Raw genomic sequence first — 143,678 nt, forward strand, 5'->3', positions numbered from 1 at the left:
AATTTTTAAAAAATGTCAAAGATAATTTTCAGATACAATAGTCTCTACTAATGTTCTAAAAGGCTGGTCTTGAAACTACAGAGTCTGGGTCCCGCCCCAACCTCACTGCCTTAGAGTTGACAAGAGAATGACTTAGGAATCCATATGTTTTTTAAAAGACCAACCAGCAGAGCCATTGTTAGGATCAGAGGGAAAGCTATAAGAAAGTGATAACGTGCTGGAAAAGTGTCATTCTTATGATGAATTCTGTCTCAATCCTAATCATCCCGCTTATTCAGAAATGTACCTTTGGGGGCTTCCCTGGTGGTCCAGTGGTTACGATTCCGAGCTTCCACTGCAGGGGGCGCTGGTTTGATCCCTGGTCCAGGAATTGAGATCCCAACAGCTACACGGTTCCACCAAAAAAAAAGAAATACAACTTCTCCTGGTTCCAAGAGATCATAATCTCTCCAAGCTGAGAATAAACAAGCATTTCAGTGCCTAGCAATACAGCCAGGAATCCCCCCACATACACACAAAACTTGCAAACGTAATGGTTTCCCAGTAGGGTGAGTTTCAACCCAAGAGCCCAAAGACCAATAAGTGGGCTTATTAACACATTAACACAGAAAGAGGACAGAAGAAGCAGACCAGTGAGAGGCCTTGCCCTTCTAGAACCTTCCCAAGGCCTCAAGAGCACCACCTGCCCAACTGAGAAGTGAAGGGCCAACTCTGCTGTGGTGGAAAGTGCAGCCGTCTGTGCACTGCAGGCCTGGGGCAAGGGGCAGAGGTTCTTTCTCTGTTCATACGCTGGTCATCTGCGACACATTCTAACTGGGAATTACCCAGTTACTTCACTTGGTCTGGTTGGGAAACAGGTAAAACAAGGTGCTCATCCTTCTCACCGCTGGTGTCAGCTGAGCTGTAGATAAACTGTTGATGCGGTGGATCCATCTTTCATCCTCCGTGCAGTTCTCCAGAGTCCGTTTCAGTGGCTTGTTCCTAGGTCTGCCTGCTTGTGGCTGACACCCTGTGACGTTGAGTGAGTTTTTCGGTATCGGCACCAGGAGTTTCAGTTCTGGGAAAGCTGTTTCTGGGAACAGTTAGGGCTGCACAAGCAGCTGGAGGGACCTGAGCACAGCTAGGATGACATTGCACAGGACAGATGTCACAGGCAGGGATAAACGTCGCTGCAGACAGCGATTCTAACAAGGTTAGCCTGTTAATAATAATAATTAACAAGCTAATAATAATTTTATAGCAACTAGGTTTGCCAGATACAGCAAATAAAAATGCAGGACACTCAGTGAAATTTGAATTTCTGATAAACTTGTAATTATTTAGCTTGTGTATGCTCCAAGCAATATTTGGTATACAGAATTTTACTAAAATTATTCACCAGCTACCAGATTTAACTGAGTCCTGGATTTTATCCAGACAACCTCGATAGTAACAGTGAGTTCTATCTCCTTCTCTGGTGACTCTCAGCTTTGGCTGCCCATTAGTAGCATCTAAAGAAATTTGAAAAAAATCTTGATGCCAGACCAGTGAAACAGAATCCTTACGGGTGGGATCCAGGAAACTTCTGTGTTTTTAAAACTTCCACGGAATCACAAACCTCAGCCAAAGCTGACTACCACTGTCAGACTTTCATTTTTTAACTAAAGAAGGATAGACCATCATTGCTGATAGTTGTTTCTTTCCAGCTTTCTCGAATTGGGATAAAGTTTGAGCACCTCATCGAAGTCCTTATTACCAGGAAGCTATGAGCTATGATCTCTTCAATAAGCAAGCACTAATTCAGCGCCATGCACAGAACTAGAGAAGCAGAAACGGGCACGACACAGCTCTTGCCATCCTATAGTAGACTTTCACTAGAAACCTTCCCAGAAAAAGCTCTTTCTTTTCAAGGAAGAACTAAGTAAAGAAGTTCAGAGTGGAATCTGAGCATGGTAGAATGATGTGCTCAAGTATTTGTGGACACGTTTCATCGGAAGCAGGAGGACTTAGCTGCTCAGCATGTGGGATCTTAGGTCCCCAACCAGGGACCAAAGCTGGGTCTCCTGTATTTCAAGGTGGATTCTCAACCCCTGGACCACCCGGGAAGTCCTCAGTCCTTCTCATGTTTCAGTGCTACATTCACCAGTAACTTTTTTTTTGCCTAACACTTGAGCCTAAAATTAGCCTAACATTTAGCCTGTCATTTCACCAAGAATCATGAAAATGAAAGTGTTCCTAGAAATTACACATCCTAGTTCAACCCTTTTATTGTATTAAGGAGGATGTTGGAGCCCAAAGAGGTGACAGGGTTCCCCCGACACCTACCAGAAGAATAATCTGGTAATCAAGCCAGCACCAAGCCCATGGTTCCTGATTCCCTCCCAAATGAAAGTTTTGGCTTCAGTGTAAATAAGTTGAATGAGGTATTTCCTAAGAGCGGAGAGAGATGGCAAGAAGGTATTGGATTCCTGAAATAGGCAGAAAGTCACAGAGAGAAAATGAGTAGACCCACTTCACAAATTCTGCCTCGGGCTAGACCTTTATACATTTCATATATGATCATAATAATAATAGATCTGCTCAGTCGTTCTTTTCTTCCAAGGGACTAAATTCGCCAGTTCTTTCCGATGGTCAGATAGGAATGACATTTGGGGGCAATGACATTCTATGTACATCCTGCCCTTGACGTCCCAGGGTGCATCTTCCTTGAGGGCTATAATTCTTTAGCTGACTTCTAGTCTACTCCTGGTTCTCACACCAATGACTTACACCCAAGAGTGTATATCTATTATAATTGCTACCTAAAGAGAATAAGAATTACAGATAAGTAATTTTCTTTTTCTAATCTAACCCCCTGGAGGCATTTTAGCAGCTAATACGGGTGATGACAGGCATTTCTGCTATAATTTATACAATTTCATTTTTCTTAATCATGGGTTTTAGTTCTCTTACGTCACTCGCTTGAAATGGAAGCAAGATTTTTTTTGTCACTGCTTCTACACTTGTAGTCTCTTTAGCAAAGTGCTTAAAATGTCCACACAATTATGAGAAATTTAGATTAATATCTCGAAAATAGCTTCCCTCTAATTACTTGGAAATCCTCTGAAAACAACTTATTAGGCATGAATTCAGGTGCTTCAGTAGGATATCATATTTTCAATACTTAAGAGTACATGAGAAAAGTAAATAAGTGGGCCTAAAGGTCCACTTATAAACAGCTATTTACCTTTGTAAAGAAAATGGTGATTAAGAACACATAGTTAATACAATTTGTACGGTGCAACACAGAAGAAAATTTAGGGAATGCCTGGTGTGGGCTTGAATAATTCATTTTTGTGGTTCTCATATCTAACACAATGCTAGGTGCATGGAAAGATGTCAGTAAATATTGATAACTTGAATTTAATACAGTTCAGTCCCATGGACGGAGGAGCCTGGTAGCCTGCAGTCCATGGGGTTGCTAAGAGTTGGACACAACTGAGCGACTTCACTTTCACTTTTCACTTTTACACATTGGAGAAAGAAAAGGCAACCCACTCCAGTGTTCTTGCCTGGAGAATCCCAGGGACGGGGGAACCTGGTGGGCTGCCGTCTATGGGGTCACACAGAGTCGGACACGACTGAAGTGACTTAGCAGCAGCAGCAGTGTCATCAAGTAAAGTAGTATTCTGATCACACTCTTAACTTCCCCATCCAGTCCTTCAAAGCCAATTCATTTCAGCCAGCCTGACAAATCCAAGACAAGCTAGTGATCTCCATTCAAGTCTAGACCATGATCATCTGAGATCTAGAATTGTGGGCGGCACCACCATTAATGGGTCATGAGATCAATTTAGTAGCTCACCAAACAGGATTTTGTTGGAGTGGAATGCGATGTTATAGAACAGAAAGGAACAGATTGCATCTCACTCTGGTAAAAGAAAGCACTGTCTTGTACAATTCTGTTTCCCTGGATACATGGGAGCTAGGTTGTGTTGTAACAGTATTTCTTCCTGTGGTTCAAAACAAGTTTGAGAGCCGTGGTAGTAAGTTGAATGGAGGCTCCCAAAAAGATATGTTCATACACTAATCCCCAGAACCTGTGAACTGTTCTGTTATCTGGAGAAAGGGTCTTTGCAGATGTAATAAAGTTGAGGATATTAGGATGAAGACATCATTCTGGATTACATAGGTGGGTTCAAATTCCAACGGCAAATGTCCTTATAAGAAAAAGTGGGACTTCCCTGGAGGTCTGGGCTTCCCTGATAGCTCAGTTGGTAAAGATTCCACCTGCAATGCAGGAGACCCTGGTTCGATTCCTGGGTTGGGAAGATCTGCTGGAAAAGGGATGGGCTACCGACTCCAGCATTCTTGGGCTTCCCTTGTGGCTCAGCTCATACAGAATCTGCCTGCAATGTTGGAGACCTGGGTTTGATCCCTGGGTTGGGAAGATCCCCTGGAGAAGGAAAGGCTATCCACTCCAGTATTCTGGCCTGGAGAATTCCATGAACTGTATAGTCCATGGGGTCACAAAGAGTTGGACATGACTGAGCGACTTTTACTTTCCGTGGCAGTCCAGTGGTTAAGACTCCTAGCTTCCAGTGCAAGGGTCTGGCGTTCGATCCCAGGTTGGGGAACTAATAGCCCGCATGCCGTGTGGCAGAGTCAAAAAAAAAAAAAAAAGGAAAAGTGGAAAGGGAAAGGCAAAGGGAAATTTGAGACAGAATCAAGAGGAGGAGGCAATGTGACCATGTAGGCAGAGGCTGGAGTGATCTGGTCAGTGAACACCTGGAGCCACTAGAAGAGGAAGGAATGGATGCTCCCTGGAGACTAGGGAGCAGGTCTCTCCTGATAAATCAGTTTCAGACTTCTGGCCTCCAGAACAGTGATAGAATAATACCTGTCATTTTGAGCTACGCAGTTAGTGAAAAATTGTTAACAGCAGCCACAGGAAACGAATACAGCCCTTGATCTAAAACTTGCAAAGTCCTGGGTTTTTCAGCAACTCTAGAATCAGTTTTGTCCACCCCTGGTCTTCACAGAAAATGGAAAGTTACCCAAAGAATTAAGTTTATTCTTTGGTTCACCAACTCAAAGGACATGAGTTTGAGCAAGCTCCGGGAGTTGGTGATGGACAGGGAGGCCTGGCATGCTGCAGTCCATGGGATCGCAAAGAGTTGGACATGACTGAACGACTGAGCTGAACTGCACTGAACCCAAAACTCAACAATATTTTTCTGAAAACATAGCCCTTTTTAAAAAAATTAATTTCCCTTTTTTTGTGTTTTGAATGTTTGGTTTCTCTCTGGCTTCACTGGATTTTCGTTGCTGCACTCAGGCTTTCTCCAGCTGCAGGGAGCAGGGGCTGCTCCTCATGGTGGTGCACAGGCTTCTCACTGCTGCAGCTTCTCTTGTTGCAGAGCACGAGGCCCCAGCTCAGCACTCGTGCACCAGCTTAGATGCTTCGAGGCACAAGGAGGCTTCTCGAACCAGAGATCAAACCTGTGTCCTCTGCACTGGCAGGCGGATTCTTATCTGCTGCACCATCAGGGAAGTCCTGAAACCACGGCCTTTAAGAGAAACATAAAAATTAAAGGCCCCACAAACCAACACAGCCCTAGGATGGGAAAAAGAACTGTATACCAGCTCCAGCCACCAAAGCCAAATAAAGACAACCCTCAGCCCGTTCCTTTCAGATGAGGAAATTTCATTAAGCTTAATTTTCTGTACAGTAAGCATTTTGTTTAATTTTCCTAATATAAATTTATAATAATAGCTATGCTTTTTCAACCTTAAAGAATGGATTAGAAAATCACTATTTTCAACTTCTCCCTAATCACTGCTGCTGCTGCTGCTAAGTCGCTTCAGTTGTGTCCGACTCTGTGCAACCCCACAGACGGCAGCCCACTAGGCTCCTCTGTCCCTGGGATTTTCCAGGCAAGAGTACTGGAGTGGGTTGCCATTGCCTGCCAGCCAAAAAAGAACTTGGCAAAAATGAGGAAAGATGACTCCTTAATAACAATATAATTCTTCTCCCTATACTCTTTCCCAACAGACTGGTTCCAAATAGGAAAAGGAGTTCGTCAAGGCTGTATATTGTCACCCTGTTTATTTAACTTATATGCAGAGTACATCATGAGAAACACCAGACTGGAAGAAACACAGGCTGGAATCAAGATTGCCGGGAGAAATATCAATAACTTCAGATATGCAGATGACACCACCCCTTATGGCAGAAAGTGAAGAGGAACTAAAAAGCCTCTTGATGAAAGTGAAAGAGGAGAGTGAAAAAGTGGGCTTAAAGCTCAACATTCAGAAAACGAAGATCATGGCATCTGGTCCCACCACTTCATGAGAAATAGATGGGGAAACAGTGGAAACAGTGTCAGACTTTATTTTCCTGGGCTCCAAAATCACTGCAGATGGTGACTGCAGCCATGAAATTAAAAGACGCTTACTCCTTGGAAGGAAAGTTATGACCAACCTAGATAGCATATTCAAAAGCAGAGACATTACTTTGCCAACAAACGTTCGTCTAGTCAAGGCTATGGTTTTTCCTGTGGTCATGTATGGATGTGAGAGTTGGACTGTGAAGAAGGTTGAGTGCCGAAGAATTGATGCTTTTGAACTGTGGTGTTGGAGAAGACTCTTGAGAGTCCCTTGGACTGCAAGGAGATCCAACCAGTCCATTCTGAAGGAGATCAGCCCTGGGATTTCTTTGGAAGGAATGATGCTAAAGCTGAAACTCCAGTACTTTGGCCACCTCATGCGAAGAGTTGACTCATTGGAAAAGACTCTGATGCTGGGAGGGATTGGGGGCAAGAGGAGAAGGGGACGACAGAGGATGAGATGGCTGGATGGCATCACTGACTCGATGGACATGAGTCTGGGTGAACTCCGGGAGTTGGTGATGGACAGGGAGGCCTGGCATGCTGCGATGCATGGGGTCGCAAAGAGTCGGACAGGACTGAGCGACTGATCTGATCTGATCTGATCTGATACTCTTTCCAAGATTGGCCAAAATAAGTGTTATTTCTAGAAATGTCTGGATATCAGTCACCATAAGGCAAGCTATCCAGTGCTGGCCTCATCCATAGGCCCTTAGAAAGTGTCAGATATCTAAGCTCCATGGCATACACTTTAATTGGAACCATAATAAAACAGAATTCTAGGTGTTTATGATGAACCCATTGTACCATTAGTATCAGCAGTAAGTGGTGCTATGAATTGCCAAGGACCTACCATAGTTGTGGGTTTCCCTGGTAGCTCAAATGGTAAAGAATCTGCCTGCCAATGCAGGAGACATGGGTTCGATACCCTGGAGAAAGGAATGGCAATCCACTCTAGAATTCTTGTCTGGAGAATCCCATGGACAGAAGAACCTGAACGGCTACAGTCCATGGGGTCCCAAACAGTTGGACACGACTAACACTTTCACTCTCATTTTTCTTTACCATTTGGCTGTTCTCCAGCTTAACATGAGGACTGCAGTGCATGTTGTTTCAAGGAGCCGGCACCTATGTGAAAAATACAGGAGGCGGGACTTCCTGGTGGTCCGGGGGCTAAGACTCTGTACTCCCAGTTCAGAGGACCTGGGTTCAATCCCTGGTCAGGAAACTAGATCCTACACGCCACAACTGAGACCCAGTGAAGCCAAATAAATATTAAAAAAAAAAAAAAACAGGAAGCAGGATATTCCATATCTCATTCACTCACATAGTGATCACTGTCTTTAAATCTTCATGACAGTGACTCTGCACTAGTTAGGACACCTAGACAGCACTTGGTACATAGCAGTCACTGCGTAAAAACATCAAACCTAATTACGCATTTTGAGATGGTAGTACAAACTAGATATTAGGATAATTACCAAGGGGTAAAAAACAGAAGGAGATGTAAGAGTAACTATGACAAAGGCATCAAACCGTTTACTGTATTCCTGACCAGCATGCTCCTTCCCCCTTTTCCAGTCCTGTGGCCACTGCTGAGTTTTCCAAATTTGTTGACATATTGAGTGCAGCACTTTCACAGCAACATCTTTCAGGACTTGAAATAGCTCAACTGGAATTCCATCACCTCTACTAGCTTTGTTCGTAGTGATGCTTCCTAAGGCCCACTTGACTTCACATTCCAGGATGTCTGGCTCTAGGTGAGTGATCACACCACCGTGATTATCTGGGTCGTGAAGATCTTTTTTGTACAGTTCTTCTGTATATTCTTGCCACCTCTTCTTAATGTCTTCTACTTCTGTTAGGTTCATACCATTTCTGTCCTTTATTGAGCCCATCTTTGCATGAAATGTTCCCTTGGTATCTTTAATTTTCTTGAAGAGATCTCTAGTCTTTCCCATTCTATTATTTTCCTCTATTACTTTGCATTGATCACTGAGGAGAGCTTTCTTATTTCTCCTTGCTATTCTTTGGAACTCTGCATTCAAATGGGTATATCTTTCCTTTTCACCTTTGTCTTTGGCTTCTCAGCTATTTGTAAGGCCTCCTCAGACAACCATTTTGCCTTTCTGCATGTCTTTTTCTTGGGGATGGTCTTGCTCACTGCCTCCTGTACAGTGTCACAAACCTCCGCCCATAGTTCTTCAGGCACTCGGTCTATCAGATCTAATCTCTTGAATCTATTTCTCACTTCCACTGTATAACCGTACGGGATTTGATTTAGGTCATACCTGAATGGTCTAGTGGTTTTCCCTACTTTCTTGAATTTAAGTCTGAATTGGCAGTAAGTGTTCATGATCTGAGCCACAGTCAGCTCCTGGTCTTGCTTTTGCTGATTGTATAGAGTTTCTCCATCTTTGGCTGCAAAGAATATAATCAATCTGATTACAAAATGGCTTAAACCATATTTTCTCCAGCCCGGCTGACACTGCCACCAGCATCCTGAGCAAAGAGCTCTGACACTGTCCGTCTTCTGCTCAACAGAGCTTCGGAGACCCCTCACCCCCGGCCTTCCTCGTCCACCCCTCCTCACTGCATTAGAATTTCATTCAAGGGACTTCCCTGGTGGTCCAGTAGCTAGGAATCTGCTCCCCAATGCAAGGATTCCAGATTCAATCCTGACCAGGGAACTAAGATCCCACACACCACAACTAAGACCCAGCACAGCCAAATAAATGAATAAGTATTTTTAAAAGATCTTATTCAAGACAACATGGCAGAGATGAGATTAAGATGGTGGAGTAGTAGGACGCGGGCTCATCTTCTGCCAAAACACCAAAATTGCATCCAGCTGTTGAATCCAACCAGGAAGACAGTGGAACCCACCAAAAAAGGAACTCCCACATCCAATGACAAAGGAGAAGCCACAAAGAAATGGTAGGAGGGGAACAATTACAATAAAATCAAATCCTACGGCCACCAGGTGGGCACCTCACAGACTGGAGAACAATAATACCCAAGAAGTTCTCGCACTATTGTGAAGGTTCTAGGCCCCACATCAGGCTCCCCAGCCTGGAGAACCAGCCAAGGGACTGGGAATCCCCAGGGAATCAGACTTTGAAGGCCAGCGGGATTTGATTACAGAACTTCCATGGGACTGGGATAAAGAGAGACTCTTGGAGGGCACAAACAAAATCTTGTGCATATCAGGACCCAGGGGAAGGGAGCAGTGACCCCCACAGAAAACTAAGCCAGACCTACCTGTAAGTGTTTGAGGGTCTTCTGAAGAGGCATGGGTCAGCAGTGGCCTGCCATGGGACAGGGCACTGGCAGCAGCAGTCCTGGGAGACGTGTCTCAACATAAGCCCTCTTGGAAGTCTTATGTTGAAAAGCAGAGACATTACTTTGCCAACAAAGGTCCGTCTAGTCAAGGCTATGGTGTTTCTAGTAGTCATGTGAGAGCTGGACCATAAAGAAGACTGAGCGCCGAAGAATTGATGCTTTTGAACTGTGGTGTTCAAAAGGGTGTTCCAAGGGACTTGAGAGTCCCTTGGACTGCAAGGAGATCCAACCAGTCCATCCTAAAGGAGATCAGCCCTGGGTGTTCATTGGAAGGACTGATGCTGAAGCTGAAACTCCAATACTTTGGCCACCTCATGCAGAGAGTTGACTCACTGGAAAAGACCCTGATGCTGGGAGGGATTGGGGGCAGTAGGAGAAGGGGACGACAGAGGATGAGATGGCTGGATGGCATCACTGACTCGATGGACATGAGTTTGGGTGAACTCCAGGAGTTGGTGATGGACAGGGAGGCTTAGCGTGCTGCAATTCATGGGGTCGCAAAGAGTCTGACACGACTGAACAACTGTGCCACTGAACTGAACTGAACTGAAGCCCTCCTATATAAGCCTATAGGCTCCAGGCCTCAGGCCAAACGACTAAGAGGGAGGGAGCACAGCCCCACCCTTCAGCAGACAATTGGATTAAAGTTTTACTGAGCACAGCCCTGCCCACCAGAGGAAGACCCAGTTTCCACCAGCCAGTTCTTCCCATCAGGAAGCTTACACTAGCCTCTTATCCTTATCCACTGGAGGGCAGACAGAAGAAATAAAAAAACATGGCAGCCTGGAGAAAAGTGTGTACTTAAAGGTCCATAGGACCTGGGCTTAAATTCAAGTCCTGCCTCTTACTAAGAGATAATCTCCAGGAAGTTCCTTAATTTCTCTCTGTCTCAGTTTCCCCATCTGTAGAAAAGGAACAACAACACTCTACAAAAAAAGGAAAATCACATTTAATTGGGGAAAGCTACTTTAGGGATTGAAAACTAGGACCCTCTCAAAGGAACTATCAGTGCCTAGTACAAAGCAGGCACTAGATGAGACTTCCCTGGTGGTCCAGTGGCTAAGACTCCACACTCCAAATGCTGGGGGCCAGGGTTTGATCCCTGGTCAGGGATCTGGGTTCCATATGCTGCACTAAAGATCCCACATGCCACAAGTAAGATTCAGTTCAGTTCAGTTCAGTCGCTCAGTCGTGTCCGACTCTTTGTGACCCCATGAATCGCAGCACGCCAGGCCTCCCTGTCCATCACCAACTCCCAGAGTTCACTCAGACTCAAGTCCATCGAGTCAGTGATGCCATCCAGCCATCTCATCCTCTGTCGTCCCCTTCTCCTCCTGCCCCCAATTCCTCCCAGCATCAGAGTCTTTTCCAATGAGTCAACTCTTCGCATGAGGTGGCCAAAGTACTGGAGTTTCAGCTTTAGCATCATTCCTTCCAAAGAAATCCCAGGGCTGATCTCCTTCAGAATGGACTGGTTGGATCTCCTTGCAGTCCAAGGGACTCTCAAGAGTCTTCTCCAACACCACAGTTCAAAAGCATCAATTCTTCGGCACTCAACCTTCTTCACAGTCCAACTCTCACATCCATACATGACCACAGGAAAAACCATAGCCTTGACTAGACGAACGTTTGTTGGCAAAGTAATGTCTCTGCTTTTGAATATGCTATCTAGGTTGGTCATAACTTTCTTTCCAAGGAGTAAGCGTCTTTTAATTTCATGGCTGCAGTCACCATCTGCAGTGATTTTGGAGCCCAAGAAAATAAAGTCTGACACTGTTTCCACTGTTTCCCCATCTATTTCTCATGAAGTGATGAGACCAGATGCCATGATCTTCGTTTTCTGAATGTTGAGCTTTAAGCCAACTTTTTCACTCTCCACTTTCACTTTCATCAAGAGGCTTTTTAGTTCCTCTTCACTTTCTGCCATAAGGGGTGGTATCATCTGCATATCTGAAGTTATTGATATTTCTCCCGGCAATCTTGATTCCAGCCTGTGTTTCTTCCAGTCTGGTGTTTCTCATGATGTACTCTGCATAGAAGTTAAATAAGCAGGGTGACAATATACAGCCTTGACGTACTCCTTTTCCTATTTGGAACCAGTCTGTTGTTCCATGTCCAGTTCTAACTGTTGCTTCCTGACCTGCAAGTAAGATTGGGTGTGGCCAAATAGATATTAACTAAAGTTTTTTAAAAACTAAGCGGGAACTAGATGAATTTTAATGACTTCCAGCTTCACTCCACAACCACCCCTCCTTCCATCCAGCTTCCCACTTAGACTGAGGGCTCCCTTCAAGGCTCTCATCCCTCTCCTTGGCTCGGCTTGCACGGTACCCTCTCCCTGGAGTGCCCTTTTCCATCCCTAAAGATCCAAATCTTGCCCATTCTTCAAAGCTCAAGTTTAACACCATCTTTCCTGAAAAGCCTTGCCTTGGCACACAAGAAATGACAGCCTGCCCTCTGAGCTACGTGGTCTTTGGCCTTCTAGAAACCATTCACATCGAGTTTATAATCATGGATCTCAGTTCAATCACCCCAAGTGAATTCTCTAAGGGTGAAGTATCCATCTGCATCTTGTTCCTGGGCACAGCTGAAGAGCTTGAAAAACACTTGTTGAATGAATGAATCAATAACAAAGAATGTGCATTGTAAGAAAAACCTATATGAACTATCTATGCTCAATTAATAAATGAGAAAATTCCCTGAAGCAAAGATTTGCCTTCCATTTTACTCCGTGTGTATAATTAGAGGGATCTACATGTGCTTACAAGGAAGTTTAAGAAGTTTCCCAATGCCTGCCTTCAATATTCCCAATATTTTGTGGCCCCTCATTTCCTGTAAAATAGCAAGTAAAGTTAACTGTGCTCCTTTTCAGCTCTTGACAGCGTTGGGGCTCTGTGTAAGAGAAATCAAAGCAATCAGTTACTTCATTAATTCAACGGTGGGAAATGTCAAAATAGCACCTGTCTTTGCATACATTTGTGAATTGACTGAATTTTTCTCTACTAATTTGTTCAACAGTCATATAAACAATGTTTCAAATGCAACTAAAATATCCAGTTTTCTGAAAATTTATTTCTATGATCTCTTTAAATTTTGTGGGGTTTTTTAATTTTAAAATATCTTCAATATTTAAAATATTAATAAATGTGACTATACTAAAGTCATGAATCAAAAATAATACGTTTCTTGAATTTCCTGGAGTCCAGTGTTTAGCAGTCTGGGCTTTCACTGCCAAGGGACCAGGTTCAATCCCTGGTCCAGAAATTAAGATCCCACATGGCTCAGCTAAAAAAAACAAAACCACAGACTTTTCCTTTATGACATCCCAAGACTGAGAAACTGAGCCCATCAGCTAATTTCAACTATCAGCTATTGAAAGGCATGACCAACGATCTTGTTTAATTGGAGCCAAACTTTTCTGCTCCATTGTGTTGTCCTGAGTATGAATGGTAGACTCCCAACTAAGGTCAAGGCAGAGGATAAGTCTCATTATATGTAAAGTTGCTTCCCAGGTGGCTCAGAGGTAAAGAATCTGCCTGCCTGTAGGAGACACAAGTTCAATCCCTGGTCCGTAAGAGGAAATGGCAACGCACTCCAGTACTCTTGCCTGGAAAATCCCATGGACGGAGGAACCTGGTAGGCTGCAGTCCATGGGGTCGCTAAGAGTCGGGCACGATTGAGTGACTTCACTTTCACTTTTCACTTTCGTGCACTGGAGAAGGAAATGGCAACCCACTCCAGTGTTCTTGCCTGGAGAATCCCAGGGACGGGGGAGTCTGGTGGGCTGCCGTCTCTGGGGTCGCACAGAGTCAGACACGACTGAAGCGACTTAGCAGCAGCAGCAGCATGTACTGTCACGTGGTAAAGGCCGAAGGATCTACTTCCCTTTGCTACCGGGACTGTAGCAGCATGTCTTTCTTAGGCAGATTTCCTATTTCAAACATGCTTCACCAGGTTCTCGTTGTTACATGGTGTCATGCGTCTGGTCTTCCCACTGTCTGAGATCTCACATGAAAAAAAGTGAGTTTAACCCAAGACATTATGCTTCTACCTTGTGATCTCTTCTGGTGTCTGCCCGAGATAAAACTGAAATACAGTGTTTTTTAATGTGAAATCTGTTTACATCTATGAACATCTATGTTCTTCACTATAAACATTTTTAAACTTACTTGTGTTGTTCAGACGCTGACAACAGTGCCATGCCAGACCATACTGAGGCAAAAGGAAAAATCAGTAACACTGATCCTGTCTTCAGAATTTTAATATTTTGTTCATCATAGATTTTTTTGCATTATTTTAAAAATATATGTCTTAGAATATTATTTATCTTAATTACTGAGTGTTTTGGCAGCTCCTTACAGTTTGCAGCTGAGGAAAATGACTTACCTCAACCTGGTCCCAGTACAAAAACAAAATGTTAATGGCATGTAATGGAATCTCCTTAAGAAAAAATTCAAGACTAAAAGGCATAGCTTATTCATTCTGCCATTCAGAATTGTGTTCTACCCACTGTATTCATTTTCTAACGCTGCCATTACAATGTACTACAAACTGCATAGTTCAAAAATAAGAGAAATGGGGACTTCCCTGGTGGTCCAGTGGTTAAGAATCCACCTGCCAATGCAGGGGACACAGTTTCGACCCCTGGTCTGCAAAGAGTCCACACAGAAGCAACTAAGCCTGTGAGCCACAACTCTGGAGCCCGTGTTCCACGACAAGAGAAGCCACCACAATGAGAAGGCCAAGCACCAGCAACGAAGACCCAGCACCACCAAAAACACATCAGTTAAAGAAAACAAAACAGAACCATAGCGTCTCACAGTTCTAGAGACTGGAAGTCTGAAATCAAGATGGTCGCATCGCCTGGCTCTCTCAGAAGGATTCCTGGGGTGAGTCCTTTGTCTTCCTGACTTGTAGTGGGCCCGCACCCTGAGCTTGCAGCCGCCTCCCTTCACTTTCCATCCATCATCACCCGGCCTTCTCCCTCTGTGCCTTCCCGACGTCTCCATGGAAAGTCCTCAGACATAACAAGGTCCTACCCTTCTCCAGGATGACCTCATCTGACTGAGGCCTTGAGGGTTAACGCTTCAGCACACTTTTTTTGGAGGACGCAATTCAACCTCTAATGCCCACCAGAGCAGGTGATAACTCTTATTTAAATACTTGGCCAGCCAGCGTGTCAAGCTGCTTGTGTTGGGGTGTGACCCTGCGTTGGTGACCGAGGAAGGTTTCCGTGGCCACTCGATGGCCCCGCCCCCTGTCAGTCACTCAGGGCCCTCCCATCAGGCCCCACCTACTCCACACGCCCCGCCTCCCCTGCTCTGACCTGCTGGGTGTTAACACCTCTCCGCTTTCACTCTGTCCTCACCCCCGGCACAGTTTCCTGACCTCCTGCCTCCTCCCAGTTCACTCCACATCCAACTGCTCCATGTGGTCTTCATAGTCCGTCATTCTTTGCCTAGTTCCATCTTTTCTCATTCAGTGAATCTGAGGCTCCTAATTTTGCTAAAGTCGGGTTGTGGAGACCTCATGTGAGATTTTCATGCCTCATATCCACCTTCTGGAGGTTTGTTTTCCTCCCTCCATGGAGAAAACTTCCAAAACTCCAGATGTGAGCTACCTTCAGACTTCACGAGCAGGAAAAGAGAAAGGACAAGGACTTGGAAAGCCAGCATCTATCAACCCCACACCCTGGCTCTCCATTCTTCCTGGACAGCCATCATCACCTTTGAACAGTAAACCATTTGCTTAATCACTTTGCTTTTCCCTGACTGCTGGTAATGAAATGCTGCACTCTCTAAAATAATTTCCTGACTATTTGCTAAGATTCATCTCTGACATTTCATTAAATATGATCATTTAACTGTACAAGTACAAATGCATTTTTAATTTAGCTTACCGCAGATATTACAGATGTGGGGAAATGAATTCACATTGCTCTAGGACAAATATATCATTCACATATGCAAGCGACAAAAGAACAAATTATTAAAAATTACTGAAACTTCCATGAAGATTTATATTTAACTTTTCCATTTTCAACCTCCACGTCACTGGGAAAACACATAGCATATCACCCTGTCAGCCATGATTCTGTGAAGAATGTGGGCGGCATTCTGAAAGGCTCTCGATCAACAGCCTTGTCTCTGTCATCGACACACTGAGGCAGGAAAGAGATGGAGACGATTTCAAGAGAGAAGTTATGAGGTTGGCAGTCTTATCACTAAAGCAGTCGCTAATTTGCCTTCCCTACAAAAACAAAACAGCAAAAGGAAGTATGTCTTCTATGCCGTGTGCTATAATCCAATCAGAATAAATGCGAAAGTTTTATTGAATAGGAAAGTGCTCACATGCGAACTGACATTCTTGAGCATCTTATTGGGATCTATTGTCATTGAATTCAAAGCTGACTGAGGAAGGAACAAGCTTGGTTTGGGGCCTTGAGCTGTAAAGTCGAGAACTTAACAAGTCATGAGCTAACAATTACAATCTCTTAGGGTGTCAAGTGTTTCCACAGAATGTGCTTTTATTACTGTGGAAAGAAATAGGATTCTTTTCCAAAATCTTTAAGATATGGTATGGCGGCTCAGCAGTAAAGAACCTGCCTGCCGACAGGCTAGGATCACCTTGCTGCGTCATGAAGCAATTAGGCCAGCCAGTAAGAGCTCTGATTCCTGAGCCCCGAGCCTGTAAAATCCCACCACTCATAAGTGTCACTGTTCTGCTGCTGTCACAAGTGATGTCGCCGAGTGAGGCTGCACGCCTGTGAGGACTCTGCTCATTCTCGACAAAGGGGATTGAGGGGTGTCTAAACCTCCCAAAATGATTAAATGACCATTAGCAAAGTTTTTTTTTTTTTTTTTAACCACAGGAGCAAGTGTGCCATTTGTCAAAAGCTGAACCTTGATGTGCTAATCCAAAAGGATTTTGAATGCAATGTGTTGAAACATTAAGAGACTAACTCTGTCTCTTAGCAAACAGCTGGACCCAGGATAGAAGTGGACGTGTCTCCTCCCATCAGTGTTTGCTTTCCAGTTTGGTAGGTTTGCATCACACCTTTCGTTTCAGAAGCTTGGCGGCAGGCGCTTTTTTGTTTTCTGGAAGAACAGCAGCATGGTTTCAGTCGCCTCTAGTGCACAGGGGGAAGCTTGAACCCTCTGTTGGTTCCAAGAAATATTTTCCCTCCTATCGTGAGCGGCAAGGAAGGAGCAGCTGTACTCTGAAGGCAGCGGGAATGACGGGACGGTCTGCTCACCTGCAATGAGACAGAGCTTCCGGCTCCCGCAGCGATCCCCCAAGGAGAAATGCAGGTAGGTTTATCTCGACACCCCCAGCCCCTTCCCAGCCCCTCCTCCTGGGAAGTTTCAGTGCTTGTATCCGTAATGTCCAGCTGGACCACTTCACCAACCCCACTCAGCAGCGAACCAGGCTCGCGTAAAAGGAATGCCTGCCAGTTTTCCATCCTTTATGCACTTTGGTCCAGAACAGCCACATTTACTCAGCTGCACCTATTCCCTATCTTGTCTGTTTCAGATCGCCATTCATTCGTCAGTTGCCCCTCTCAGGCCCATCCCTCTCCCCCAAGCTTGATGTCGAAAATGGCCATCACCCCAGCTCTTTGACTTCTGGTCGCCCATCTCCCCCAGCACGAACTAAGACCAATAATGACCTCACTGTTTAAAATCAACTACCCGACTCACCTACTAAGCTTTCAGGTAGCGCCTTTCAGAAGTCACTCACCCTTTGGACAGTAGATGATATGCGTGGTCACACAGTGGAACGTCACGGACTATCAGGAGGAGAAAAGTGATTTTCCCAACCGAGCATAAATCCACACAACAGGGACTTCCCTGGTGGAGCAGTGCTGAGACTTGGCCTTCCAAAGCCGAGAGTGCAGGTTCAGGCCCTGGTTGGGGAGCTCAGATCCCACAAGCCTTGTGGCCAAGAAACCAAAACATAAGACAGAAGCAATACAGTAACAAATTCAGTAAAGATCCACATCCAAAAAAAAAGCTTTAAAATAAATAAATAAATCTACACAAGGTTTCCCCACCCGTTTAAGTAGCCAGGTAGCCAGGCCCACCTGGAAAACATGCAGACTCAGCAGAACTTACCTCCATGGGCCCCGCAGCCCAGCCTCCCGCTTTCATGCTCCCTTTTGGTCCTCTGAAGCCCTGCCTCTCCCCACCTCTCTTGCGGGCACCAAACTCTCATTGCCTTACTTCCAATCCTTCAACCTTCTATCCTCTTCTACTTTCAAGACAGGATGTCCTATCAATTCTTCACAGCCCCATGTGAAAGCAAGTTGTGCTTTGTGTAATGACCAAACAATTATTCAGTGTCCAGTGAGTGCACGGCCCCACCTAGTAAGAGAAGCAGGGAGGAAAACACAGCACCCCAGGCTGAGTCCAGAAACCTGCACACGGGCTCGTCCACTCCAACCAGCCCGGTGACCTTTACCATCAGCACTGGATTGGGTGGAGTCTAAAAGATCTGCCACTCCTATGCACCTACAGACTTAAATTTGCATAGCATTTTATACTTTTCAACATACTTTCATTCACCCATTCAATACATATTATCTCATCTTTAGCTTCAAAACAGCCTGTGGGGTAGGTCTGGAAGCTACTCTTCCTAGCTCCCATATCTTAGATGGGAATGCTAAAGCTCAGTGAGATGAAATTGTTCCACCAAGTCCTGTGACTCTGAAGGAGAATTCATACCAAAAAAAAAAGAAGAAGAAGTGGGGGGAGTGGGTGGAACATGATAAAAAAAGTAATCATTGCTTTGTAAGGTAAGTACTATGGGAATTCAGAAGAACCATTCCACCCTCCCAAACCCCAAACTGGGAGGACTTTAGTTTAAAAAAAAAACCTCCCCATGGAGGGGTCAGACCAGAATGAAAAAGCAAATTTTAGTAAATGATGGTGACTGCAAAGCTATCTGCAGCAAGGAAAATAGTGTGTGCAAAGATCTCACATGTGATTATCATTTTCTCAGATCTCTACTGGACACAGGACCTTGCTTTCAATTCTACTGGGAAACAAGTTGATTTCAGAAAGGTAAAGGGTAACTTTTTTTTCAGAAAAGAAAAACAACAGCAACAACATTAATAATAAATAACCCACTTCTAATTTGCATCTCAGTTTTTCTCAACTCTTTTTTAAAATTGCAGTGTAGTTGATTTACAATGTTTTGTTAGTTTCTGATGTACAGCAAAGGGAGTCAGATAGACATATATATATATATATATATATATATGTTATTTTTCAGGTTCTTCTCCATTATAGGTTATTAAAGGTATAGAATCTAGTTCCCTTGCTATACAGTAGGACCTTGTTATTTACATAAAAGGTAACTGTATGGTGTGATTGCTGGACCATAGATAAGAAATGCATCCAGGGAGTTCCAAAATCAGTCGGTACTTAGGATAACTAAGTACACATGTTCCAGATGTTCAAGTTGGTTTTCGAAAAGGCAGAGGAACCAGAGATCAATTGGTCTTTCGGCAATTTGGCAATTGCCAAAATCCACTGGATCATCTAAAAAGCAAGACAGTTCCAGAAAAACATCTATTTCTGCTTTACTGACTATGTCAAAGCCTTTGACTGTGAGGATCCCAACAAACCATGGAAGATTCTTCAAGAGATGGAAATACCAAACCACCTGACCTGCCTTTTGAGAAATCTGTATACAGGTCAGGAAGCAGCAGTTAGAACTGGACCTGGAACAACAAACTGGTTCCAAATTGGGAAAGGAGTACGTCAAGGTTGTATATTGTCACCTGCTTATTTAACTTAGATGCAGAGTACATCATAAGAAACGCTGGGTTGGATGAAACACAACCTGGAATCAAGATTGCTGGGAGAAATATCAATAACTTCAGATATGCAGATGACACCACCCTTATGGCAGAAAGCGAAGAAGAACTAAAGAGCCTCTTGATGACAGTGAAAGAGGAGAGTGAAAAAGTTGGCTTAAAACTCAACATTCAGAAAACTAAGATCATGGCATCTGGTCCCGTCACTTCATGGCAAATAGATGGGGAAACAGTGGAAACAGTGACAGACTTTATTTTTTGGGGCTCCAGAATCACTGTAGATGGTGACTGCAACCATGAAATTAAAAGACGCTGCTTGCTCCCTGGAAGAAAAGTTATGACCAAGGTAGACAGCATATTAAAAAGCAGAGACATTACTTTGCCAACAAAGGTCTGTCTAGTCAAAGCTATGGTTTTTCCGGTAGTCATGTATGGTTGTGAGAGTTGGACTATAAAGAAAGCTGAGCACTGAAGAATTGATGCTTTTGAACTGTGGTGTTGGAGAAGACTCTTGAGAGTCCCTTGGACTGCAAGGAGATCCAACAAGTCCGTCCTAAAGGAGATCAGTCCTGGGTGTTTACTGGAAGGACTGATGTTGAAGCTGAAACTCCAATACTTTGGCCACCTGATGCAAAGAGCTGACTCATTTGAAAAGACCCTGATGCTGGGAAAGATTGAGGGCAGGAGGAGAAGGGGACCATAAAGGATCAGACGGTTGGATGGCATCACCAACCCAATGGACATGAATGTGAGTAAAGTCTGGGAGTTAGTTATGGACAGGGAGGCCTGGCATGCTGCAGTCCATGAGGTCGCAAAGAGTTGGACATGACTGAACTGAACTGAACTGAACTGAACTTAGGATAAACAGAAATCATCAGGAGGAGAGAAATCTCTCACTTACCCAGATCAAGTCAAACACCTTGTCATGTATCCAGAGCTACGTGTGATCACCAAGGAAATGACTATCCCAGTCTTAATACTGCTTCTCATTACTACTACTAGGAATCAAACAAAATACTCCTAATTTTATAATAATTACGAGGATAATTTTAGTGAAAGTCTTAGTAGAGCTGAAATACCCTATCAAGCAAGACAAGACTTTTCTAAAGTAATTCCTAAAATAATATCCCACCTCTTTCCTAATTCTCTCTCTAACAAATAAGAGGGGGTAAAAATATTTTCGTGACCCTACTCTGGATGAAATACATAGCATTCGCAGCTTTCCTTCACTTCTCATATTTTTTTAAAGAAGGGTTATATGTAAAAGCAACGTTTCAATTATTTTTGCAATCCAAGCTCTTATTTATTTTTCACTTGTTTTCATATTTTATTTTATTTTAATATTTGAATCGTAGTTCCCTTACATTGAATGACTTAGAGAAGCAAGACTGTACATTTAATTCCATTTTTATGGCATTCTCACGCTGCTTCACATAAGAACTTAATGGCAGTGAAAAGGAGGATACTGCAAGGTGCTGTTAATTAAGATGATGAAGATAGTGATTGTTGTTTAGTTGCTAAGTCATGTCCATCTCTTTTGCAACCCCATGGACTGTAGCCCGCCAGGCTTCTCTGTCCATGGGATTCTCCAGGCACGAATACTGGGGTGGGTTGTCATTTCCTCCTAGAGGGGATCTTCCCGACCCAGGGTTGAACCCATACCTCCTGCGTTGGCAGGTAGATTCTTTACCACTGAGCCACCAGGGAAGTCCTGATGATGGTGATGGCGAGGATGAAGATGCTGACGAGGTTCACTGTGATTAATGAAAAATCCTTCCTCTCCGATGACTTCCACAAGCCATTTTCCTATGGCTTTCAAGTGTCTTTCCTCCTCAGAGACACCACGTTTCCCTAAAAGACTTTTACCGGCTCGTCAGCATGATTTAGCGAGATGAAAGAAAATGAGAAATTTTCTGTAACTCAGAAAAACTCTTGCTTTATCACAAGGAAGTTCAGCAATCTAATGTCAGGTGGGGGGAAGGAGAAGTTGCAGAAGAAAAGGAAATCATAATAAGCCTCAGGTGACCCCCTCTGAGTAGGAAGACTACAAAATAGAGCAGAGAAATGAGAAAGTTAGGTTGTGCCAGTAAATGTTTGAAACTTGAGTGCATCTGAGGAGATGCTGGAGGCAAAGATGCCATCTGATAGCAGAACTTGGTCTGAGAAGGCAGGGCTGGGCTACCGCTTCCATCAGGCAGTCGGAGCTGATGAGCCCTGACAGGCAGCTCTGAATAATTGCTCTAATCGCTTCAGTGAGCCCTCTACTTCATCCTAGGAAAGGAGTCATGCCTCAGCTGGCTTCAGAAGCCAGGCACCCCTAACCTGACATCTCTAACAAAGATGCATTTATTTCCAGGGAAGCATTGCTTGTTGGAAGCAGTGATGGGGGGAGTTCAACAGAAAGTTGGCCGTAGATCAGGACCTCGTTAAACCACTCTGGAGTTTGTATTTGCAGGCTGCCTTGATGTGATGACCAGTTAGTAGAGACTGATAATCCCAAGAAAGGCAGAAATATGTCACCCGGAATTGGGTTGTAGATTCCACTCTCCCAGAGAGTAGGAGATAATTAGGGCAGTGAGTCATCAAAACTTTTCATGTCAAGTGTAGAACACACTCTCTCCAAATAAGAAACTCAGATCCGCTTAAAGCTGTGAGCGACAGGGACCTCTTTCCAGCCTGTGCCTTCTCATCAGAGATGCCAGCTTATTTTAGAGGGCAAAGGGCTGAGACACTTCACTTGAGCCTCAGTCTCCTGTGCATTTGTTCGTTTTGCTACAGAATGAAACATAAATGATAAAATTTCTCAGCCCTTGAGGCAATTACGTGCTTGTGGCTTTCCCTGATACTCGAGCATTTTTGCCTCACTACTCAGGTAATTTCTACAGAAGACAAAGTAATTGATTCTGATACTGAGCAATGAATTATCCCACCAGTCCATCTAAAGGGAAGGAATTTTCATGGGAAGAAAGTATTCCATAAAATTCCCCATAATGTGTTAAAAAAAACTATGGGAGCGCATAGGTGTCAATCCAAGTAACTTTTAGAGCAATGACATCAACCATGTACTCACCAATGTGCACACTTCTCTATTACTGATTGTAGCATATCTTATTTGAGATAATTATTTTTGTGTCCGTGCCCCCACATCAATTTGAGCTTCAAGAGGGCTGGAATCACCTTGTTCACCATATAATCCTAGGGCTTATCCTAGTCCCTGGCAATTAACAGGTGCTCAATGAATGTTGCACAATCAACCTTTTTTCTTGGCCATGCCATGAGGCATGTGGGATCGTAGCTCCCCAACCAGAGATCAAGCCCACACCCCTGCAGTGAAAGCACAGAGTCTTAACCACTGGACTGCAGGGAAGTCAGCACAACCCATTTTCTTAAACCCTGAGTTAATTCTTTCCATTAGCACAATCCCAAATAATCATCTTAACTAAAGCTGTGCTTCTATACAAACTTTCATATTGTATTGATACCATTCCTTTACTCTTTTCTGTTGTTCTCTGTGTCGCTTTCTTTCCCCATCCTTCATTCATTCTATTTCATTTACTATGAGGCTAATGTAGGGTTTTCCTGAAGAGTATGTCAGGAAAAAAAAAAAGTGAAAGAGAATGGATATTTATTGAGTGATTAGGGTGAGTGCTAATGAGAGAGACAAAATAGATGATTAAATAGTTAACCCCACTAGGGGATTGTAAGTAAAAAATATGAGACCCCCATAAGCCAATCCAACAGGCATTCCAATGAATTTACCCTAAATGTGCCCAATCTTGTTTGATCTCGAAGCTAAGCAGGGTCTGGCCTAGGGGGTGGGAGACCAAAGAATTGACTGCAAGATGTTATTCAGTCCCTAAATCCTGCTGTCTCTTTGCCACTTCATGAACTGCCACACACCAAGCTTCCCTGTCTTTCACTATCCCCCCAGAGTTTGTTCAAATTCCTATCCATTGAGTCCATGATGCTATCTAACCATCTCATCCTCTGTCACCCTCTTGTCCTTTTGCCTTCAATCTTTCTTCCTTTTAAAGGTAGCATTTGGCTGTATTCATCTATGGATGAGAACCCTAGGCAAATTCCATTAACATTTGAAATTATACTAATGTACCTTCTGTGCATACATTGAGGGGCTAAAGCTGATTGAATAAGGCAGCAGTTTGGGAAGTCTGGATCCTCATTTCTAATTCTCATGCCACGACCATGCAGGGTTGCTTTTTTAAAAATCTATAGACCCGGTATTCATAAACTGCTTGAAATAGTTTGGCAATGGTAAATAGATAAATACATGGAATATATAAAATGGAAAGACAATGGAAAGCAAGATCTCTGGGAGAAAACCTGCTTCTCTGTGATACGGGAAAGATGATTCCTTGGAGACCATGTTTCCATTTCATAAATTTAACTGTAGACTTCCCTCTCAAGAATTTAAGGAAACCTTTCAATCTCCCATATAAATTTAGGTAATTATAAGTAACATGTAGCAGTAAACGTCATTCCTCTAATTTACTATTTTACTTACCAAGACTAGTGACATTTGCAGCAAAGACAACTAAGCCTTTCTCCTTGTGTAAGGAATCGTGATCCCAAATCCTCTTTGCTGATTCTTCAGCAATAAATGTTTTGGCCTCTTTTGTGCCCACCTTCCCTGTCTTTCTGATCAATGTGCCACTTGTGCTGACCTTGCTTTATAAACTCACAGTTACTGCTATCATAAGAACTAGACCCATGTCACATGATATAAACCTATTTCTTTAGCTGCTACTCCCTTCAATAACTATTCCAGTAGCATTCTACAGACAAGACAACATAGCACAAGGATGCATGCAAAGAAACAAAAAAGCATAAAATAAGGAGGAAGCATTTTATAATCACTGTGTGTGTGTGTGTGTGTGTGTGTGTGTGTGTGTGTGTGTGTGTGTATGTGCTCAGTGGTAGCCAACTCTTTGTGACTCCAGGGACTGTATCCTGCCAGGCTCTTCTGTCCGTGGCATTCTCTAGGCAAGAATACTGGAGTGGGTTGCCATTTTCTTCTCCAGAGGATCTTCTCCACGCAGGGATTGAACCCACGTCTCTTGAGTCTCCTGCATTGGCAGGCAGATTCTTTTACCATCTGAACCATCAGGGGAGCCCTTTGATAATCACTATCAAGAACTAATGCACATAAGATAGTAAAGAGTAACATAAAGGGAATTTTAACAAACAGGCATCCAGAGCATACTGACACCTGTTAGATAACAGAATCTAAATGTTACAACTCCATAGATAGGACAAATATATTGATACAGTGCTACTTAAAATTTTTTTTTTGTTTGCATGAGTTTTGTAGACTTTTACCGAGTTTTCTATTCGGTGTCACAAAATGACATGATGATGTCATCCAAGCTCCTTTCAACCAGTTTCAGAGCTTCCTCCCTGCATACGGCACAGAACTTGCATGAGCTCAAGTTGATAAGCATCTTAAAACAAACTGTCCAGGTGCTAGATTCATCTCAATCTATTTATTGGAAAGTAATGAATTAATTCATCTTGAAGGGAGGTTCTCAACATGTCTCCCACTGAGCTTAATGAAGGTGAAATAGACAATTGGAGAAGGGAGACAGAGAGGGTCAAATATAAGAAGAGATCTGAGAGGCAAGTTCCCCGGATCAGATCTCCATCTGGAGAAAGTCCTCTCTCCTTTTTCTCCTTGGCTGCCTCCTCATCCTCAGTTTTCTTATCTAAAAGCCTGGGAAGTATCCATTTTCATCCAGAAATCATTTGGATGAAAACCAAATTAATTATTGTTTTCCACTGTCATGCAAAGTTGAGATATTTTTAAATCCCATGTTGGTATAATATTATTTTATGACATCATAGACTTATAGTTATCAGACCAGGTTATGCTGGGTAACAAAATATCTCCCACATTTCAGTGTCTTAAAGTATCATATGTGCCTTCTGGTCATTTTTATTGTCCATACCTTGTCACATGAACATGGGAGATTAGGATTCCACCCCCAGAAGGGCCATGCATAACTGTAAACAATAATAAGATCTACTGCAATGATGAACCAGTTGACAACATTTTAAATGGATGTGTTTTAATTTTTAAGTCACTAATTCACTGAGATATTTTTATATCATAATTTTTTTTGATGGAGTGTGGCTAGGAAAGAAGCCATAGGATATATACAATTCTCCGTTAAGTTAAAATAGAATTCTTTTGAGATAAAATTTGATATTTTATAGTTTATTATATATTTATGAATGTTTATTAAAATTTATAAATTTTACATTTTATAGTATATTTTATTAGATAAAATATATTTATAACAATGATTTTTATATTTTAAAGTCTGCATAATGATCTGGACACCAACCCATGGCATAAAAAAAGGGATTTTGCTGGAACTTCACTGATGGCCCCGTGGCTATGACTCTCTGCTCCCAGTGCAGGGGTCCTGAGTCAGGGAACTAGATCCCACAGGCTGCAGTGAAGATCAGAGATCTCCTATGCTGAGAGTAAGACCTGGTACAGCCAAATAAAGAAACACTTTTTTTTTTTTTTTTTAAGAAAAGAGAGAGAGGGACTTCCCTGGTGGCCCAGTGCTTAAGAATCCCCCTGCCAATGCAGGCAACATGGGTTCGGTCTGTGTTCTGGGAAGATCCCACGTGCTGCAGGACACCTAAGCCTGAGTGCCACAGCTACCAAGCCCGTGCGCCCAGAGCCTGTGCTCCGAACAGGAGAAGCCGCGTCAACGAGAAGCCCTCGAGCCACAGTCAGAGAGCAGCAGCAGGGGACCATATTTCAGTCAAATAAATCAACACCTCAGACTGGTCAGCTCATTTCTAGACTAGGGACGGGGCGGAAGAGGCGTTATGGACTGAATCATGCCCCCCACCCCAATCAACCAAACCCCTAGCACCTCTGAATGCGTCTGCCTTTAGAGATGGGTCTTTGAAGTGATTAAATTAAAATGAGGCCCTTAGGGTGGGTCCTAATCCAACCTGACTAGTGTCCTTTTGTGAAAAGGAAACGCAGACAGAAGGGCAGATGCCAGGATGCACACAAGCCCAGGGGGTGGTCACGTGAGGACGCAGGGCGAAGACGGCTGTCCACAAGCTGGGGAAGACAGGAGCCTCAGAAGGAACCAGTCCTGCCCTCCAAGGGAACCTTCCACCACCTCGATCTTGAATTTCCAGCCTTCAGAATTGTGAGAGAATGAACTTCTGTTGCTTAAGCACCCAGTCCTGACATTTATTATGGCAGCCTGAGTGGACCAGTGTAGGGAACACAGTTAGTGACCCCAAGTCAGCAGGTCTGTCCTTCAAACACTTTATTTTTTTTTGTTTGTTTTAAGCAACTGTGTGCACTTTTATGATTCCAAATAAACTGTTTTGTATATGTGTGTGTGTGCATTTAATTGAAGTATAATTGATTACCAATGTTTCAGTTTAACACAACTTTAACCTTTAAACTCAGGAAGGCTTATCTGTGGCCTCTGAGAGCCTGTGCATGATAGCAAACAGTGGCATAAATACCTTCTACTTACAGAAAATTTCAAGATTCTTATTAGGTCTTACTCCTAACCTTCCCCCTTGTACCTCACCTCCAAGATTTGCCAAAAAAACTGTGACCAAGAGATTGATCTGAAATCTCAAGTCCAGCTGGGACTCTATGATAGCCTACCCAGATCAAGAGCAGGCACAGAAAAGGACATGGCGAATAAGAAGTCTAGAAAATACACCACCCAGTTAATCCCCATTAGAGGTCATTCTAAGTTAGTTGTAAGGCTTCCCTGGTGGCTCAGAGGGTAAAGCGTCTGCCTGCAATGCAGGAGACCCAGGTTTGATCCCTGGTTTGGGAAGATCCCCTGGAGAAGGCAGTGGCACCCCACTCCAGTACTCTTGCCTGGAGAATCCCATGGATGAAGGAGCCTGGTAGGCTACAGTCTGTGTGGTCTCAAAGAGTGGGACACGACTGAGTCACTTCACTTTCACTTTTCAAGTTAGTTGTACCTAAGAAAGCAGAAGCAAGAAGAAACTGACGGATTATTAGCCTGACCCTCACCATTCACAAAACAGAGATAATAGATTCATTATCTCAGCCCCCTCTCCTTAACAGTATGGGTTTGATTGTCCTCTTGCCTACAGATAATTCTCCATCAAAATTAAATCTGTCAGCTCGTTCTCAATTTTATAAACTATACAGGCAGTGGGAGAGAGGAGGTTGGGCGGAGGCTGGCACTGGGTGGGGGGAGGTTATCTTTCCCAAGGCTGCCAGGATGCCAGTCCAAAGTTCCTCTAAGCCAAGGACTTGGAACCATGCCTGCATTCACGGTCCCATAGCGACATCAGCTGGTCAGTTCCCAAACAACAGCCCAGCCAGGGAGGAACAGGCTTGAAAGCCTTTAAAAGTCAGCTACAGACAAGAATCATCTGATAAAGGTATTTTTCAACACCTGCACAATAACTCGATTTTCAAAGTGTCTTTTACAATGATTCTTCCAACTAGGTAATATCAATTACTGGTATTAATAACAAATTTAGAAGTAAGCTTTCGGAAATGGGAATTTAAAACCTTCCTGGGACAACAAGTATTATAATCAGCCCAAATAAAGTGCATGAATTTTGTAGATCAAGAATGGATTTTAACATATAAAGTGGAAACCAAGCACAGTTTGAGATGGATTCTCAGACAATATTAAGACAAAAAGTGACTCCTTTTGGAGAGTTACAGCTTTGCCAACTAGCCCAGGCCCAGCATGAATGGGGCTTCCCAGATGGCGCTAGTGGTAAAGAACCCTCCTGCCAATGCAAGAGACGTGGGTTCATTTTCTGGGGTCGGGAAGATCCCCTGGAGTAGGAAGTGGCAACCCACTCCAGTATTCTGTGGATGAAGCAGAACAAGAATGCAGGTACAGATAATTGCAAGGAGAATTGGAAGAAGGTTCTGAGCATCATGCCTCTAATTCAGAGCATGGAGCCGAACGGAGGAGAAGAAATATTCTTGGGATTCACAGAGCACAGTTTGGAAAGTGAAAGTCGCTCAGTTGTGTCTGACTCTTTGCAATCCCATGGACTACACAGTCCATGGAATTCTCCAGGCCAGAATACTGGACTGGGTAGCCTTTCCCTTCTACAGGGGATCTTTCCAACTCAGGGATCTAACCCAGGTCTCCAGCACTGCAGGCAGAGTCTTTACCAACTGAGTTTGGAAGCAACTGTCTATACCATAACAGTGTTCTGAAGAGGAGAAACTGGACGAGCAAGGATTAAATGAGGTAATCTAGGCATTCAGAATGATTTCTCTCTCTTTTTTTGTTATTTCTAAATTACTTTTTATTGGAGTAGAGTTGCTTTAGAATGCTGTGTAATTTCTTTCTTGATTCAAGGTAAACTCATTTTAAAGGTAAAGGAAATATAGTGGTTTAGTCGCTAAGTCGTGTCCAACTCTTGCGACCCCATGGACTGTGGCCCGCCAGGCTCCTCTGTCCATGGGATTCTCCAGGCAAGAACACTGGAGTGGGTTGCCATTTCCTTCTCCAAAAGGAAATAAGAAAGAATAAGAAGAATAAATAAGAAATAATAAGAAGACTGATTAAAACGGAAGAAGCCTTAAAAATTTGGGGACTAGAATTAGATATTGGCAGTTGGAATGTGTTATTATAAAAACACAACCAATGACTCAGTATTTCTAGCTGATTTTCTCATGTGTGAAGAAGTGCTTATATGTAACTACTGCCCACAATAACAATGACTTTTGCTCATTATCCATTGCAGCTGTAGGTCAGCAATTGTTTTATGTGCCTTCAGATTCGAGCTGAAGAAACGCCCTGGGTCTGGGACACAGCAACCCAGTGCAAGGAAAAGAGCTCAGACCTAACCACACCGCGGCTCTTAAAGCTTCCACTCGCCAGTCATTGACCGACATAAGCCAAATGTCTGCCCCTGACATCTGCGGGCAGAGAAGTAGTCATGTAATCCTCACGTAGGGAGACACTGCAAGCCATGCGGGTGGACTGAGTAATATTAACACCAAGGACAATAATACTAATACAATCTGCCAGGAGTGGTGAAGGATCCACCTGCCAACGCAGGAGACGCAGGAGACGCAGGTTCAATCCCTGGGTCGGGACGATCCCCCGGAGGAGGGAATGGCAACCCACCCCAGTATTCTTGCCTGGGAAAACCCATGGACAGAAGAGCATAGCGGACCACAGTTCACGGAGTTGCAGAGTTAGACGCGACTGAGCACGCATGCATCGATACACATAGCAGCATGGCAAGTCTCAAAATAATGGTGGGCAATGAAAGACCAGAAAAAAGAGTACATTCTGTATGATTCCACTTATATAAAACTCTAGGAAACGCAAACTAATCTGTGATGACAGGACGTGGTGGCCTGGGGAGAGGAGAAGCCAGGGTGGTGGAGAGAGTAGATAAGGGAACTTTGGGGGCGATGAATATGTTAATTATCTTGATCCTGGTGATGATTTCATGGGTGTATTCATCTGTCAAAACCCATCAAATTGTAACTCCAAATATATGCAATTTATTGTGTGTCAATTATGCCTCAATAAAACATTGAAAGTACTTTTTAAAGAGTGCTTGAAAGTGGAAGTGAAGTCTCTCAGTGGTGTCTGACTCTTTTCAACCACATGGACTGTAGCCTACCAGGCTTCTCTGTCCATGGGATTTCCCCAGGCAAGAATACTGGAGTGGGTTGCCATTTCCTTCTCCAGGGGATCTTCCCAACCCAGGGGTCGAACCCGGGTCTCCTGCATTGCAGGGAGATGCTTTACCATACGAACCACCAGGGAAGCCCTGGTAAAGAGTGCTTACTGCATGATTATATGAAGTTCAACAAACAGGCAAAATTAATTTCTGGTGGTTACTCTTGGGCTAGGTCCTGACCAGAAGGATCATAAGGATACAGGTGAAGTTGCCTTTGAGCCAAATGTAAGTCAGAGCTACACAAGTGTGTTCTATTGATGAAATTCCACTGATTTGTATGTTTATGCTGAGCGAGCTTTTCGGTAAGCAAGTTGTACTGTAATAAAAAGTTTTAAATGTGCTGCTGTTTTTTTTTAAACAAATACCAACCATTTTAACACTATTAAAGAAAGCCATCCTCATAAATAATGTATGACAGAAAAATAATGGTTATGTGATTCCCTTATTTATCACCTATTTTGGAAATTCAAGGGCTGTGAGTGAATTTTTGTCCTGCAGTTCTCCCCATTTATTGCAAGGACTGATGCTAAAGCTGAACCTCCATTACTTTGGCCACCTGATGGGAAAAACTGACTCATTGGAAAAGGCTCTGATGCTGGGAAAGACTGAAGGCGGGAGGAGAAGGGGATGACAGAGGATGAGATGGTTGGATAGCATCACTGACTCAATAGACATCAGTTTGAGCAAACTCCCGGAGTTGATGATGGACAGGAAGGCAGTCCATGGGGTCACAAAGAATTGGACACGACTGAGTGACTGAATTGAACTGAGGTCTCCATGACCAAGGATTTGGATGCCTGGATGTGGGATGCTACCCCAACTAAATCCCAGAAATATGCTGGTTTTCAGGACTGAGAGCTTGGTAGGAGCCCCGAAGGCCTTAGAGTGACTTGGCAGAACCTTGATGACGGCCCCAAGGAGACTGTTGCTGAGAGCTCAAAGGAAAAGAAAATGTTCTAGGAGACCAGAGGAAAGGGGCGACTTGTGATGCTGTAGCTGAAAATGTAGTAACACCGTGGCTATGGGAACATGGAAATAGAATGTGTACTTCTGAAAGGGATAGTCTAGGAGACTTCCAAGCAGAGTATGGAAGGTGCTGCCTGCCTCTATTTGCCACTGTAGAGAAGGTGAGTAGAGAAACTCAGTAAACTAAAGAACTGCTAGATACAAAGAAATCAGGACTTCTTAGGCTCAAAAATAAAACTCTCCTGCCAGCTTTCCAAGTAGCAATCAGTGCTAAGATTAAGAAATGCCTTTCAGACAAAGATCAAACCCAAAGTATGTCAGGAAATCACGGTCTACAGATGAAGCCAAGGATGTGATTGTACACCTTTTGTGAAGATCTTATAAGGCAGCAGCTACTGCTGCTGCTGCTGCTGCTGCTAAGTCGCTCAGTTGTGTCCGACTCTGTGCAACCCCATAGACGGCAGCCCACCAGGCTCCCCCACCTCTGGGATTCTCCAGGCAAGAACACTGGAGTGGGTTGCCATTTCCTTCTCCAATGCATGAAAGTGAAAAGTGAAAGTGAAGTCGCTCAGTCTTGTCTAACTCAGCGACCACATGGACTGCAGCCTAACAGGCTCCTCCGTCCATGGGATTTTCCAGGCAAGAGTATTGAGTGGGGTGCCTTCTCCGCATAAGGCAACACTCATTTCAAATAGACAAGTCTTAGAGTCTTAAAGCCTCGGTTCCTCGGGCGCTGTCTTACAGGCAATCTAAACTGCAGAAAGGTTTAGTCGAGAGATTTCAAGTGTTTCTTTTAGATAATAGAAGGGATTACCGATAAATTCACACACACACACACACAAACTACGAATTTTTAAGGGAATTACATTAGCTTGAATTGAGAACACAGACAGTATACATGAAACGATGCTTTGAATGCTCAGATTTCTATGGTTAGAAACCAGATTGAGAAATTATTCAGCTTCAAACAAGGGCACGTTTCATGGAAAAGGAAGCTTATTTCAGAGGGTGAAGCCAAGAGCCACTGGGAATCATTTCCAGGCATCGGAATTGCACCCTAATCATGGACCTGGCAATACATGCCCAGTTGAACTCCAGAATTTTACGAACCCGTAACTGCTGTGTATCTTCACCTTTTTTGAATACAAATGTCTCTAATGGCAGATACTAGGAGCCCCTGCCACAGTTGTAGAGGCATTAAAGTGCTTGCACTCCCAGCGCATGGGGAGTGGTTGATCCCTGGTCAGGGAATTAGATCCCACGTGCCAAAATTAAAAGTTGCATGCTGCAACTAAAGATCTGGTGTGCTGCAACTAAGACCCAGCACAGCCAAATAAATATTTTTAAAAAAATATTGGAAGGACTGATGCTGAAGCTCCAATCCTTTGGCCACCTGATGGGAAGAACTGACTCATTGGAAAAGACCCTGATACTGGGAAAGATTGAAGGCAGGAGAAGGGGATGAGAGAAGATGAGATGGTTGGATGGCATCACCGACTCATTGGACATGAGTTTGAGCAAGCTCTGGCAGTTGGTGATAGACAGGGAGGCCTGGTGTGCTGCAGTCCATGGGGTCGCAAAGAGTCGGACACGACTGAGTGAACTGAATACAGAGAGAATGACCCTTCAGGAGAGGGAGGCATACGTTACCTATAGAATGGAATCATAGAACCCTCGGACATTATCCATCAGTTTCTCCATTCATTTTTCATAGTTCCATTCAGTCACTCAGTCGTATCCAACTCTTCGCAACCCCATGGACTGCAGCACGCCAGGCCTCCCTGTCCATCACCAACTCCCGGACTTCACCCAAACGCACTTCTCAAAATAAATTTTATGTGTTGAAACTGTGTGATCATTAATAAGGATTTATTATATTACTCTCTCTACTTGTGTGTATGTCTGAAATGTTCCTTATTAACTCTTTTTAAAGAAATATTGCACTGAAATTGAATAGATGAAACAAACTGAATGCATGCAGTTGAAACACCGCCAAATTAATTCTGTCAATATTCTACATACTTGCTGAGAATCGTTTCCAAGGAACTCTTGGTAGATGGTCTGACACTGCTTAAATGCTTATGATGACAAGGAGTCCACTCATTTTGGGCAGTCAGAGTCGGATGGCTCTGCTGGTAAGGAAATAATGTTGAAATGGATCCAGAATAGGACCCTTTATAACTTCCAATGAAAATCAGACAATTCCTCCACCAAGAAAGCACAGTTATCGTTTTTGTTTTATTGAGTGCAGTTTCATATAATCCCCCACACTGGCACCGTTCAGTATTCAGGGTCACACCCATGTATGCTACCGAGTCTGTTAGAGAGCTGCTCAGGGCTGTGTTCCCACCCTCTGGGCTCAAAAAGATGTGAGCAAAATATTTAAGGAAAATTAGGATACCTATAGGCAAAACCTGACAGAGTGTTGCTCACTGTGCTACATAATGGATTGAGATTTTTTTCTAATATCATAGCTCCCCATATCTTCACCTACCTGTCAGCTCCACATCATTTGTTATTAATTTAACACCAGAGAGCCTGGAAAGAGCTCCAAGCTAGTGAGAGAACACAAGTCAGGAGCAAAGACAGCAAACCTCCTTGGAGATTCTTGTTCACAAACTTTAAAGGAATTTGAAAAATGCCTCTCAATTGGGAGGATGCTTGATATGAAATCAAACAAAGTAGAGAAACATGAGTTTCAGTTGCCTCATTTACAGGAAAAACTGAGACTACTATACGGGCGGCCAGGTCATCTGCGGAATTCCAAGCAGCAAGTGAGGTGTGGTTGATTTACAACCTTGCGGTGGTTTCTGACGTACAGCAAAGTGACTCAGTTATACGTGAACATGCATTCGTTTTCATATCCTTTTCCACTGTAGGTTTTTACAAGGCTATTTAATATAGCCCCCTGTGCTATACAGTAGGACCTTGTTTATCCATAGTAGTGTTAATCCTAATTTATTATAATCCCTAATGTAACCCTCTAATTTATCCCCACTTATGGTAACCATGAATTTGTTTCCTACTTCTGTGACTTTGTTTCTGCTTTGTAAATAAGTTCATTTGTATCTCTCTCTCTCTCTCTCTCTTTTTTTGGGTCCGGAGTGAGAGGGGTCCTGCAGCATGGCTTCCAAGAACTCAGTTCCGCGACCAGGGATTGAACCCAGGCCCTTGGCAGTGAAAAATGCCAAGTCCTAACCACTGGACTGCCAGGAAATTTCCCAGGTATGATAATCTTGAGGTTCATCCATTACTGATGCTTCATTACTTCATCCTCTTTGTGGCTGAATGATATTCTACTGTATGTATGTACCACATCTTCTTTATCCGTTCATCCCTTGATGGACATTTGGGTTGCTTCCATGTCCTGACTATTGTAAATATGAGTGCTGCAGTGAACATTGGGGCACATGTACCGTTTTGAATTAGAGTTTTCTCCAGATATATGCCCAGCCGGGGGATTGCTGGATTATATGGCAATTCTTTTTTAGTTTTCTGAGGGACCTCCGTATTCTTCTCCACGGAGGCTGCACCGATTTACATTCCCACCAATACTGTAAGCAGGTTCCCTTGAAGCAAAGATTTCTTTTTTTTTTTTTTTTAATTTTTTATTCCTTTATTTCTCATGTGTTCCCCATTCTGAACCCTGCTCCCTCCTCCCTCCCCATACCATCCCTCTGGGTCGTCCCAGTGCACCAGCCCCAAGCATCCAGCATCGTGCATTGAACCTGGACTGGCATCTCGTTTCATACATGACATTTCACATGTTTCAATGCCATTCTCCCAAATCTTCCCACCCTCTCCCTCTCCCACAGAGTCCATAAGCCTGTTCTATACATCAGTGTCTCTTTTGCTGTCTCGTATACAGGGTTATCGTTACCATCTTTCTAAATTCCATATATATGCGTTAGTATACTGTATTGGTGTTTTTCCTTCTGGCTTACTTCACTCTGTATAATAGGCTCCAGTTTCATCCACCTCATTAGAAATGATTCAAATGTATTCTTTTTAATGGCTGAGTAATACTCCATTGTGTATATGTACCACAGCTTTCTTATCCATTCATCTGCTGATGGACATCTAGGTTGCTTCCATGTCCTGGCTATTATAAACAGTGCTGCAATGAACATTGGGGTACACGTGTCTCTTTCCCTTCTGGTTTCCTCAGTGTGTATGCCCAGCAGTGGGATTGCTGGATCATAAGGCAGTTCTATTTCCAGTTTTTTAAGGAATCTCCACACTGTTCTCCATAGTGGCTGTACTAGTTTGCATTCCCACCAACAGTGTAAGAGGGTTCCCTTTTCTCCACACCCTCTCCAGCATTTATTATTTGTAGACTTTTGGATCGCAGCCATTCTGACTGGTGTGAAATGGTATCTCATAGTGGTTTTGATTTGCATTTCTCTGATAATGAGTGATGTTGAGCATCTTTTCATGTGTTTGTTAGCCATCTGTATGTCTTCTTTGGAGAAATGTCTATTTAGATCTTTGGCCCATTTTTTGATTGGGTCATTTATTTTTCTGGAGTTGAGCTGTAGGAGTTGCTTGTATATTTTTGAGATTAGTTGTTTGTCGGTTGCTTCATTTGCTATTATTTTCTCCCATTCTGAAGGCTGTCTTTTCACCTTGCTAATAGTTTCCTTTGTTGTGCAGAAGCTTTTAAGTTTAATTAGGTCCCATTTGTTTATTTTTGCTTTTATTTCCAATATTCTGGGAGGTGGGTCATAGAGGATCCTGCTGTGATGTATGTTGAAGCAAAGATTTCTTAACGCAGTTGACGAGACACCTTCTGGCCCAGCACCTGCTTGCTTGCTCAGCTTCCCTCTCCCCCACTGACCCAGAACAGCTTCTGCAAGAATAGGGTTCTGCTCAATGTACAGCCTGTGTATGTGCAATCCCAGGCTTCCCTGCTGGCTCAGTGGTAAAGAATCCACCTGCCAAGCAAGAGATGCAGGCTTGATCCCTGTGTCAGGGAGATCCCCTGGAGGAGGGCATGGCAGCCCACACCAGTATTCTTGCCTGGAGAATTCCATGGACAGAGGAACCTGGTGGGCTACAGTCCACGGGGTCGCAGAGAGTCGAACACAACCGAGCAGGTGAGCATCAGCCTGTGCAATCCCCAACCCCCCAACCTCTGCACCACCACTCCATCTCACCTGTCACCTGAAAAACACCTTTTCCTCCAGTCTCAGCTCAGACACCTTGACCTCCAGGAACCCTTCGCTGACCTTCCCCAGTTCCGGAGGCAGGGCTTCTCTGTATTCTTGCCTTTCTCTCCGTGTCCTGCTCCTTGTCTCTCACACGATTCTTTATTCTTCCCACACAATTCTAATCCTGTCTTCAAGCCTCTTCCCTCAAGGCTCCCTATACCTGAGCTATTGTTTGTCCGTGTGGCCCTAGCGCTTCATTCAGGGCTGGTGCATAGTAATGGCTTAATGAACCCTTGGGATAAATGCAGGACAGACGTGGATGTGGGAGTTACCTGCACAACATCACAGCAGGCACTCACCTGCATCACCTTATTTACCACACATTGATGGCGATGAAACGTGGGTTTAAACACGGGTTTAAGATCGCTGCATCTTCTGCAACAGAAAGTGAAGTTCTAGAACTGAACATTTTCAGACAGGCACCGCTAAGAGCGATCTGATACAGTAACGGTTTCTGGCACATGCAGCTCGTTTTAACAGATGCCGAGATGACAGACAGAAAGCTGTCAGGCCTGCTCCAGAAAAGAAAATCAGCCGGTTCATGTTCCACTTGACAAATTAATTTCCTTTGACGTTTAATTTGTATCCTTAGGTACTGTAGATTTAAAACTTGACTAGGACAGCAGCAGATTAGAGAAGGGTTCCATTTCACAAAATCAAATTGTCAAGTTTTTTTTTTTTTTTTTTTATGAGCAACGTGGTCCCTGCATGGATATTTCCAAGTCAAATAGGCAGATTATTGACTATTGTAAATAAAATACAACCTCTCTTATCACTCTGAGGCTTAATGTTGACACCATGCATCCACTCACCATAAAAACAGGGGAAAGGACAGTGGGAAGTTACAAGTATGTGGACTTCAGAACCGGAAAGTTGACTCAAAAGTCCAGATTCTCCATCTATTACAGGAGGGTCTCAACCCTGACTTTGCATTAGAATCACCAGGGAATTTTTTTTCCTTTTCTTTAATTCAAGTACAATCAGTTTCCAATGTTGTATTCTGTGCACTTTCGAAGCATATAGAAAAGCGATGCAGATAAACAGACATATATGTTCTTTTTCAGACTCTCCTTCCTTATAGATTATTACAAGACACTGAGTACTGTTCCTTGTTCTATACAGTAGGTCCTTCTGTATACTATATATATATTGTGTGTGTTAATCCCAACCTCCTAGTTTATCAACCCCCCCACCTTTCCCCTTTGATAACCATAAATTTGTTTTCTATGTCCATGACTCTATTTCTGTTTTGTAAATAAATTCATTTGTATCATTTTTTCAGATTCTACATATAAGCAGTATCGTATGATATTTATCTTTGTCATACTTCACTTAGTATAATCATCTCTGGGTTCATTCAGGTTGCTGTAAATGGCATTATTTCATTCTTTTTTATGGCTAATATTCCACTGTATGTATGAACCACATCTTCTTTATCCATTCCTCTGCTGATGGACAGTTAGGTGGCTTCCATGTCTTAGCTATTGTAAACAGTGCTTCAGTGAACATTTGAGTGCGCGTATCTTTTCCATATCCTTAAAATCACCAGAGGATATTTTTTTTAATACCAATGCCTATTCCCACCTCAGACAAAATGAATCAGGATCTCCAAGGAGTACGGTATGACATCTGCAATTTTTAGACCCTCCAGGTGATTCATGCATAGATCTATTAGCCATGTGGATTTTTTTTTTTTACTTTTTTAAAATTGATAATTGCTTTACAGAATTTTGAGGTTTTCTGTCAAACAGCAACAAGAGTCAGCATAAATATACCCATGTCCCCTTCCTTCCGAACCTCCCTCCCGTATCCCTCCCCATCCACCCTTCAGTCTGTCACAGAGCCCCTGTTTGAGTTCCCTGAGTCACACAGCAAATTCCCATTAGCTATCTATTTTACATACAGTAATGTAAATTTCTACGTTACTGTCTCCATACATCTAGCCATGTGGATTTGGGCACTTTAACATAATTAATATTCCTGGCATATAAATGGAGTGTCGTAGACACCTGTCACTGTCATAACTGACCATCAACATTTTTCTTATTTAATAACAGCTTTTTTTTGTTTTTAGAATTAAGTTTGGAAAAAAGATTCATACATTGTAATTTATTGATATGTCCTCATAACTCTTTACATTTATCGGTTCCATCTCCCCTCTGCCTTTTCTTTTTTCTTTGCAAATTACTTACTAATGGTCTGAAATGATCAGTCCACTCACTTGTCCTATAGAGTTTCCTGTGGTTTAGAATTTGCTGATTGCCTATCCATGGTTTCACTTAATTAGTTCTTCTTTCCTATTATTATTTCCTGTGAACTGATTGTTTGATAAAAGACTTAATCAAATTTAGACTCAACTGGCAAGACTACCTCCTAGGTGGTGAATGTACCTCTCTCAGGAGCTCATTCTGTCTCTTTGCCTCCATTTCTGTGATGTGAAGTTACTGCTAATCATTGCCTGGATCCATTATTTCACTGGGGTATGCAAAACAATATCAACATCAATAACCTCAGATACGCAGATGACACCACCCTTATGGGAGAAACTGAAGAACTAAAGAGCCTCTTGATGAAAGTGAAAGAGGACTGTGAAAAAGTTGGCTTAAAACTCAACATTCAGAAAACTAAGATCACAGCATCTGGTCCCATCACTTCATGGCAAATAGATGGGGAAACAATGGAAACAGTGAGAGATTTTATTGTTTTGGGCTCCAAAATCACTGCAGATGGTGACTGCAGCCATGCAATTAAAAGACACTTTCTCCTTGGAAGAAAAGCTATGACCAACCTAGACAGCATATTAAAAAGCAGAGACATTACTTTGCCAACAAAGATCAATCTAGCCAAAGCTATGGTTTTTTCCAGTAGTCATGTATGGACGTGAGAGTTGGACTACAAAGAAAGCTGAGCGCCAAAGAATTGATGCTTTTGAACTGTGGTGTTGGAGAAGACTCTTGAGAGTCCCTTGGACTGCAAGGAGATCCAACCAGTCCATCTTAAGGGAAGTCAGTCCTGAATATTCATTGGAAGGACAGATACTGAAGTTGAAACTCTGATACTTTGACGACCTGATGCAAAGAACTGACTCCTTGGAAAAGACCCTGATGCTGGGAAAGATTAAAGGTGGGAGGAGAAGGGAACGACAGAGGATGAGATGGTTGGATGGCATCACTGATGTGATGGACATGAGTTTAAGTAAACTCTAGGAGTTGGTGATGGACAGGGAAGCCTGGCGTGTTGCAGTCCATGGGGTCGAAAAGAGTCTGACATGACTGAGTGACTGAACTGAACTGATGCAAAACAATGATATTCTGTTGTTTTATCTTCATTTATTAGCTCAGTTCAGTTCAGTTGAGTCGCTTAGTCGTGTCCGACTCTTTGCGACCCCATGAATCGCAGCACGCCAGGCCTCCCTGTCCATCACCAACTCCCAGAGTTCACCCAGACTCACGTCCATCGAGTCAGTGATGCCATCCAGCCATCTCATCCTCTGTCGTCCCCTTCTCCTCCTGCCCCCAATCCCTCCTAGCATCAGAATCTTTTCCAATGAGTCAACTCTTCGCATGAGGTGGCCAAAGTACTGGAGTTTCAGCTTTAGCATCATTCTTTCCAAAGAAACCCCAGGGCTGATCTCCTTCAGAATGGACTGGTTGGATTTCCTTGCAGTCCAAGGGACTCTCAAGAGTCTTCTCCAACACCACAGTTCAAAAGCATCAATTCTTCGGCACTCAGCCTTCTTCACAGTCCAACTCTCACATCCATACATGACCACTGGAAAAACCATAGCCTTGACTAGCCGGACCTTTGTTGGCAATGTCTCTGCTTTTGAATATGCTATCTAGGTTGGTCATAACTTTCCTTCCAAGGAATAAGCGTCTTTTAATTTCATGGCTGCAGTCACCATCCACAGTGATTTTGGAGCCCAGAAAAATAAAGTCTAACGCTGTTTCCCCATCTATTTCTCATGAAGTGATGGGACTGGATGCCATGATCTTAGTTTTCTGAATGTTGAGCTTCAAGCCAACTTTTTCACTCTCCTCTTTCACTTTCATCAGGAGGCTTTTGTGTTCCTCTTCATTTTCTGCCATAAGGGTGGTATCATCTGCATATCTGAGGTTATTGATATTTCTCCTGGCAATCTTGATTCCAGCTTATGCTTCTTCCAGTCCAGCATTTTTCATGATGTACTCTGCATAGAAGTTAAATAAGCAGGGTGACAATATACAGCCTTGACGTACTCCTTTTCCTATTTGGAACCAGTCTGTTGTCCCATGTCCAGTTCTAACTGTTGCTTCCTGACCTGCATACAAATTTCTCAAGAGGCAGATCAGGTGGTCTGGTATTCCCATCTCTTTCAGAATTTTCCACAGTTTATTGTGATCCACACAGTCAAAGGCTTTGGCATAGTCAATGAAGCAGAAATAGATGTTTTTCTGGAACTCTTGCTTTTTCCACGATCCAGCAGATATTGGCAATTTGATCTCTGGTTCCTCTGCCTTTTCTAAAACCAGCTTGAACATCAGGAAGTTCACGGTTCACATATTGCTGAAGCCTGGCTTGGAGAATTTTGAGCATTACTTTACTAGCATGTGAGATAAGTGCAATTGTGCAGTAGTATGAGCATTCTTTGGCATTGCCTTTCTTTGGGATTGGAATGAAAACTGATCTTTTCCAGTCCTGTGGCCACTGCTGAGTTTTCCAAATTTGTTGGCATATTGAGTGCAGCACTTTCACAGCATCATCTTTCAGGATTTGAAATAGCTCAACTGGAATTCCATCACCTCCACTAGCTTGGTTCATAGTGATGCTTTCTAAGGCCCACTTGACTTCACATTCCAGGATGTCTGGCTCTGGGTCAGTGATCACACCATCGTGATTATATGGGTCATGAAGATCTTTTTTGTACAGTTCTTCTGTGTATTCTTGCCATCTCTTCTTAATATCTTCTGCTTCTGTTAGGTCCATACCATTTCTGTCCTATATCGAGCCCATCTTTGCATGAAATGTTCCCTTGGTATCTCTAAGTATTTAGAGAAAATCCCTTGGTATTTTCTTGAAGAGATCTCTAGTCTTTCCCATTCTGTTGTTTTCCTCCATTTCTTTGCATTGATCGCTGAGGAAGGCTTTCTTATCTCTTCTTGCTATTCTTTGGAACTCTGCATTCAGATGCTTATATCTTTCCTTTTCTCCTTTGCTTTTCGCTTCTCTTCTTTTCACAGCTATTTGTAAGGCCTCCACAGACAGCCATTTTGCTTTTTTGCATTTCTCTTCCATGGGAATGGTCTTGATCCCTGTCTCCTGTACAATGTCACAAACCTCATTCCATAGTTCATCAGGCACTCTATCTATCAGATCTAGGCCCTTAAATCTATTTCTCACTTCCACTGTATAATCATAAGGGATTTAATTTAGGTCATACCGGAATGGTCTAGTGGTTTTCCCTACTTTCTTCAATTTAAGTCTGAATTTGGCAATAAGGAGTTCATGATCTGAGCCACAGTCAGCTCCTGGTCTTGTTTTTGCTGACTGTATAGAGCTTCTCCATCTTTGGCTGCAAAGAATATAATCAATCTGATTTCGGTGTTGACCATCTGGTGATGTCCATGTGTAGAATCTTCTCTTGTGTTGTTGGAAGAGGGTGTTTGTTATGACCAGTGCATTTTCTTGGCAAAACTCTACTAGTCTTTGCCCTGCTTCATTCTGTATTCCAAGGCCAAATTTGCCTGTTACTCCAGGTGTTTCTTGACTTCCTACTTTTGCATTCCAGTCCCCTATAATGAAAAGGACATCTTTTTTGGGTGTTAGTTCTAAAAGGTCTTGTAGGTCTTCATAGAACCGTTCAACTTCAGCTTCTTCAGCGTTACTGGTTGGGACATAGACTTGGATTACTGTGATATTGAATGGTTTGCCTTGGAAACGAACAGAGATCATTCTGTCGTTTTTGAAATTGCATCCAAGTACTGCATTTCGGACTCTTTTGTTGACCATGATGGCTACTCCATTTCTTCTGAGGGATTCCTGCCCGCAGTAGTAGATATAATGGTCATCTGAGTTAAATTCACCCATTCCAGTCCATTTCAGTTTGCTGATTCCTAGAATGTCAACATTCACTCTTGCCATCTCTTGTTTGAGCACTTCCAATTTGCCTTGATTCATGGACCTGACATTCCAGGTTCCTATGCAATATTGCTCTTTACAGCATCGGACCTTGCTTCTGTCACCAGTCACATCCACAACTGGGTATTGTTTTTGCTTTTGCTCCATCCCTTCATTCTTTCTGGAGTTATTTCTCCACTGATCTCCAGTAGCATATTGGGCACCTACTGACCTGGGGAGTTCCTCTTTCAGTATCCTATCATTTTGCCTTTTCATACTGTTCATGGGGTTCTCAAGGCAAGAATACTGAAGTGGTTCGCCATTCCCTTCTCCAGTGGACCACATTCTGTCAGATCTCTCCACCATGACCCGCCCATCTTGGGTTGCCCCACGGGTATGGTTTAGTTTAATTGAGTTAGACAAGGCTGTGGTCCTAGTGTGATTAGATTGACTAGTTTTCTGTGAGTATGGTTTCAGTGTGTCTGCCCTCTGATGCCCTCTTGCAACACCTACCGTCTTACTTGGGTTTCTCTTACCTTGGGCGTGGGGTATCTCTTCATGGCTGTTCCAGCAAAGCGCAGCCGCTGCTCCTTACCTTGAATGAGGGGTATCTCCTCACCACCGCCCTTCCTGACCTTCAACATGGGATAGCTCCTCTAGGCCCTCCTGTGCCTGCGCAGCCACGGCTCCTTGGGCATAGTTGGAACGCTTTTATATAGAGAAACTTCTGGGACTTCCTTTGTGGTCTAGTAGTTAAGATTCTGCACTCCCAATATAGGGGGCTCGGTTCAATTCATGGTCAGGAAACTAGATCCCACATCTGTTGGTATTAAGGTGAGAAAGTATGAGAGGAACATCAGACACCCCTCTTCCATGGCCAGCCCCCAAATACGTTCAAACAAGCAAACATTTTGTTTATATACCACAGTCAGCCCCGACAAACGGCCCTTCCAGGCAACAGTACAAAACCGCATTAGAGCTCAGTCACATTACAAAATTACAATGACAAAATTATAGTGGCACAAAAATACATGTTCACTTTAAGGCAAAATTCTTGAAACATTGAAAAACTGGACGTCAGCACCAAAAGAAACCAGAGAGGATATCTAGGCCTTTGTATTATACTTGGGGAAACTGAGTCCCAGTAAGGTTACTTGCCTTCCCGGAGCGACACAACTGGTTCATGCTAATGAGAAACCAGCATCTCTGACTCCTGAAATCTGGTTTAAATGTGGCACCACCTGCTCTCTGTTCCATCTTAGAACCACTGCCTTGGTCAACCAATTTTATTCCCCAGTTACGCACATTCACAACAAAAGGAAGACTACCAGTGAAGAAAAGGAAATTCGAGGTTAAAATTCTTCAGAATTTGAAGGGAAGAAATAAACTTATAACTCCTCTAAAACAAACAGCTTTCTTTTAAAGTACAAAATCTATCTATAATATTTCAAATCAGAGTGCATATATTACAAAGGGATATTTCACCCATGTATCCAATCTACTCCTTATTTGGGTGCTGTCCTTTCTGATACCCTGTGTGCGTGTGTGTGTGTGTGTGTGCAAGCACACACTAAGTCATTTCAGTCGTGTCTGACTCTTGGTGACCCCATGGACTGTAGCCTGCCAGGCTCCTCTGCCCATGGGATTATCCAGGCAAGAATACTGGAGTGGTTTTGTGCCCTCCTCCAAGGAATCTTTCTGACCCAGGGAGTGAGCCCACATCTCTTATGTCTCCTGCATTGGCAGGCAGCTTCTTCATCACTAGCACCACCTGGGAAGCCCCTGATACTTCATACTAGAATTCAAATCAAACCTTTTAAAAATATGTTCATTTACTTGATTGCTCCAGGTCTTCCTTGAGGCATTCAAGATCTTTAGTTGCAGCATGTGGGGTCTAGTTCCCTGACCAGGAATCAAACCCAGGTCCCCTACATTGAGAGAGCAGAGTCTTAATCACTGGACCACCAGAGAAGGCCCTCAAATCTTAGATTAGGTGATTTAGATCTAGTCTTATTTTAACTATAGCACCCATTGGAATTAGATAATTGTAGAAATGTTTTAAATCTTTCATTACAAGCAGTATACTTAAACACTGAAGAATACATGAGTGAATTTTATCAGAGGACTGGCCTTTTTGGAAGTAGAGAAATAGTCATTCAAGTCTCTATATAAGGAAAATAAGGATAATTAATGCCGAATAATCCACTTACTGGAATTTCCTTTGTCTTTTTTTTCTGTCTTTTTGGCCAAATTTTCTTTTCCTTACCTTTATCTCTGCTGCCAGAATTAACTCATTAAATATTTTAGGGTAGGGAGGGTGTCACACAGTGATAGCATTCCCCACTAGACTTCTGTATTTCTGACTTAGTGATCAACTATCTTGTAGCTCTTTTCCACTTCTCTCAGACTACTATACACATTGTTTATTCATTCGATAGTGTGGAAATTATCTTCAGTAATATTTTGGAAATATTTGAGATTCAACATATACTACCCCATTTTCTACTTTGAAGATGTAAGACTATAGCAACTTAGGAAGAGTAGGTTATGTGCATTGTTTATTTATATACCAAAGCTTCATAAATTTTATCACCACTGAATACATACACATAAGTTAAACATAAATATACACGTGCACGCTGTGCTCAGTCACTCAGTGGTGTCCAACTCTTGGGCCCCACGGACTCTGTAGCTTTCCAGGACAGAACCCATGAAATTAAAAGACGCTTACTCCTTGGAAGAAAAGCTATCATCAACCTAGACAGTATATTAAAAAGCAGAGACATTACTTTGTCAACCAAGGTCCATCTAGTCAAAGCTATGGTTTTTCTAGTAGTCATGTATGGATGTGAGAGTTGGACTATAAAGAAAGCTGAGCACCAAAGAATTGATGCTTTTGAACTGTGCTGTTGGAGAAAACTCTTAAGAGTCCCTTGGACTGCAAGGAGATCCAACCAGTCAATCCTAAAGGAAATAAGTCCTGAGTACTCACTGGAAGGACAGATACTGAAGCTGAAACTCCAATACTTTAGCTACCTGATGCGAAGAACTGACCCACTGGAAAAGACCCTGATGCTGGGAAAGATTGAAGGCAGGAGGAGAAGGGGATGACAGAGGATGAGATGGTTGGATGGCATCACCTACTCGATGGACATGAGAGTTTGATTAAACTTCGGGAGTTGGTGATGGACAGGGAAGCCTGGCATGTTGCAGTCCATGGTGTCACAAAGAGTAGGACACAACTGAACAACTGAACCGAACTGTCCGTTGGATTTCTCAGGCAAGAATATTGGAGTGGGTTACCACTTCCTCCCCCAGGGGATCGTCCCCACCCAGGCATCCAACCCAGGTCTCTTGCATCTCCTGCACTGGCAGGTGGATTCTTTACCACTAGGGCCACCTGGGAAACCATAAATGTACATAATACACATAAATATACATATACATAAATTGCATCACTATTACATCTTATGGAGAAGGCAATGGCACCCCACTCCAGTACTGTTGCCCGGAAAATCCCATGGATGGAGGAGCCTGGTAGGCTGCAGTCCATGGGGTCGCTAAGAGTCAGACACGACTGAGCGACTTCACTTTCCCTTTTCACCTTCATGCATTGGAGAAGGAAATGGCAACCCACTCCAGTGTTCTTGCCTGGAGAATCCCATGGACGGAGAAGCCTGGTAGGCTGCAGTCCATGGGGTCGCACAGAGTCAGACACGACTGAAGCGACTTAGCAGCATTACATCTTAGAGGTATTGTAAGTAAAGATCATTAAAACAAGTAAAGGCTGACTTTCTTGGGCTACGCAAATTACTGGACACTAACGTATCCAGCGCTCTCTAAATAATCTTTAAATTCAGAATTCTGCTGGTACCCCGGTTGCTTCTCTGAGGCTGGCCAGCCTCTCTCCACCTGTCACACACCCCGCCTTCGCCCCCGCCCTCATTAACCCCGCCTCCTGCGTGTTGGCACGCCCCCTGAGTTCAGCCAATAGCCGGTGACGTTTGAGGGAGCGGGACGTCCCTCTCAGCCAATGCAGGAGATCCTTGCCGGGAGCTCTGCCGGAAGATGGCGGCGGCCGCGGAGCTGACGCTGCTGGAGAAGTCTCTGGGGCTGAGTAAAGGGAACAAGTACAGCGCTCAGGGCGAGCGCCAGGTGAGAAGCGGAGGGGGCGCGGAGCGGGAGAGGGGGACGGGAGCGCGGCCGGGTAGGGCCGGGCCGGGCGGGGGAGGCTGCGGAGCGAGGATGCTGCCCGGCTTCTCACGTGTCTGCGCTCCCAGTCTTCTGCGGCCCTGGCTCCCGGAGGGAGTTAAGGGAGCGGGAGGAAACTGCTCCGCTCGCTCCGAACTTTCCCTCCTGCCAAACTGTCATCATCGCGCTCTGGGAAAGCGAGGGGGTCCTCAGAGAGCCCTCAGGTAGAGCAGGCTGGAGGCCCCTCGTGTGCGTTCAGTGACAGCATTTACTGTCAACAGTACCTTTCATTCAGAATTCCGCATCGACCTCAGAGCAAACGGGGTGCGGGGTCCACCGTGCCAGGCCGGGGGGTACGGCGGTGGTCGAGGCGGCCGTGCCCCTCCCGTCCCCTCCGGAGGCTTCGTTTTCAGCTGAGTGGACACACATCGCAGCTATTTTGGTTACAGTACTGAAAAGTGCTGCGTTGCGGCGTGGACGGCCGCAAGATCCCTTAGTGGAGTCCTGTTCTAAAGTCTGATCAAGTTCCTTGTTCAACGTGCTGAGATCTGGGGGGAAGTTCCGCGGTCTGGACCTAGTGAGGCATAGGAACTCAGATTTCTAAGGGCTTTGAAGGGCTTCTGTGTTTTATAAAGCGAAGTGGTTGCGCAGGAGGAATGACTGTGTTAGAGGAGGGGACTATAGGAAAACAACTTTGGATTATATAAGGTTTTTGCCCCTTGGGGATTTTTTTCTAGATGAACTTTTTTTTTTCTTCTGACTTCTTCGGTTCTCCTTTTTTTCCCTTCTTCTAACTTCTTCGGAAGAACTGAAGACTGCTTCATCTCCGAATCAGTCCTGTTGTAGTTTTTACAAGTTAGACTGAAGTCTAGAAAGGGTTTCCCAGGTGACTCAGTGGTAAAGAACCCGCCTGCTAATGCAGGAGACTCCGGTTGGATCCCTGGGTAGGGAAGATCCCCTGGGATAGGAAATGGCAACCTACTTCTTTCCTGGAAAAATCTGTGAACAGAAAAGCCTGGCAGGCTACAGTCCGTGGGATAGCGGAGAATCGCACACAGCTGAACACACTCACACAGGGTCGGACATAGCTGAATCCACAAACACACAGAGTTGGACACAGCTGAACACACACACAGACACACACATGAAAAGATGTGTGACTTGCAGAAGACCAGCCCACTGACTGGAGCCAGAGAGACCCGCTTTTTCCTTTTTCTCCGGCCTCCAGCTGATTCCTCTTCTGCTGCTGCTTCTCTCTTATTTGGTTTGTTTGTTTGTTTTTTTTCCCCCACACGTTTGCCAAACATGAATCCTGCCTTCAGGGAGTTTACCATCCAGCATGAGAAAAAGTCATGGGGGCTCTTTTTAAGCAGAACAGAATAGTTACTGAGTGCAGGAAAGCGCTATTGATGAGTGTGAAAGAGAAAGTTAATTCTGACTATAAAAATGAGTTTGGAAACTTCATGAAAAGTTGGTGTTTAAAGTGTATAAAACTAATAAATTATGTAAGATTGGGTAATTTGAGGTAACAAGTAGAGCAATGTGATGGATGATGCAATACAAGGTAAACCCAGAATTATAGTTGGAGTCCCAGTTGTGAGGGTTGTGGAGTTCAAGGTGTGGTTTCTTATTTTAAACTTTTTTCTTTTTCTTTTTTTTTTAAGCAGAGGGCAGCTGTTGAAGTTTTCTGTTGATGTGTTTGGGGAAAGGGATGATGACCTACGATAAGATTCATTCATTTTTTGGGGGGAAGACAACTGACAGCAGTTAGCCAGCAGTAAGGCGTTCTCTGCAATAATATCAATAATAATTAAAACTTCAAAACAATCCAGAAATGCAACTCTGGGAGAACCATTGTTAAGTTATAGTACATCAGCACATTGAGATATTATTTATGTAGCTATTGGAAGTGATTACTTTGAAGATCATGGAACCTTAAGATGAATGTGAAATAGTACATGTCCCATGATTGCAAATGCATAAGTTTGTCTGCTTAGACTGTGTGAACGAAAGAAAATGAACTTTGCAGCCAGTTGTACTTTATTGAAATCCTGACTCCCACATCACAAACCTACCTGGTGACCTTGGTTCTTCATCTGTGAACTGAGGATGCAGTTACTTGCCTCTTACATCTTAGAAGGTGTAGCGATTAGATGAGAAAGTAACCAGGAATTTTTTGACTTCCTGTGATGCGGTTGTGGATAATTTATTTTTACAAATAGTTCTCTTTAGAATTGTCCTTTTCCTCCCACACTCAGCAATCGTGAGTTCTTTTCTTTCCCCTTTCTTTCTCTCCTCTCTGTTTCTTCCTTCCTTCCTCCCTCCCGCCCTCTCCCTCTTTCTCTTTTTTCCTCTTTCTTCCTTCCCTGCCTCCCTCCCACACTGGAAGCACAGTCTCTTTACCTACCATAAAGTACTGGAGAAGGAAATGACAACTCACTCCAGTATTCTTGCCTGGAGAATCCCATGGACAGAGGAGCCTTGCAGGCTGCAGTCCACGGGGTCACAAGAGTCAGACACGACTCAGTGACTAAACCACCGCCATAAAGTGCACACCGTCACAGTCAGGGGATGGAACACTGGCAACACCCTCAGCAAGCTTCATATGTTTACTTTTTAATGCATTTTTAAAGGAGATTATTGGTGATCTACGAAGTGACGGTTTCGCTTAAGGGTAAAGGCAAAAGTGAGAGTTCAGGGAGCTAGCTAGTGCATGGAAATAGTGGTGAGGAAGGGGAAAGCTAGAAGGCCTCTGGTTACTTCCTTTATTGTTTAGGAGGTAACCTTTGAATCTGTATCCATAAAACGTTAATCTTCCCATATCCGTCACATGGTCCTGTTGACCCAGGTTCAAGTGTGAAAGGTCCCTGTATAGAGTAAGTCACTCTCTGAGTTCAGGGGACTGGAAAGAGCAGGAAAGAGCAGCCGTCTTCTGAAAATGTTCCCTTGCGGTTTCCTGAAGTCGTTTGGATTGTTTACTTGTTCTTTATGATTGGTTAGTTTCCCTATTTGTGATACTTCCCATTTTCTTTTACATTTCTCAATACTTTGCCTAGTTTTGCATCAAAAACTTTTAAATTAATTAGCAGTTTCTTACAATCTGATCCTTTGTATTGCTGTTATAATCAGGAAAACTTTAAAAAGTAGAATTGTTTTTCAGATGATTACCTGAAGCCCTGACTTTATTATAGACTTTTATTATGAGTGTACTCATTCAAAGTTACCCCAGAATTGATGAATATGCAATCCATGGCAGCAAAATCACCATCACAGTCCATACCATATAATGAGTTAACTAATTAGTTAATGAGGTAACTACTCATATTAGATCACATGTCACTTAAACCAGGCTACAACTCATTTGGTGGTTCTAGCTGTATCAGCACGAATTCAGTGTTCACTACAATTATTTCTTGTTTTTGTTATTACAAAATTGGGTTTATTTAAGCACATTCGTTCACCTTGCTAAATAGGGTGTGGGTAATCTTGATTGAAATTAATGCGGTATTATTAGGATTTCCATTTTCTATTTTTGTACATATGTAGTTATAAATTAGGTAGAAATATCATTGCTCTATTTTTGCAATGTTACCACCAGTTTCATGACATCAAGCAACTATTATCAAATGTAAACTAATATAACTTATTTTCCTGACTTTGATTTGTATATAGTTTAATATCTACATGCATGCATGCTTACTTGCTCAGTTGAGTCCAATTCTTTGCGACCCCATGGGACTCTAGCCCACCAGGCTTCTCTGTTCATGGGGTTTTCCAGGCAAGAATACTGGAGTGGGTTGCTATTTCCTTCTTCAGGGAATCTTCTAGACCTAGGGATCAAACCTGTGTCTCCTGCATTGTCAGGTGGATTTTTTACCAATGAGCCACCAGAGAAGCCTATTTAATAAGTTAAGAGTATTTTAAAAAAAGAAAAAGTTTAGGATTTAGAACTTATCAGTTGTGATGGTATTTTGAGATTTTTTTTTTTCTTTCTGTTTAAGATTCCAGTTCTTCAGACAAACAATGGTCCGAGTCTAACGGGACTGACTACCATAGCAGCTCACCTAGTCAAGCAGGCCAACAAGGAGTATTTGCTGGGGAGCACGGCAGAGGAGAAAGCCGTGGTTCAGCAGTGGTTAGAGTACAGGGTAACTCGAGTGGACGGACACTCCAGTAAAGATGACATCCACACGGTCCTGAAGGTATGGCGAGATTTCTGTTTATGGGCTGCCGTGTGTGAACTATTAGTAGGTGGGATCTGTTTGCCCTGAGATGCAGTAACTGAAGCTCTTGGTCTCTCTACTGTTTCCTCTACCTCGAGATACTTTATACCTGATACTGTCTTTCCCTGTTTGTACTTGTTGCTGCCTTTCCCTGAAACAGACTCTGCCCGCCCCTCAGCTCCGACCTCAGCTCAGATACCCTTCCTCAGTCACATCCTTGGCTACTACCTCTCTCACACAGATGCACTTTCTTGTTTAAATGCTTTTCTTTACTAACATCCTGTGCTTTTCTTATGTAGCACTCATCACAGTCCATAATGATAGCTTTTTATGATTTTTTCTTTTATATGATTGCTTGATACTTATTTCCCCCAGTCAGTAGTTCTGATTCTCTAAGCAGCAAAGTACTTTCTTAAAGGAAAAAAGGAATCAGAGTTTGAGGGGGTTGTAGGTTTGAGAAAAGCCTGTCCGATTGATGTGAGAATTCCCATTTCCCTCCCTTGAGACTTAAAGCTCTAGGATTTGTATTTTCTTTCTAAAGAAATCAAATTAGAATTAAAGAATCTATTGTTATAAAATAGAAACCAAATATGGCTCTAGAATTACCAAGAATGAAAGTTTCTAAATAAATTTATTTTTGTTACCTATATAAAAATAAAGCAGTTTTTTTTTTTAAAGCTTAACATTTGAAGGAACCTTAGACATCACCCAGTCAACCACATCATTGTAGGAATCCTTTCTGTTTCCTAATTTTATGCCAATTATAAATTGGTGATGTAAGTTGTACGAGAAGAACTCATAGTACTGAAAGCTTTTCATTTATCATTCTGGGGGAAATGGTTTAAATTCTGTTCCTGACAGATACCATCAATAGAACTGGTAGAAAATAAATTCCAGATCTTTTGCCTTTATAGGTCTATCATGATCAACTATCCTTTTTTTTTAAGTTTTTGTTTGTTGTTTTAATACTGTTATTTATTCTTTTATGGCTGGGCTGGGTATTTGTTGCTGCACCAGCTTTCTCTGGTTGCGTCGAGCGGGGCGTCACTCTAGTTTCGGTGAGCAGGCTTCTCGTTGCAGTCGTTTCTCTGGTTGTGGAGCACGGGCCCGGCGGCTCTGTAGCTGCGGCTTCCAGGCTCGAGCACAAGCTCAACTAGGGAGGCGCACGGGCTCAGTTGCTCCAAGGCATGTGGGATCTGCCCAGATCAGGGATCGAACCCATGTCTCCTGCATTGGCAAGCAGGTTCTTTACCACTCTGCCACCAGGGAAGCCCTTTTAAGTCCATAAATAGTCACTTGTATTCTCTCTGATGATCCTGTCCGTATTCTGTCATATAGCTGTGTCAGCATTTAGTCTGTACCATGTAATTACCAGGCTGTGGCTAAATATTTTAGCGCATTCCGTTTGTTTCCTTAGGCTAAACTCCTGCAAGGGAGATTGTTGGACCAAAGCTATATACATTTCTAAGGCTGTGTTGCTCGTTTGCCTTCCAGGAAAGTGTTTTCTTGTAGTTTGCTGGGGTATGACGACCGTGGCCTCCTCCCCAAAACCCCTGCTGACAGAGACGCTACCCTTTTCCCCCTGTACCACCCCAGTTTTATGACAAAGCCAGAGTGATCTCTCTGTCTACTTTGCTGTTTTTGTGTGTGTGACATTATTAATGCTGTGGCATTTTTTTCATAACATGAGCATTTTCATCATTTTTTAAAAAAATTTCCTTACATATCTTCTTTGCCTGTTTTTATACTGGGCTGCTTCTGTTTTTATTACTTTTTAAAAAAATCTTGCTATAAGGATATTGTAAAAGGATTTAATTTACTTGCAAAAGTTCCATTTCAAAGGTAAAACCAGAGTGGCTCAGAGCCAAGGTAATATGTAATTAAAAAACAGGCATTGGGCTTCCTCCGTGGCTCAGGGTGAAGAATCCACCTGCCAGCGCAGGAGAGACAGGTTGGATCCCTGGTCCAGGAAGATCCCTGGAGTAGGAAATGGAAACCCACTCCAGTATTGTTGCCTGGAAAATCCCATGGACAGAGGAGCCTGGTGGGCTACAGTGCACAGGGTCGCAAACAGTCGGACACGACTGAGCACGCCCAGGAGGATCCCTCATGCCCCAGAGCTGCTGAGCCCACATGCCGCAGCTGCTGAAGCCCTAGAGCCATGTGCCACACCTAGAGAGTAGCCCCCACTCTCTGTAACTAGAGAAGAACCCGCACAGCACAGCCAAAAATAAATAAAATTATTATTTTTTTAAAAAGCAGGCATTACAATACACTAACATTTGGATCCAGATGAAGGATGTATGAAAGTCCCTCAGTTGTGTCAGAAACTTTGCGACCTCACGGACTGTACTGCTCCTGCTAAGTCGCTTCAGTTGTGTCCGACTCTGTGCGACCCCATAGATGGCAGCCCACCAGGCTCCCCCGTCCCTGGGATTCTCCAGGCAAGAACACTGGAGTGGGTTGCCATTTCCTTCTCCAGTGCGTGAAAGTGAAGTTGCTCAGTCGTGTCCGACTCTTAGTGACCCCATGGACTGCAGCCTACCAGGCTCCTCCGTCCATGGGATTTTCCAGGCAAGAGTACTGGAGTAGGGTGCCATTGCCTTCTCCGCACAGACTGTACAGTCCATGGAATTCTCCAGGCCAGGATAATTGAGTGTGGGTAGTCTTTCCCTTCTCCAGGGGATCTTCCCAAAGAATTGTCACTATTAATCAGTATGGCAGCGCTTTGAGAGGAATGTCTAACCAAATAAAGAATATCAATGAAGTGAAGTGAAGAAGTGAAAGTCCCTCAGTCATGTCTGACTCCTTGCAACCCCATAGACTATACAGTCCATGGAATTCCCTAGGCCAGAATACTGGAGTAAGTTTAATAATAGTTAAACAGAAAAATCAGATAGAACTCTGATGATAGTTTGGCAGTGGTATCAGAAATACTTGTTTAGAAAAAAAAAAAATAATGAACATCATACTTTAGTTCTTTTCCACGAATATTTTGAGTGTGAAATTCTGTGTTTTAAATTTCAGAATTCAGTTTCTGAAAAATCATAATTTAATTTCTGAAAATTTTGATTTATATCACTAATCAGAAAAATATTAACTCTTGATAGTTTTTGAAACTCCATTTTAAAGTTTTTATAACTGAAGAGTATCACCTTAAAAGAGTCTTTATAACGAAAACCATGCTGTGCCATGCTTGGTCGCTTAGTTGTGTCTTTGTGACTTTTGAAACCCCATGGACTGGAGCCCGCCAGGCTCGGCTCCTCTGTGCATGGGATTCTCCAGGCAAGAATACTGGAGTGTGTTGCCATGCCCTCCTCCAGGGGATCTTCCAAACCCAGGGATCGAACACAGGTCTCCCGCATTGCTGATGGATTCTGAGCCACCAGGGAAGCCCTAACTAAAACATAGATATGGAATATTTTAAGAATATATACACTATACAAAGCAGTGTTAAATTATTATTTCAGATTCTTTTAGAGATAGTTCTTAATTGCAGATATATTTATTTTATTCTTATGGTGTATCAAACTTGTGTCATATGAAGACATTTGGAGGGAAGAACATTTCCACCCACCAGATTGCTAGGGAACTAAGTGATAGCCTGTATGTACCATTGTGTTTTACCTTCTCTGCCCAGTTTTGTTTTGATTCTTATGCATTTGTTTCCTTGTCTGTGTACATGTTTTTTTAACGTCATCATCTGAACCACCCCTTACAATCCCATATTCATAAACAGTTTTGAAAATTACTATCTTTAAATGAAGGCTTGGGCAAATTCAAAGAGCTCAGATTCAATTCAGCTAACGTTTACTGACTACTGAACCACTGTGTGCCAAGCATGTGGCATATGATTTGAGAATGAAAACAAACTGCTGTCTCTGCAGCTTAAGAAGTTTTTCTGGAATGATTACATGGGAATGTTAATCAGCCTTAATAAAGAAGGAAATTGTGACACAGGCTGCATCATGGATAAATCTTAAGAATATTATGCTCAGTGAAATAAGCCAGTCACAGAAAGACAAATAATAGTACATGATTCTGCTCATATACAGCATATATAAAATGCTGTGAACAAAATCATAGAAACAGAAAGCAGAATAGTGACTGCCAGGGCCTTGGGGATGAGAGAAAGGGGAAGTTGGTTTAAAAAGTTCAGAGCATTAGCTTTCTGAGATGAAAAAGTTTTGAACATTGATTGCACCACAGTGTGGATGCCCTTAACATTAAGTGAATTATGCACCTACCAATGGTTGTGGTGGTAGATAAAAATCTGATTAATTTTAACATGTTACACATATTTATTCTCAATTAAGAAGTTAAAAATATACATATATTAAAAAATCTAACAAACCAATACATTTTAATTCTCTTAAGACGTAGGAGTTGTTGAGGAGCTTTTTATATTTAAATGGAGAAAATAAATCTAACGTGAGCATGATTTATAAAATGTCCCCCCATCTCCCCAAACAGTTGGAGTCTTTGAAATTACCATAGATGGCACTGTGAATATCATTTTCTAATATTTTCTTATTTATTTAAAATAAAATAAGATGAATAATAATTATCCTATTTTTTAAAATGAGTTGATGTATGATTTGTGATTTCAAATAAATTTCTGTTATTGTCAAAGATTGAATTTATTAAATTTCAGTGTTTTGCTTTCTAATAGCTTTCTAAATGTTTCAAATCAAATGTATAATTAAGTTTATTTTTATTGTTTTTTAAATTAATATTTTGTTATTTGTTTTTCTAGGATCTTAATTCATATCTTGAAGATAAAGTCTACCTTACAGGATATAACTTCACATTAGCAGATATCCTATTATATTATGGGCTTCATCGCTTTATTGTGAGTATTCAAATAGTTACTGGCTCTTTTTGTCTGCAGTGTTCAGAATGCCTTTTTTTATTTGTCTTGAATTTAAATCAAATTTGCATTTTCACCTGATCAAATGAAAGGGGTTATTTTTATATAAGGCACCTTATGCAAATATTCCTCCCTTCCCTGGACCCATCACACAGAGGAGCTTCCTGTTCCTTGACATGCCTGGTTTTGTTCCTGTTCTCGGTCTTGCTTTTCTTTGTGGCCCCTTGGGACTTGGTTGTCCTCCTCACCTGGACCTCGCCATCACCTGTCCACTCCTGCTTTTAGTACCCCACCTTCTGTGTGACCTCCTCTCTTACTCCAGTCTTACTCCCTGGTCCCATTGTTACCTGAAGTAACTCGGTTTCTACCCTTTTTTCAAGCCTGTGCACTTTCTTCCCCATCCAGCCTAGATCGCTGGATGTGTAACTTGAATCCTCAGCTCTTGGTCAGTCCAAATACACGCGTTCAGTCCTGTCTCCATGCTGAGCTGTGTCAGAGAAATCACACACAAGCTGTCATTAAGAAGATGAGCATTTCTCCCCTCTAATTAAAAAAATAAAAGACTATAAGGAAGTGTGACTCTTGCAAACCAGTGCTTATTTCACTTTCTTCTCACTGTGGCTTATACAGGTCATGCAGTAGGGAAAGGAAATACTCAGAAGGAGGGAGCTTGTGTGGAAATCTTTGCCAGCAGAGTGAACAAGGTCCTCATTCCCTAATGTACCAGCTGCCAGGCTATTTCTCTGATTCTAGGTGCCCACAAGGGCCTGTGGTTCTCAAGCAGGTTGGCAGTGTTTCATTCAATGCCGTCTGTTAAAACGAGGCTTCTGGGAGTTCCCTGGTGGCCTAATGGTTACTATTCTGGGCTCTCACTCCTGTGGCCTGGGTTCAGTCCCTGGTCGGGGAAACTGAGCTGCCACAAGCCATGTGGCTCAGCCAGAAATGAGTAAACGAAATAAAGCTTCAAAAAAACCCAAAAACCTAGTCTTCCATTGACAGTATTCAGTGATCCCTGCTTATTTATATCTCTATTTTTTTGAGATGTATATCCTCTTTATATGATTACAATATGATGATTAAGGATCTCATGCTCATTTTTCCTGAAACAAAATTGAGTGGAATAACATGTAAATCACTTCACCGTCCCCTTGGGTTCATCAAATGAGTCCACAACCAAAGCCTCCACTCTGTGCACGCAGGCAGGTTACATCGGAGCAGGAAACACCTTCTCAAGGAACAGGCCTCACAGACGGAGCCTGTGCTGTGACCGTGTTGCCCTGTGGTGTTGAATGACACCCCTGCTGAGTTGGGTGTAAGCTTACCCAGGTGAGAAGTGATTTCTGGGTATTAATTTCAGGCAGGGTTGATGGGAGGTTCAGATAGCTCCATGCTCAAGTTCATCCCATAGCTTCTTGTTTTTCTTGGCTGTGTATTTGTTTTTACCCTCGTATGTTCCTTCATTTCCTTGTTCACATTATTGAATACTTAATACGTAATCAGTGCAATCAGCACCGTGTATGAAGCAGGGAACCTTCAAGTCATCAAACGATCCCGCTGTGTTTTGTTTCGCATGAGCCCGCTTTCAGCTGTGGCCCAGTCACTCCTGAGATCTGGTCTCTTAATTCCCTCTGGGGAGCGTTACGTTGTTTCTCCTTTGTTGCACTGCCAGTTACTGTGGCCATTCGTGATCAGCCCAGTGACTCATTGATCTCTTGAAGTGATTTCACCGGTACACAGCAGCCCCCATGAACAAGCTGTTACTCGAGATTATTAAAATCCATTGTAACGTTACATGCTGCTCAACTATAAGATTGTTATCAATTGAAATACATTTGTTTTGGAGTTTGGAACACCAGTGGAGGTATCATTCTTTTAGAAAGAAAGAAGTAAAAAAGAAATAGCTACCGAACAATCCAGGAACGCCAGCTGTAAAGAGTGTCCCGGACGCAGCGTGGAGTCTGCCGGAAAGCCCACAGACCAGCATTTCCTTTGATCTGAAAAGGGTCGCTCAGAGTGTTTCTGACATGTCTTCATGGAAAATTAGTGACTAAGAATATTATCTGTTTGGCCTTACAGTTCAAACTGGTTATAGAGCGCCAGTGTAAATAGGAAGGAATGGTTCACTAGGAAGGCTGAACATCACTACAGACACACTGGCTTGCAGACCAATGAGAAGCAGGAAGTGTTAACCAGAACAATCGCATTGTGTTTCCCATTATTAAAAAAAAAGAAAGAAAAATTCAGCTAGAAAGGGATGGTGGGAAACCAGTTATAAGTAAAGTAGCTGATGGGGATCCCTTCCCAAGAGTTCTAAAATAACGTAAGTTTGGTGAGAGTCAGGTCTTCTGTTTGTTTCTCTGTTTACAGTATGTTTTCCGAAAGAGTAGTGGTGGTAACAAAACCAAAAGTTTAAGTGTAACGTGATCTTCCTGGAAACAGGTTGTATTCTAGCAAAATGTCCTGAGGGAAAGTGAACAAATTTACGTTCTCTAACATAGATCATCTAATTAAAAGAATCAATTAGGAAATGTTAGAAGAAACTTTAGAAGCTCTTGGAATAAAAATTATTTTCTGCTGTGGGTCTGTTGTCTTCCTGACACTGGAGGCTGGACAGCGTGCAGTTTTTAGGTGGTGAAGCCCTGACTCTGCGCGCGCTGGTGTGGGCTGCTGCCCTCTTCGGGAGCAGGCCTGGTGGCGGCGCTCGCCAGTCTGACAGCACGGGCTCCTCTGAAGGGTAGATTGTAAAACAGACACCTCCCTTCCCCCCGCATCAAAACTTGAGTGAACAACTTGAACCCAGATCAAATAAGCCTCACTGTTTGGAAATGCTTTCTTTGTGCATTTTAATTCATTCTGAACAATAACATCTCACAAAACAGCTGAGTAGAGTCTTTTTAAAATGAAAGAGTTCTGAAATTAGTCAGATTGTACACAGTCAAATTGGACTCACCATATGTATCAACAGCTGACATGAAATCAAGTTGGAGTAATACTTGCTACTTCTGTTTGCTGTAGCCATCAGTAAAGAGGTTTGTTGAAGTTGGTTTTGAATTTTATTTATGCATATATGTACATATGTATGTGTTTGTGTGAAAGTGGGCTTCCCTGGTGGCTCAGACAGAAAATAATTTGCCTGCAATGCAGAAGACCTGGGTTCAGTCCCTGGCTTGGAAAGATCCCCTGGAGAAGGAAATGGCCATCCACTCCAGTGTTCTTGCCTGGGAAATCCCGTGGACAGAGGAGCTTGGCGGGCTACAGCCCATGGAATCACAAAAGAATCGGACACGACTACGACCTATCAACAAAACAACAATGAATAGCACTTTGCATGTAGGATTTAAACCGGAAAGTGAAGTTCTATGTAACAGTAGCAATGAGACTCTCACTGCTGGTAAACTGGTCCAACAGAGATAGACATGTGACATCAAAGATGATGTTAACAGACCAGATACTAGTGCACTTGTATCCTAATGTCATGAAGGCAAAAAGGAAGGCCGGATGACTTCTATCTGCATTTCTATTTAAATTGCCTGGTAGTAAACAGGAAAGAAAGTATGAGTTCAATTAAACATTTATTGAGAAAACGCTACCTGTCTACCCTTTATAATATTTTCTATTCTGTAATAATTATCAAATGCCAGAGTGATTTGTCCTTCAGTGTTGCTGAGCTGGTGCCTTAGGAGAGTGTTTGCCTGTGGACACAGGAATACAAGACAAGCAGATGGCTAATGGGTTTGCGGTCCCAGAGGGTGACTGAGATTTTGTGTGTTTGTGAACATTCCTAGTCAGTTTCATGGAGACTTGCAATATGTTAAATAAATGAACCAACAACAGGAGAAGGAACTGCACTAGTCTTACCTGGTCTGTGGCTGGCCTGCTGGCCTCTTCTTGCCTGACACCTCTTCACGATTCCAATCCAAAATTTGGCTCAGATAAAAGGCTTCAAGTTGCCTGGACTGGGGTCTGAGCCCAGTGAGGTGATCGGAGGTCTGACCCACGGTGTTGATTGCATCTTTCCCTAACCAAGTCTCTGGGCCTCCTTATAGAGGAACAGTCAGTTCTGTGAGCTGGTGCTGCTGCTACTGCTGCTGCTAAGTTGCTTCAGTTGTGTCTGACTCTGTGCGACCCCACAGACGGCAGCCCAGTAGGCTCCCCTGTCCCTGGGATTCTCCAGGCAAGAATACTGGTGTGGGTTGCCATTTCCTTCTCCAGTGCATGAAAGTGAAAAGTGAAAATGAAGTTGCTCAGTCGTGCCCGACTCTTAGCAACCCCATGGACTGCAGCCTACCAGGCTCCTCTGTCCATGGGATTTTCCAGGCAAGAGTACTGGAGTGGGGTACCATTGCCTTCTCCAATGAGCTGTGAGCTGTGAGCTGCTACATCCTCTGAAGATCAAGTTCAGCTTTACTGCAAAGAGAATTCAGAATGCCTGTTGTTCATCCGAGGCACACACCCTGGAAATAGCCCTTCCTTCTTCTGTTAAGCGATGATCACTTAACAGTAAAAGAGTCATTGTGTATTTCTCCAGAGTTTAGTAGAAATCCGGAGTTGTCTGCACGTTTACATACAGCAGCCATCCAGAAGTGTGTGTGTATGTATATTTGTAGATATGTATGTACGTGAGTTTACCTTGTATTCCCTTGTTGAGTATGTTGCTGCTGCTGCTGCTGCTGAGTCACTTCAGTCATGTCCGACTACGTGACCCCAAAGACAGCCCACCAGGCTCCCCCATCCCTGGGATTCTCCAGGCAAGAACACTGGAGTGGGTTGCCATTTCCTTCTCCAATGCATGAAAGTGAAAAGTGAAAGTGAAGTCGCTCAGTCATGTTCAACCCTCAGCGACCCCATGGACTGCAGCCCACCAGGCTCCTCCATGCGTGGGATTTTCCAGGCATGAGTACTGGAGTGGGGTGCCATTGCCTTCTCCAGTTAAGTATGTTAGATGCCAATAAACCTTCCTTATTTTAGGTTTGTGAAAAATACTGGAGAAAGAACCATATCTTAGTCTCTCAGAAGCTATTCTCTTCAATAAAAAAAAAAAACCCCTCTGGTCTTCCAGATCCTGATTTAGTGTAGACTTTTCATTTGTTGAAAACTTGAGATTTCGCTCAGAAGCACGTCTGGTCTTGACGGCAACATGAAAGCCTTAAACAAATGGAGAGCTCATCCAAGTGGCTGAGATGGTTCACTCCTATCTGAATATGTTGGCTTTGATCACCGTGGGGGGTTCCCCCCAGTTTCTGTCTCCCGCTCAAGTGATATTAATAGTTGCACTCATGTAATGTCTGTGTTGTGTGTGTTTTTCATCTCTACTTAGGTTGACCTGACAGTTCAAGAGAAGGAGAAATATCTTAACGTGTCGCGCTGGTTTTGTCACATTCAGCACTGTCCAGGGATTAGGCAGCATCTGTCTAGTGTTGTCTTCATCAAGAACAGACTATATACTAACTCCCAGTAGAAGCCACCCGCGCCCCGCCCAGAAGAGGGAATAACCCATGTCCAGTGGGAAGTGTGTTTCGGACCAGAGGACTGACGTGAACTGATATGCACCCATTCTCTATTTGTTGAAGTTGGTAGAATTTAAGTACAAACTCATGTCCCAGCATTTTGTCTGTTTTTTAGTTGACATTTTGCAGTTTTTTTAATGTAAAACTTCAACTGCTGTCAAAACTTGAGTTGAAATCAAGTTATCAGTTATCTTGGTTTTTATAGATACAGATGAAATTTCTGTTAATAAAAGTTGCAAATCAGTGGTTTAATCTTAAAAAAAAAAGTCCTTCCAGTAATTGACATATTTGATTGTTTATTGACCTCTCTCATCTTGTAAAATTCATTTTCCCCTTCTGCGTATTTCTGGTGGTTTGTTTATGAACAGCTAGGGTAAATGGTCACCAAGGAGACAAAAAGGGAAGACAGATGGATTTGTCTCTCATGTGAGCCAGTAAAGGTGGTTGGCAAAATCTTTTTTGTTTCTTTCTTTCCTGTAGTCAGTATTCATGGACGTGAAACCAACTGCTGCTCTGCCCGAGAGGGAAGTAGGGTAAAATATGGTCCCTCGAGTTAATGGTTCTTTCGTTGGCCTTGGGCGTATTGGAATATGCAGCAGCTAAAAAGGGATGGGAAATTCCCACCATCCCCCTAATTTTGGACTCTGTAACTACTAGATTTTTCTAAACTATTAATAAAAACCAACATAGAAAGGCTGCCTCAATGCCCTAAAGAACAAAAACTCACACGTTATTAACAAACCAATATAATTTATAACTCTTAGCAGCTGAGTCAATAAATAATCAGTGATTGAGAGCTAAAGAGCTTACATTTACAAACTGTAGGAAAAGTGGAGTCTTTGAGCACTTTATTGTGATGTAAGATTTTGGTGCCCCGGCTGAGTCTCAGTAGAAGACAATTCAAAGTTCAAGTGCAAAGAGCAGAGACTTGGGAAATGTCCATCACCTCCTTTTGGCTCCGTGCTGCTTTGATCACATACTAGCTGCATGCGTGACCTGAAGCAAATCAGGTAACCACGTTTTCTTAATATGTAAAAATAAAGATAAAATGTAAAAATAAAGATGACTCTAAACTTTGAGGATTCGTGGAGACAATGTGTGTGGGAAAAAAAGCCTTAACGTGCAGCCCCTGGCTATCAGTAAAGGTTTCCCTTTATAAGAGCCCCACCCCTCCTGAGTAAAGAGAGTTAATAGGCAAGAGTGTTGAGTATACTGTAATTTGTTGTTGGGTAGTTGGTTTTTGTGACCCCCATGGACTAGCCCGAGAGGCTCCCCATCCATGGGATTTCCCAGGTAAGAATACTGAAGTGGATTGCCCTTTCCATCTCCAGGGGATCTTCCCAACCATGGACTGAATCTGGGTCTCCCGCATTGGCAGGTGGATTCTTTATCCTTGAACCACCAGGGAAGCCCTTAGATGAAGACAGTTTATACAGGGTTGGATTTCACAACTCGTTGCTACTTGGAGCATTTTTAATTTTTACAAAGTAGCCTCTGTATTAGAAACTGTCGACTTGTATTTGCATATTCAGAGACTAGAGGGCTCAAGTTCATCTTGGGAGTTTGTGAACCACAAAGGTGGGCTTGCTCGGTCTGACTTTTCAGGCGAACCACTCTCGCAGCTGGGTCTGCTGTAAGCCTTCCACCTTGAAATCAACTACTGCGAATCACACCTTCCCCTAACACTTCTCTGGTCTCCCCTGGACCCAGGGAGGTAAGCAGGACAGACAGGATAGAGGAGAGACGGGCTAGCCAGCCCTCCCATCCTGAGCATTTCATTCTTTTACTTCAGTGTAGGTCCGCTGTGAGGAAAGGGGCGGAGGACACCTCTTTGCTGAATGGACCCTCTTCCCACTTGTGCCTTGTGAGTCTTAACCCTCTGGGCTTCCTTATATCTGCTAGTCAGTTCTTCATTGCAGAGTTCAACGTTGCTTCAACAGGTTATCACCAGGGAATTCCCTGGAGGTCCACTGGTTAGGACTCGACGCCCTTACTACCGAGGACTTGAGTTCCATCCCTGGTCAGGGAACTAAGATCTTGCGAGCCCCACGGTGCAATCAAACAAAAAACAAACAGGTTCTCACGTACTGCATGCCAGGATGATCTTGGACAGTGAGAGGGTGGCAGAAAAGAAAAACCTGTTCCCCCAGGTGAAGATTAAATGATGCTCTTAGTGTCTAAATTGAAACCATTCAGTTCCCCTTAGGCTGCTGGGCTTCTGGTCATCTCCGTCAGGCACTTCTCGGCCTGAAATGCCCTTTCTTTGATAACTTCTTCAGCATTCAACTTTGTCATGTCCTGAAAACCAGGTCCCTGCTGACCACCCCGTCTCCCCCGCCTCCATTCTGGCTCTGAACGTCAATGTGCTCTTTTTGATCACTTGTCTCCCACCAGAGGTACTTTTTGCAGCCGTCAAAAACAATGAGTGGCACATAACAGTAGATTCTGGATATGTTTGTTGAAAGAATGTAGTATTAAGTACATCTTGAGCTAACCAAGAAAAGTGTTTAAGTGCGAATTGCATTTAGGTACAGGTGGATAGCAGAAAAACCAAGGGATTGTTTTTTTCTCATGTGAAAGAAGACAGTCCACAGTTGCTGGTAGGCATCCAGCTACTTCTTCATACAAAACAAGTAGTCTTCTGTTTTCTCAAGTTCACCTCATGGTCCAAGTTGGCGATTGGCTCCAGACTTCAAGTCCATGATTAAGATCCAGAGAAGGAAGCCAGGAGGAAGGGCAAGAACACTCCTCTCCCAGCTGAGTCAATTCGCTTGAAGGACCTTTCCTGGAAGCCCTGTTCAGCAATATCTATCTATTTACACGACTTTGTTCCTCCCCACCAGGAGGGAGGCCAGAAATGTAGTTCTTTAGCACACACATCGCCCGCCAGAGTAAAACCTGTGCTCTGTCAGTGAGGAGGAAGGGAAGAAGGGATGGGTAGGCACAAGGCTGTCTCTGTCACAGCAAGTAGGCAGGAAAGTCTGCTCTCACATACTTTCAAGGGGTGCTGAGCAGCTGCCAGCCTCTCCAAGAATGCTTTGCATACTGTTTCTGGAATTTGTTTACAGACGATTGGATTGGAAACTCTATGAGGGCAAGTGTGTAATTGTGTCATCCACAGAACCTGTGGATTCTCTGAAAGTAAATAGAAATAATGAGATAACTGTAGTCATGTCTGTGTTCTGGGCTCTGTACCAGGCACTTTACAACATACACATTGCTGCTGCTGCTAAGTCACTTCAGTCGTGTCCGACCCCATCCAGCCCCATAGATGGGTGCCCCCCAGGCTCCCCCGTCCCTGGGATTCTCCAGGCAAGAACACTGGAGTGGGTTGCCATTTCCTTCTCCAATGCATGAAAGTGAAAAGTGAAAGGGAAGTCACTCAGTCGTGTCCGACTCTTAGCGACCCCATGGACTGCAGCCCACCAGGCTCCTCCATTCATGGGATTTTCCAGGCAAGAGTACTGGAGTGGGGTGCCATTGCCTTCTCTGAACATAGACATTATCTCATGTTAATTTAGGAACCATGGCAGAGGCTGAGACTGACCGACATGCTGATCACCCATTGAGGCCACAGCTGGCGTGAACAGGAATCGTACAGTTGCAGAATTGGAGGATGTCACCTGTCATCCTTGCGTGCACTGGGGTTTGAAGTGATTTGTGGAGCTCTGTGGAGAAGGCAATGGCACCCCACTCCAGTACTCTTGCCTGGAAAATCCCATGGATGGAGGAGCCTGGTGGGCTGCAGTCCATGGGGCCGCTGAGGGTTGAACATGACTGAGCGACTTCACTTTCCGTTTTCACTTTCATGCATTGGAGAAGGAAATGGCAACCCACTCCAGTGTTCTTGCCTGGAGAATCCCAGGGATGGGGGAGCCTGGTGGGCTGCCGTCTATGGGGTCGCACAGAGTCGGACACGACTGAAGCGACTTAGCAGAAGCAGTGGGCTCTGTGGTTGTCGGTCCCTGGCAGGCAGATGCTCTCCCAAGATGGTAGGAAAAGTGACCTAATGTAAATTATCCCATCACCATCCACACTCAGCAGTAAGATCATTGCACTGCTGGTTGGTTTTTTAATTTGTATTTGGCCGCACTGGGTCTTCACTGCTGCATGCGGGCTTTCTCTCGTTGCAGTGAGCAGGCGCTGGGGCTTGCAGGCTTCAGTGGCTGTGGTGCGCAGGCTAGCTGCCCCGTGGCATGTGGGATCGTCCCAGCCAGGGATCAAGCCAGGGTCCCCTACCTTGCAAGGTGGATGCTTAACCACTGGACCTCCAGGGAAGCCCCACACAAAGGAGTTTTGATAGATGTGTGAGCATTCTCATTTTCACTCCCTGTTAAGCATATAGGTCCCCCATTGGATCCACCCAGTTAAGTCTGAAGCCAGAGTCCCCACAGTCTTCGATGGGCACATTAGTTTTCCTTCAGGGACCGAGGCAGGGAGGTAGAAGTGGGATGAATGGGCAGATCACCCTCTCCTGGTGCTAAACGTGAGAGCCCTGCTAAAGTCCTTCCAGAAAAGCTTCAAGATGTGTTGATAAAAGTTTAAGCAGAAGTATTGTTAGGAAAGAATAGAACTTTGTAACAATCAGTTACACATACATCACACCAAGAGATGAAAGACACAGTTCTTTGACAAGGAGTCAAATTAGAATGATTACGAAGTATAGCTCTTTCATGTATGTGTATTTTTTCCTATCATTTGACTTCATTACTTAAAAAAAGAATCAGATGTTACACAAACTTTAATATTAATCTAGCTTTGGCAGAGATGTGGTGGTGTCATGGATTTGAGCATTTAGCTTTCTAACCCCAGACAGCAATATTTCTTCTTTCTCTCCATGATTGGATAACCTGTTCCAACCCATTACCAGGGCACTAAATTTCAAATTCTCCATGCACCTGAGTAGGCGGCTACATATCTGGCCATCTTAATTTTAGTCTTGATTTATTGAAGCTGAATTACATTCCCAACTCTTCCTGGAGCTCTGGGTGAATTTTACTGCAAAAGCAATGGGGGAAAGTTGCCATCATATATCTCTTGCCGGGCAGAGGTTCTCGGTACACAAGGGGGCTCCTCATCCCACCCCTCCACGTCTTAGGTCTGGATGTATCACACTGAAGCCCAGCTCCAGGGTTACATACAGGCATATCCGAGATGAGATGGGGAATTTGATTTTGCAATAATGATTACTTGTTGCTGGAGCCCATATTCCTGCAGGCTCTGCCTCATTCTCCCTCCTGCTGATGAATAAAACTAATCCCAACTGCTACCTTACCTAGCAAAACTCATCTTTCACTTACGAGCGAGACCAAAAGCAGGGAGACAGAAGTCAGGGGAATGGGACGCTGGCCGCCTTTGCTTCTGTGGCTCAAGGCTTTCTTCCATTAGCGCTGTTCCTTGAGGGATATTTTCATCTTTTAAACCTGGGTTTCTTTGTGGGGAGAACGAAAGCGCCTCAGCTCTTCCAGCCTGCCGAGTTAATGTGATGGCCCATCCGCGCTGTCTCTTCCACTTCAGACAGGCTGGGTCCCCAGGGCTCGTGAGCTGTAGGACGGATCCCACGGACTAGGCTCGCCATTTCTGCGGAGGGTCATCTGTGCTTGAGGCCTTGCTGTGGATAATTTTTGCCCCCCACCCCGAACATCATCTGCTTGAGAAATTTGTGCCTGGCAGGCCTGTCTGTCCAAGTTAAGCTTGAAATACAACAGTCACACAGCTAACCTGACAAGGCATTGCTCTGAAGAGCAAGGCCCCAGGCCTGCTTTGCACAAGACCACAAACTTCCAGCCATCTGATTACAAATTACAAAGTTTCTTTGGTGCAGTCCACGAACTAGTCTGTTTGTGCAAAAATGGGTTATCCTTCTTGCACTAGCCCAGTTTTTCCCAACTTCCTGCAACACACATACAGTCGTTCACTAGTGTCTGACTCTTTGTGACCCCATGGACTCTAGCCCGCCAGGCTCGGCTCCTCTGTCCATGGGATTCTCTAGGCACGAATACTGGACTGGGTTGCTGTTTCCTTCTCCAGGGGATCTTTCTGACCCAGGGATCAAACCCAGGTCTTCCTCATCCCAGGCAGATTCTTTATCATCTGAGCCACCAGGGAATGTTTGGCCCTCTGGTTGGCCTCACCAGCTCTACAGTTCCGGACTTGTAGGCATTTGACTCAAGCCTTGTGACTTGTATGAAAGTACACTAGAGTTAACAGTCATTGTCAGAAGTTTTGGGCATGGATGACAGACAGTGGCATGAATGCAGTGGTTCTCAGGCTCGAGCATGAATGGTAATCACCCGGGCTTCCCAAAACACAGATTGCTGGGTCCCCGTTTGAGTTTCTGATTCAACAGGTCTGGTGTGACAGCCCCACCACGAGAGCCACCTGTCAGAAGCTTGGGTGACACAGAGCAGCTGCACTCATCCACAAAAGGGTGCTCTTGTCGTTTTTCACATCCGAGTCCAGTTTTCTGGAGGTGGGCCCAGTGTGCTGTCGAAGCATCCTACCGACCTGGAAGGGGAACAAAGTCCTTCTCTTGATGGCAGAGCAGTATGCTGTCCCGAGTGTACATGTTGTAGACATGTTAGAGTTTCACCCACATTCTCTAATCCTGGGTTTCTGTAGTTAAAAAATGGGTATTTTGGGTTTTTAATTATTTTTATTTGGGGGGTCGCATCTCACAGCACGTGGGATCTTAGTTCCTCAGCCAGGCATGGAACCCATCCCCCCTACATTGGGAGCACAAAGTCTTAGCCACAGGACCACCAGGGAAGTCCTGAAAATGGGTATTTTAATATTTCCTCAAATAGATTAATGTGAAGATTGAGAATGTGCTATGTTACGTGTTATGGGTATTTTAATATTTCCTCAAATAGATTAATGTGAAGATTGAGAATGTGGTATGTTACGTGTTATGGGCATTTTAATATTTCCTCAAATAGATTAATGTGAAGATTGAGAATGTGGTATGTTACGTGTTGTCGTTGTTTAGTTGCTCAGTTGTGTCCAACTCTTTTGTGACCCCATGGATTGTAGCCCACCAGGTTCCTCTGTCCATGGGATCACCCAGGCAAGAATACTAGAGTGGTCTGCCATTTCCTTCTCCAGGGGATCTTCCCCACTCAGGGATCAAACCCTCATCTCCTGCATTGCAGGTGGATTCTTTACCACTGAGCCACCTGGGAAGCCCATGTTATGTGTGATAACAGTTTATAAATCGTAAAGTGCAAAACATATGCAAGAAATTATAATGGTAAAGGCAGCTAAAGGCAGGCTGGAAGAATGAGAGCAGATTATACAGGGCTTTAAAAGAAAATACAGGAGGTTATTGAAATAATATTTATTGAGCATTTGATATGTGCCAGGCACAGTTCTAAGTACTTTACAAGTTTAATCTTTTTTAATCATTACAGCTTTATAATATGGCTATTTTATGGCCATTTTGCAGAAAAAGAAATTCAGGCAAGTGGCACAGCTGGAATTTGAACCCAGTTCTGTCTGATTCCAAAGTGTTAACTACTGCACCTGGAGTTCTTTTATTGCTTATCTCCTAATCAACTGGCAATTGGAGAAGGGGAGGGAGCAGCTACCCCAGAACCACTAAAACAGAACTTGGGGAGGCACAACCCAGAATGTTCATTTTTAACTCCACATTAATGTGGGAGACGTGATCACTCGTGAAGAGGGAGCCCAAAGGTGAATCCAGCCTCTGTACCCCAACACCGAATTAAGCTTTGGAGATAAGAGTTTTGGAGTGAAGTAGAAAAGAACAGCTTTAAAACTGTGTGTCCCAACGTGGAGGGGGTAGTAGGAGTTTTATAGTAATGGTTCAAATGGTGTGATCAGCTCGTGGACACTCTTCTGATGGGCTGGTGATGAGGTAAGCGTGAGTCAGCATCATCAACCTTCTGTTTTCCAACCAGTCTGGGGTCTATACGTGCTTGTGGGCAGCTTTCAGTTAACTTCTCCCACCTGGTAAGGGTTTCAGTATCTGCAGAAAAGCTCAAGGACATTGTTCTGTGTATCCCTTGAGGGGGAACCAGCGCCTTGCCCCAAGGCTGCACTTTTTTTTTTTTTGGCCTCCTAGCTTGCACGGACCCTAGTTCCCCAATCAGGAACTGAACCCAGACTACAGCAGTGAGGGGCTTCCCTGAGAGCTCAGTGGTAAAGACTCCGCCTGCAATGCAGAAGACACTGGTTTGATTCCTGGGTCGGGAAGATCCGCTGGATAAGGGATAAGTTACCCATTCCAGTATTCTTGGGCTTCCCTTGTGGCTCAGCTGGTAAAGAATCTGCCTACAATGCAGGAGACCTCGGTTCTATCTCTGGGTTGGGAAGATCCCCTGGAGAAGGGAAAGGCTACCCAATCCAGTATTCTGGCTTGGAGAATTCCATGGACTGTATAGTCCATGGGGTTGCAAAGAGTTGGACATGACAGAGCGACTTTCACTATCTATCTATAGCAGTGAGAACACGGAGTCCTAACTACTCGACCTCTAGGGAACTCTAGACATTATTGATTCTGTTAACTTTTCCTCTCTTGTCTCCACATCCCCTCCCTTTACTAATTAACAGCTGTTTGAACCTGCTCCTTGGAACTCAGGGAAGGTCACGGAGGCTGAATGAATTCTATTCCCTGTAATCAAGAATTGGGGGCCACCGAGAGGTTTTGTGCCCAGGAACCCCACAGGGTCCTGCTGGGTATCAAGCCTGCCCAGGCTTTTCAGTAGTTCAAAGACACTCAGAGACAAGCTTAGAGAAGACTTAGTCTTGCAGGTGCAGAAGAAAACTTGAGTAAGAAAAGTGCCTAGACGTGAGGAGGATAATGAAGGGATTTAAAAATAATTATGTTTTCTGGAGGTAGATGCCAAAGGGAGGGAAATGAAAAGTTAGAACCCTGACTCAATAACTTGCAATAAGCCAAGTTCACATTCTGTTTATGAAGTCATCTATTTTATGCCTCTTTATTTTCTCTGCTAGAAATTCCTAAGTTCCATCTTCACCCCACCCCACCTAACACCTCATTTCAGACCTGAAGACAAAATATACCTCCTCTGGGAAGTCTCTCCTGACCACCTCCTGTCCCCAGGTATCCCACATGTGTGCTGCGCCTTCTTCCATACTGTCATTAGAACGCCCTAGGTTGTAAATTTTGGTGGCTTGAGAAACCCTTGAGGGTAAGCACTGTGCGGGAAGAGAGGAGGGAGAAAGGGAGGGCTAAGAGATGAGCCTTAGAAACACTGGATGAACACAGGAGGTGAAGATGACACTGTCAGGTTGCACTGCCCTCTCCTCTCAACAGGCAGGGAGGCTTGTTGAGACTACAAAATGAATTTTATAAAGTTTACCACACAGCAGCACTAGATTCTAGTCAGCACCGGATTTGTTTCTTCACGACTACAAATCAAAGCAGCCTAGCAAGAAATGGTCCCTTCCATAATTACACGCGTTTTCTCTTAGCCTACGGAACAACTGGTTGAGATTTTGTAAATACAGATGCCAAGAACAGACACTTTTTGCTTTTTACATGGGCATGAATGACTCGGAGAAGTGATTTGGGCAAATTAATCTCTAGACCTATTTCTTCATTTATTAGAAATGACAAAACTGTTCCCCAGAGTTGCCATAACGACCAAGGTGGCAAAGCAGGCACGTCAAAACCCTCTGTAAAATACTGGTGGCTGGTAACGGTACGGATAATATATTTATGCCACTATTATTAATATTCCCTGGAGAAGGGAATGGCAACCCACTCCAGTATTCTTGCCTGGAAAACCCAATAGACACAGGGGCCTGGCGGGCTACAGTCCATGGGATCGCAAAGAGTCGGACACGACTGAGTGACTAACACACACACATTATTAATATTATTCTATAACTAAATTCCCTCTCCGCCAACCTCTCCAAACCTCTCAAGCGGGTTTGCTGCTGCTAAGTCGCTTCAGTCGTGTCCGACTCTCTGCGACCCCATAGACAGCAGCCCACCAGGCTCCGCCGTCTCTGGGATTCTCCAGGCAAGAACACTGGAGTGCGTAGCTATTTCCTTCTCCAATGCATGAAAGTGAAAAGTGAAAGTGAAGTCGCTCAGTCGTGTCCGACTCTTAGCGACCCCATGGACTGCAGCCCACCAGGCTCCTCCATCCATGGGATTTTCCAGGCAAAAATACTGGAGTGGGTTACCATTGCCAGCGGGTTAGGGAGGAGGAATAAGTTTAGCTCTAACTTTCAGACATCCTCCTCTGCCGGCAGCATCTGCCCTAATCCAGCATGGCGGCACCGGCTTCCTTCAAGGTCAGGTCACTGGCTACACCGTAGTGCCCTTGCGGGAACCGCCCCTGGGTTGACTCTGCTTCCCCGACGCCCTTTGATGACGCCAAAACCCCGCGCAGGGAGAGCGTCCGCAGAGGTGTGCGCAGGCGCAGCGCAGTCGCGGGTGGGCGGAGCTGGTCGGGATGAGCGGCGGTGGGACGGAGACCCCGGTGGGTTGCGAGGCCGTCCAGGGTGGCGGCGGCGGCGGCAAGAAGAAGGACTCTCAGGGGTTCACTGGCTCGCCGGCGCACCTCATTATCAAGGGTATGGCGTAGCAGGGCTCTCGCCTGGTGGTCCCAGCGCAGCCCCAGCGACCAGGCGGCGCCCTCTGACCCGGGGCCGAGCCGCGGGTCGAGCCCCGGCGGCCTCGGGTTTGCGGCAGGCTGAGGGTGGGGGACCCTGGCCCGGGTGCGCCCCGTTTTCTCCGCGCCAGGTGCCTCCCAGCAACTGCAAACCGACCCAGCCCCTCCTGCTTCCTTGTAGAAGCCGCCTGTTTCGAAAGTTTATATTAATCGCTATATCCTTCTGAAACTTGCTTTTGTGCTTGACGTTTTGTTTGTGGGATTTGTCCATGTTAATAAGTGTTAACCCACTGTATTCATTTCCATTCACTGCTTTGTAGTATCCATGAGTGTATTAGGGTGTTCCCCTCCCTTTTTTTTCCTCTCCTTATGCTCGTCCCGTAGTAAACAATCATACATTCTCTCTCTTTTGTATAAGAGGTTTTTCTAGGGCACATACTTAGGCATGAAATTGCTGGGTGTGCATGTCTTCTAACTTTACTGCTGCTGCTGCTAAGTCGCTTCAGTCTTGTCCGACTCTGTGTGACCCCATAGACGGCAGTCCACCAGGCTCCGCCGTCCCTGGGATTCTCCAGGCAAGAACACTGCTGTGGATTGCCATTTCCTTCTCTAATTTACTAGATGTGGCCAAATTGCTCTCTCAAAACTACTTTAGCGATTTACTAACCAGATAATCCATAGTCTGACCTGGATTTTAATCTCGGCATGAAATTACTGGGTGTACATGCCTTCACTTTATTAGATACTGCCTAATTGTTCTCAAAACTGCTTTACCAATTTACTAACCGGATAATCCATAGTCTCAACCGGATTTTAACCTGCTTATGTTTATGGGAAACAGGAAGAGTGAAACAAGCTAGAGATTGTGCCACTTAGCATGGGTTGACCTTGAATTTCATTTTCTCTTTACAGATCTTGGAGAGATTCATTCAAGGCTCTTAGATCACAGACCAGTTATCCAAGGTGAAACCCGTTATTTTGTGAAAGAATTTGAAGTGAGTATTTGCAACTCATTTTGTAAAAATATCACCCTGATCTGCTAGTGTGTCAATACACAGAAGGGAAATTCTCTAGTTTTAAAATTTCTGATTTCTGTTCTTGTGTCCATAAAATATACAAAGTAAAACTTATTAAGAGACATTGACATGAATAGAGGGAGCACAAGTGTAGGTGGGAGGAGTCTTGGGCTCCAGGTCTGGGGTCTGCTTTGGCTTATTTACTGTCTGTTGAGCTCAGTTTTTCTTCTGTAAGATGAGGTATAGTAAAAAAAAAAAAAAGAGAGAGAGAGAGAAAAGATTTTAAAGATGGATGGGTCAATTTTCTAGACCCCTTTTCTGTATTCTTTTTTTCTCATTTGAGGCAGCAGCATCTACCCAAAGCTCTCAAGTTAAAGCATGAGAATCACCCCTGGCTATTCCCTCCCCTATAGGTCACATTCAGCGATCAAGTTTCTAGACATTACTGCATAAATGTATCCTCTCTGATCGGTGTGCCTGCCCTATCAACCCAGTCAAATCTAGTCTTCATCCTGCTGCCAGAGTAGTAGTTGTTGAGTTGCTCAGTTGTATCCGACTCTTTGTGACCCCATGTAGCATGTAAGTCTACTCTGTCCTCCACTCTCCCAGAGTTTGCTTAAATTCATTGAGTCCGTGATGCTGTCTAACCAGCTCATCCTCTGCCGCCCTCTTCTTTTGCCTTCGATCTTTCCCAGCGTCAGGGTCTTTTCCAGTGAGTTGGCTCTTCGAATCAGGTGGCCAAAGTATTGGAGCTTCGGCTTCAGCTTCAGTCCTTCCAGTGAATTTTCAGGGTTGATTTCCTGTAGGATTGACAGTCGAAGGGACTCTGCCAGAGAGTTTCAAGCCCTCGGATGTCATTTTCTGTCTGTAGACAAAGGCCAGTATCCTGTTGTGACCTGGTCCCTGTCTTTGTAGCGGGACCATCTGCCACCCAGCCTCTTACATTCCGTCCCCACAGTCGTGATGCACCAGCCTGCCATCCTCTTGCGTTTGGCTGTGGTTTTGCACATGTATAATTTGTTCACTGTGCATTGCGTAGTAACACCCCAAGCTCCTAATAGGTTGATGGTGGTTAATGGTGTTACACAAACAATTTTGTGATTCTCTGTGAGTCAGGATCTTATTTTCAAGTGAGACTCCAAGCAGGAAGTCTTTGGTCTGCCAGAAGGAGGGAAGGTTTCCATAAACCCTTTACAAGTCCAGAAAGCCTCTGGTACAGAGCACTCAGGAGGCACGGACAGGGCTGCTGCGCTGGACACCTTTTCTGGGCTCAGCAGACGCAGAGGCTGTGGAACACGTGCTTCACAGCGTTGTTGGGAAGACGAAAGGCGTGTGTCTCTCGAAATCTTTCCTGGTACCTGAAGGTGGCTGTTGGTTTTCTTTGTCGTCATTACTTTTGTTGCAGGATAAGAATAGTTATCCCTCACACAGAAAACTCACTAGACCCTGTCCCCTTATCCTGCTATGTAAAGATCATTGGCGGTTCCTTAGTGAGAAGAAAGTCTAGGTACAGTGTGGTGGGTACTCTGCTCAAGGTCTTACAGGGTGAAAATCCAGGGCTGGGCCAGGCTCCATCATTACTTGGTGCTCAGGGTCCTCCTGATTCCTGTGACTGGCGGGACTCACTTCCTCACTGAGGTAGACGAAGGTCCCGTTTCCTTGCTTGCTGTCAACTGGGAGTCACTCAGCTCCTAGAAGCCACCCACCTTCCTTGCCATATGGTCTCTTCAAAGATTTGGGCTCCCCTTGTGGCTCAGCTAATAAAGAATCTGCCTGCAATGCGGGAGACCTGGGTTCAATCCCTGGGTTGGGAAGATCCCCTGAAGAAAGGAAAGGTTACCCACTCCAATATGCTGACCTGGAGAGTTCCATTGACTGTATAGTCCATGGGGTCGCAAAGAGTTGGACACGACTGAGTGACCTTCACTTACTCACTCACTCAAAGACTTAACAAGCGGAGACTCCATCAGGTCGAATCCCTTTCATACTTCAAGTCTCTGTTGCCGAGAAGAGCCCAGGCCTTGTTAAGGACTCACTGATGAAGTCAGGCCTCCTTGGGATGGTCTCCCTTAAAGTCAGCTGATGTGAGACTTTAAGTAAACTGTCACAGCGGGACCTCCATTGGGGTTTGCCTGAGTGACTGACAGGTGTCTGGGCTTTCCGTGAGGTGCAGCTATAAAGACTCTGCCTACCAATGCAGAAGAAGGGGGTTTGACCCTGGGTCAGGGAGATCCCCTGGAGTAAGACATGGCAACCCACTCCAGCATTCTTGCCTGGAGAATCCCGTGGACAGAGGGATTCTGGAGCCTGGAGGGCTACAGTCCGTGGGGTCGCAGAGTCCAGCAGGACTGAGCCGTGTGCTGTTGTCCAGTCACTCAGTCATGTCCAATTCTTTGCGACCCCATGGACTGCAGCACATCCCCTTCTCCTCCCGCCTTCAGTCTTTCCCAGCATCAGGATCTTTTCTAATGAGTCGGCTCTTCACATCAGGGGGCCAAAGTATTGGCGCTTCAACTTCAGCATCAGTCCTTCCAAGGAATAGTCAGGGTTGATTTCCTTTAGGATGGACTGGTTGGATCTCCTTGCAGTCCAAGGGACTCTCAAGAGTCTTCTCCAACACCACAGTTCAAAAGCATCAATTCAGCTTTCTTTATGGTCCAACTCTCATATCCATACACGACTACGGGAGAACCATAGCTTTGACTAGACAGACCCTTGTCGGCAAAGTGACATCTCTGCTTGTTAATATGCTGTCTAGGTTGGTCATAGCTTTTCTTCCAAGGAGCAAGCATCTTTTAGTTTCATGGCTGCAATCACCATCTTCAGTGATTTTGGAGCCCCAAGAAAATAAAGTCTGTCTCTGTTTCCATTGTTTCCTCATCTGTTTGCCATGAAGTGATGGGACCAGATGCCAGGATGTTAGTTTTTTGAATGTTGAGTTTTAAGCCAGCTTTTTCAGTGTCCTCTTTCACTTTCATCAAGAGGCTCTTTAGTGCCTCTTTGCTTTCTGCCATAATGGTGGTTTCATCTGCACATCTGAGGTTATTGACCTGCATACAGATTTCTCAGGAGGCAGGTAAGGTGGTCTGGTACTCCCATCTCTTTAAGAATTTTCCACAGTTTGTTGTTAATCACACCGTCAGAGGCTTTGGCATAGTCAATGAAGCAGAAGTAGATGTTTTTCTGGAACTCTGTTGCTTTTTCGATGATCCAGTGGATGTTGGCAATTGGATCTCTGGTTCCTCTGCCTTTTCTAAATCCAGCTTGAACCTCTGGAAGTTGTCGGTTCTTGTCCTGTTGACGCTGCTTGGGGCATGTCACAGCACAGGGTGTATCTGGGGGCGGGAGTCTCAGGGACCACCTTAGACTTCTGCCTCCCATAAGCTCTTATTACTACCTGTGTTTTTCTTACTCTCTGCTTGTTTATTGCCTGTTGCCCTTCACAAGAATGTAGACAGTTAACTGTTCTTACGCTTTGTTGTATCCAAGTGCCTGAAAGAGTGTCTGGTGTGTTGGAGGTACCTAGTATGATCCAGGGGAGCAGGTGGCAGAGCCTGGACTAAAACTTGGCTTTTCCAACATGCACTGGTTTTTCCATCTTTCTCCCCCCTGCCCCAGGCTGACTAATCTGAAATACTAAATAGTTTTTATTTTTTTTAGAGTTTGTAAATGTGTCCCTAAAGACCTGTGTGTGTGTGTGTGCTCAGTTGTGTCCAAGTCTTTGCGACCCTGTGGACTGCAGTCCACCAGGCCTCTCTGTCCATGGGATTCCCCAGGCAAGAATACTGGAGTGGGTTGCTTCCCTTATCCAGGCGATATTCCCGACCCAGGGATCAAACCCACATCTCTGATGTCTCTTGCATTGGGAGGTGGATTCTTTACCACTAGCACCACCTGGGAAGGAGATTGTTTACTAAAGAAGAAAATGTTCACACTGGATGTGGTAGATGTAAGCTTGTTGTAGAAGGTCCAGTAGAGCGTCCTGAGCACTTACTTTGCGTGAGACCTCGAGTTAGGAACCAGCGCTGTATCCGTGGGTGAGCCAGACCCAGGCCCCTCTTCATGCAGCTGGGCTGACTCCTGTCCTCACGGAGGAATGGTCTCTGCAGGGCTCAGAGCGTTTCGTCAGCGTGTTGGCGCGCTCTGCAGCTGCCTGTTTCATCGTCTTCATGAAAGGTCCCTGGTGCTGGCCTCTCCCACAGTCACCTCCGGGGCGGTCTTTCTGGGAGTTCAGTGGAAATTCCTCTACATCGGGCTCAGCTGCCTTTTCTGTTACACTCTAACCTTTCCCCTTCAAATTGTGAGGGAGACACTGAGAGTGTTTTAGAGATTTAGAGTTGAGTAGATACGTGCGCTATTTACAGCTCTTTTCTTGGCCCAAATAATACCCTCCTCTACTTAATGAAAGCGGAGGAAGGGTGAGGAGAGCTGTCAGGGCTTCCTGGAAGTTTCCCATCTTTCTTTTTTTTTTTTTTAATTGAAGTACAGTTATTAACAGTGTTTCAGGTACACAGCAAAGGGATTGCGTTATGCACACACATTGTTTTTCAGATTCTTTTCCATTACAGATTATTACATGACGTCGAACGTGGTTCCTTGAGTTTCGTCTTCTCTAGACTGTTTAAATGTGGTTCACTTGAAGCAAACTGGCTCACATTTAAAGGGAAGCTTGTTTGTAGCTTATGTGTTTTTAAAAGTTAATGCACCCGGCAACAATGATCTTTTTCTTTATAAAATTTTGTCTCCAGAAGAAAGGAGTAAGGGCCACACGGTGGCAGTGTTACTTCGGTTGTGGGCATCCTGGTGTAATGCTGCAGGCCCTCTTTGTGTTTGCTAGGGTTTCAGGACCCGTGACTGTCTTGCTCCTGACTTTGTTCAGCGCTTTTATTCCCCCGGTTCCAGTCAGTGCCGTGAACAGAGATCCTGGCAGGGGCCCTCAGGTGCATGTCCGCCTGGTGGTCTCAGCGAGTAAGGAGGTGCCGGACCTCGGAGAGGGGAGGCCCGCGCGGGTCACAGTTCATGACCTGCGGTCCTGCGCCAGCTCCTTGCTTCACCTTCAGCAAGTTTCATTCTCCGTTTTACTCAAGAGTTCCTGAATATACCCGACTGTGTCTGGAGGAAGGTATTGGTTCCTAGGGACAGAGCCCTGAAGAGAGTGGCTCTCCTTTCCTCCCACCGCGGCCAGAAGCCCATGACCTCAGCCTTTCCTCCAGCAGGGCTGCTCACGTCCTCTTGCTCACAGGGTGGCTTCGGGAGGCCAGCCATCACGTGTGCGTTTCCTGCAGCAGCAGGGAAGGCAAGTGGGAGGTGGCTGGTGGTATCTTTTCCACAGGCACCTTTACCACCAAATGCTTCCCAGGTGGCTCAGTGGTAAGGAATCCACCTGCTAACACAGGAGATGCAAGAAACACAGGTTCGATCCCTGGGTGGGAGAGATTCCCTGGAGGAGGAAATGGCAACCCACTGCAGTGGTCTTGCCTGGAAAGTTCCAGAGTGAGAGGAGCCTGGTGGGTTACAATCCTTGAGGTCGCAAAGAGTTGAACACGACCAAGCAGGCACACCGCCACCACAGCGACTCCAGGAATGCTTGGTGATCACCACCAAATGGTATTTGGGTGTTCAGAGGAAGAGAGAAGAGGGGAACGGATCCAGAACTGTCTGCCTCAGCAGATACGCAAAAACAAATAAGAAACAGTCTCTACCTCCAGGGATTTACCATCTGCAGAGAGCAGATTGTGATGATGAAATTATGATGATAAAATAAGCACAGTGATTGAGATCTCAGAAGAGGGAATAACTCTCAGCTGAGTTGGGAGGGAACTTTTCAGAAGAGGGGCTGATGTTTGATCTGAGAAAAAACGTAGATGTTAGAGAAATACAGAAAAGGTGGAGGCAATGTGGATTAAACTTGAGGGAGGAAAAAAAGGATTGTTCACATAGGTACAGTAGTGAGGAGACTTGGGAAGGTTCATGTTGATACATTTGAATGTGGATTTATTAAAGAGAAAAATCCCGTGAAAGGCAGGACAAAGTAAAATTCCACTTGACATCTGATCTCTCATTTTGGTTAGGTTGTAAAAGTATCTCAGATTATTAAATAAAAGGAAAAAGTCTCTCCCCCATATGACATGTAATAAATTTATATATATATACAGTATGGTTTTAGGACTTGTGGGACTATTATTTGAAGGAAAGAAAATTTAAATATTACATCAGTCTCTCATTTCCTCTCTGATACTATTAAATTACGTCTTTAATGTAAAAATATAATAACTGTACTAATACTCTGAATAATTGCTAACATTTTTAAGTGTTTTGTGCCAAGTACTGTCTTGAGCACATTATATGAGCACTTGTTATCAGTTTCAATTTGAGAAAAGTTCACCGATCTGTAATTTTATGGGGTGTTATACATCAGAAACCAAGTTTCATTCTTTCATTCTCTCTCAACTTCTGTATAAGTTTAAAATTTTTTATTATGGAAAAATTAGAGTAAAATATCTTACCCCAGCTGCTCCATAAGATGGTTCAAAACAAAACCTCTAGTAACGACTATACTATTATTTCCTCATAATCACGTTTACCACTCTTCATTTTCAGTGAACTTTTTGCATTGTATTATTTTAAGATTTACAGTAAACTTACTAATATAGCACCGAGTTCTCGTGTACCCCTCGCCCACTTTCTCCCATTATTAATCTTTATATTAATTACTGTGCTACATCAGTAAAAACTAAGAAACTGACACTGGAACATTACTGCTAATGAAACACCAGACTTTACGCACATTTCACCAGTTTTTCCATTACAGCCCTCTTCCTGTCCCGGGACCTAATCCAGGGCAGCACACTGCTTTTAATTGTCATGTCTCTCTAGTTCGCTTTGGTCTGTGACAATTTTTTGGGCTTTCCTTGTTTCTCTTGATCTTGACAGTCTTGAGTTCTGGCCAGTATCCTGTAGAGTGTGGCCCCGTCTGGGTCTGTCTGATGTTTTCCTTAGGATTAGACGGGGCTGACACACTCTGGGAAGGCGTCCCAGCGAGGGAGCACGTCCTTCTGGTCACGTCACCTCGGGAGGTGCATGCCGTCATCATGACGTCACTCACGAGGTCACCTTTGTTGACTCCACTGTGAAGTCCATGTTTTTCTCATTCCCTGCTTTATTCTCTGGAAGCAAGTCACTCAGTCGAGCCCACCCAAGCGGGAGGGTGGGTTAAGCTCAGCTTTCTGAAGCTGGGGCTGGGCTCCAGGTCCCAGGACCACCCCCATGCATCAGTTCACCAGCACTTCTCAGCAGGCTGGTGCCCAAGGTTTATCGTGGCCAAAGGAGGCAGAGCAGACTCGCAAAGGGAACAGGTGCCTGGGGAGGCGTCTAGAGGAAGCCAGGCAGAAGCTTCCAAGAGTGTCTCACCCGGTGGAGTCGTACGGGGCACGCTTCACTGCCCCGGGAGTGGGTTGTGACAACGTGATGTGTTGTCTTCCGGGGAAGCGCATCTGAGCCTGGGGGTCCAGGGTTCTTATTGGGGACCCGACAAGTAGACGGCCTCTGCCTGGCACGTATCAAAGTTCCAGACTCTTGGAAGGAGAGAGGTGTCTTGTCATTCACGGCAAGTGTTACCTGCTTGGGAGCCGTTGGCTGGTCAAGTTCCCACTCCCCACAAAGCCAACCGTGCAGGCAGGCCTTTGTAAGGTGGTTTCAGGCCCTCAGTGATAACTCTCTTCTACACAGGGAAGAACCCACACGTTACTACTTTTTCCACACACTTTTATTTGAGTGAAGTGGGATCAGAGCATAATAATAGAAGCTTTATGACAATAAGAACCACAAAATATAACTTAAAATCTGATCATTTCTTTGCCACAGATGAAATGCATGGAGTCTAGGTCTCTCCTTATTCTTTTAGTGTTTCTCATGCCCATTTTTAAACATTGGTATGAAAATATGACTCATATTTGCAACTTTTGAAGCATTTCATAATTAAAAAAAAAATACCTCCAGGTTGTAACCTCAGTCATCGCCAAATAATTAGAAGAAGGCTGTATGAATTTCAGTAATAAGTAGTAGCATAGCAACCAGAACTTGGGGGGAAGTCTCAGAAAGTAATTGCTAAGATTTAAGGCACAATATGTACTTTTCTTTTAATAGGAAAAACGTGGTCTTCGAGAAATGCGAGTTCTTGAAAATCTGAAGAATATGATCCATGAGACAAATGAACATACTCTTCCAACGTGTAGAGCAACAATGCAAGACAGCGTAAACCAAGTTCTCCGGAGATGTAAGCCAGCGCTTTTTTGTATTGCTTTATTTCATAACGCATGCTCTGCCCAAACAGATTTCCGGGCTGTTTGGTGGGAGGTGGAGATGACAGAGGGAAGCTGCCCAGTTTCAGAAGTCAGGTGATCCCTGACTTCTGTGTGTCCCCCTTGATGTTCAGAGCATCAACCTCCCCAGCAAGGTGGGCATGCAAAATTACCCTTCCAGGACGTAAGAAAATTGAAACCTTTTTTTACCTTAAGAAATGATTCTGCAAGAAAATGTTTGATGGCCAAGAATTAGGGTATGCAATGAAGCTTCGTTGCCAAGCAGGACACCAGAGTTTTTAACTTAAAAAAAAAGTCCTGTTGTAAATGTTTGTGTTTGATCACTTTTTGCATTAAGCAAAATGTTTTAATGTGGAAAGATGTTTGCTAAAAAGAATATTTTCTAAACATATCAAATTACAAAATCAAAGGAGTTTTATGAGTAACTGAGTTTAAAATTAGAGGTGTTAGAAGAAACTCGGGGCTTCCCCTCAAACCCACATTGATGCTGTTCAGTTTGTCCAAGGACAGAGGTTGCTGGCAGATAATGAGGCGGTGGAAAACGAAGCAGCGTCTAGGGGAAAAGGGAAGCACCAGGACTTGCCTGGTGGTCCAGTGGCTAAGACTCCGTGCTCCCACTGCAGGGGCCTGGGTTCCATCCCTAGGCAGGGAACTATTAATAGATCCACATACCGCAACTGAGAGTCTGCATGCCACAGCTGAGACCTGGTGCAGCCAAATAAACAGTTTTTTTTTTTTTTTTTTAAAGAAAGCAAAGGCTGGTGACGTAGTGGCCTTTGAGGGGAAGTGGCGGGAGGGCTTGGTTAATGACTGAGTTACCTGAGGGTGTGTGTGCAAGTCCAGGTGAGTCTGCGCCCTCGGATGCTCGGAGGAGGGTGGAGAGGACAGGGCGACATGTGGTTTCTCTGAGTGGAAGAGGGAAGAGTCTAAACCTGATCTCAGGCTTTACATGTCGCTGCAGACATGCCCTTGCTCCTTCATACAGTCAATTCCTTAACCTTGAGAAGCTGTCTAGACATTACACTGGAAATAAAACTCAGATTTATTGATCAGAATGCCTGTGTATGCTTTTGAGATGTGCTGTAACTTTCCTTTTATACACTTCGAGTATATAAAAATAAGTGGGATTACAATTAGTATTTTTTAAAAACTATGAATGGATTTTTCAGTTAGTTTAATTCCTGGGTCATTGCTATTTCTGATGGGAAGCCTCACGTTAAATGCATCGTCTTGGACTTCCCTGGTGGCCCAGTGGCTAAGAATCTGTCTGCCAGTGTAGGGGACCCAGGTTTGGTCCCTGGCCCACGATCCCTGGATCCGTGGGGCTGCTACGTTCCTGCGTTGCAGCTTCCGAGCCTGCATGCTCTAGCGTCCGTGCTGCACACCAGAAGGAGCTATCACAGTGAGAGGTCTGCACACCACAGCTAGAGAGTAGCCCCGCTCGCTGCAACTGGAGAAAGCCACGTGCATCAGTGAAGATCCAGCACAGCCAAAAATAACGTAAAAAATTTTTTTTAAAAGCATAGTCTTCACAGTGAAATAGCAAAGTTTTTAGAGGTCACAGGGAATCCAGACGGTAAATATATTTTCCTAAAAGGAAGAATTAAAATGTGAGGCGATAATGAAAGTTTTAGCATTAGAAACGCACAGCAGCCTTGGGGGTACTGCTGCTGCCAGAAACAGGAATGGCTTCCCCAGGAGGCTCCAGCCTGAAGATGTCCTTGTATCTGTTATCACGAACGTCACAGGTATAATGGAGATAATCGTTTGCTTTTAGAGCCAACTTAGTTTTTTAAAAATTGGCCTCGGCCCAGCTGCTGTTCCTGGGGAATTTCACGTTTGAAAAGTTGACATTTTACGCCACGATGCTGGCTTGTGTTTATCTCTGGGATAGACTCTCATCTGAGTAACTTACAGTTAAGCTACCAGGTTAGTGACGGTGGAGTTGCGCCCGTCAGGCCTGTCTTAGCTCCGCACTTCTGAGAGCTGAGCTGGGCATGCAGTCAGCTGAGACTCCCAGAACTTGGAGTGCGGATCTTCAGCTGTTGGTCTAAGACTGTGCGTGAAACTGAGCTACAGTGGGGCGTTGGGGACGGGGGCGCATCCTGGACTGTTGGCAGGGAAACATAAATAGAATCCTAGCTGAGTGTCTTAGCATTGGGTGAGCAGGGGCGACAGAGCCAAGAATCACCTGTGGCTTCTGGAATCTCAACCCCGGAAAGTTGCTGAGCTCTGGGAGGATGTGTAAGCGGGGAGAGTGACCCACGCAGCACCCTGTCAGCAGGACACAGCCTTTACATTTCTCCATCCCAGAGACACTGCTGAGTGTCTGTTCTTCTTGCTTAAAATCAGGGAGAGGGTGGGATGATTTGGGAGAATGGCATTGAAACATGTATAATATCATATATGAAATGAGTTGCCAGTCAAGGTTCGATGCACAATACTGGATGCTTGGGGCTGGTGCACTGGGATGACCCAGAGGGATGGTATGGGGAGGGAGGAGGGTTCAGGATGGGGAACACATGTATACCTGTGGTGGATTCATTTTGATATATGGCAAAACCAATACAATATTGTAAAGTTAAAAAATAAAATTAAAAAAGAGAGAAAGAAAAAAAAAATCAGGAACCAGTCCTCCTTTGAGAGGGTAAGAAGGACAGAAGGTCTCTAGGGTGTTTATCAATTTAAGTTAATTAACAAGGCCATAGTAAAAGAATTTTCTGTACCTTCCTGCCTTCCTCTCTCTTTTTAAGACTTTATTTTTCATTATTTAAACAAAAGAATATATGTCTAAGTAATAAGAAAGTAGAAATAAAATAAGAAAAAGAAGAAAGCAATAAATCAGTTTAATTATCTAAAGATAACCGTTGGTTTTTAACTTTGGTGAATTATCATGCCGACATCTTTGTGTATATATATCAAAATGGAAGGCTGAGTGGAGGTGGTAACTGAATGAACAGTTCGAAAGGTGTGAGGGGCAGAAGAGAACTTTTGGTAAGAATGGGCTCGGGCAATTTTTGAGGTATTAATTTTAAATTTTACTTGAATTTAGCAGAACAAAATCTCAAGTAAAACTGAAGGAAATACATTAAAATAATTGTTTCTTTATTGTAAGAGAGAGTTGTTACTGAAAGATCACTCAGAGAAAAATAATGATTAGAAGATGGGCAGAAGCTAGAACTCGGTTGTCTCTGCATTAGGCGCCGGGCGCGGGGAGGCCAGGCCTTCACCCCGCCCTCTGCTTCTCCCCCAGCCTCTCAGTTGTGACCCCTCACTTTGTTTACAAGTGCGGTTTTACAGAATTTGCTTTCCGTTCTGCAGTAATAATGCTGCCAGTTGTTTAGTCTTAAGACCGTTCAATTTCTTTCTGTTTGTGGTCGGTTTTCAGGTCTGTGATGGTGTGGTTATAGTTCTGTTTGTTTCCTTGGTCCTGCGGTCCCGTTTTTCGTGCCGTGTGTTTGGTGTCTCTTAATAAACTCGTATGATTAGTTTTCTTAGGGAGCATCTGTGGAGAATGCTGAGGCTTCCTTTCAGAATTGTCTCATCTGTCTCTCCCTATTGTATCCCTTTCTCCCTACTCCCCCGCTCTATTTCTCTGCAAATTAAAGCATGTTAGAGTTCTAAGAATCTTGTCAACCCACTTTCTTGTTCTCATTTTTCAGGGGGTGGGGTGGTTATGGTGGGGTGAGGCATCTCAGTTCTTCACAGAATCTGTTCCTGTTGCTACTGAACTAGGAACAACCAAAACGTGGTGTAGAAGAGATGGGAAGGTTAGAGAAATGAGCCTTTTCCTCGTGGAGTCTTGGCTTGTGAGGAAAGGGAAAAGAAAAGTGTAGTCACTTCTAAGGTAGTTTTCTTAGATTTTAGGAAAGCAAGTTTCCTTAAATTCAGAAAGCAAACCTTTTTTTGGTCATGTGGATGAAAAGTTAAAAAATACATTACTTCAGAGACTGAAATTTCCAAAAATGGATATTCTAAGTACAAAGATAATTGTGATAAGGAAGAAAAGTGTGCCTTTGTCAGATGTGTTGTAATTAAACTTTTAAACGACAAAATACATGTCATGTTCCTGTAACTCTTAGATTAAGCCCAGAAAATGATGAGGCACCCAAAGTCCATCAAATGGATTTTTTTAAAGTTATGTTCAAAAAAAATAAAAAATAAAAAAAATAAAAGTTATGTTCAGAACCGGGTGGGGGGAAATCAGGAAATGATGGAGCCACTGCTCAGGAGAGATGATGTAATATTAATATACCACAGAGAGAAGGCAGATCTAATCAACTCCCGTTTGGTTTTGTTTTCAGCTTTTCTATTAGAACAAACAATGATTGGGAACCTTCACTTTTAGTACTTCAGTATTATCTTTGATAGGACTAGAACAAATGGCTGCTGATAAAAACTTGACTTTTTAACAGTGGCATCCTCCTCTTTGCCATGCTCGCACAGGGAGGGCCTAACATTATTCTGGAGGAAGTCCCGGCGCCTGCCCTGCACGGAGCTCTGAGCTCACTGGGGCTGGCTCGGGGCGGGTGGAAGGCTACTTGTGAAACAGCTGGGGAAGCCTCTGTTTGAGGCGGTGCAAGGTCACGTGGTAGGATTTACACCTGCCTGATAAAAGAATTTCAAATAAGAGTAAGTCCACATAGGGAAGGGGTTCATCTGGAGGACTTTATGAAGGCACTAAACCTGGGAGTGGGCTTTTGAAATGTAAACATTACAACTGGAGGAGAGGAATGAGGAAAGCACTCTGACTAGGGAGGGGCCAGGGTGTAGAGTAATAGTAGCAGTAACTTTCTTGACTGCTTACTGTGTGCAAGAACCTCTGCTCTGAGTGGCTTTTGCTATTAGTGTTAATCTTTCCGTGGTTTTTAAGCATGCTGTCTACTTCATTACCTATTTCTCCTATCAGCTTTTAAGTCCTCTCACCAGTCGTTACGTTCATTTCACAAATGAGGAACTAAGATTCTGAGAGGTGAGGAGTAGTAGCAGTAGCACCTGGCACCTAGTAGCTGCTCAAGAAATCACCTGACAAATGGCTGAATGAGTGAGGAAGCAGACACGTCCCAGAGCAGTCACACAGGTAGTAAGAGCTCAACTCCAGGCGTGACTGACAGAGGCTGACTCTCAGCCTGCACGCCAGCCAGCGCAGTAAGTGAAAACGAGTGTGCAGAAGTAAAATGGGTCTGGGAAATGAAGAGGTTTGGCGTGATGGACCACTGTCCTCGGTGAAATCGTGAGGGGGTAGAGCGTTGACGGTGAGAGCTGAGTCTGCAGAGCCGGGGTCTGGTTCGAAGTCCCGCTCTCTGTGTCTGTTAGTCCCGTTACTGCCATTACGGACATTTCACTTCTTCACACCTCAGTTTTTTATAGATGCCAAAAAATCTGTAAAATGGGATGGTGGTCCTCACCTAGTAGGAAAGTGGAGAGGAGTAAAACATGGATAGTACTTAGCACAGCTCTTGGCACATAGTCATACTCAGCAATTAGCTACAGTAATTATTACCAGCTGTTGTAATTCATTGAAAAGGGAACTGACTCAAAAGCAAGTCCAGAGAAACCTGAGTCTTGGCAGTCTGGCCAGGGTGAATTAAAAGATGGGAGAGGAGGCGAGAAGAATAGTAGAAGGTCATTGGAGCTTTCTGGGTATCAAGTCCTGCCTGCAAGGGAGCAGCAGTACAGATGAGGAAAAGGAGAGAGGAAGCTGATGAATCAGAGACGCTGTAAAGGCTGCCTCCATCAGAAGGGAATAATACGTTTATTAGGTGTTTTATGTCTTTTCAGAGACTCTTGAGGTTGTTAATGATGACTTGTCATCGAAATCAGTACTAAATGTCCTTGGCTCACAAATGATAGTGGTTCTCATTATGCCGTTCCGAATACTTTTTTTGTTTTTTCACTTTTTAGCCACCATGCCGTGAACAAAACTAGCTTTTTCGGTGTAGTTTCTTGAGGTCTAAGACAATCCAAGTGTTTTTTTGTTTGTCCTTTTGTTTTTTAATCCAGATAAGCCTCCCCTTGAACAAGGGCTGGTGACTGAAAATCCACTGTCTGTTTTATTTCAGTGCAAGCAGCTACTGACTCGGTCCGTAGACTCCAGCAGAGGGAGCAGGAGCGAAAAAAGGTAAAAGTGGAACCTTTGGATAATGGAGCCTGTAACTCCAGGGCTTTTATCATCATATTATTAGCAGTTACTTTTGGTTAAAAAGAAAATCTGAATTTGTTTTCTTTTATGCAGTGATTTTTAAAGATTAAAAAATGGCTGATTCATTGAAGCTGTGCTGAGTCAATGAAGTCAGATAATTGCACTGTGTATTTTTATAATTTAGATTGCAGACTTCTTTTTTTTCCTTTTCAACATTTCCATCTTTTCCCTGAAAATGGATTTCTCTCTAGGAGGAGAAAGAATAGGACTTTTACATGGAACAGAAAATACCCACCAGCTTGAAATAGCAGTCTTTGAGCCTGAAGCCTTGAGTGTATGATGTGTATTTTTTCTAGAGAAGGAGACATTCGTGCCTGTGGACGGGCTCTTTAATGACTAATCTGAGAGTGTGTGAATCACTTGCTGGGTAGTGCTTTGCTTATTTAAACTATATCTTAACTAAATTCAGGTGTGGAAAAACAGCACAAGAATTTAAGTTCCCTTGATACTTTGGTGTTTTAACTTACAGTTTAAAGAATTTTCATAACTTATTTTTTGCTCTAAGCCGGTAGAAATATGCTTGTTAAGAAATATGGAAAATACTGCCTTTTTGCGTGTAGTGTATCAGCAAGTATTACTGTCTCCATTTCTCTGCAGTGTGTGATTGGTTAATCCATGATAATGGTACAGATCTGCCACTGCAAAAAAGAAAAACAATGAACCTTGCCCAAGTTTAAGTTTCTCAGCTTTCTGTTCAACTCTTAATGTTGATATGAAGTTTAAAGATTCAGCAGCTTGATGAATCAAGCCTTACCAAAAGGACTTGATGATTAAGCCAAGTGGGAAGGCTGCCTGGGAGGAACAGGATCCCAGTGGGCCAGGGGGTGAGCAGGGCTGTCGCCAGCACACCCGTGACCTGGCAAGGCCGTGCTGGCCGGGGAAGTCGGGGTGTCGTACACGCCCGGTGTCCAGAGAGCACGGTGAGGGCGCCACCGTGGGCGGGGTTGCCGGGGCGGCTGGACCGCAGGTGTTGTTCTGGTCTCCACTTGACTAGGTGCCACTGGGGGTGAAAGATTGTAGTTTAGGGCAGTTTGTACACACAGAAGCTAAAGACCTAGGAGTCCCAAACCACCGACACGAATGGAGTGTAGGACAAAGTTAAGACCTGTCATAAAGTTGTGGGGAACTTTGCATGGTCCGGGCAAAAAGTGTATTTACTAGGAGGATGGGGGCGCCCCAGCCCAACCTTGATCTGCGTGTAGGAATGCGAGTGATGGAAGATGGGAAGAAAGATATTGTAGGACAGGGGACAAGGGGAGTGAAGCAATGGATGGGAGAGGTCCAGGGAGCTGGCCCGTGGAGTATCCACATGGGTCTTTCCAGAGAGGAGCGCAGAGAACCAGGCGTGAGATGTGAAGCAGTTTGTTGTGGAAGCACCAGGGGCATGTTTGCGTTTGAGAATCAGGGAGACTATGATAGAGCCCTGGCTGTAACATGCAGTTCTCATGGCTTTCAAAATAAAAGTGAAAAAGAGTCTTTTTTTTCTTAATGTGACTGTGCACTCGTTATTGATCTTCGTTTCTAAGACATTCTCAGAGCAATTCTGATTTCTTATAAAATGGCGATTCTTGCCATTCTTGAGCAGAACTAACCTAAAATTATACTGGGGATGGATGGTTCTTCTTGACTCTTTGAACTTTTTTCACATTTGGTGTATTAACAGTGTCTAAGTAGGAAAATTACCAGATTGGGGAAAAAAATACATGGTATCTTCTGTTTTTAGCTGCTTGCCTTTGTTAGCTAACCATGTGCCCTTGGGTAAGCCCTTGAGCTTCAACACAAATGCTGGTGGTTCTCACCGGGTGGATTGATGGTTTAGGTACCTGATACGCTGTGTTGTGTAATTTATGTGAAATAGTCTTACTCTCCAAATGTCAGGTGGCATTTTTCCCCACCAGCTTAAGTGTTTGGGTAAGATGCAGGCAGTCACTGTGGATAAGAGCCCTGCCGTGGTCTGTAGAGTTGGTGAAGTTCTTGAGAATTCCTGTTGATGATTTTCTAAATTAAAAGATACTGTCCCTTGGTTTAAAAAAAAAAAAAAAAAAGAGAGAGCCTCAAGAAATAATAAAGCCCTTGGGGATTTTCATCTTAAATACAGGTATTATCTCAGAGATTGTTATTGAACTGTTTTTTTTTTTAATGGAATACACATTAAAAAATCAAGATTTTAGAATACATTGAAATATCTTTATTTGTACTTATCTAGTTAGCAGAGCATTTGAAATATGGATCTTTAAAGTCTTTTTCTTTTTCAACTGTCATACCTGGTTTTGCCAAAACTGTGTATGGCAGAGGTTTGGGACTACGTATGTATAAGACAGAGAAGTGAGGTTTAATCTCTCATCTAGCAAGTCTGTACCAAGCCAAATTGACCTCTAGCTGCATTTTACAGTCTAATGTGAACCGTTCCTTGGTTATTCCCTTGGCTGCATTTTGTGTATTTGAATGGCTCTCAGAACAAAGAAAGATGGGAGTAGTAATGGAATAAAATAGACCATTGCCTTTAATCGTTATTACTTTCATATCGAGACAATTTGTGGAATCCTGTGGGAAGTAAATCATGATAAACGTCATTCATCCAAGTCACATTTCCCGCAATTGATACCTAAAAGTACACTCAGAACAACAAAGGCACATTCCCCAGCTCTTTGACATGTGCCTTAAAAACTAGTAACTAATGCAAGCTGCATATTGGGTGCTACCAATAAGAGTAGTGAAATGAAAATACACGGCTGATAAAATTCAGTGACTTAAATAAGCCGTCAAAAGCAGACTCTGAGTTGATTGATATCTGACACTAGTTTACGGGGTTCATGCACAAGCATCAACTTTTGAAGTTCTGTTCAGTCAGACTAGAGATAATAATAAAGTGAATGTGAATCCTTTGATTCATCTTGTCCACAAGTGCTTACTAGATTTAGTCTTACTTCTTGTTTTGTTATGAGAGCAGTGAGTTAGTGTGGCTTATCCATTTCTTTTGATAGAGTTTGGAGATGGCAGGTAGTGGGTCAGTACACTAGGCTGTCTGTATCTGCTGGTTCTGCATCTGTGAATTCAACCAAAATGTTCTAAATGGATATTTTTTAAATTCTAGAAAGTTCCAAAAAGCAAAACTTGAATTTGCCACATGCCAGCAGCTGTTTCTATAGCACTTACATTGTACTTGTGTAGCATTTACATTGTATTAGGTATTATGCGTAATCTGGAGATGACTTTAAATGTGTGGAAAGATGTACAGGTTACATGCCGCATCCTGTACCATTTCTCTAAGGGCCTTGAGCATCTGCGGACTTTGGTATCCCTGAGGGTCCTGGAATCAGCACCCCACAGATCCCTCAGGGTGACCGTACATAGTGTCTTAAGTACTGAAAATAACTACACTTGTTATTCTGACACTTAATACTTTCTCATTTATCTGCATAAGGCATATGTAAGATTAAAAGCACATGTATTGCTTACAGATATTCCAAAGAACCTTTTAGACGACCGTTGGTTTATTCAGAGTTTGCCCTTAGATCCAGGTTTTTCACCCTCTGCACTGTTGACATTTTGGAGCAGATAAATCTCTGTTGTAGAGTCTTATGTAGGATGTTCAGCACATCCTTGGCCGCTACCCACCAGATGCCAGTATAACCCCTTCCCCCCAACCTGCGTTGTAATAACCAAAAATCTGGGGGACAGAGGACAGGAGTGTCAGAATCATCCCCCAGTTGAGAATTACTAGAGTAAAGCATGCAAAAATGTTTGTGTCCATTACTTCTTTCATAGACCTGGTCGTGGACACGGTTTGCCTTCAGGACTGACTTCACGTTTATCTCCAATGGGACATAAGGAAGCTGGGTTATTATTACTATTTCTCTGTTGTAGAAAGAGACAAAACCTTTACAGCTAATTACTTTTAGTACCGAGTTATAGCTCCTTAGTAAACTTCTCCTTTATTTTCTTTTAAAGTGGGGTTTTCTTTTTTTATCTTGAGAAAACAAATGTGTCTACATCTGAAATTGATAGTATGAAATTGATTTCATTTGGGAACCCCACCCACCCCGAAACTAGAAGGTTTTTTAATTGCAGTAAAATGCACACATACATAGTTTGGGAAAGTATTAAACATAAGTCTGGAAGAGATCCATAAAAAGCACATTTCACAGCAAATTTTAGAAATTGCAATACTATATTTCTTTGGAAACCATTGTAGTGGGTCCCAGTCTCCACAGGATAAAAAATTTTAAGTACAGAGTAAAAATATGTAAACTTAGGTAAACATCGTAGTGTAGAATTATAGATTTGAACTAATTCAGACTTTTTTATGCGATTACTCTGCTGTGGTTTTTTTGTTGTTGTTGTTTTTTAAACGCAAGAATATTGAGTGACCCCGGGGTTAGAGGGGCCAAGCATCTAAGGAAAGCGTGTGACGTGATTCTGAGCTGTTCGGAGTTTACTTTGAAATGAACGTATGTAGGCGACTCAGTTTGTCCAGGATTGGCTCTGTACCTGGAAGTCCTTTAAATTAACTTCAGAGTTTATCATTAAAGGATAAACAATGAAAATGTCTTAATTTGAAAGTTGGGTATTACTGAACTTCAACAGTAACCTCAGCAATTGTTTAGAACTCAGACCAAAGAAGGATCTGGGGGTGAGGAGTCCCGTGGCACTGACCTTATTCATACTTGCGAGTGCCTGGTGGTGATAACCCAGCCTTTCTGGTGCGTGTGTCACGGGTGTGAACTTTGTTCGCACAGTGCACCCTCTTGTGGCCTCCGCTCAGCAGAGCTCTCCCCACTCCTGCTGTGTGCACCATTAGTATGTATTGCATCGTTATTGAAAAATTGTACATGCGGACCAGCGCGTGTGATATGACTCCGTTTGTTGTTAAGTAAATGTTTGTATAAACATAGGAAAAAGACTGCAAGTGTAGCCATGCAACTAGTAACAGCACCAGGAAAAAGGAAATGGGTTTGATGTGTATGTGGGGTAGAGGAGGGGACTGTCCCTTTATATTCTTGTGTTTGAATTTGTTTCTAAGCTCTGTAATACTTCTTTAATAAAAATGAAGGGGAAATGCTAATCCAGGAGAAATTACTGAGCCATAAATATTTACACTTTCTGTTTTAATAGATTTTTGCAGATTGCTTGCCAAAAATACTAATTACTCCCACCACCATGAACATCAGCTTTTGAATATATAATTTAATATGCACATTTTTGGTAGCTGTAGAAATTTTAACTGCAAACCATAATTACCTATTACAGGTAATTTTAACCAATTACTTATTACAGGTAAATAGTTTGATTGCTATACTGTGTTCTTCTGTTAGTCGTGTGTGAATCTGTTGAGCATAACGACAGATGTGACTATGATTTTTCAAGAGTGTTTCAGCTAGAGGAATCCTTGTTTCAGACTGACACAGAATCCCTTTATTTGACCTTCAAAGCAGAATTACTGCACGCAGGAGATGGTCGTCTGAAGTTAGCTCACTGTTTACAAAAGATTGTTCCTTTTTTTTTTTTAATTTATTTTTAATTGGAGGGTAGTAGTAGTAGTGTTAGTCACCCAGTCGTGTCCCACTCTTTGCAACCCTGTGGACTGCAGCCCGCCAGGCTCCTCTGTCCATGGGATTCTCCAGGCAAGAATACTGGAGTGGGTTGCAGTCCCCTTCTCCAGGGGATCTTCCCGACCCACAGATCAAACCTGGGTCTCCTGCGTTGCAGGCAGATTCTTTACGGTTTGAGGCACAGGGGAGACCTTAATTGGAGGATAATTGCTTTACAATGTTGTGTTGGTTCTGCCGTTCTACAGCATGAATCAGCCATGAGTATACATATGTCCCCTCCCTCGTGAGCCTGCCTCCCACCCACCCTGTCCCTTATTTGGGAGAGTCCTTTTTAATTGTGAACAGTCACTGGCTTGTTAGGCCAGGAGGCATGCTCCTGTTGGGATGTGCTTGGGGGCATCTTTGCTGCTTCACGGAGGAGCAGTTGGGCGCCCTGTCTAGGCTCCGTTCTCGGGAAGTCACAGCCAGGCGTACCGCTTTCCTGACAGCTGCAGTTGACGACCCCCGAGACAACCTTCACTCCTGCCGGCTTAGGGCGCTCTTTAACCTGCTTCTGAGCATGCGGGGTTAGTTACTGTCCTCTGTGCTTATTAGAAATTAATTTCCAGCTCACGCCAGGGTGTCATTTTGATAAAGTTTATTTGTATTTTTCTTATCTGACTATGGCTTTTCTCTTAGAATATAATAGTTTTGCCAAAGTTCCATGAAAGAATTTAATGAACTCTTAATGTTTTATTTATCTTTTGAAGCATGACCGCCTCTGAGGCTGAAAGGTTAAAGTCATGTTTTGCCTTTTGTCTAACCTGTTTCCCCAGCGCATTGGATCGGCAAACCCCAACCCTGGTCTCTCCACACCACGGTCCACCTGCTCAGACCCCCTGGGTCGAGGGGCGTACTTGAGGGGGTTGTTTCACTCTAACTGAAACTTCAGATTCACTCCTGACCTCTTTTTACTTGGAAAGCCTTGGTGCTGAGGAACTTTAGATCAGATTGGCAGAAAAATACTCTTGAAATAGCTTTGTGTGTGTGTATATGTAAGACTTTTAGCCATCTGTGTAAAAACTTCCCTGAAATGATCTGATTTGCATTTGGGATAGAAAAGGCATAGGTTTGGGTGTCAGCGAGTCCTACCTTTGCATCTACGATTTAGTAGCTCAGTGGCCATGAAGAAGTCCATTTAGTGTCCTCATACAGAAATATTAAGAAACATCTCAAGATGAACTTAGGATATTTGATGCAGATACGTTTGGTGTTTATTTGCTTTAAGAATTGGAACTGAACTAAAGAGATTGCTTGAGTTCTCGCCTATTGATTAATAACCTGTGGTTCATTTAAATGTGTCTAAAAGATATTTTGTGTAAGACATGCATTTTAATTTCTTGCAACAGCAATTCTTTTGGCATATATTCTTTAATTTTAAATTATATGCAGTTAAATGGAATTGGAGAAATAGATGTATGAAAATTTACTTGGATTGTGTTTGGATCTGTTGTTTAAAATACTAGATATTTTTGAGATTTCAGAAATGTGAATGCCCACTTTCAGGCATAGTAAGGGAAGCCTTAGATGTGTCTGATATGTTGTTTTCTTGTTGGACATTAAAACTATTAACGGAGTTTTATCATTGCGACTTACAAGCTGATTGTTATGCTGCAGTGAGCAAATGTCAAGAGATAAAATTATTTTTGTCTCCCTGCATGGCAAAATAATTGTCTGGAAAATGTCACGTGACTTTCAAATTTTCTTTTCTCAGATTCATAATGACCTTTTAATAGCTAGTGAGAAACAGCACGTGACGCAATGGGAGGATTTCATGAAAGAGCAGCACAGCGAGCAGGCAGAGGTGGACGAGGAGCACAGGAAGGCCATGGAGAAGCTGCGCGAGCAGTACGCCGAGATGGAGAAGGGCCTGGCAAGGTTCTCAGCCTTCTGAGTGCGTGAACCACAGCAGTGACGAACTAACGAGAAAAAACTGACGTTCCCCCCCCCCCAAAAAAAACGTCCCACCAAACCATTTAGCCTCTGCTTCAAGCTTAGCAATATACTCGATGGCACTCTCCTGTCGGAAGACGGAGCCCTCTCCTTGAGTCTTCCCTGTTTCCTAGAGGAGTGCCACGTCTTTCCAGTTTCAAGTGCCTCTAAATGATCATTTAAAGGGGAAGGAGTTGGAGGAAAGCGGTATCCACGTGCTCTCGGTTAATGTGGACCAGTCTTGCTTTCCATTGATTGATTTTCTCGGAGAACTAACCGTAAGTACAGACTTCTTAGGGAAGTAATTTAATTCATCCTTCTGCAGGGTTAATGTTAGTTTATCATTGTGGCTTAGAAAGCAGAGATGGTGTCTGCCTATCGTGGCCTCCTTGGCTCTTGAAGGAATGTATACAGTGTTGTTCTGTGAGTAATTACTGTTGACAGAAACAGCTGTCCTGGGAGCAGAGGTCATATTGAAGAGAGAGGAGCATCAGAACTGCGTCTCCGCTGTGACATGGGGCCACGCCGGTCTCTGAATGGCCCGCTGGGAGAAGGTGTATAATGCTGTGTTTTCGCTGGACAACAAGAGACGCTTGTTAAGATTGTGGCCTTCCAACACTTCATATTTTCAGCTTTGTTTAAAACATGCTTACAAGGAAAAGCTTACCAGAAACACGATTGACTTTTATCCTTTCCAAGAACCATAATCTTGCCCATAGTCTTTACCTCATTTTTACGTCTGTTTTTGCTGTGGGTAAGCTTTGTAAGATAAATAACGTCTCTACATGTTTCAGCCATTTAATGAGTAATCAGCAAATTCTGCCAAGGCCTCCCTCTGGAACCGTATAAAGATCCTGGCTCTGAGTAAACCAGAAGTATTTGCCCACACGGCAAATGATCCATGTTAAATGTAAATCCTTTTTAGTGTTGAACGTCTGTTCTCATAAGCAGGTGTATTATGATGAAATATGTACCAATTCTGTCATCACTGTGATCTTTAAAAATCTGCATTTAACAGTCTAATTGAGGAACTAAATAGATTTTTTTTTATTTACCATGAACCAAGCAGAATTATATGCAGTAATTTCAAGAGATTTATGGCAAATGAATGTGAGGTATGGACAGACCTTTCAGGTCTTTTCATTGCTCTTCAGTGAAGAAAGGCACAAGCAAGAAAATACCCAGCTTTCTTGTGTTATCTTAGTGTTGCTCCTGCAGAAAAGTGACAATGCCTGCCTGTGTAAATTTATGGCTTACTGTCAAAGCTTCATTCTTGGCTGCATGTTGAAAATGTGATTAAAGTTAATAGAGGAGATGAAATAAGTATTTGAAATTTCTTTCAATAACACAGAACTTCTGCCAACTCCCTCTGTCCGCTACTGTAGGCTTGACAAGCTCATCCATCATCCTCTGGTACCTGGACCTAAAAGAGTACTTGCTGACACGCAGGCATGTTGGAATTTTCTTAATTCTCTTTGCAGTGGATGGAAAAAGAAAACATACTTCCAAAAATATCCTGCACATGAAAAGGGAGGGGAACCCTAAATGAAAATTCCCTTTGTACTGTAGGCAGTTTCAGAAGAGCTATTAATTGCCAGTGCACCACTGAACAGAGGCTGGAACCAGGAAACCAGGACTGTGCGTGTGAGCAGTAACAATTCCTCCACTTGTGCATAGATTTTTGACCATGTTCATTCATGTCGTGTGAATAATAAAGATTTTACCATATGAGTTTGTATATATTATATGAGGATCTAAGGGCCTTCTTAAACCAAAATGACTTTATGAACTTTTTGAGCTTTAAACATTGATGCTAAATCTCTTCTTTGTAACTTTCTTAGCTATTTAATATACCTTCTAAAAGAGATGGTTGGTTCTCTTTCCTTTTAATATTTTTAGCAGTGAACACTTTGACTTGTATTTCTCAGTTTCTAAGTCACTTTTGGTACGTATTGTATTTGTATATGACATTTGCTGTAGTGGTCATATAATGACAGCACTTCTGCTCTTACGCTGTCTAGCAGAGAGAATATAGCCTCTGGGTGGCTCACAGGATTACTTTCTAATGAGGAAATGAAATACTGTTTTGTCAATATAAAGTGCTGTAGAAAGGTCTTAAAATTCTCACTTTTTTTCTTTTTCGTCATGATTTCTTTTTTTACTTGCATATGTGGATTTTTTTTTTTTTCCCCTAACATGTAGACTTCTCAGTTCTGTTCTTATTGATTTCTGCTTTCATTAGACTGTGGTCCAAGAATAGATTCATATAAGACTGAAATGTTACAGTTTGTTGAGATTTGCCATCTGACCCAAAATACGGTCAGTTTTGTAAACGTTGTGTTGGTGCTTGAAAGTGTGCGTATTTCCAGTTGTTGGGTGTTCTTTAGACCAAACTGGTACTTGTATTGGCCAAATTGTCTCTGTTTTAATGTTCTTTTTCTTCTACTTGATCTTTCAGATCCTAAGAGGTGTTAAAATTTTCTGTTCTAGTGGATTTTCTAATTTCTCTCTGTAATTACGTTAGTTTTTGTTTTATATATTCTGAAACTTTGTTTTCAGTATATTAGAAGTTTAGAATTGTTTATCTTCCACGTTTAGAATTGAATCTTATATTTGTTGTCACAGCTTCTGTTTCTAACAGTGTTTTTATATCATTTTATGTTGCCTTAAAATCTTTTGTTTCTGAAAGGAATATTTATAGAGGCCCACCACTGGTTAGTGTTTGCATGGTATATGTTTCTCTGTTCTTCAGTCAGACCTTTACTATGTGTTTTCATGTACCCACTAAAAGCTAACTAGGTTTTTTTTTTTTTCCTTTGTATCTATCATTTAGCTGGAGACGTTAATTGATTTACATTTGTGGAAGTTGCTAACATATCAGGGTTTATTTATACCATCCTTTTGGGCTTTTTGTTCTACCATTTTGTTATCTCTCTGCCCTTGGGTGTTCCCCACCCCCATCTTCCGCATTGAGCTTTTTGTTTTTCCATTTACTTTTTCTCTGCAAGTTTAAAAGGTAAAACTAAAATTTTGTCTTTTTAATGCTTACCGTGAATTTTAGTTTGCATAGTTAACAGAATCTAAAGTTTTATGTTTCACTCTTACACTAAACATCAGACTTTTGAGCAAAATCTGATTGCCTTTCCTTAATTTGTAAGTGTCTAGAATTTTAGTTTTATCTCAGTTTAATTCCAAAGTAGTTATTATATACAGTCAGTATTTGTTTAAATTTACCTGTAAGTTTACCGTTTTATTATCCTTGAAAGTTAGCTGGGTATACAAGTCTGGATTGACGGTTATTTTCTCTCATATTATAATAATACTGTTCCACCGTTGTCTTGCTTCTATTATTGCTTCTGAAATGACACTTGTCAGTTGATGAGTATTCCTTTGTAGGCAATCAGTCTTCTCGTTCAGGTTATGTTTAAGTTCTTTATCTCTGCAATCAAATGTCATTTTACTACAACTTGTTTGCTGTGGATTTCTTTTTATTAATCTACTCAGATTCACTGAGCTTCTTGAATCTGAGAATTGGTAATATACCTTGCATTTTCTCAATTCTCTCCTTTAGGAAATCAAATTAGACTTTAAGTTTCACCATCTCACTCTGTTCTTTATATCTCATAATCTCTGTTTCGTATTTTTCTATCTCATTATCTCTGTGTTGAACACTAGATAATTTCCTTACATCCATTGTCCAGTTCACTAATTGTGTCTTCTTGCTGTCTCTGATGTACTTAACCTACCTATCGTTTTTAATTGTGATTATATTTTTTCATTTCCAGAAATGTTGTTTGGTTCTTTCTCAAACTTTCTAGGTCGTTTGGGGTAGTTCCTCTATTCTCTCTTTTTCTTTTCTTTTAACATATTAAATGTTGTTGTTTTACATTCTGTATATAATTTCAGTATTTTCATCCTTTTTTTTGTGGATCTGAATCTGTAGTTTGTTTTGTCTGAAACAAGTATATGACTTGTTTTCTGATGCGATCAGAAATTTTCATTGTGAATTTTCATTGTGAATTGACATTCCTCTGAACTCCATTTAGGGGAATTTTTGGTATGTTCCAACAGAGAGGTTTGCTGTGTGTTTTTTTTTTTTCTAGCACCTCCGTTTTGTTCCTTTTGGCCCTGCTAAGCCTGGACCGCTTCAGAGTCAGAGTTCCCCTTGGGTTTCCCCCTGCTCCCTTGCTGTCCTTCAGTGTGTATGGGCGCTCACCAACACTCACAAGCCTTGTGAATTTCCTCCTCAAACGTACCACAGTGTCAGGCTGTGATAAGACGTCGCTAGAGATTTTTTTCATCCTTCATATCTCCACTTGGAACACAGACGAGAAACTTCCGGTGTTTTCCTAGCTCACTCCCTGATAGGTGCCCTTTGGGGAGTCATCAGTGGTGCTGCAGTCCAGCTTGGCCCCTGCTGTGGACTGAATCGTGTCCCGGAATTCATATGTTCAAGCCCCAGCCCCCAGTGCGTCTGTATTTGGAGATGGAGCTTATATGGAGGTAATTACGGTTGAGCGGGGTCAGAAGGGTGGGGCCCTGATCTGACAGAACCTGCGTTCTTAGAAGAAGAGACCCTCTCTCCCTGTGCACACAGTCACGTGCTTATACAGCAGAGAAGGTGGCTGTCTGCAAACTAGGAAGAGGTCTCAACGGGACGGAATTTTCTGGCACCTTGATCTTGGACTTCTTGCCTCCAGAACCACGTGAAAATAATTTTCTTGTGTGTAAGCTGCCCATCTGTGCAGTTGTGTTTCGGTGGCCCGAGCAGACCTACCCAGTCCCAGGCCGTGATTCCTGCCCCCGTGCAGCTGTAGTCCTCAAAACGGGGGTCCTTCCAGGCGTCAGGGGTGGGACCTGGGACAGTTGGCAGTTCCGTAGCCAAACCTTCTGAGGGGATTTCACCGTTTCCCAGTCTGCCCTCAGTTGTTTCATTAATTTGCCATGAGCTCAGCCCTGTATATTAAAAAATATATATACAGGTTAAATTTTCTCTAGCATTTCAGGTGTTCAGTAGTTAGCGGGAAATAGTGTGCGACATGCCTTTATTTAAAATGGGTAACCAACAGGGGCCTACTGGACAGCACAGGAGACGCTTCCCAGTGGTAAGTGGCAGCCTGGGTGGGAGGGGAGTTTGGGAGGAATAGATACGTATATGTGTATGGCTGAGTCCCTTCGCTGTTCACCGGGAAGTATCCCAGCATTGTTTGTTAACAATCAGCTATACCCCAATACAAAGCAAAAAGTAAGAAACGTCAAAAAATAAAGTTACCAGAAAAAAGAAATGGCATGTTAGATAAGTATATGTTGATTTTATTATGTTCAAATTTACCTTCTAAAACACCATGTCCATATTCTAGTATAAAGAATATCTTTTCTTTCAGTCATTGTGCCTAATATTTTCTATTTGGTGGTTCCTTTTATTATTATTATTATTATATCTCTTGTTGTCTGTGAGCTAATTTGATTGTTTCTGTTCTGTTGAATTATTTTTACTATTGGTAAACTAATAAAAGCAAATAAGAGCATAGTAGTCTTGTTTTGAACCTGCATAACTCTTACCTGAGTACTTCATTTTGGATTTTTTTTTTCTTTTTGGGACATTATTGTAGTTTAGGTCCCTGTTATAAGTATATAGATAGAAGTACTAGATTTGTGGTATTAACCCCAAAGTTCCGTGAAACTCTGGAGAAATCATAGGCGCCTCCAGTGTACACCGTGGATTCTCCTTTTTGCTTCTGTCACACATAGGTTTTCCAGTCTGAACACTTCTATTCACTTCTTGAACTGTCTTCTACAGTATGTATGTTTCAATACATTGGGTTTTGGTTGCCATTGCAGATTAAAAGGCAGAGGGTTTTATTGCTTTGTAATTTGACATAATGACTGCCTTTTCTGAAATTGTACCCTCGGGCCTCTTTTTTGTCATTTTTACAGCTGTAAGTCTTTATCTCAGGATGAAAAATATCAGAAAAAAATATTTTAAATGTTAATTCAGTCAAACTATTTGAAGCTAGATCATTATAGAGAATGCATTTTTAGTAGCTTGCTTTTAGTCCTTCAGAAAGGTTTTACAATTATTTCGTTAATTTTCAACTCCAATTAAATGCAGAGATTAATATTTTATTGACTTAGTGTAACTGAAAGTCATACAGTGAATCGGTTAGGTTCAGTCGCTCAGTCGTGTCCGACTCTTTGCGACCCCATGAATTGCAGCAAGCCAGGCCTCCCTGTCCGTCACCAACTCCCAGAGTTCACCCAAACTCATGTGCTCGAGTTGGTGATGCCATCCAGCTATCTCATCCTCTGTCATCCCCTTCTCCTCCTGCCCCCAATACCTCCCAGCGTCAGGGTCTTTTCCAATGAGTCAACTCCTCGCATGAGGTGGCTAAAGTATTGGAATTTCAGCTTCAGTATCAGTCCTTCCAGTGAACACCCGGGACTGGTCTCCTTTAGGATGGACTGGTTGAATCTCCTTGCAGTCCAAGGGACTCGCAGGAGTCTTCTCCAGCGTATGGTAATTAGTCACGTCACTTACGGCCTGCTCTTTCTAGTTCTTCTCATTTTTTTAACTGCTAAAACCATGTTTTCTTGTGACTTGCCTGTCCACCTTAGCAAAGCCGTATTTTCTCTGATATTTTCATATTTGTGTTCCATAAGCAAGAGGAAAATAACCTAGGTTTTCAAACATGATACACTCAACAGAGCAATAAATTAATAATTACACTATTTTCATCCTCCCAAAAGTCAGGATTCAAACTATCTGTGGAAATAGTCAAAATCAATTTATGGTAAGTAAATACAATAATTATATCTGTATAACACAGCTTACAGTGTACTTTTTATGTGCCTTACATAATATAATCTTACTTCATCCTTCTAAACAAGATGTGCTCACTTTGTTTTTAGAGAAAGAGTAAGATGGTAGAAATATAGGGAATTTCGTGTTTTGCTCACCTAATGTTGAACCGGCAGCAACACATCAGATAAACAGTACTTTTATGATTTAAAAAAAAAAAAACTCCTTAATGTGTATTAACTGATTCACTTTTTGCTATATAGCAGACACTAACACATTGTAAATCAACTATATACCAATAAATTTTTTAATGAAAAAATTCTAAAGTGATATGAAAATCCATTAGTACAGATGTGTCCCCCAAGTTTTCTTCACAATTCCATAGTTTGTATTTTTTTTAAAGAACACTTCAAGTACTACAAACACTCAGACGTCAGTACGGCTCTTCCCTACTGGGCAGCCTTTTGTAAGCCAGATGGCGTAGAGTGAAGCAGCAGTGACGTTAGAGCACATCTTCCTAATGGACGCACGAAATACAGATAAATCGAGATAAAACCCAGACACAGGTGAAAGCTGTGGCAGCTTAATGCTGAGATGCTGAGTGAAGGAGCTACTCGGTACACGCTGCCTCTGTAACAGTTTTTAAGATCAGCGCTGAAAGCTATGTGTTTCCCACCTTTTTTCATAAAAATGAAAACCCTCTTTGGATTTCTTTTGGTTAGCAAAAACCAGTGCTAATTATATGTCTTTTGTGAAAGTGAAGAACGTGGCAGCCTATACCAAGGTCACAGGACAAACATCTCTGGAACTGACCCGTCGCCACAGCAGCTGTTGCCTTGAGCCTCTGGATCTAAACCCGCCAGTTCCCTGACCCATATTAGGTGAAGCACCACCCTGTTACCCACCCTATAGCATCCTAACCCATCACCTAATGCCACCCTTCCAGTAGGAATTTTCTCTGTCTCGAGGCTATAAACATTGGCTATTAGCCCTTGAAAGGGGTCGGCTCTCCCACAAGCCTGCCTGCTCTTCTAACAGTGTTTCCCACTCTAATAAGCTCTCTTCTCAAATTCTGTCTCCTATCTGGAAATCTTTTGCAACCCACGTACGCACCATGACAAAGAGCATGAAGCGAGCTTCCAGAAAGCAGGGAATTCCTGAATGTGAATTTGAGTCTTCTAAAATAAGCTGAATTATTTTAAAAAAGAACTACGTCACTATTTGCTGGATGGTCAGATTGCACCCTAGGCTGGAATATAATAGGAATGCCACTCGAAAGAGACCTGTACGTGGCCCGTCACCAGATGAAAGCGGTGTAGCACTTAAAGCAAAAGGGCCGAGTGCACGGCCCAGCCCCTTGCGATGTGCCTGGGCCCCAAGGCCAGCAGATCCAACGCAGGAAGTACTACGCCTTTAAAAAATTCAAGTGAACGGAGAATACGTGGCTTCATTTGTTCCTTTGGAGTAATTGTTTTCCGCCCCAAACTTAAATCCCTTCTAGTTGAAATCAGGTGGGCATGGAAAAGGTAATTGCCATAGAAGTGTTAACACGATTTATGAGTGAAAAATTCGACTATTATAGAAGTCAGGGTCATCTGCAAATAGAGTTTTACTTTTTCTGTGATACCGCCTCTCACAGACTCCATGAAAAATAACTTTTAGAAGTAATAAATTGAGTAAACTTGCAGGATATAAAATCAGTATACAAAAAATCTGCTGTGTTTCCGTTCACTAACAATGAACTATCAAAAAGGAATTGAGGGGGTTTCCCTGGTGGCTCAGTGGTAAAGATTCCGTCTGCCGGTGCAGGGGACGTGCACAGGTTCGATTCCTGGTCTGGAAGGTCCTGTGTACAGTGGGGCAGCTAAGCCTGTGCGCCACAGCTGCTGAAGCCCACATGCCTAGAACCTGTGCTAGAGAAACCACGCAGTGAGATATCTGTGCCCCACAACTAAAGAACAGCCCCTGCTCTTTGCATCTGAAGAAGGCCCGCCCACAGCAGTGAAGACCCCGCACAGCCAAAAATAAAGTAACCTAAAAAAAAAATGAGAAAATCTCATTTACAGTTACAACAGAAAGAGTAAAATACCTAGGAATAAGTGTAAAGAGATGACAGATTTGTACACTGAGAACTACAACCTAAGCGCCCCATCAGCGGATGAGTGAATAAAGAAACTGTGATGTGTGTGTATATACACGCAATGGAATATGAGTCAGCCATGAGAAGGAAGGAAGTCCTGCCATTTATGACAACACGGATGGAGCTTGAGGGTATTATGCTAAGTGAAATAAGTCAGAGAAGGACACATACTAAATGATCTCACTTGTATTTAGAACCTGAAACAAAAACTTCATAGAAAAGACCAGGCTGGTGATTGCCAGCAGCAAGAGTACGGGGTGGATAAAGTGTATCAAAGGTCACAGAATACAGAGTTAAAGTTCTGGGGGTGTAATGTGGAGCGGGGTGACTAGTTAGCAGTACTGTGTTGTGTATTTGAAAAGTGCTGAGAGTGGATCTTAAAGTTCTCATCACAAGGAAAAAAATAGTAACTGTGATACGACGTCAACTAAACATTGTCATCGTTTCCTGGTAGACACATATGTCAAATCATCATATTGTATGCCTTAAACTAATACAATGTTATAAGTATATCTCAATTTAGCTAGATTGTTAAGATTTTTCTTTTTTATAGATCAGATTCTTTTATGAAAGTATTGCTAAAATTATAATTCTGCAGAGAAATAATTTTATAAATGTTTCTAAGGCCTATTATAATGCAGTCCCTTAAAATAGAATTTGTAGAGAATTTTAATAGAAAACCACAAGTTAAATCTTTTTTTTTTTTTTTAATTTCAGTACTCTGAAGTGCTTAAGCACCTTTTTGGGAGATGTATCTTTTTTAGAAAAATAGTTCATAAAATTACAGTGAGATTGTGGTCTCACACACAAACCTGATGTGGTCGATTGTGTATAGAGTAAATTTGTTTTTAATTAATTATATATCTAGTAAATTATTAAAATGGAAAACAGCATTTAATTTTACTAAGAAAAATGTTGATGCTGAGGAATCTATTTTTTACTTAGGATCTAAAATTTACAGCTAAAAACCAGCAGGTGTCACTATGATGACAGACTTTTTTTTTTTTCTTTTCCCCCTCTCAGCAGTTCTGTGTAGATGGGTGCATACCATCTGTGAACAAAGATGTGCAAGAAATAATAAATTTAAGCAAAGATGTCAAAATTTCGGAAAGTATATACAGCATCTCTGGAGAGTTAGTAGTACTTTTGAGAACTGTATTTTTTTCTTACTTTCTTCATATTTAATACATGAAGATCTTTAAATTATGTAACTGATATGAAGTTTCTAGAGACAAAAATATGGTAATTGGTGGAAAATAATAGGAATTAAAGAGCTAGTTGTCAGGGTATCTTTTTCCCACTAAGTATGGAAACCAGGGGCTTCCCTGGGGGCTCAGACTGTAAAGAATCTGCCTGCAATGCAGGAGACCACGGTTCAATCCCTGGGTTAGGACGATCCCCTGGAGAAAGAAATGGCAGCTCACTCCAGTATTCTTGCCTGGAGAATTCCATGGATAGAGGAGCCTACCAGGCCATAGTCCATGGGGTCAAAAAGACTCAGACACGAGTAAGCAGCTAACACTTTGATGGGAGCCGAAGTAGAATTCATATGCGTTTACTCATTGAAGCATTGTACTGTGTCTGGTTGTTACTCATTGAAGCATTGCACTGTGTCTGGTTGTATTCAGAGAGATCTGTAGTCAATAGTAGCACTCCCATCTTAATGGAATTTACAGTCTAGTTGTGCACATGTAATAATGAAATAGAAAGACCAAGACCATAATATTACACAGTATCACAGTGAAGGCCGTGCCCTATAAGCGAGCAGTTTATGATTAAAATCAGGGAATTCCCAGTAGGAACTTTCTGTGTACATTATTATCAGAGAATCATTAGGATTAAAGATAAAATCTGAATTTACTAGGATTTAGAGAATGAAAAAATGGCAGACTATCTGGATTGGTGTAGTTCAGTAAGCATTTATGAATCACCTGTGATCCAGCCACTTTATATTCCTAGATAAATGGTAGGGATTTAAAAAGAAAAATTAATAAGACTTGGTTTCTGCCCTTGTTTATCAAAAATACAGATGAAAATACTGGCAGATTCCAGTGATAATTAACAGACATCTTTGATGTTGAAAACATCAGATAAAACTGGAAATTGGAAAGTTCACTGGTTTTGAGAGTCAGAAGACCTACATTTTAGTTCTGCTTCCATCCCTAAATTTACAGACTTAGCGTCACTTAGTTTTCACACTTGCAACTTTATTAATTTGTGTTCACCCTGTGGTTTAATTAGACTACACGTGACAGGAGGGTTGCTCTGCAGAGTCCTTTGTGTGACCAATGGGGAAAATTGCTACCCAGCACGTGGGTTTTTGAGAACGAAGCTGAAAATAGCAATTCCTGGTCTAGACAGGGCCGGGATAGTGATGAAGAGCTCGGTTTGGAATTTAAGATGGTGGGAATTTTGACATCCATATATAGGTATGTCTGTACACTGTTTATATTTCTTAGGACAATAAAATTTAGATAATCTGCCCTGTCGCTTTTTTTAATATGTGTTCGTAATCGTTAGCCCAAGTGACTAGAGTTACTATTTCCTTTTTTTTTTTTTTTGATTTTGAGAACACCATCATTATTAGTAAGATCAAAAAGATGTTAAGATATCAAAAAGATATCTTTGCCTTAGATAAATATTTTGCTTTTGTGTAATCGGTGAGAAAATACTATGGGCTTTTAGTAGGCAGCTACGCCTATTTAAGGATTTCCCATTTCCTTTCCCAGAAGATTAAATTGTTCAAGAACAAAGAACGTGTTTCATGCCGTTTCATATCCCATACTCAGGACTTGTGCTGTGTGTTTAAAACAGGAAAGTTCTCTCCATAGTATCAGGCTCGGTGATGAGTTTGATTAAGGGAGATTTGGATTGCCCTTGCTATTTCTGTCCACGTTTGTTTCACAGCGGTCGACTATGAAGATAAAGACTGGATGAACATATTCTATTATTTTTAGCCTACATCATCAGGTTTCTGTTTCGTCGTCACCTAGCTTATAACATTTGCTATTTCTCTTAGGGAAGCTTTTAAGATAAACTGCATACTGTGAAAGTCGAAACTTGGTGTTTTATCCCCCTGAAAACGAACAATGACTCCCGACGACCCTTTTCCCTTTAAAAATTTAGGTCATTTGTTTGGAACTTGGAATGAATCTTCGATAGAAGCAGCGATGTAGGTAGTGATTAGGCTTTTCTAGCCACAAAGACTGTGTCACAGTCTCAGAATATCACAGTGCCAGCCGCAGAACCAGTAGTGCGTCGTGTTGTAAGCTAGTAATCAGCCGCTGTACTGAATGGTTTTGGGGTTTTTTTTTTTTTTGAGAAATATATCCGAGTCTCACCTCGTGGGAGCTGGAACGTAGCTCTGGAAGCAGCGTGGCCAGGTGGAAATGGGGGAGGCGGAACCCCTTCGTTGCTGAAGGGAGGCTTCTGCGACTGAGGCCCCATCCTTCCTGGTTCCCCCCGTGGCCTCTCTCCTGTCTCCTCTTCTTGCTGTTACACTTACTGCTTCAAAACAGAGAGTTCTCCATCCCACTCCGCAGTGAAGGCTCACAGTTTCTGGTCTGGTGCTAAAGAGATTTTGAAGTTTTTTTTCAGTGATTTGTTGTGGATAAGCAGTAAGACGAGAGAATTCCTTCTCACCACCGCCCACAGACACATGTCTAACGTACTCACGGGATGGTGGTAATTCTTTAAACCCAACTGCTGAAGAAAGGGGTCTCCATCTGCAGATTCTGAGAGCTCCCACGACGTTCGTGCCCTGGTTCTCTAAGGCGGGACATGCTGTGAGCCACCAAGTTGGCCGTGAGGTTGGCTGCCCACCACCTCGCACTGGGGCTGGAGGAGTGACGGAGGGCTGGGGCGAGCAGCCCTCAGGCTCTGTTTTCAGTTCTTTTCTTCCCTTCTCTCTTGCACCAGCGGATCCTCCCATCACAGACGTGCGTGAAGCGAGGCAGGGTGGGGGTGGAGACCCCAGGCCCCCGTGGTGTCTCCCATCCAAGGAGGATAGCGAGGCGCCTTCCTCTCTTCTGCATCAGACAGCGTGTGTTTGCCTGGATCTCTTGTGTTAGTCTTGGGTTCGTGGTCTTACCATCTCACGGATGAGCACAGAGTGAGACCACACGTGAGTGTGGAAGGCACGGTGATTCTTGGGACCAGGTGGGTGTGAGAACCTCTCTCGCCCCCGGCGCTCCCCTCCCCCGTTCTCATCTGGACTTTCAGAAGTCTCAGCGCACTTGACAGCATTCTGACTGGCTGCTGGCTGCAGATGACCTTGCACCATGGAGGTGGTCAGGGTGTCATCCTCATAGGAGGCCCAGGGTCAAAGATGCGCGAGTTACACTTGATAAACCAGGTGACCTGGTTATATTTTACTTTTGTGACTATTTTTATTTTGTGACCCCCAATCTTTAAAATGTTGCAAGATGTCAGCTGAGTGGCGGGAATTAAGGAAGGACCTGATCCTCAGGCTCAAATGTATGGTGGGGACTGAAGGGAGAGAGCGCCCCGAGGGGAAGGCGGGCACTGTACCTGTGCCTGCCTGGGAGCATCTGGTTTCAGTTTTAGTAAAGAAAAGGGCAAGTTCCTCTTTTGGAAAAAAATTCAAGGTTACAGCAAGTCCAAAAGTAAGAGGCAATATTCATAGTTGAAGCAGCCAGTAGACTGGCTGAGCCAAACCTAGGTGCCCAGTGATTAAATGTGTACAGAAGAAAAAAATGCATGTTTCAAACATTAGTTAGAATCAAACTAATTGTCTTTAATTTTTCAGAAGATGAAAAGATGCAAACTTAAAGCTTATGCAGAATCATTAATTTAACATACTACAAATGTACTAGAACTGACCCCTAAACTGGACAACCCCCCCGCCACCATCCTCAGGCCCCACACTAATCCTTCCTTTAGCTGCCACTCCGTCCACCTGCCCACGCTCATAACAAAATGCCCGGAAGGACTCTGGATGTTCGGTGCCGTTTGCACTTCCCTTCCCGGCCTTCTTCCCTGAGCCCAGCCTGGAGCCCCTCCCAGGCCCTGCGCCCCTCCCCGTCCTCCCTTCCACTGACGCCCCTCTTGTCAGCACCCCCAACAGCCGCCATCGGGCCAGATCCCTGCTCTGTCCTCTTTCGCCCCTCTGTGGTCAGCAGGTGACCCCTCCCTCCTCTGGGGTCCCTCTCCCCAGGGCGTCCTGGTGGACGCAGTGCCGCTCTGCCTCCCCTCGCTGTGGGGACTCCTCTGCTCTCACACCGTTGCCGTGCCTCTCAGTCGGGTCTCCAGCCTGTTCTCTGCCCTGAAGCTGGGCCCATGATTCTATCAACGCCCCAGCTTGTACCTGCAGCCCTGACTTTGCCCTCACAGATTCACTGCCTGGTCAGCATCTCCAGTTAGGGATCCAGGACATCTGTCAGGCTCCAGTGCCTGAACCTCCTGCCCCCTGCTCCTCTCCAGCCTGCTCCCCCAGACTTCCCATCGCCGTGTGCAGCATCAGCTATTTATCCAGTTGTGTGAATCAAAGTCTGGACTTGGGTTCTTCTCGAAGACCCCATGCCCGACCCAGCAGCTTGCCAGTCGGCTCTGCCTTGCTGTGCGGCTCCTGCTCAGTCGCCGGGGCGCCCGCCTCCGCTGCAGCCCTGCTCTCAGCCACCCGCCGCCCCCCTGCTTCCTGCCCACTCTCCCTGCCCGTTGTCCTGTCGCCCCCCAGCCCCACCCAGTCCATTTTTCTTACTGCAGCCATGGATCTTTCAGAAGGCACAAACCAGATCTGCCACCCACCACCTTAAACCCTCTACTGACACCCTCTCGCTCGCAGTGAAACCCAGAGCCTTGACCCGTGGCTGACGGGGTCCTGTCGATGTCACGGCTCGTCTCCCTCCCCGCGCGCCTCGCGGAGTCTCCTCCAGCCACACCGTGGTTCTCTCTGCCCTTCAGACACATCTGAGCTTGTCTCCACCTGGGCGCCCTGCCTGCCACGCGGTGTCCACAGATCCTACCAGCTCCCTCACCACTCTTCTTAGCTGTCTGTTCACATGACGCCCCCAGCGCCCTGCTCCTCTGAGAGGCCTTCCCTGACCACTCACTCGAAAATAGCACCTTCCCATTGGTATCTAGTGTTTCCCTGACTAGAACGTGAATCCTGAGGGCAGGAAGTGTGCCTGCCTTATCCATTCGGTGTTCCCACATGTAATCCAGGCATGTGGGACTTGCTCATTGAACCAGTGAATGGACGGATGGGTGGGTGGGTGTAATCCAGGCGTGTGGGACTTGCTCATTGACCCAGTGAATGGACGGACGGGTGGGTGGGTGGATATGCTGTAGTCTAGCACCCCTTCACCTGGATCTCTTTACATCTGATTTTTAAAAAGTGTAACATGAAGCAGCTGAGATATTTCTTCAGAGCTTAATTCTACATTTGGTAATGGATTTTTAAAAATCACGTAAAGATCCTTAAACTTTTGGATGACAGTACCAGGCGTAGATGTTCCATGGAGATGGTTTCCTCTTTATCGATGTGCCTTACCATGTGGCCCTGTGGCATACTGTTGCAAGGAAAGCTAAAATCTTTCTGTAGCAACTATCGAAAACTAACATTGAATTATAATAGAACTGTGATGTTTCTATTAAAAAATACTTATACTTCGAAAATGTTCAGTACTTGTCATATCATTAACAAACCAAATAATCATCTTGGAGGTACAATCCTTGTATCATAACTGAATCAGAAGAGTCTGAGAATCACAAGCTCTGGGATGGTTGAGGGGTCTGAGTGTTCACCGTCAACTCAAATTCTGCCTCTGCCACATAGTAACTAGGGGACCGTGGCAAGTTCCCGAACCTCCCTGTCTCAGCGTCCTCACCCATTAAAATATTAGTTCCCGAACCTCCCTGTCTCAGCGTCCTCACCCGTTAAAATATTAGTTCCCGAACCTCCCTGTCTCAGCGTCCTCACCTGTTAAATATCAGTAGTTCCCGAACCTCCCTGTCTCAGCGTCCTCACCTGTTAAAATATTAGTTCCCGAACCTCCCTGTCTCAGTGTCCTCACCTGTTAAATATCAGTAGTTCCCGAACCTCCCTGTCTCAGCGTCCTCACCTGTTAAATATCAGTAGTTCCCGAACCTCCCTGTCTCAGTATCCTCACCTGTTAAAATATCAGTAGTTCCCGAACCTCCCTGTCTCAGCATTCTCACCTGTTAAATATCAGTAGTTCCCGAACCTCCCTGTCTCAGCGTCCTCACCTGTTAAATATCAGTAGTTCCCGAACCTCCCTGTCTCAGCATCCTCACCTGTTAAAATATCAGTAGTTCCCGAACCTCCCTGTCTCAGCATCCTCACCTGTTAAATATCAGTAGTTCCCGAACCTCCCTGTCTCAGCGTCCTCACCCATTAAAATATCAGTAGGACAAGTACCAAAGTACCCGCTTTGTTCCAGGAATTCACTGGTTAACTTGCGTAACATATTTTAAACAGAGCCTGACATGTAAGTGCTATGTTTAATATTTGCTTTTATAAGTTTTATATCATCACCATCAGTTCTAGATGTCCACTAGGAGATTACTCTTTGTAATCCACCCGTAAAAAGGTTGATCGGTCAAGATCATAAGTGATTTAAGCTTCCTCAAGTGAAGTCCATAGCAGTTCCCCTTGGAGCATTTAGCTCGATTAGACTCCTTTCTGTTATCCCAAAATACGTATTAAAGCCAAAGGAATACTAGTTTTATAAATCCTTACATGGCACACCCATACAGCTGGTACCACAAATGATGTCACATTTCAGGAAGACCAGCTAATATATTCCATAGACTCAAAGGTACTTCTCGGGATGAAACGTGTTTGACTTCTAGTTCCCAGGCTGGTCTTTGATTTAGACTCAGATGAGGGGAAAACTCTAGCCTTTCACATAGGTCTCTGCCGAACCCATTTTGATAGCACTTAATGTACTGGAGTTACTCATTACCACATTTAGTAATATTGGTGAAATTTCTTCATTTCTCAAAACAAGTTTTGCTTACACCCTTTCAAAAGAATGTTACTGGTATGTGGGTAGGTTGTCTGGGGCCAGCCTCTTATCTAGAGACCAGATTCAGAAAGTCTGAGTTCATCGAAGCGACTTGGGCTGCGTGCTCTTGTTTTGTTTTGTTTAATAAGCATGTATCGGTCTGGCTAAAACACAGCGCTCCCCCAGCTAGGAACAATGCCACACACATCATTTCCTGCAGTAATGGAGTTGGAAGGCAATTATCTACTCACAAAACGGGCTGAAACAACAGTTCCTGATATTCTTCTCAAATACTTTTAACTTCCCAAGGAATCCGGAAAAAATAATTCCATGAGACGGTGTTGTGAATGAAGGTGTGACAATTCAGTTTCCTTGACGGGAGCCCAGTGACCAGCAGAAATGAATTACTACCCACTTGGCGTTACTGAGAGGGGCTCTGGCCCAGTGAGCTGCTTATCTTTGCTCCAGGAACCCTGTACTTGTGTGAGGATGGCCTTGGACTATTTGTTGTCCATTTATGGGAACCATCCCAGAGAGGACCTGCAGTTCCTGGAACTACACTTGTTTAATGACATTGTTTCCTTTTGCTCCTAAAGAGAATTTGAGACTGCTGTTTCAGACTTTCTAGATAAGAAATGTATGTTCTCTAGAAAGAATCAGTATAATACGATTTATAGTATTGTGAGAGCTTTCTCAACCCTTTGGTTCCTTTTTCTTGAATAGAGATTGGTGGTGGTTATTGTTCGGTTGCTAAGTCGTGTCCAATTCTTTGCATCCCCAGGGACTACAGTGTGCCAGGCTCCTCTGTCCTCTGCTATCTCCTGGAGTTGTCTCAAATTGATGTCCATTGAGTCAGTGATGCTATTTAACCCTCTCATCCTCTGCCGCCCCTTTCTCCTTTAATCTTTCCCAGCATCAGGGTCTTTCCCAGTGAGTCAGCTCTTCACATCAGATGGCCAAAATACTGGAGCTTCAGCTCAGCATCAGTCCTTCCAATGAGTAGTCAGGGTTGATTTCCTTTAGGATTGACTGGTTTGGTCTCATTGCAGTCCAAGGGACTCTCAAGAGTCTTCTCCAACACCACAGTTTGATTGTTAAATACTCATAGTAAGAGCTGTCTTCTCTGTGATCCTTAACCATGAAGGCGTCGCCCAGGTAGCCTAATGATATTCATGGCAAAAGTTAGCAATTGAGATGAATATTCAGACCGTGCCTTCTGGAATTCTCATCTGAAAGAAACCTTTGCCACACATTTCATCGGGGATACACACACAGGTTTTCTTCTTCATGTCCTGAGACAAAACTGGGCAGTCATTTGCATGGTGATCCTGGATGATGCCAGTTGTAAAGGTATTGGACACTTCAGGGGGTTAACTGCCTTGAATTTCATCTGAATGTTTGTATTGACACACTTCTCGTTACTAAATACAAGGTGTAATATGTGTGTGCAAGTATGACCAGAGCGGCAGCAGAATGAAGAGAAACTCGAACACTGATGACTCAGGGAGGTTGTAGAGGCTGTCTTCAGAAGTTTGTCACAGAAAGGTAGGCTGTATTCAGTCCAGCTGTTTGTGTTTCATAAGTATTCTCCCTGCCTGGAATGTTAAGTGTTTATTGAGTATCTTTTCATTCAAATTGTTGTTGTTGTTCAGTCTCTCGGTCGTGTCCGACTCTTTGCGACCCCATGGACTGCAGCCCGCCAGGCTCCTCTTTCTGTGGGATTTCCCTGGCAAGAACACTGGAGCAGGTTGCCATTTCCTTCTCCAGGGGATCTTGCCGACCCAGGGGTTGAACCCGCATCTCCTGCACTGGCAGGCAGGTTCTTTACCACTGAACAACCAGGGAAGTCCCCTTTCCTTCAGATACGTCAAGTCAAAAGTATTTGACTTTTTTCTCTAAGGAAATATGTAACTTAAAGACACAGTATGAAATAGGCATTTAAAATTTTTTTTTTTTTTTTTCTGACCGTATCAGGAATGGGTTGATTCTTTGGAAATAGTGGAAATAGCTCACCTGAGACTTTCTTCCTTTAAAACATCCTTCCACTTTGCCTGACCTCACTTGGCTGGACGGTGTTGTTGGCAGCCTCCACCTGGCTCCCAGTGGTCCACGTGTCCATGCTGTGGACCTGTCTCCTTTGGACTCCTGAAAGCTCTGTGCAAGTCCAGAGACTGAGAAATTCCAGGTGGAAATGGGTCAGTTGCTTTCAGGTAGCAGGTGACACTCAGAATGCCTAGCGAGGAGTGTGATGAAGCTAAGTGACAAGGGCTCGTGCCCCCATGGGGTGGCTGGTGGGCGGCGGGCCGTGCAGTTCTGGGTCCTGGCTGAGGTCGATCGGGCAGGTGGAAGAGGGCCAGGCAAGGTCTTGGCGCCCTGTTCCTCCCGTGGCGTCTGCTGGGCCGGGTCCAGTGGTCGTCAGCACGGTTCAGGAGCTTATGGAGAACAGACTGTGTCTGGAGTCTTAAGTCAGTTGCCCTGGCGTTTGGCTCTAGTTTGTATCACTGGAGTCATTCCTGTTCTCTTATCTTGGCTCACTCCCAGGACTGGCTTAACACAACCGTTAGGCCATTGTATAAATCCCAGTTACATTCATTGTCTTTCTAACGACCAGCTATGAATAATCAACACACTGAAACACTTAAATCCTAATGGCTGCCATATACATTTAAGGATGGATGCCGTTAATGTTTTCTAGTATCAACGTGATTTCCTTGGTAATACAGCAGTTCAGTAATGTAGATCACAGTTAAATTCCAGCTTGCTCCTTGTTTTCAATTCATTGTTACCATGCTGGGTAAAGGAACGATTATGAATTTGCATTTACCATAATACCTCTTTAATAATTACTTCAAAATGTAGAATGAAATTTTTCTAAAGCAAAAATCTATCTTAGACTGGATCTGAGGGCTGCATCACTCACCCAGTCCACATTTATTTAGTTATTACAGCATACTTTGTGAAGAACAGGAGATGGAAGTGAAGTATAACAGTGCTGCTGCTTATAAAAACTTCTGGTGGAAAAACAAAAGCTACTTTACACGAAATGGTTGGAAAACAATTCAGAACTAAATTTTAGACCTCTTGGATTGTGCATGAGGCAGAGACCACGGTGGCTGACATAGTTCGTTCCACCTTCCAAGGAGCCTTCGTGGAAGAGGCAGGATGTAAAAGATGAGGGCGGCGTTACTGGCCAGAAAAGAGAAGTGGGAAAAACATCGAGGAGCCTCTTTTGAATGCCAGACTCTTTTGACAGTAGCTTCATGCACGTAATGTCATTAATCCTGCCAAGTGGACATTTATATCCCTGTGTACACATGAGAGTACTGAGGATTAGAGAGATTACGAAGTTTGCTTAAGCTCGTGCAGCTAGGTTAGGGTTGCTAATAAATGGTGGTTAAGCTTATTGGCTCTGAATTCCTGGAAGTTTGGAATTTGTCTCTCTTTGTTTAGAGAGAGGAATCCCCTGTCCTGTAAACGACTGACTGTATGTAATGTCTTTGAACTTCAATTTTTTTTTTCACCTGTAAACTGGGGGAAATAATAATAGCCACCTCATAGATTTAGTGTGATGAGTAAACTAATGAGACCAAGAACTTAGCCGTTTCTGACCTACGGTATCCACCACATACGTGTTTTAAAGATACATATAGAGAGAATTGGAGTGAGATTCACACGTACACCTTGTCCGTCTCTAAAGCCTGTCCCTTGCAGAGGGAGCAGATGGGAAATCCAGACAGAATATGTGCAGGCAGCATGTCTGCTGAAGAGAGGCAGAGCCCCTCCTGCCTGAGCGGGGGTCAGGCTGGTGAGGGAGGGAGAGCAACGGGGAAAGTCTCCTGGAAGCTGAGGCTGAGGGGGGTCAGCCGCCGGGTAGAGGGTGAAGGCTGGGGGCCACAGGGGCCCCAAACGCCAGGGAGCTCGAGGACGGGGAGAGTGGGCTCGGCACCGTGGGGGGACGGGGGGATCTGGCATGTGTCAGCACTGTGCACGGTTGGCAGCACGGGGGGCTCCCGGTGCCACCCTCCCCGCTGGGGGACCCTGTCCCGCTGCCGACGCCCCAGCCACGGCTGCCCCTCGAGGGACCCCTGACTTCCTTCGCCTCCCTGACCTCCCTCCCTTCCCTGACCTCCCTCGCCTACCAAAGCCACAGCCAACTTTAACTAGAGATGATTCTGTCTCGATTAACAGAAGTCCACAGTGTTTTATTCTACGTAAATCACAAAACTGAATGAATGAGGAAAGTGCAGTGTACCAGAGAGTGCATTAGGGTGTGATTTTGTGTCTTCAGCAGGCTTCACATGCTGTTTTACTGCCAGCCTATACTTTACAATCTGGTAAATGGACTGCACTGCTCAAAGACGACATTTCCAACGTTACATCCTTGCCCCGTTTCTTACGTTTTCGCCGGGTATGTCCAGTTTGAATACAGTAATGCCCAATCTTCTTCCTTAGCAATATAGCCGAGTGGTTCCACCTTGTAGGTCTTACGATCATCTACAAAGGTTAATATCTGAAGATAGAAAGTAATCAGGCTGAGTATTTCCTGAGCAAATCCTTTGTTAATTAAACTAAGAGCTCTCATCTCGAGGCATAGCTGTTGCTAACATATTAAAGGAGCCCAAGTCCTGCAAATTATTAATAACTTGTATGTTCAGCCACTGGCTGGGATGAAGACTTGTAAGAGGTGTAATAACAGTGGTAGTAAATGTTAGGAAAGACTGTATCATAATGATTATGTGATCCCCAGAGAGGGGTGGAGTTGGGCCTGACCTCCTCCTCCTCAGCTGGGTCAACTTTGCATGCTGTATCAAATTATATTTTACAAAAAAAAACAAAAAACCTTGCTCACATATTCACGTATTTATCTATCTGAGCCTGTCCTGTGAGGTGGACAAGAAAGGTGTTAGTATTCTCATCTGATGTAAGAGCTGAGGTTTAAAGAGGCTTTAAGTAACTCAGCTGAAATTAACTAATGGCAAATCCAAGACTCAGAATCTGGAGCTTTTTCCTCTGCCTCGTTCAGCAGCACAGACCAAAAGCAAGACTTGCATGAATGTAGTAAGAGCAGGTCCCTGACAGCAGTCATTTCCAAGGGCCCGTCCATGGAAGACGATGATACATGACAGGGTTTCCTCTCTGTCATTCAGCTTTTGGGTTGATGGTGAAGTAAGATAGTGAGGGGCCCCTCAGACAGAGTTAGATGTATCCAATTTAAAGCCCTGCCTGTTACTCCCAGGCCACATCTTTCCTACTTTTTGGTGTTCAGATAGTCTTACGAAATGATGACAGAACACGGTTATTTTGTTTTGTTTGTTAGCATCCCTACTTGATATAATAGAACTTCGGCAACACTGCATTGGGCCACAGCCTTTGTTTTAGAGATTTTTTTGAGTTCAGAATTTGAGAATCAGTGCTCTAGCATGATTTCAATATTTATGTATTAAGAGTTTAGGCTCGCAGTGTTATTTAGTTTATGTTAAGCCATTAAACCAGGCACTTGAATTTTTATACAAATTTAATTTTCTATCTCTCTTTTATTATCCTAAGTCAGTGATTCTTAGCTTTTTTGGCATAAGTCACAGATCGCTTTGAGAACCTGATGAAAACCCTGGATTCTTCTCGCACCCCCGCCTGCTGAAAGCACACACACCAACAGTTACCAGCACAGGCTGAGTAGTTCACAGACTTGGCAGTCCCAAAACCAGGACCCTCAATGCAGTGCTGCTTGGTTTGATTGTATATCCCATTCTGTTTTGTTCGTCCTGTTTGCTCTGCTCTGTTCGGTTTTAGGGCTTATGCTGTGGCATGGTTTCACAGGAGCCAGAGTAGAAGGCTCGGTGTTAAGAACTATTTTTTGTCTGAAGGTCCCTGTACTCTGTGTGCTTTTTCAGGTAGAGCTGTCACTTGGTGGAAGACTGACCGTTATTAGACTGTGTTGGCAAGGAAGTGGGAGCGGTTCATGACAGTATAAATTGATGTTATTTCTTTGGAGGGCAATCTGAAAATACCTATCAGCTTTTAAAGTGCACGTATTTGTGTTGGGTGTGAAGACATGTATACAGAGGTCTTTGTTAGAGTCTTACATGTATGAGTGAGCAACTAGAAACATAAAAACCTGTCAGTATAAACACCTGGAACTGGGTACATAAATTATCATGTCTTCACAACAGAATATAATGCAGTCGTGAAAAAGGATTGAGCAGCCTTATTGATGACCAAATGGAATGATCTCCAGAATATACTAAAATGTGAAAATGCATTTTAAAAGGAGAAAATGCACACACATGTGGGTTTGGCTGTCTCTGGAGTTTACACCAGCAGCTGGTAATGACGACTGGCTTGGAGGTGGGGGCTGGGAGACACGGGTCCTCTGGTGGCGGGGAGACGCTTACTTTTTCTGTGTGTTGTGGTACCCGAATGATTCTAACTGGGTCCTTAATAGTATTCAGTTTTTTAAAGCTAGTTTTTAAAACAAATTAATTTTTAAAATCAGTATAGAGTATGAGAAACAGAAATGAAAGAATATTTAGATTACATGAAATCCACCTAAATGAAAGGGATGTTGCAAAATGAACAGGCTTATTTATTTATTTTATTGATGCATAGTGGGGTTGACACGCATTAATTTCTGCTATATAGCAAAGTGATTCAGTTACGTATGTATATGTATGGAAGTTCACGCATTCTTTTCCATTATCGCTTACCGCAGGCTGTTGGGTGTCGCTCCCTGTGCTGTGCAGTAGGACCTGCTGATTGTCCGTCCTGTTCATAACACTTTTGCTCCCCCCAAAGCCCCAGTCCACCCCCTCCCCCAGCCCCCTCTCCCTTGGCGACCCCAAACCTGCCCTCTGTGCTTGTGAGTCTAACCGACTTTTCTTTTTGCCTCGTTCCCTAATGTAAGAACACGGGGAGCGGGCGTCTGATGGAGTTAAGAGCTGGTAAAGGAATAAATCAAAAGAAATAGCTTTTCACACAGTGTGTGGCCAGTCTAAGGAATTTACCGCCACAGGCAGTCCTGGAGGCAAATATTGTGGCTGGATTTCTTTTCTCCTTTTTGGAAGACTAGTCACTTTTGTGCAGTCGTAACACTTGTCGTTATGCAGGAAGAGATAAGGGTAATCAAACCTGATGGTGCAGGATGTGAGCTGGTCGCTGGGAAGGAAGGACTCTCCCCAGCCTCCCTTCGTTTTTGGCTTCTTCAGTGCCGCAGAATAACATTACACAATTGGCTGGGTTCTCTTTGAAGAATGGACAGTACTTCCTCTGAATCATTAGATATTATCCGCAGCCAAGGGAAGGATTGCAGACCTGCCAGAAGCAAAGCTCTTCACTATATATATATATTTTTTTTTTTTTCTTGCACCCAGAGTGATGGCTCCTTCAGTTCAGAATGAGGCCTCTTGGTGGGACAGCTCTCCCGCTGCTGTACTGCTGCCGTGGTTCCCGGCAAAGAACAGGCTCGAAGGGGAAGACCAGGCTTCAGCTCCCCTCCCGTGGAGCAGGCCGGCTCCTCTAAACAACACACCCCAGATTATTGAGCGAGTGACTGAATAGATACTCAGGAAATAATTCATGCTTTTTTTTTTTTTTCTTGCTCTCTCTCTCTCCCCTTCCTTCTTTGGCTCCAGCTAGTAATGAATCCCTCCACCAGGGGGTAGACAGAGGACATAAACCACTGCCGGCCAGTCTCATTAAGCCCTCGTTAGCCAATTTGACATCTTTACGGGTCTCATACATTCACACGACTCAAGAAAGACTGCACCCACGTACCTCTCTCTTATGTTTTAAGACCAAGAGTAACGTGTATCAGGTTGACTGGAATTTGAGCACGTAAACGAGGTGTAAAATAGAATATGATGTCAAGCTGCGCAAGCTGAGTTGCACCGCAACAGAGTCCACTGCAGAAGGACTCCGTTCTGTCCCTGCCGTGCGATCAGGTCAAGGGCAAACCTTTGAAGCGTCCGGTCACGTGTATAAGGTGACTCTCTTGTTAAAGGAATTTCTACCCTCTTGGAATCCAGTAGCAGGCCGGTGGGGTAATTTGTTCAATGTGCAGAATCAATGTGCTTCCTTTCTTTCTTTTGAAGGAGGGAGGGGGTGCATGCTGAGTGGCTTGGGGGACCTTGGTTCTCCGGCGAGGGGTTGAACCCAGATCCGCTGTGGTGGAAGCTCGGCATCTTCACACTCGACCCCCAGGGGAGTCTTGCTGCCTGTTCTCAGTGCTCTGCCTTGCGGGGCCTTTGCCATCGGCCAGCAGCTGGATGGCGTCTACACAGTTAGGATCCCTGGCCCGCCTGGTGGCTGAGCACAGGGGCGTGGCATCTTGTCTGTCCTACAATCAAGATCCAAGACAGTCAGTCGTCCAGATACCCAGAGCCAGGAGAAACTCGCTTCCGTCATTATTGTTTGGCTTAATTACATGCTAGGAAGTTCCAGCTGAGCTTTTAAAATAAGATCTCTCATTATATTTAATTACGATGCCTTTTTTGCTAGCCAAGCCCACGGGCACCACGTACAGTCCCCGCTTTTCCACCGTTTTAGGAGACCCAGTCCGTTTCCAGCATCGTCCAGTAGAACTTTCTGCGGTGCTGGAGGTGTGTGAGCGGTCCCGTTATGGCTGGTGTGACCGAGGGCGTCTGAATCTGCGGTGCTGGAGGTGTGTGAGCGGTCCCGTTACGGCAGCCACCAGCCGTGGGCTGGTGTGACCGAGGGCGTCTGAATCTGCGGTGCTGGAGGTGTGTGAGCGGTCCCGTTAGGGCAGCCACCAGCCGTGGGCTGGTGTGACCGAGGGCGTCTGATAGGGTCTGACTGTCGCTGACTTGTAAACATCGATGCCACCCAGCTTCAGTCCTTTACATCCCAGCCCATCATGACGTTAGTGTCCAGGCACATACAGAAGTGATGCAGCTATTTTCTCCCTTCCTGGGCAAAGCATTGCCATGGAGATTTAAGAGCAACACTAAGAAATGGTTTTCACATTGTTTCAGGGAAAGGGGTACAGTCTTGTCACCATGCAGCGCCTGCAGCTGTGACTCAGGTGCTGTCATGGGGCCTGAGCCCCTACCTCCTACCTGAATGGCAACCTCAGTGAACAGTAGTGAGGCCTCTTTTTCTAAGTGGAAAAACCTCGAGCAAAAATCTAAAAATCTTATGTTTGCATGGCCAAGAGCAACATGGGGTACTGGGAAATTCCATCAGTAAGCCAAGCAACTTCTTGGCAGCAGGAACCCTGTCTTTTTATCTGTTTCCTTCGTTCCTAGCATAAATTTTAGTAAGTGCTTCTCCAATGAGTGGTTTAGTATGTGGACAAACGAACATGGCTTAGAAAGGACGCTGGTAACTTAACCTCCCAGGAGTCTCTCATTAAAACCCCCGTATCCCAGCAGGTATCTTTCCTAGCAGAGAAGTGAAGTCACAGATACACACAATGTAAATGATCATGTTTTGGACTTAGGCAACAGCTGATACAAAAACACTGCAGACTCATCTGTGACTGATTGGAATACTGTACACAGTAAATGGTAGCCTGCATTTGAGCCTGTATAGACAATGGCACCCCACTCCAGTACTCTTGCCTGGAAAATCCCATGGACGGAGGAGCCTGTTAGGCTGCAATCCATGGGGTCGCTAAGAGTCGGACACGACTGAGCAACTTCACTTTCACTTTTCACTTTCATGCATTGCAGAAGGAAAATGGCAGGCCACTCCAGTGTTCTTGCCCGGAGAATCCCAGGGACGGGGGAGCCTGGTGGGCTGCCATCTATGGGGTCGCACAGAGTCGGACACGACTGAAGTGACTTAGCATTCACTGGAAGGACTGATGCCGAAGCTTCCCTATACTCTGGCCACCTGATGGGAAGAGCTGACTCACTGGAAAAGACCCTGATGCTGGGAAAGATTGAATGTGGGAGGAGAAGGGGACGACAGAGGATGAGATGGTTGGATGGTATCACCGACTTAATGGACATGAGTTTGAACAGACTCGGGGAGATAGTGAAGGACAGGGAAGCCTGGTGTGCTGCAGTCCATGGGGTCGCAAAGAGTTGGACACGACTTAGCGACTGAACAAGATTTATAAAATCTATGAATCCAGAAAAAAAGTGTCCACTTTCCACCAGACTTTAACTTCTCATTGAATGTATTTTGTAGGATGACCGACCCTCCTCCCTTCCTGCCGTTCCTTTTCACCTGAACCTGCTTTTAACCGAAGGATGTGACCTAGCCCAGTCCCTTCCTGCCATGACTCCTGCCCCATTTTACCATTACTGTGATCCATTGTGAGAAATTGCTTTGAGAACTAAAGCACAGGCTGGGTCGCTTGCAGACAGCAGCACTCGCCGTCTGCATCCTCGGTGGGCCGGGCGGCACCTGTGGCCCAGCCCGTGTGCTTTCTTCATCGTTGTCATCGCAGCAGTCCGTCAGTGTCTTCACCCGATCGACTCCTGCCTGCCCTTTTTTTAAAGTCATACATAATGATTGGAATGTCCTATCTGGTCAAGTGCTCTAACCTCGTTTCCTTCCTAGTATCAGCATACTTGAAATTCTAGCTCAAACGTAGATGCTTTCAAACAGCAAGCTGGAGAGCTATGGAAGGAAGAACTCGGAGCTCTGGGAAGTGTGATAACTGACCTAAAAGTCTGCTCGTGCCAGTAGCTGGCTGTGTGATCTTGGATGAGTTATCCTGCCTGGGGTCATTTCCTACCTCTGTAATATGGGGAGAAAGGAGTCCAGGTGCCCCAGATGGTCCCTCCACGCCCGAGAGTCTCACTGAGCAATTTGGTCACCCTCGGGTGCTATAAGGCGACACGAGACATTCCTGAGTGGCTCAGGGAAGTTCCATCTCCTGTGATCCCAGGCCCACGTGATGCTGAATTGTCTGTCCTAGACCTCCACAGGGAAGGTGTTCCTGGGACTGGAGCAGGTTTCGTCCTCCTGCCTGTCCTCACTGTGACCCACACCTTCAGGGCTGAGCACTCACCTTCCTTGGGCACCGCCCAGGGGGTTCCTGCTAAATCAGCAAAGCCTGTGTTTGGCCCCGCTGTGTGTGACCCGCACAGGTGGCGAGAGGTGCTGGTTCCTGCGGCCCATGACTGGACCCAGCGTCTTGCCGTGTGTGCAGGGTGCACACGACGCACGCCCCGCCCCCGCCCTGTGCTTCTGCTCAGGGACAGAGCCTTGTCTGCAGCAGGTTCCTGCCAGCTTTAGGAGAAGGCTTGTGTTCTCTCTCTACAGGCACGTCCACGGCCACATTCAGGATGGTTTCCCTGATTACAGGGGGATCTGTTCTGGAGGGGCTTCCCTGGGGGCTCAGCGGTAAAGAATCTGCCTGCCAAGGCAGGAGATGCAGGACTCAGGTTCCACCCCTGGGTGGAGAAGATTCCCCTGGAGGAGGGCATGGCTATCCACTCCAGGATTCTTGCCTGGGAAATCCCATGGACAGAGGAGCTTGGCAGGCTACAGGCCATGGGGTCGCAAAGAGTCAGACACAACTGAGCCACTGAGCACACGTGGCCGCTGTTCAGAAGACAGTCAACTTCTTGACAGGCTTAGTGCTTCTGAGAACACGGGCTCTGACCAAAGGGGAGATGAAGGATGAAGATAGAGATTCGCAATGAAAGAAAACAGCACCCGCAACCCCCCAAAATACTTTCCATGCTATGTAAGTTACACACAGACATCACAGCCGATTCATACTTGATAAACGCTGAACTTCCCCTTTCTTTGATAGGAAGGCTGGGAAGTGAGATAAAGCAGGGGCGAGCCGTGGAGGACAAACGTCTTGACATCCAGTAAACCTCCACGTGTTTCTTTTTTTTTTTTCTGTTTTCAAGACTGGTTGCCATTTCCTCCGTGTGTCTTGTTTATCAGTGTGTTGACTCGTCCCCACACCAGAGAGATGGGTTTGCACATCTGCCAAGCGGAGTCAGTGAGAGATAACCGCCAGCGACAACAATGGTCTTCCTCAGTCCGTCGGCCAAAAACACTTTTGGCAGAGCGGGCTGAGAATTACTTATCGTCGGTGCCTGTTCTGGAAGCCCAGCGTGGTTGTTTGCCAGACAGAGATAGCAGGCAGGATGCGACCGAGAGCCAGACGTGCTGGGGCTCCACCTGGCAGACGCCGAAGAGGAAAGAGGGATGGAGCGGCCAGTTAGCACATGGCTTCCTGGTGCCCGGTCCTCGCCGCCAACACGAGCCAGTGTTCTGAAGTCAGCCAGAAGGACAGAGTGTGATCCCGAGTCGTGTAAGAATACTTGATGCTGCAGAGAAGAGTTTCCAGAGATGTAATTTAAAACACACACACACACACACGCACACACAAACTATTAATACAAGCAACTCATCTGAAAAAGAATCTATTTTCAGTTGCTTTGGTTAAAACATACGTGATTGTGTGACAAGATGAGGGATGTTTTGCTTAATTCCCTGATCAGGGACGGAGCCCGTGTCCCCTGCAGTGGAAGCGCAGAGGCTTAACCAGTGGACTGCCAGGGAGGTCCCAGGGTGAGGCTGGGATTGCCTTGTAAATCACCCTCTCAATGATTTCTACAGCCTGACACATCCTTCCTTCTCCAGGGGTGGCTTTGATAACCTAGAGATGCAGTTGAAGTGGCCTAGCAGGCTGGACCTGGTTGTTCTGAACTACTGGACGGGTATACAGAACTAGTAGTGACTGTTCAGCTCCCCTCACTTTGCCTTAGAATGCGGGATGGTACACATCGCTTTGCAGGCTGTTCCAGTTACCGACATCAGATGCATCAAGTGGCACCTCCCTTGCCAGTTTCTGTTGAAAATTTCCTTCTTTGTCTCATAAGACTTTTTAGACAATTAAAACAGCAATAAAGGGATGATTTTTTTTTTTTTAGTGGTACAATGCTAAACTGTAAATCACTAGTTAAACTACAAGTCCTGTGCAGCGTGAGTACAAATGAGCTTGATTCATTTGAAAGAGGGCAGTGGAGAGCCAGGCATCAGAGTTCTGTTCCAAAGTTACAGGGCTTGTCCTTCACAAAAGGACTCAAAGCAGATGTCAGTGCTGCGTTATTGGAATCTTGATACATAATTGATGTTTACAGAGTGATTTAAGAGTCCGACATGAAAGCTCCCTTGTCAGTGTAAGTAACTTAATTACACTGTGTGTAAATACAGCGTTCTCTTTCCCCTTACGTAACACCCACTCCCATGCTGTCAGTACTGTAAACTAATCAGCATCATCTCCAAAAGTTGTCTTATCAGGCATCTGTTACGGGGTTGTGCTAGGTCACCTAAAAATAGCCCTCCAGATCTTAGGGCACTCCTTGTCTTCTTAATGTGTGCCTGGGTTTGTTTTTATATGTTGGTCATTTAAATCCCCTGAAGAGGGATCTCAGAGTATGAGTCTTACCCCAGTGAAAGCCATGTTTCCTGGCTCTCCTTATTCTCAGTAAGATTTTGGCAAGTGAAGATGAGGCTTAGCTAGAGATTGCTTTGGTGTGGGTAAGGACCACACATCTTGGTCGAAGCGTTTTTGTCATTAGTCTCTTGGACTGTGTAAGATTGTAATTAGCCATCTGATTTCAATAGCAGCCCCTTTCTTGCATGAGGCACTTGACTTAGTATAGATAAATCAGAAATGTCAAGGCCAGAAAGGCATAGCAGTGACTTCCTTGGGATGAGGGGATTTTAATGCACAGAGCCCTAAAAACAGAATTCTGGATTTTATGGGCCTACCTCCCTTGGGCCAGCCAAGGGAGGGCAGGTAGGAAAGGATGTAGCAATGGAGAAGCCCTCAGGGTGTCTTCCGAGTCATCTTCTCCAGGTAGAAGAGTAGGACTTTGGGGGAAGGGGGGACATGGTACCTGCCGGTTCCGTGGGACGCTGGCACCTTATCTGTGCATATGAGACGAAGCTGGTTCCTATCAGCACAGAAGGTACTAACAGGTTATTGGGGAAGAATTGTTTTCCAAAATTTAGTTAATGTGACAAATTTAAGTATTTTTTGATTGTCAGAATGCTTTTAATGGAATGAGGTAGGCCCTTGTCTCAGCCACTTTACCTCTAATCTAGATGGTTTGGGTTTTTTTATAAACAGTTATGCTTTAAGGCAGTAATATTTTAGAACGGAGAATGGATTAAGGAAAAAGGAATGACACTGAACACATCTAAGGCAAATCGTCTGAACGCTAAAGAGAAGCACAGATGATCTGAATTATTGCTATGTTAAACCGTGTTTTCTCAAATCTAAGGTACACTTGTTTATTTTTTACATGTTACTTTTCTGGAATAGATAGCATCTTACACTGGATCTCTGTATTTAATGTGTCTGTGTTACCTTCCTTCCTCACCTCCACCAAAAGTCTGCTATAAACTCGTCTTAAAAATCAGTGACATTTTAGAATTAGTGGAATAAAGATGCCAAGAAGTAAGCAGAGATCAGTTTTCCCATACTTCCTCAGAGCCTGTCATTATATATGTTGAAGTGTAAAGATTACATTTTCCCTTACATGGTTGTCCTCAAAGGAGTATGAGGGCAAAGGTGGCTGTCCTGCTCCGTATCTCTTAGATAAGGTGTATGCAGGATCCTCCCCCATCACGTAGTTTAGAATTTCTGTTAGTGGCTCCAGATGATGAGAGAGAAAATACAAGAGTCAGTAACGTTTCCATCTGGAGCCATGCTTCTAAAGATCACTGAACTCCTTCACAGCTGTTGTGTATTTTACTCGCGGCAACTCGCTCGGGCGTGCTCCGTCCACACGCCAAGCAGGTGTCCTGCAGTGCACCCTGGCACCAGCTGCCTGGAATGAGTGTCACAGCCCGTGGGTTAAAGGCTCAGTCTCCCCAGCCTGCCCTCTCTCCCGACACCAGACAAAGTCGCAGGTGCCCACGCTTGTGATGGACTGGGTTCCCCTAGAATAACGCACGGAACTCAGGAAAGCATCACATAGTTTTATTAGAAGGGATGCAAATGGAAGGGACGCCCAGGGCCCCGTCTAGGAGGGTCCCGGGCACGGAGCCCTGTGCCTCTCTGTGTGGAATCTGGCTGGGCCACCCTTCCCGAACATCAGTGTGTTCAGTAACCGGAAAACTCCAGGGTTTTCGAGGGGTGGGGCCTCATTAAGTAGGCACAGTTGATTAAATCATCTCCAGTCCCCCCTTTCTGGACGTTATGCGTGTGTCCCCAGCTCTTTGCGACCCCAGGGACTGCACCGCCCACCAGGCTCTTCTGTCCATGGGATTTCCCAGGCGAGAATACTAGAATGGGTTGCTATTTCCTTCTCCAGGGGATCTTCCCCATCCAGGGATGGAATCCACATCTTTTGCATTGGCAGACTGGGTTCTTTACCATGGAGCCATGGGGGTTGAGCTTGTCCCAAATTCCAAGCAGTTGGTCTTTCTGGTAATCAGCCATCCTGAAGCTCTCTAGTTGACCCAACTTGAGTCATCTTGTTAGCACAACAAAGACAGTTCAGTCAGTCTCGAAATTTCCAGGGACTGGAGACAAAGATCAGATATATATTTTCCATGGTACCCCGGGGCATAGTCCAGGTTTTGTATAAGGCTCTAGCTTGTGTCTCTAGCTCGGTTCTCTTCACTGGCTTACTCACAGCCCACTGCAGGCTCCGAGGGTTATCTCTTGCTGCCATGTGCAGCTCAACAAATCCTAAATTATGCTTAACTTCATCCCCTGAATTAGCTTGTCCTAAATCCCCATCATGGTTTATAGAAACCCCTGTCCTCCCAGGCATGGAAGCTCCAAGTTTCGGATTCAGCTCCAAGTTTCGGATTCATCTTTGACTTTCTCTGGTTATTAAGATTTTCTATAAATCTTATAAATCTTGTCTGATCCCATTGTTCAGATCACTGTACACCTTGTTTGAACTTTGGCTTCCTGGTGATAAGTGTTAAAAGATCCAGAAGCAGGACTTCCCTGGTGGTCCAGGGATTAAGACTCCAGGTGCAAGAGGCCCTGGTTCGATCCCTAATGAGGGAACCAGAGCCCGTATGCCACGACAAAGACCAGGTGCAGCGAAATAAATAAATACTAAAAAAAAAAAAAAAAACAAGCTCCTTAAGTGAACAAACTGTTAGACCCCAGACCGTGTTCAACGCCACACTCTTCCTCACTTTGTCCTTCACTCCAGAGAGAAGGGATGTCCTCTCTGGTTGAGCATTTCAGGGCTGGATTACAGCTGAATCACAGATGTGACCACAGTCATCCTCAGCCCTTCTGACTCGAAGATCATCAGTCACATTCCCAGGGAACTTCCTCTGTGTGCCCTTGGCCACATGGCCCACAGGTATCTCACAGGTCAAGTTTGGGGCTTAGCCCTGGGGTCAGGCTGCATGTCTTGGGAGTGGCAGGCAGACCTGGCAGATAGTGGGTGATTGCAGGTTGCAAGCAAACTAATCTCAGCTTCCTTTTTCTTCCCATTTCCTGGTGTTCTGTTTTATACATCCCACCATTTCCTACCCCACGTCTTCAGCGCATCCGTTCACTCGTTCGATCGGTTACCAGTCCACTTAGCCCCATCTCTCGAGCTCTTCGTCTGGACCAGGCACCGTTCTAGCATCGGGATAGAGCAGCGTCTAACAAAACACAGCCCCTGCCTCTGCGAGATCCGGGTCCAGGGTCCCAGGTGACCAGCCCGGCATTTAGGAGAACCTCAGGTGCGAGGCCTGCTGTGAAAGCAGTGTTAAGATAGGCTGAGGTGGTAGACGGTGGGGGTGGGGGTGGGTGCTCACGGGGATTCCAGGGCTACAGTGTGCGGAAGCCACGTGGGAGTTGGGTGCAGATGCACCTGATTCAGGAACACAAAGGCCCACTGGACCTTAACTCTGACAAAGTTGGGCCACGGTGTGTTCCGCTCGAGTCAGCTCCTGGTTCCCATCAGGGAAGCTCTCTGCTCTGAGTGAGCGAGAGCTCTCTCTCCCGGAAGCTCAAGGTGACAAGGCCGGGCCTCCCACATCCCTTCTTTGTTGGTGTCGTTCAGTCGCTAAGTCGTGACTGACTCTTGGCGGCCCCGTGGACTGTAGCCTACCAGGTTCCACTGTGCATGGGATGTCTCAGGCGAGAATACTGGAGTGGGTTGCCGTATCCTTCTCCAGGGTCTGTTCCTGACCCCAGGATTGAACCGGGGTCTCCTGCATTACAGGAGGGTTCTCTACCTCTGAGCCCCCCAGGGCCGCCCCATCACCCCCCTTCTGTCCCCAGAAGCGCTTCCAGGGGTCTCTGTTGGCTCCCTTTCCCGGGGAGGGCTCAGCCGCAAACCCACTGCTGCTGCTCCTTCAGATTCCATGGCTCCCTGTCTCCCTGCCCCTCTCTCTCCATAAATAACCGTGCCTTCGATTTCTCTAGGGTGGTGAGTCTCTTACTTCCACAGCACACAAGGTCACAGTCAGCCTTGGGGCCCTCCCCAAGCATTCCGTGTCGGGAATCTCAGTGGGCATCGTGCTGGGGAGTCCTAGGAAGGGGCAGGCAGTGGCAGGCAGATGTGAAGACCGTGGGGGCGCGCTGCGGCCCATGGCCCTTTTCCGTAGGCAGGTAGCCCCTGGGTGACTGAATGCCTCATCATTAAGTCATGCGAGGAAAAAAGTCTCTTCTGGCCTGAAACCAGATATGGGAGCTTTCAACACCAAAGACAACTTTCTCGGAATGTTTTGTACGGAGTTCTGTTTGAAAATTCAAGTCAATATGATATCCACCATAAAGATATACTTTTGTTGTAGTTTGTAGTGTAGCTCATTTGTGATACAGGTATGTCCCTTTCCAGTGGTCTGCTCTGATTCATCAGGACAATGCATTGTTTAATCCAGATTAATGTAATAGATTATAAAATACCTTTCTGTCTACCGCTTGTGTCAAGAAGGCCTGGAAATTCATTCGGGCTCCCTGTTTTTGGCTTCGACCCAGTCCATGCCCACACCGCACTGGGCCCTCCCTCTGCATGGCCTGGTGAGAAGCTCTCTCGATGTTTCCTCTGTGTTATTCTGGCCTCTGAGCGATGGAAGAGCTTCTCGTGCTTGTTCCCTGGGGATAAACCAGGGAGCGTTTCCCTTCCCCTTACTGCTGAACGCTTAATGGCTGTTCCTGTGTGAATCCAGGAGCGTTTTCCCTTCCCCTTACTGCTGAACGTTTAATGGCTGTTCCTGTGTGAATCCAGGAGCGTTTTCCTTCCCCTTACTGCTGAACGTTTAATGGCTGTTCCCTGTGTGAATCCAGGAGCGTTTTCCTTCCCCTTACTGCTGAACGTTTAATGGCTGTTCCTGTGTGAATCCAGGAGCGTTTTCCCTTCCCCTTACTGCTGAACGTTGAATGGCTGTTCCTGTGTGAATCCAGGAGCGTTTTCCCTTCCCCTTACTGCTGAACGTTGAATGGCTGTTCCTGTGTGAATCCAGGAGCGTTTTCCCTTCCCCTTACTGCTGAACGTTTAATGGCTGTTCCTGTGTGAATCCAGGAGCGTTTTCCTTCCCCTTACTGCTGAACGTTTAATGGCTGTTCCCTGTGTGAATCCAGGAGCGTTTTCCTTCCCCTTACTGCTGAACGTTTAATGGCTGTTCCTGTGTGAATCCAGGAGCGTTTTCCCTTCCCCTTACTGCTGAACGTTGAATGGCTGTTCCTGTGTGAATCCAGGAGCGTTTTCCCTTCCCGTTACTGCTGAACGTTTAATGGCTGTTCCTGTGTGAATCCAGGAGCGTTTTCCCTTCCCCTTACTGCTGAACGTTGAATGGCTGTTCCTGTGTGAATCCAGGAGCGTTTTCCCTTCCCGTTACTGCTGAACGTTTAATGGCTGTTCCCTGTGTGAATCCAGGAGCGTTTTCCCTTCCCCTTACTGCTGAACGTTTAATGGCTGTTCCTGTGTGAATCCACAGAGAAGGAAAGTCAGCAGAGGGATTAACAGCAAACCAGAACACTAGCCTACACCTGGCTGTGCCAGGAGGGCTTCCCTGATGGCTCCGACGGTAAGGAATTCACCTGTAAAGCAGGAGACACAAGTTCGATCCCTGGGTCAAGAAGATCCCCGGGAGAAGGGAATGGCAACCCACTCGAGTATTCTTGCCTGGAAAATTCCATGGACAGAGGAGCCTGGCAGGCTACAGTCCATGGGGTCTCAAAGAGTCGGATGTGAGCAGAGCAGAGCTTTTTTGTAAAGACTTAATGAAATGTGGTGTTGGAGAAGACTCTTAAGAGTCCCTTGGAGTGCAGGAAGATCAAACCAATCCTAATGGAAATCAGTCCTGAATATTCATTGGAAGGACTGATGCTGATGCTGAAGCTCCAGTACTTTGGCCACCTGATGCAAAGAACTGACTCATTGGAAAAGACCCTGATGCTGGGAAAGATTGAAGGCGAGAGGAGAAGGGGATGACAGAGGATGAGATGGTTGGATGGCATCACCGACTCGATGGACATGAGTTTGAGCAAGCTGCAGGAGTTGGTGATGGACAGGGAGGCCTGGCGTGCTGCAGTCCATGGGGTCACAAAGAGTCAGACACGACTGAGTGACTGAACTGAATGAAATATCGGGAAAACCCTGCTCACGGATTATTAAATTAAAAGTTGCCCAGGGAAAGCGTGTTCCATTCAAGGGCCTAAGTGGTAATGGTGCTCCAGGCACCAACAAACAAGCCAGCAATTCCCCCAGATCCCTCTGTCAGCAGCGCCTTAAGCCTCCAAGAGCTCGGAAGCCTCTAGGGTTCATTGGCTTCTGAAGCTGTGTCCCAGGACGGGCCAGCTCTCACTATTAGATAGCTTTGTTGAACTGAAATTCCTCTCTGCCCACTGGAAATAGCTCTGCGTCTAAGGGAGAAGGGGGGAAAGGTGTATAAAAAAGACCCAATTTTTCTTTAAAAACGCCATCCTGTCTTATCTCTGGGCTAAACACATGGACTTAAGGGAATAATTTTTACAAGATGTTTTTTCAAGTCCCCTCAGCATCTTGCTTTTCCTCCTTCTGAATTCTTTATAATTTGTCTGTATCTTTTACACTCGTTCTTTTTTTAAACTTGTTTTCTTAGCATTTTGTTTTATTATCTTGGCCTTGCTGCTCAGCCTGTGGGATCTTAGTTCCCAAACAGGGCTGGAACCCACGCCCCTTGCCGTGGAAGCTTGGCGTCTTAGCCACTGGACCTCCAGAGAAGGTCCCCACTGTCGTGTTCCAGCCCCTTCTTTCAATACCCTCTCCCCTCCCATTGTGAATCTTTCCCCGATAAAACATGGATGGCATCCCTCACCTCTTAAATTCAATTTCATGGCTCTACTCTATAAAAACAACCACTTTTTTCCTGAAAACACTCATGTTGTGTGTGAATGGAAATGTACATATTCTTGGTGTTATTGGTAGTTCACATATGTTTGTCTGTGTACAGCCTGGGAAAGGTGGACGAGATGGAGATCTTTGTCCAAAGGTCTTGTGACAGTAGTAATAGCTTACATATTTGTATCAAGTATTGTTTGATAACAACTACTATTCTAAAAGCTTTGCGTGGATTTTCTCATGTACTTTAACCCTCAGAAACTCACCAGGCTGGACTTGCATGGCTGTCCCGTGGGTGAGACTCTGAGCTCCCCGTGCAGGGGGCATGGATTCGACCCAGGGTCGGGGAAGTCCCCTCACGCTGCAAGGTCCGGCCAAACACACACACACCTTACCAGGTAGCAGTGAAGCTGAGGAAGACTACCTGACCCACCCGAGCGCCACAGCCAAGGTGGCAGAGGCAGAACTCAGGCCGCCTTCACAACCTCCGCGACTCCCTGCAGCCACCTCTGGGGTCTGTCAGTATCCAGCAACTACTCATAGGTTTCACCCATCAAAACCTGACCCAGCATTGCCCTTTTTTTGAGAGCTCATCTGACTAGTGACAAAATGCTTGAAGTGTGTTTGGAGTCTGTACCCTGAATAAAGATCCAAGGATTTGATGATATTAGGACCTGTGCAAAACTGCTGTGTTTTCATTTAGGCATTTTGTATTTTTAACCTGTACACTTTGGTCAAAGAACCATCTTAAAGTAATTTTTGTGAATCGAGAAAGACTCGTAACCACTAGTTTATTCTACGTATCTGTGAGCCTGTTTCTTTTTTGTTATATTCACTTGGTTTTGTTCTTCAGAGCCCAGGTATAAGTGACATCGTGGAGTATTTGTCTTCGTCTGACTGACTTCACGTGGTATGATGATCTCTAGGTCTGTCCGTGTTGTTGCACATGGTGAAATTGCATTCTTTTTTTATGGCTGAGTTGTGTTTTCATTCTTTCTCTCCCTCTTCTGCTTGTGGACAGCAACTGTTTCTTGTCTTTCAATGAATAAATACCTCGAAGATCCTTAACAAGTATTTGCAGAATGATTGATGCAGTACCGCTGACAGGCACTTCAACTGAAGGTATATATCCTAAGTGTTTTGCTGTTTAAAAATAATTAGCCTTATTAGACTTTCTCCGTGTGCCAGACTGTAGAAGCAGACTCCAGTCCTTCCTGCCCAGAGCCTGCCCTTCCTCCTCGGTGAGACGACATCCTTAGGGAGCGGCGGCGGGGGCGGGGCGTTAACCTGCGGGTCAGACTCCACAGCCTGCAGTGAGACACTGTGACTTCCCACTCGTGTGTTCTTGCTTCATCTGATACCTTGATTCAGGAACTTGGGGCTGTTTCTGCTTTGCTCTGACAGGTCATCTGAGGACCTGGCCACTCTGCGGTACGAGAGTACCACTCAGAGGTACCAGCTGCAGTGGACCTCTGCAGGACTGGTGCCCAGGTGCCCACGCAGGCCTGCTTCATCCCTATTGCTTGAAATGCTCTGCAGTGCCCGACCCCTGCCTCCAGGAGAGACATCGGAACCTTAGGTTTTTGTTTTGTGCAGACTCCTCTCTGCACTTTGCCCTGAGTTTTCCTTGCTCTCCCATTAGAAGGAATATTAGTTTTTTGTTTTTAGGTTTTTTTTCGGCTGCACGACGTTGCTTGTGGGATCTTAGGGGACTGAACCCAGGTCACAACAGTGAAAGCGCAGAGTGCCAGGCAATGTTTTTGTTCTTGCATGACTTTCTTTCTCATTCACGTGAGCAGTCTGCAAAGGACTGCAATGTCACATTCTTAGAATTGCTCGAAACGTGACATCCTGAAATAGAGACTCTGACACTGAGACTAAAACCATCTTAGGGACTTGCCTGGGGATCCAGTGGCTAAGACTCCAAAGCTTCTGCAGGGGAAGCTTGTTTGAATCCTGGTCAGGGAACTAGATTCCACACGCTGCCGCTAAAGAGCCCGCATGTGGCAACAAAGATTGAAGACCCTGTGTGCCAGAACTGAGACCTGGTGCTGCCAGGTAAATAAATGATATATATATATTACATATATATTATATAGTATATATATATATATATTACATATATTGTATATTTATTATTTGTAATTATAACAATATTAATATATAATTGTATATATTATATAATAAATGTATTGATATTAATATTATATTACAGTTGTATATTATTATTTATATTGTATTAATATTATTATATACTAATATTATATAATTATATATTATATGTTATATATTTGGAGAAGGCAATGGCAACCCACTCCAGTACTCTTGTCTGGCAAATCCCATGGACAGAGGAACCTGGTAGGCTGCAGTCCATGGGGTTGCTAGGAGTTGGACACGACTGAGTGACTTCACTTTCACTTTTCACTTTCATGCATTGGAGAAGGAAATGGCAACCCACTCCAGTGTTCTTGCCTGGAGAATCCGGGGATGGGGGAGCCTGGTGGGCTGTCTCTGGGGTCACACACAGTCGGACATGACTGAAGCGACTTAGCAGCAGCATGTTAATATATTATCATATTATATTATATATTATATTATTATATTAACTATATAATTATATATTATATATAATATAATCATTATATACATTATATATTATACAATATATCATGACTTCATACATGACTGAAGCAACTTAGCAGCAGCATGTTATATATTATTACATTATTATATTAATTATATTATATATTATATTAATTATTATATTATATGAATTATATTAACTATATAATTATATATTATATATTATATAATTATATACAATATATCATACTATATTATATATAATTATATAATATATAATTATAATGTATGATGTATATTATATAATTATAGTATAATAATTATATATTGTATATAATATATTTATATAATATATATTATATATAATATTATATATTATACAGTTATGTATATATAACTGTCTAGGGATTGTGCCTTTTTTCCTAGTAAAAAGGACCTATTGGTCTGAGCCTCTGCTTGGTGACAGATCTCGACCTGCTGGAACCCCAGAGCTGGTTCTTACTACTTACAATCAGCTTAAGTGGCTGCTGCCCTTTCAAGACCACCAGAACTTCTATGGGTGAACACAGCCTTCTGGGATAGAACCCACAATGTAACCTAATACTCTGGACTGAACTTCATGGAAATTGAAGTTGATTCCATTAGCAATAGATAAATCGGTCTGTTTTATTTTTCTCTAGTTTCAATAACAGTAATTTTAACATGAGTTTTACATTTGCTTTCTAGATAAATAGTTATCTTCTGTATTTTGGAACAGTTTTTATACTATAGAATTTGTGTGTATGAATTGGATAAAATTTACCAGTAGAAACAAAGAGCCTATTAAAAGAATTCTTTGATAAGCATCTTTACTTCTTTCTTGATATTTGGTCTATTCAGAATTTCATCAATTTGGTTAACTTTTTTTTTTTTTCAGAAATGTTTTCAGTCTCAAGGAGTTTGTTGACTCTGTGAACATGCAGTTATATGGAGGCTCCTCTTAAAATTTTAGTGAATTTTATGATTGTCTTTAGAAATCAAAAAAAATCAGGGAGATGGTTTTAAGATTGTGTTAATGTTTTATTTGGCTGGGAAACTCAGAAATCTCCAAATCACAGGAAACTGAAGAATTTCAGTCTCTAAAGTGGGAAATTTTAAGATCTGAAAGGCAATTGAGCTGTAATGAGCTGGAGCAGGTAACACTGTAGAAGTTTGGGTTGTGAGTTGGGCTCTTCAGCATATGAATCTGATCCTCACACCGTCCCCTGGTTTGCGCGTATGAATCTGCGCCTCACACCGTCCCCTGGTTTGCGCGTATGAATCTGTTGTTCACACCGTCCCCTGGTTTGCGGGTATGCATCTGTTCTCACACCGTCCCCTGGTTTGCGCGTATGAATCTGTTCTCACACCGTCCCCTGGTTTGCGCGTATGAATCTGTTCTCACACCGTCCCCTGGTTTGCTGCTGTGCTGTGCTGCGGCGCTTCAGTCACTTCAGGCGTGTCTGACTCTGCGACCCCACAGACTGCAACCCAGCAGGCTGCTCTGTCCATGGAATTTTCCAGGCCAGGATACTGGAATGTGTTGCCATTTCCTTCTCCAGAGGGTCTTCCCAACCCAGAGATGGAACCCGCGTCTCCTGCATTGACAGGTGGATTCTCTACCACTGAGCCACCAGGGAAGCCCTGTCCCCCAATTTACTCTGTGCTAAGTTGTTCCCGCAGAGTAACCAAACCTGATGTGTTTAATACGAGACTTTGCAACCTTTCCCTGCCAGTTTTCCGTGTAAGAACAGTTTTTCCTCTGATGGCATTCCTTGCAGAGATGGAATCTGTGACATTATTGAGAGTCCTTTCTCAGCGTCCTCGTGGTGAGCACACTGAGGTGTGGCCTGATGACTCGTCTCGTGTAACTGACTCCACTCGCTCCAGGAACCAAGCCGTAGTCATAAATGTATGAGCTCCAGCCCAGATGTCAAAAAGTCAGCGTGTATTTAGGAAAGGAACTATGTCATTGAGTGATTAACTCCTAGGAGCAATAGCTAAACTTTTGAATCATCTGAATTTAAAGTGCCACTTTTCGTCTTTACTTCGTAGCTGGAATTATTTACTAGACACTTGGGTTTTCAGTGAGAAAATAACATGGACACCTGTCAATATCAAGAATTTTCTTTTTATGGTCAGTCTGTAAAATTAGCCTGGGAAATGCAGCAGTTAATAATTTCCTACTTTGAGAGGAGCTTCTGAACCTTACCAGGAATTTTCCATCAGAGAAGGCAGTGGCACCCCACTCCAGTACTCTTGCCTGGAAAATCCCATAGACGGAGGAGCCTGGTGGGCTGCAGTCCATGGGGTCGCGAAGAGTCGGATACGACTGAGCGACTTCACTTTCACTTTTCACTTTAATGCATCGGAGAAGGAAATGGCAACCCACTCCAGAATTCTTGCCTGGAGAATCCCAGGGACGGGGGAGCCTGCTGGGCTGCCGTCTATGGGGTCGCACAGAGTCGGACACGACTGAAGCGACTTAGCAGCAGTAGCAGTAGCAGCAGGAATTTTCCACGGGTTGATTCCTCTAGGTGTATGTTCCTGGAGACAGGGAGCAAAACTGTACAGGCGGAAGGATGCTAGGAGCCAACCAATGTGGCATAGTGATGTGACCCTGTAGGCTGGCTATAACAAAAGTTTCACTCAAGGAACTTGTGGCCCCCCAAAAATCTTTCCCAGTTGAGCAGGAAAGCAAGGGAGTTCCCTGGTAGTCCAGTGGTTAGGATTCGGAGCTTTCGCTGCCACGGCCCAGCGTCAGTCCCTGGTCCAGGAACTAAGATCTTGCATGCTGCATGGGGCAGCTAAAAAAAAAAAAAAAGATGGGCTCTTCAGAAAAGGAATTCACTGATAAATGACTGATATGAATAGTTCCTTTTTTTTTATGGACTCAGACAGTAAAGAATAGTTAAACAGCCCTGCACATGGGTGGGTTATCAGTACTTTGAGGTAGTCAGTCTACCCCAGTGTTAATTTAGCAGGTGGGGAGCAGTGACATGTTTACTTTAGTTGGCCGTGGGTGCTGGTTGAGAGTTCTGTTTTGTTCCAAATGATATTACTCATGAGTCATTTATAATAGGCTTCCTGAGTTCATACTCTACCTACACATTTCAAAGAAGCACTTAAGTCAGTCCAGAATTATTTCTTGGGTTACAGTATTTTTAAGGCTAAAAACACTTCTTATACCATCCATGGTACATTTAGTAAAATGTCCTTTGATAAGCTTGTGGTTTAAAATATGAATGTTTTGCCTTGAGGGAGAAATAAAATAATTAATTTAATGTAATTTAAAGTAGGCTACTTTTCCATCTCCTGTTAGATTTAGCTAAGCCCCAAATAATGTAACTCCATTTTAAGTCTCCATTTTAATGTTAAGTATAACATTTAAGTCTCAGTATTATATATTGAGTTATAAGATGTTGCTTTCCAAACAGGTTTTCCATTGGAAGTGTTACTGTTTCCAAGTATTCTTTACTGTGATATTTATTGCATGTTGGAATATACCTTCAATTTTATAAGAAAAGTTAACGATGATAAAGTAATTTTATCAGCTAGACAAAATGTTTTATCATCAAATAAAATATTTTCTTACCAACTTTCAAAAAAGAACTCTACCCAATATATGACATATGAGTTGGCTGGTGTGAAACCTATTAAAATGTACTATAGTTTACATGATTATATGTAGTATTTAAAAGTATTTTTACTGTATTCAGTAAACTTAAAATTAGTACTGCTTATAGCATGTACATATGTATGTGTGTATACACACTTCTTAAAATTGGGCACAGTATTTAAAAAAGAAAATATGATTCTTTGTATTCAAAAGGAACACTTATTAATCATGTATCAAACCCTGTTATATGCCAAGTCATTAACAGTAATTTTTGTGGCTGTTGTTAGAAGTGATAGTAACTGTGGAAAAAGTCTCCAGTGTGCCCTCTTTCATGACATTTAAGCATTCGGCTTTTCGATGGCACTTAATGGCTACTTCAGTTACTTGCGGATGCCTCCATTTTTGAAGACAGGTTTGGTAGTGGTTTTCAAGGTATATAGTGTTGAAAACAACTGCAGAACATTAAATTGTGAGTTAAGTTTCATGTGGGGCAAAATGAGGACTGCAGCCCGGGACACAGTGTTTCTGAGAAACTTCTCCGAGGAGGCAACCGGGGAAGCTAAGATATATGTAAGTGTTGCAGCAAAGGGCAAGTGATCGGGACATCAAAAGATTCCTGTTAATCAAAGACACCAGATACGTGCAGTTAAGGAATGAAGTGCTTCTCTGTGTGTGGGAAGCTGCAGGAGTCTGGGCCTACTGAAATCAGCCCTTTGGTGTGCCCCGCAGCTCTCTGGGAGCAGTTTCCCCGTGTTCACATCCTGCATGTCCTCAGGGCTCACCGGCTCAAGTGGAAGGGCTATAATCACCAGTGACCATGACATCCTTTGTTTACTTGATAGAGCAGGAAATATTCCATTTCTCAATAGGAATGCTTTAATATAGCTTCCCCAAATTATTAGTGGTGCCCTCATCAGTATTTTGCCTGTGTATGTGTGTTTGCCTTTCCTTAAGCTCCTTCATGAAAGTGAAAGTGTCAGTTGCTCAGTCGTGTCCGACTCTTTGCGACCCCATGGACTGCAGCCCTCCAGGCGCCTCTGTCCATGGGATTCTCCAGGCAAGAATACTGGAGTGGGTTGCCATGCCCTCCTCCAGGGGATCATCCTGACCCAGGGATTGAACCGGGGTCTGCTGCATCACAGGCGGATTCTTTGCCGTCTGAGCCCCCAGGGAAGCCTGAGCTCTTTCTCCTCCCTTCCCCCCTCCCCCCACTGGGGTTGCTGGACTGGGAGAAATTATATGCCTTTGAATACACCCCAAGTTATTGCTAAATCCCTCTTCATGACAGTTCTTCCTTCTCTGATGGATTTCCTTTAGCTTCTCTCCTTAAAAGCTGCCCATACCAGACTTTATTAAAATAAGGACTTCCAAGAAACTTTCGGGCAGTTGAAAAAGTGCAGAACTTTAAAATGGGGACAGAGGAGACCAGCCTCCAGGAACCCGGTTCTCGTCTGAGTCCACCTCTGGCTTACGGCCCTTGTGCAGGAGCTGCTCCTTGTCCCACAGACGGTCCCTGGGGTTGATAGATGGGGCGGGTGTGCCCCTGCTCCTCACTGCGAGGAAAAGAAGCAGTAACCCAGCCGCAGCTTTTCTGCTCCTCAGGCAAAAGATGCTTTCTCCTTTGAAATGGAAGAGATGCCACCTTTGTCATTAATTCACAAATCTTTCTGGAGGGCCCAGAATGGTGTTCGGCCTTGGGAAAACAGAGATGCAGAAAAGACCACTTTTGACATCTCTGAGCTTCTGGTATAGGGAGAAGGGAGACAGTCAACAAATAAAACGGAGGTGAGTCGCCTCAGAGAGAGTCGTTGACAACAGAGAAGTGTCTCCCTGACTGCCAGTGGCACAGTGTGAGGGTGTTTCCAGAAGAATTCAACGCCTGGGTCTCAAGGAAGGACCTGGCTAGTCATAGGCGTTGGTCTTTTATGAACGGATGCCATCGGATACCAAATCAGTCAAACAAACCCACGTCACTCCTGACACCTCTTCGTCCCTGAGAGTTTTCTGTACTACCCTCCAGAATGTTACGCGGGAAGGTTTCTAGACGATGTCTGGGAATGTTCTTCCTTGAATGGGAAAGGCTTTCTTGATTCCTGAAGAGATGTGTTTCTGGAATGGGGAGACACAGGCTGGAAACCCTAGAAGCCAACCGTAGAAGGAGGAGGAAGGGAGAAGAATGCCGAGTGCTGCTTCTTAGAATTCAGTTTCAAGACAGAAAATACGTGGGGTTATTTGCACTCTTTTGGGAGTCATGACACAAGTATGATCGTGGGATGATCGTATTGTGATTTTCGAGGGACAGATCACTATTGATAAATCACACACATTTGTAAGAACATGATGGTAAATTTAGAGCAAATGAAACGGCCACTTGACGAGCTGCTGGGGGATAGGATGGGACATTATCCAAATCTGGCAAAGTGCTCCCAAACTCCCAGGCTAAACCGGGACAGGAGCCAGGGGAGGGTAGGTTGGGCCCCACCAACCTGGGAGACCCAGTCTACCTTGGTTTGGGTGAACGATGTCTACCCACCAATGACCCCTGACCGTTGACAAGGTATTAAGAATAATCCCCATGACGGTGGAAACCGTTGTGTCGGCAGAAACCACACAGGCTGTTGAGATGCAGAGCGTGTGAGTGCTCATCCCGTCTCTGCCACTCGGCTGGCTACCACAGCTGGCAAAAATCTGGGTGTCCTTAACCCTGCTGTTCCTGTCTCTAACCATCAAGGTAAGGCTGGATCAGGGAGGAAGGGGGAGGTGAGGGACCTCACACGAGGACTTTGTGCAGACAAGGTGTTGCCCTGCCTTGAGCTGCATCTGTGGAGCTTCTAGAAGGGAAGTCATCTGGGAAGATTTTGCCTTAAGTCTACTGATGGAGTTTTTAACATTTTTCCAACAATAAGTATTAATAGGTTATTTATAAAATGTTAAAAACTGAAAGACTACAGAAATAGAACTGTGTCTTCTTAAAGGAATAGTTTGTCAGTTAAGGAAATTTAATGTAAAAGAAGTAACTTATTTGTTCCTCTCTTGGAGTATAGCTCCATAATCCTTCATTGTTCTGAAATCCAAAGAGCTTTCAAAACAATTTTTAGAATAAGTTTGATTAAAACCTAATTATAAGCAGCTTTCCCAGGAAATCCTAAATGTGCTAGACCAAGCCCTGAAAGTGAGTAAATGGAGATGTAGGAATTTTTCTTCCCCCAAAGCCTTGTGTCCAGGTGCCTCGTGGTTCTGGCACTGTTTGTTCCTTCTGAACTGTACCTTTCTGATTTATTCCCACTTTGATGATTATAGCATATACAGTTCTGTCGACTACAAAAGTAGTCACAGCCTGAAAGTAGAGAGTTATTTTATTTGGTGGGAAGGTTAGGGACTCTGAGCCCAGGAGACAGCATCTCCATAGCCCTGCGAAGCGCCAAGTGGGAGTCAGGTTTGCAGCAAAGAGGGAGGGCAGCCTAAACATCAAAGATTATTATTAAGTAAGGAAAACCAGGTATCCGGCTAAGGAATCTGGCGCTCTTCTCAAGCCTCAATGGCAACCCACTCCAGTGTTCTTGCCTGGAGAATCCCAGGGACGGGGGAGCCTGGTGGGCTGCCATCTATGGGGTCGAAAAGAGTCGGACACGACTGAAGCAACTTAGCAAGGAAAACCAGGTATCAGGCTAAGGAACCTGGCGCTCTTCTCAAGCTCACTGAATTCATTCCTTTTATAAGCACGCTGGCTGTCGGGCCAGATCCTGTTTCCCGAGCTGTCTGCATCCTTAATTCCTGTTCACTCAGGAGGAAGTGGCGAAGCGCTGCTGCTTACTTCCCCCGAGCTGCTCGCTCCCCTGGAGCAATCTCTGTGGGGTGTGTCTTCCTAAAAGAGTATTTTATCAGTTAAGGAAATTTAATGTAAAAGAAGTAACTTACTTGTTGTTCTCTTTGGGTATAGCTCCATAATCCTTCGTTGTTCTGAAATCCAAAGAGCTTCCCAAACAATTTTTAGAATAACTTTGATTAAAACCTAATTATAAGCATCTGCTGAATAGCAGGCATTGTATTCCCTTTTGGGAGCCCTCGTCATGTTTTTGGAGGCCCGAAATCGCTGATGGCTGTGACGTTTATTGCCCGCCAATATGGCAGGAAATATTTCATCTCACAGTTCCCTGATATGGATACAGTAGAATTTCCAAAATCACATGTCAAGAAGTTGTGTGTCCTTTAATGGAAGAGAATTTGAACACATACACAAAAAATGTGTCCCGCATCCCGGCCAACACAGGGGAGCAGCTGCAGAGTCAGCAGGCAGGAAGCAGCCTCTTTGTGACCTTTGACAACTTGGGTCTGTACATGGCACGTAGGAACTCTGTGGTGAGAGCAGGAAAGGTAGCTTAAGGACTGACCACACAATTGCACCCGTTCGTGTTCAGACCCCAGCTTCCCAAGCCCCAGGCTGTGAAAGTGCTAATGGAAAGGGGCTCTGAAGCTCACAAATCGCCTCACAGAGGGCGCTTTGACGTGGCTCTGGGGGAAGCTAATGGCTTGTTGTCATGGTCCTGACTTCACGGTGCCCACAGGTGCCAAACGGAAAAAGAACACGGGGCAGAGAATTACTGTTGCGACAGTGTTTCCTCTCAAACCCACAGAACCTGTCAGCTCGGTTGGAGTTGTCTTCCTTTGCGCGTATGCCATCTTCTGGGCTGTCAAGCTCCTAAGATTTGTGGGTGGCGAGATGATGTCATGTGTATTCAGCAGCTTGCAGTAATTTCCCCTCCTAGCCTTGCTCAAAGGTTGAGATTATTGCAGTGAGTGGGATCTGAGCCCGCGGATGCAGACCTCACTTCTCTTTTCCATTGCGATCACAATGCTCTCCTCTTCAGCCCGATGACAATCGCGCGGTCACAGCATTACATCAGGCTATCTCTCTTGAAACAGCATCATCTCAGCGTGCAAGCACAGCTGTGAAAACAAAACAGATTTTACTGGCAGCTTGCTTAAATCCTCAAGGCACACATTAATTCATTTGCCTTTTTAAAGTCGTATCGAAAACGTAACGTGAGAGACGTGGCTGCGGCGGGTGAGTCAAGAGCAGGACTCGGGAGCACAGAACAGACCCGGGTGCCGTGGCTGGACCCAGCGGGTGGTGTTTCCATCGTGGGTCTGGTTCCTGCTTGGGAGCGAGGGTTCCTCTGTGAGTTAGGGGGAAGTGATCCTGAACAGCCCAGTAGGAACAAGTAAATAGGACGAGCGTGCAGTGGTTGGATATTGTTACCTAGCAATGCAAAAGCAAAAGCCGTTCCTGGTGTCGGAAATAAGCTTCGGCCGAAAAGATGTTATAGTGATGGAAGGGAG

General features: G+C 44.1%; 2 protein-coding genes and 2 long non-coding RNA genes across 11 annotated transcripts; 2 read left to right on the top strand and 2 right to left on the bottom strand.

Moving 5' to 3' along the window:
- Nucleotides 1–7,866: 7,866 nt before the first annotated feature.
- Nucleotides 7,867–10,216, bottom strand: LOC147347783 (uncharacterized). Its single transcript, XR_015152795.1, has 2 exons — nt 9,609–10,216; nt 7,867–8,768 (listed from the first exon to the last, which is right to left on the bottom strand). It is a non-coding gene; the product is annotated as an uncharacterized LOC147347783 (long non-coding RNA).
- A 36,344-nt stretch (nt 10,217–46,560) lies between these two features.
- Nucleotides 46,561–62,370, top strand: EEF1E1 (eukaryotic translation elongation factor 1 epsilon 1). Of its 5 annotated transcripts, XM_086370883.1 has the most exons (5): nt 46,561–46,655; nt 50,693–50,893; nt 55,671–55,766; nt 56,984–57,110; nt 61,102–62,370. In XM_086370883.1, exons 1-4 carry the CDS (start codon nt 46,569–46,571, stop codon nt 57,071–57,073), a joined length of 474 nt encoding a protein of 157 aa, XP_086227009.1. In that variant the 5' UTR covers nt 46,561–46,568; the 3' UTR covers nt 57,074–57,110; nt 61,102–62,370. The 5 variants fall into 5 exon arrangements, with proteins under 5 accessions (XP_086227009.1, XP_086227008.1, XP_086227012.1 ...); XM_086370882.1 differs by lacking the exon at nt 56,984–57,110; XM_086370886.1 differs by lacking the exon at nt 50,693–50,893.
- Nucleotides 62,371–71,712: 9,342 nt separating this feature from the next.
- On the top strand, nt 71,713–100,490 carry BLOC1S5 (biogenesis of lysosomal organelles complex 1 subunit 5). Of its 4 annotated transcripts, XR_015152802.1 has the most exons (6): nt 71,713–71,860; nt 72,811–72,893; nt 81,060–81,189; nt 87,298–87,356; nt 94,743–95,238; nt 96,346–100,490. XR_015152802.1 is itself a non-coding variant. In XM_086370879.1 (5 exons), the coding sequence occupies exons 1-5, from the start codon at nt 71,740–71,742 to the stop codon at nt 94,920–94,922; spliced, it is 573 nt and encodes a 190-aa protein (XP_086227005.1). In that variant the 5' UTR covers nt 71,713–71,739; the 3' UTR covers nt 94,923–96,280. The 4 variants fall into 4 exon arrangements, 3 of the variants coding, with proteins under 3 accessions (XP_086227005.1, XP_086227006.1, XP_086227007.1); XM_086370879.1 differs by lacking the exon at nt 96,346–100,490 and having other exon boundaries at nt 94,743–96,280; XM_086370880.1 differs by lacking the exons at nt 87,298–87,356; nt 96,346–100,490 and having other exon boundaries at nt 94,743–96,280.
- Nucleotides 95,360–107,709, bottom strand: LOC147347786 (uncharacterized). Its single transcript, XR_015152803.1, has 2 exons — nt 107,575–107,709; nt 95,360–107,468 (listed from the first exon to the last, which is right to left on the bottom strand). It is a non-coding gene; the product is annotated as an uncharacterized LOC147347786 (long non-coding RNA).
- Between the last annotated feature and the right edge of the window lie 35,969 nt (nt 107,710–143,678).

Source organism: Bos grunniens, chromosome 23, assembly GCF_055505025.1.
Source record: "Bos grunniens cultivar Pamir isolate PY7600 chromosome 23, Bosgru_T2T1.0, whole genome shotgun sequence".
NCBI lineage: Eukaryota > Metazoa > Chordata > Mammalia > Artiodactyla > Bovidae > Bos > Bos grunniens.

What these genes read in the sequence shown, in the direction of transcription:
- EEF1E1 (XM_086370882.1), top strand. Translation starts at nt 46,569, where the DNA reads ATGGCGGCGGCCGCGGAGCTGACGCTGCTGGAGAAGTCTCTGGGGCTG. An exon ending in ACATCCACACGGTCCTGAAG is followed by an intron (nt 50,894 to 55,670) that starts GTATGGCGAGAT and finishes TTGTTTTTCTAG; the next exon opens with GATCTTAATTCATATCTTGA. An exon ending in ATGGGCTTCATCGCTTTATT is followed by an intron (nt 55,767 to 61,101) that starts GTGAGTATTCAA and finishes ATCTCTACTTAG; the next exon opens with GTTGACCTGACAGTTCAAGA.
- BLOC1S5 (XM_086370879.1), top strand. Translation starts at nt 71,740, where the DNA reads ATGAGCGGCGGTGGGACGGAGACCCCGGTGGGTTGCGAGGCCGTCCAG. An exon ending in GGCGCACCTCATTATCAAGG is followed by an intron (nt 71,861 to 72,810) that starts GTATGGCGTAGC and finishes TTCTCTTTACAG; the next exon opens with ATCTTGGAGAGATTCATTCA. An exon ending in AAACCAAGTTCTCCGGAGAT is followed by an intron (nt 81,190 to 87,297) that starts GTAAGCCAGCGC and finishes GTTTTATTTCAG; the next exon opens with TGCAAGCAGCTACTGACTCG.